Source organism: Cynocephalus volans, chromosome 12 (genome assembly GCF_027409185.1).
Source record: "Cynocephalus volans isolate mCynVol1 chromosome 12, mCynVol1.pri, whole genome shotgun sequence".
Classification (NCBI taxonomy): Eukaryota; Metazoa; Chordata; class Mammalia; order Dermoptera; family Cynocephalidae; genus Cynocephalus; species Cynocephalus volans.
In genome coordinates this window covers 13,660,022-13,802,774 of record NC_084471.1, presented here as the reverse complement: position 1 = coordinate 13,802,774, position 142,753 = coordinate 13,660,022, and the positions used below count along the sequence as shown (strand labels likewise).

General features: G+C 48.9%; 2 protein-coding genes and 1 non-coding gene across 7 annotated transcripts; all 3 read right to left on the bottom strand.

Moving 5' to 3' along the window:
- Positions 1-9,183: 9,183 nt before the first annotated feature.
- Positions 9,184-36,217, bottom strand: LOC134360683 (apolipoprotein L2-like). Its single transcript, XM_063075356.1, has 4 exons — positions 36,133-36,217; positions 20,336-20,445; positions 13,800-13,926; positions 9,184-11,096 (listed from the first exon to the last, which is right to left on the bottom strand). Exons 2-4 carry the CDS (start codon positions 20,364-20,366, stop codon positions 10,223-10,225), a joined length of 1,032 nt encoding a protein of 343 aa, XP_062931426.1. The 5' UTR covers positions 20,367-20,445; positions 36,133-36,217; the 3' UTR covers positions 9,184-10,222.
- Positions 36,218-44,806: 8,589 nt separating this feature from the next.
- Positions 44,807-138,334, bottom strand: MYH9 (myosin heavy chain 9). 5 transcript variants are annotated; one of them, XM_063076378.1, is made up of 42 exons: positions 138,134-138,334; positions 106,930-107,278; positions 101,656-101,812; positions 87,765-87,792; positions 86,883-86,976; positions 82,653-82,745; positions 81,948-82,011; positions 81,286-81,384; positions 80,733-80,876; positions 79,683-79,778; positions 78,523-78,641; positions 76,950-77,102; positions 75,741-75,914; positions 73,551-73,724; positions 70,959-71,073; positions 70,489-70,551; positions 68,663-68,856; positions 68,181-68,302; positions 67,327-67,396; positions 65,520-65,680; positions 64,501-64,609; positions 63,396-63,527; positions 62,819-63,025; positions 62,210-62,347; positions 60,630-60,753; positions 58,608-58,779; positions 57,569-57,781; positions 57,155-57,299; positions 55,695-55,901; positions 55,369-55,473; positions 54,943-55,095; positions 53,590-53,838; positions 52,345-52,557; positions 52,016-52,228; positions 51,571-51,732; positions 50,374-50,502; positions 49,522-49,610; positions 49,314-49,437; positions 48,779-48,987; positions 48,045-48,153; positions 47,786-47,958; positions 44,807-46,310 (listed from the first exon to the last, which is right to left on the bottom strand). In XM_063076378.1, the coding sequence occupies exons 2-42, from the start codon at positions 107,257-107,259 to the stop codon at positions 46,193-46,195; spliced, it is 5,943 nt and encodes a 1,980-aa protein (XP_062932448.1). In that variant the 5' UTR covers positions 107,260-107,278; positions 138,134-138,334; the 3' UTR covers positions 44,807-46,192. The 5 variants fall into 5 exon arrangements, with proteins under 5 accessions (XP_062932448.1, XP_062932451.1, XP_062932450.1 ...); XM_063076381.1 differs by lacking the exon at positions 138,134-138,334 and adding an exon at positions 136,146-136,444; XM_063076380.1 differs by lacking the exon at positions 138,134-138,334 and adding an exon at positions 136,167-136,444.
- On the bottom strand, positions 117,196-117,300 carry LOC134361382 (U6 spliceosomal RNA). The gene has a single exon (XR_010021412.1). It is a non-coding gene; the product is annotated as a U6 spliceosomal RNA (small nuclear RNA).
- Positions 138,335-142,753: the final 4,419 nt, after the last annotated feature.

Here is a 142,753-nt window from a genome sequence, read left to right as displayed (position 1 = left end):
GGTGTTGAAACAATGGAGCAAGCATAAAATACAATTAGCAGCCTGTAACACCAAAGTAGAAAACTGGCTGGCTGGTTGTGCACTAAATCTGACCAGACATTGTGTGTCCGGCATGTGCGTGCATGTGTGTGTTTGCATTTGTGTCATTTAAGTATTTATTCGCCAACGTTTAAATTTCAGAAAATGTTGCATCAAATAGTCTAATTCTGGGATCCCGTTAGACATGAGGTAGGAACAGGAGGCCCTCACTCCTACTCCGTAGCTGTCCTGGCTGGATCTGGGTAGACAGCGTGAGTGTCCAGTTCACCGCAGCTCCTGTCTGCCTCTGCGGGGGTCTGGGTTTGCAACCTCTGCTTTCCCCTTACCGCCCCCTCCCCCCCAGCCTGCTGAGGGCCTCCTTCTCCCACCACCACTCAGAACCTCACTAGCTGCTCACAACCCTGGGGGGTGGGGGCGGTGGCCGTGTAGGAGACTAATTCCATCTATCAGGTGAAAAAATAGGCCCAGAGAGAGGAAGTGACTTACCCAGGGTCACACAGTTCTTGGTGGGCAGAGAGAAAGCCAGCTCCAGGCATTTCAACTCTAAACTTTGAAGAAAAAAATGTGATTTTAATAATCCAAAAGTTTCTAAAGTAAGAAATGGGATTCTATCCCATCCCCGACTAATTGTCCCCTACCGCCAGTTGCAGCCTGGTTTGTGTCCTCCTGGGTTTGCCTCTACATCTATACAGAGCTCTAAGCTCACACTTCTGTAGTTATGCTCACATGTCTTCAATTTCATTTTTGATCTTACGATCACAAAGCCGGGGTCATGCCACAGACACCGTTCTGCAACCTGCCTCTCTCACTCCCCACGTCCGGACCATCCTTCCAATTTGGGACACACGGGATGGCCTCTTTATTCTCCCATCACCCCATGGGCCCAAACAGAGGGCCAGGCAAGGGCCAGGGAGGCAGAGTCCTGTGATCCACCTGCCTAGCCTCCTGTCACCGAACCCTGGGCAAGTGACTCCCCTCCCAGGGCCTCAGTTTCCCCACAGGGCCTGGCACAGGGAAGGTGCTCAGAGACAGGAAATGTCTCTGAACCAAACTCTGGGCTCCTTGTATCTCAGAAGAAATCTTCCTTTATCAGACCTCAGCAGCAGCACCCTGGAGGCAGTTCTGACCCAGGCCACTTGCATGGTGTCCCCTAAGCCCATCCCCTTGGGGCCAGGCCTCTGGTCTTTCATGTCCCACCTCCACCTCCTGTGCTTCCTCCAATGTGCCCAGAGAAATGCACTTGCCCCCCAGTTGCTGCCTTCTGGGGTCACCTGGCTATGCCCCAAGTGGTCTGAAAACCCCCGCAGAGCCTGGAGAATCCTTAATCCCCCCCTCCCCCTCCACCCTTCAGGGGCACAAGGATATGGAAAGAGCAGCTTAGGTTTGAATCAAGGCTCTGTGACCTTGAACGAGTTATTTAAAGTCCTGTGTCTTGGTTTCTTCATTTGTCAAATGGGGACAACAATCCTTTCCTCAAAGGATTATTTTGAGAAAGAGGTGAGAGGGAGTCTACGCTCCTCCCTACCCCCCGGGATCACTGACCAATGAGATGCAGCTGTTTTCACCTCTGGTGATGCCATTTGCCAATCCAAGGACCCCTGCTACTGAGTTATAACCAGACCCTGCCTCTAGTATCCATGATACACCCAATGGCAAGCTGAAGTCATGTGGAAGAAATAAGTTGGCCGGGCTCCACCTCCACCTCAGCCGCACCCCTCGGCTGGCCAGCCCAGATCCACCGTCCAGCCTCCTTACCTGCTGGGGTCTCCCAGATGTCACACAGGCTGTCAGTTTCCCTCCCAGTCCTGGCACTAACTAGCTGCATGGCCTTCTTACTTCTCCAGGCTGGGCTCATCTCTGACTGCTCCTCCTGCGCTCCAGCCTCAAACCCCAGCGCATCACTGGCTCTAAGCAGGCGGTCTGGAATATGACAGGTGCTCAGTGAATATGCTGCGTGTGGTTGACTTTTTTGTTTTGTTTTAACTCAGATACCTCTAGTGAAATGATGTCAGTAAAATGTAGGTGTTGGGAAAATATAGGAAAATGGTCAGGACCACTCAGATGTTCAGAATCTTGCCGAGCGCTTGATGTAAATATACACATGTGCCCAGGTGTTCCTTGGTTATTGTCTAATGTAATTGTGTATGTGCACCCAGGTGTCCTGGGTTATGGACTTAAGCATAAAGGACGAGTGGCGCTGATCCACCATGCTGCCCCCACCCCTAGGATGCCCCTGGGGGGGTGGCCGTGGGGAGGCCACTACTGCTGCCGGAGGCTGTTGTTGCCAGGGCCCCCAGGACCCTCTGAGAGGCTGCCACCACCACCAGACCTATAAGCTGCTGCTGCCATTGCTGAGGACTGAGCTCGTGTCATCTGCCAACAGCTGCCGGGATCTTTCCCAATTACCTAGCATGGATCTGCGTGTAAGGGGTCTGGGGACCCAGTCTGTACAATGGGTTTGAAGGGTCTGAGCCCTAGCTCTGACAATACAAATTGAAACTTAGTATAAATAAAATAATGAAAGATTTTGGCTTTAGTTATGATTCGCCTTACTCAACAACTGGCGTAGTTGTGTAGCTTTACAGTGTGTCTCCCCAAAACATTAAAGCTTTGAAGCAAATCTGGGACAAGTTCACACAAACAGCCTTCTTAATATGTGAAGACTTGGCAAAAACTGACAATCTACAGGAGCACGGGACCACCTTTTTCCCTCCATCACCAGCTGTCCTGAATAGCTTCCAGCTGCCCCCTTCTATGTAAGCCGTGGCTGGTTTAGCGGCTCCAAGAACTTCTGAGCTTTCCACAATGTGAAACGCTCGGTGAAGCCACAGGTGCAGGTGAGGACGGTGTGAAGACGTTTCCCGCTGTATTCAATGCTGGTTCATCAGGAAGGCTACACCCTGGATCTGATTTGAATCGTGATGAAAATACTCTATTAAAAGCAAAAGCTCTCCAAGACCTACATCAAGAGTTGGAATCCCTGGGGCTGGCTCGTGGCTCACTTGGGAGAGCGTGGTGCTGACAACACCAAGCCAAGGGTTAAGATTCCCTTACTGGTCATCTTTTTTTTAAAAAAACGAGTTCGAATCCCTGCCAGCCACCAAAAAAAAAAAAAAAGTGCAAAACAGGAATTATACTTTGAAGGTAGAATCAGGAGTTGGCGCTTGAGGAGGCCAACATTGACAGGTTGTGATGTCAGCTTGAAATGCTGGTGGAGGTTTAACTGGGGAGGAATTTTTACCAGGATCTTTGTTTTGGTTAGCAGTCCATTTATGAAACTCCATCGGTTTTGAGGGGTCTTTTCCAGCCTCACTTTCTCATAATCTCTGTTAGTTGTGCTGGATACTTGGGCAGAGCATGAAGCTTCAGGATCTCAGACACGCTGTCAGATCAGAAACAGCTGGGCTGAATTGCTGTTCCTGAACGCCACGCATCTACCTCCCTGCTTCCAGGGCTGTGCCGTTCCCTCTACTGAGAACACTTGATTCCATCACCTGGAAAAATCTAGGGCATCCAAAGCCCAAACCAGATGAAACCTCCGCTGAGAAACCCTCCAGATCCTTCCTGGTGGAGTCGACTGTCACCAGTGTGGTGAATCCCTGGGACTCTGGGGTGCTGTAATCTAGCTACACCCCTTTTTTCTTGTCTGTCTTCCTCTATGAGCATATGGTGACTGGACTGCGGGCTTTTCAAGTGCAGCTGTGTCCCCAATGCCCAGGGCACAACCTGGACGCAAGTAGGCAGAGGTGGATTTTTTTAAATGGAAGTAGAAATTAAAAAGCACTCTTTGGTGGACAATGATGTGTGAATGGACACAGAAGGCCGTAGGAGCCTGTTTACAGGAAACCTGGATTTTCTGCAGCAGCTTATCTCTGCCTGACCACATGTCCTTTCTCTTGAAACAGAGGAAGCCGAGGGAGTGGTGTGTTCCAGCAACCCCTAAGGAAGGAAAACAGCTCCCATTTCCTGCTTGATGGCTGTGGGGAGAAGCGATCAACTTTTGCTGTCTTATTGTGCTGAGCTCTTTAAAAGCAGTTTTGTATTTCTCACATCAACTCTAGGAGGAAGGTCCACATTTTATAAATGAAGGCTCAAAGAGGAGAAAAACTTACCCAAGGTCTCCGAGATACTGAGAGAAATAGAAATACAAAGTTGGCGATTATAACTTTCCTGATTTACCTCCAAGGGTAAGGAGATGGGAGTGGAGCTGGAATACAGAGGCCCAATCTCACCTTCCCCACAAAGGCAGGAGCTCATCAGACGACTCCGGTGGAAACTCTGATGGCAGTTGCCATTCCCAAGGTGTTCTAGTAAATGAAACAAATAAACACAGCCTCCAGATCTTGATATGTATCACTCAGGATTTTTGGTCATAAGCAAAGATACCAGCTCTGGTGTCCGGGAAAAAAAAACAGAAAATTGATTGGAATGATATCCAATCAGCAGGAGGCTGGAGACTCGCTTAGAAAATAAGTATAAACCAAGACAGTAACATGGTGGTCAAAGGCAGGGAGCCCAAAAATCATGCTTTGTAAGGAATGATATGCCCACGTTGCTGTCCCTGCCATCTTGAGATATCATCCCCACTGGTGCAGGACACGGTCACCCCGTTACCATCCCCCTCTTGGGCAGTCCTGCTACTGTCACTGAGAATGGGTTTTGAACACCCTTGGACTTTGCCTCACTCGCTCCGGATTCAGGATCCATGTGGAAGCAGCCAATTTGTCAGCCCAGGTCTAGTGTGGGAGCCCTGCATGCCAGAGTAGGGGTTGGGGAGGAAGAATCTGGCCTCGTTGACATCTTGCAAGGAGCTGGGGCCAGCCTCTCTCTAGGACTACATATGCTGGGAAACCTCCAAACTAGGAAAAGGAGTATGGATGCTGAATGGTTCGCTCTTGTGAACCAAGCCTGTTACATCTAGGGGCCCCAAAAGTTGACATCTTTGATTGCGGAAGGCAGACAACTAACTCCAATTTGCACCTAAATAGAGATAAATGACTGACAACACTGAAAAGACTATGAGGGCTGAATTCAGAGGCTTAAACCAAATCATCAGCCTCTGTCAGATTTTGCTGCCCAACACACAGGCTTCAGCCAGAGCTGGATGGCTTTAGCACCTCTCAAGACTGTTCCTGAGGAACAACAGAGAACATCTCAAATCTACTCTGCTTGGAAGGGAGGTGTCCTCAGGCCAGGATTTATATTGTTTCCTGGGTAACAGCTAAGGGTTTGGCTGGAAGTTCAGCATTCCAGAAGGAATAAATCTGGAGGCTTGGTATTAGACAAAGGTATTTAGGGAAGAGGGATTATAGGTGGAGCCCTCAGAATGAGGCCAGAGGTGGGAAATACTCCTGTCCTGTGTGAAGGTCTCCACTATCACTGAGAATAATCAAGGGCAGAAGACACCCCCTGCGGTTGTGAGACTTCCCCTTCCCCAGGCAGCCTATGGGCTCTGTCACCAAGTGGCTGCTGTGGAAGCTATCTTTAACCACACAACACGTACTGCCCCTCATAAAGATGACTACATGCCACCTAATGCATCTCCACCGCAGAGCGACAGCCTTAGATATCATTGAAATGTCCTGAAGGGGACTCAGTTCTGTGTCAGCTGGGAGGAAATACCTGAGAGGGTGAGGGTTGCTTTATAAGAGGTGTTATGCTCTGAGTCCTTACCCAGTATTTAGTGCACTTCTCTCATAGCCAGAATTTATGGATCTGGACATTAAGAGGTTAAGAAGAGAGTGATTGCTCTATAGTTTTACCTAAGGAGTTACATTCAAGAGTTTTATTTTCAATACCCATGACTCTGGGGCCTCGGGTCTAGAGGGTCTAGAGGTTTTAGCATGGAAGGTGGGCATGCCTCCCTCAGGGCTGACAACAGTGGCTTCTGAATTGATCATCTCTGGCTCCTCAGCTACCTGATACAGCGATAACAATGAGGTTGTTGGGTGGGATATATAATTGATCTCAATTATCAAGAGAAATTCATATTGTAGCTGCACAATAGGGCAGGAGGAATATGAATACAACTTGAGGGATCCCCTAGGATTCCTTCTCGTACAACTATAACAAGTAGTAACAGTTAATGGAAAATTCCACAACCTTACTGAGGCAAGACCACCAAGCAACTCAAGCCCCCAAGAAAGAATTTGCCCAGAGGTAAGAGGAGCATTGAGTGGAGTAACCAGTTAAAGGCTTGTAAGAGCGCCAGCAATGGGGTCAGAGCTGGTCGTACGTAACCTCCACATCACCACTTTATTTCCCATATGTGTGTATAAACACATGCAAAAATATTGAGATAGGAGCCCCCAATGGAGCAAGAAAAAAACTGACATCATGCTGAGGGCCTCCACTCGTGACATAACTTTGCGATGCAGTTGGTGGAGATTATTTGTGAGTATCTGCAGTTGGAGAAGTGGTAAGTGCATTTGCTGTTGTACTTGGGATTGCTGCATTGCTGGTCCAGGCCTTTGGGCTCTCTGTGCGATAGAAATTGACAAGAAGCCAAACAGAGTTGCTGCAAGGTTTTACTGGGGCTTATGCTCGAGCACGAGGGAGACAGCGCAAAGGGAAGTTTCCTCAGGCTGGCTCCCCAAGGGAGAGGTCGGAGAGTATCTTAAAGGGGTTTAGGCAGGAATAGGGTGATGTTTAATTGTGAAGAGGCAGGGATTTCTTGGTACTTGCACACTTGAAGATCATACTTCTTGTGCATGGCATGTCTCATTAGCATGTTAAATCTCCACTCTGGGCATGATTTTTGGTATTATAATGAGGGAAAAAGTCAGTGAAAGGTCAGCATTGGGGTCCATCTTGGTACAGGCCCGTATGGTCCAGATTTCACAGCCGAGTTTCTTCTTTGGGTTAACATTTCTGTATCCGTGTTCCTGCAAGACATTGCTTAAGATCTACACCGTTTAGCTTTTTCCTTATATGGGTATGAGTTAGATTCCTGTGGTTGGGAAACTATTTGCCTCAGCCGTTCACTTCAGGGGTGAGGGGCCAGGATTCAGTCCCTATTCTGTCTCAGTTGGATCCACAATAGGTTCAGGAGAGTCACTCGTGCTTCTATGAGAAAAAGGGTGCGTGTGCGTGTCTGGTAGCCAAGGGGCTGACTATGTAGTAGGCACAAGTTCAGGTGGCTGCTTGACTGGGGACTTCCCCGTAAGAGTTTGTCTCTGCTACCCATCCCCCTTCTGATCCCATGGCCTGACTGATTGGTCCACGAGTGCAGTCACCTGATCCAGCTCTTTTGTCTCCTGGGTTGAAGTTTTAATCAGAGATACTAGGACTCATGTTGTTTGGACCAAGCCATCTGATGGCAGAGCCCTCGAAAGGCAGACCGTAGGTCCTGATGTTGGACCTGCCCTGGTCCCTGTCTTTCCTGAATTGTGCAGATTCTGTTCTTTCTTCCATCCTCTGAATTGCCCTAGTTCCCTTCCAATGGATTTCCTTTTTTGTTTATGTCAGCCAGACTCCGTTTCTGATGTTTGCAACCAAAAGAATCTCAACTGGTACAAACATCACCCTAGAATTACATCAAATGCACAGTTAGCACAAAGGAATTTCAACTCAGGGTTCAGGGAGAAAAGGGTTGATGGATTACTGAATAACTCAACTACTCAGTGCTTGGAAAACTCAATGCTCAAGAGAAATCTATGAAAGAATGTGAATTTTCCAAAAATTGATGAAAAATTGACCAAAAAGTGCAAAGGTGATCAGGCAAGTGGGCAGCCATGGCTCTGTTGACTTCTTCAGGAAGAAATGGAAGAGTTGATGGAAGGCCTCGGGGAAACATTGGCTGACAGAGAGCTAGAGGGACTGGGAAAAGCCTCTGCAGGACTATATATACCAAAGGACTTAGTAGGCACTGGATGCACTTTGTGAGTGCCTTAGGAGATTTTCTGGGATGGTTTTGCACATCTGTGTCTCTTGCTCTTCCTCTGGGCTCGTTGTGGCACCCACATGTTTCGCAACATGGAAATACAGAGAACTAATGCCCGTTGGGGCAAGCCCAGGAGGGAGAGAGTAATGGGTAACTGCTTCCTTCTCTCTTCCCTAGGGAGGAAGATTCTGAGGACATTCCTTGAATGCTCCTCGGGTCCTGGCAGACTCAGTCACCCACAGGGGTGACCAAATCAAGAACACGTCCTTGTACTGACTTCCCTCCTTCCCTGCATCACTCCCCCCAGTCCCTCAGCCCTGCTTCCAGAATCACTTCCCAAATAAACTCCCTGCACAAGCCCTGCCTCTGGCTCTGCCTTCAGGGGACCCCATGCTAGAACAAGCGACTTTAAGCAGCATGCAGGCTTGGGGCTTTTGTGCTAAGAGTAATGGGAACCATCGAAGAGTTGGAAGCGGGTGTTTGATCAAATCTATATTCTTAAGGGCCAATCTGGCCCAGTGTGGAGAATGGGCAGGGGCAGGGGCGGAGCCACAGAAAGACCATTCTGGAAGCTTGCAGGAGTCTAGGTGAGACGCGAGGACAGATTGGATGGGGATGTTTGCTGTCTGGCTGTCTGTCTGTCCCTCTACCGCTGAACCTCGTTCACATCAGCACACAGGCTCTTCTCTTCCTCATCAGCCTCCTGTGCGTGTGTCAATCCCGGGCCCTACCCACTAGATGGGGACACACCCAGACGTGCACAAGCTCTGCCTGGGTGTCCCAGTAGGGCCTGCAGGTGCCGGGTCTGAGGGAAAGGACAGGTTTGAGAGTGAGCCCGGTGAGTGAGCAGGAGGGGCAATGGAGGACTGTCTCCCTGAGATCCTGGGAGGAGGTTCAAGAGGAAGGGAAGTCAGGTGTGTGGAGCCCAGGTGAGCCACTCCGTCAACACAACAAAGGTTCAGTGTATCAGAAAATATTTATTGAACCAAAGTCAGAACACAGGATGGGGAGTGCCAGATGGATCTGGGGTCTCATCTTGTCCAGCACACCTTCCCCCAACTAATGAGGAAACTGAGGCTGAGTCTGTTGACCCCATACTGGTTGATCTTCTTGATGCACCTTAAAGTTCCTTGAAGTGTCCCTAGCATCTGGTTTCACTTTTTTTTCCCCAAATCAATCACTCTTCCAAGACAGCATTTGGAGTCTCACTGGCTTCTCTTACTGGAATCTCACTCATTGGTCCCTTGTGTACCCTGGCCCCAAACAGGAACAGTCACTTGCCAAGTGCTCCACTTACTCTGCTGTCACCACCACCATCATCGAGAAGTACTGCCCAATTGACACAAACCCACTGTAAGACAAAGGTGAGTTGATAATGAAAAGATAAGGCCAGAGACCACCAGGGAAAGAATTCATTCTTGCTGGGATGTCAAGCCATGGGGAGGGTCGGTTCTGGAGCCCATTTCTTCTCCTTTATTCCAATAGTGCTGACTCTTTGGCTTTCTCCCATTTTCTGCCCTCATTTTCCTGGCCTTCTTATTGCCTTTTTCTGCACCCTTCTCTTGCTATTCGTGCCCCCCAATGTATTCCTTAGTCCAAATAAACTGTTTCTTCCCATTTCCTACACTCCCAGGTCCCCTCTCCTCCCTTACCCGAGGGGCCAGCATTCTTGCCTTCTCCCTGACCCACTTACCACCTGCATTAACACCTCCCTTGCTGTGTGTAGTGAATTGAATTATGTCCCCCTGAAATTAACTGAAGCTTGAATTGTGTCCCCCACGTTTTATGTATTAGAAACTCAGCCCCCCCCCATGACGGTTAAGAGGGTGAGAAATCCTATTATGGTAATTTAGAGGTGGGGCCTTGAAGAGGTGATTGGATTGTAGGACCAGGCAGTAGTGAATGGATTAAAAATGGTGGTCAGGGGCGTGGTTCTGAGGGCTTTAAAAGAAAAGAGAGTCTCTCTCTCTCTATGCTCCACCATTTTTGCAATGTTATACTCTGTTGTCACTGTCACCACCAAGATCCTCACCAGATGTGTTCCCTGGACTTTGGACTTCCCAGCCTCTGAAACTGTATGCAATAAATTTTGTTTTCTTATAAATCACCAGTTCCGTGTATTTTGTTATAAGCAACAGAAACTAATACACTGTGCTCAGCTACAGAAATGCCAAACTCCTTAATGCCCAGTTCCATAAACTTTATCTCACCCTTTTTTCCCCTCTAATCAAATGCCTCTGTTTTGCCCATGTCTTTGTCCAGCACATCTGCCCTGATCTCTGAGCCACTGTGGAGGGTCACTTAGTTTGGCAGGAGCTGCAGACCCTCGTGGATCTGGGTGAGCTCCTCTAACTTTTTCTCCAGCTCCTGAGCCCGCTGCCTCAGCTCTTTCCCCGACTGTGCCTTTGCCCCCTCGTGCAAGTGCTTTGACTCTTTGACAAGGCTGATCACGTCTGCCAGAAGGAGAACACCTGCAGTGGCCGCACCCATGATGCGGGCTCCTTTGGTCATCGCCAGAGCAGTGCCTCTGAATGCTTCCGGCACCTGCTTGCTGCTTTGGACTGAGACTGTCCTGGCGGTCATGAAGCTCTTGGCCTCGGCTACTAAGCAAGGGTTGGCTTTGGCTTCCTTGATGGCGTTGATGTGTTTCACAATGCGTTGGATGACTGGGTAGTACTTCCTGGTTAGGGAAGTAATTTCGGATACAGCGTGAGGCACAACCTTCCTAACCAGCTCCTGCCTGCTGATGCCGGCTGACACTAGGCGGTCAGCTTCGCCTTTTGCCCACGAACTGCTTGAGTAATCCACTAAGCGGCTGGTAACACCAGTCACAGCAGCTGCTGTTCCCAGCCCCATCCCAGTTGCCGAGAGCACCAGACTGGCCCCTGCTGTCACCGGTGCCAGAGACAGGCCAAAGATGGTCAGGATGCCAGAGACAACGCCGGTGGAGGTGGCCACCACGTTGGAGATGGTGCAGTCCCTGTGTACCTTGTCAACCTTGTCCGCGAGGGCGTGGAGCTTTCCTATGAGCTCCTCAAGCTCCGTTTTTGTCCGAGGAAACTCGTTCAAAAACCTCTTTCTATCCTGCTGTTCTTTCTGGAGCATGTCTTTGTCCTCCGTGGCCAAGACTGTCATAAGCTTTTTCAGAGCTTCACAGAGCTCATTTGCCTCATCCCTGTAACCATAAAGTCAAGTGATTAAGAAAGGCAGTTTTCTTATCCATAAAATGGGCTCAGTAAGATCTATCCTGCATGAATCACAGAGCTTTTACTATAAATCAAATGGAAAAGAATTTTACAAATGTGACTAATTTTTCTTTCAATGTTAAATGTGTTTTATACATCATAGATGCTCTGTAGTACATATTATATTATTTATTTATTCAATAAGAGAATAGATGGTAAAAGTCATCTTAAGAGCTCTTTAATGGCAGGTATTTGACAAAGATGACTTCTCCTCAAGGGCAGGTCAACACCATCACTACCAAATTATTTGCATAGTAGTAACCGTGGATGAGCAAAGAGAAGTGGAATTGGAGCCCAAATGCCTTTATTCAGAGAATCTTAGTGTGTAGAGAAGAATTAACCAAAGAGAGTTAACCTTTGCCCTCAGCTACTGGGAAGTGATCTCTCAGCTCCCAGAATGTCCTGCCCGACAGGAGTGTCTTTGTTTGCCCGGGGGCTTTTGGCACAGGACAGTACAAATACTCCTCGACTTATGATGGGGTTATGTCCTGATAAACCCATCAACAGTTAAAAATATTGTAAGTCGAAAATGCATTTAATACACCTAACCCACCAAATGTTACAGCTTAGCCTAGCCTACCTTAAACATGCTCAGAACCCTTACAGGCTGTAGTTGGGCAAAATCATCTAACACAAAGTCTATTTTATTATAAAGTGTTGAATATCTCATGTAATTTATTGAATACTGAAAGTGAAACAGAATGGCTGTATGGATACTCGGAGCATGGTTTCTACTGAACACATATCGCTTTTGCACCATCATAGACTCACGGTAAGTCAGGGACTGTCTGTGTAACAATGTGACGTGCAAGGGGAACTTCGGGCCACAGGGTGTAATTTCTGACCTCCAGAAGAACTAGAGACTAAAGGCATTAGATGTCCAGACTACAGGTCAGCCATGAGGGCAATATGTGACTGAGCCCCAACAAGTGTGGACACTGAGGCTCGGGATGAGAGAGACTCTCTCCTTGACCACAGACTAGTTAGGCTCTTCTGAACCTCTTCTCCACTAGGTGTTAACCCTGGCCTTCTTTGTCCATCCTGTCCTTGCTGGGCCTGCATTGCCCAGTCTTAGCAAGAATCCTACTAAGTCAGTTTAGGGTGAATCCCTTGACAACTGATCAAGTTCCTCATCCCCACTTTTGATGTCTTAGACTTGACCTGCCTTTAGGAAAATCCCGTTAGGTCAGTTTAGCAAGAGTCCTCCCACCCTTGATGTCTCATGTTAGTGATTTTCCATCTACTGACCCCTCACTCTGCTTGTTGGCTGTAAGTCCCCAGCTGTCTTCACTGTATTTAAAGTTTAGCCCAATCTCTCCCTATTGCAATAGTCCTGAATAAAGTCTTCCTCACTGTTTTCATAGGAATCAGAATGATTTTTTTCTTTACCAGGTGAGCTTTCCTGGTTGGCAATACTGCATGTACACTGAATACAGGATAGTACTGTGTCCTGAGGACAACGGAAGTGTCACGCTTGAAACCCACCCAGATTCTGCTCCGTGTGTCTCTTCTTTTGGCTGATTTCAGCCTGTGTCCTTTCCTGCAATAAACCGTAGCTGTGTAATGACAGTTTTCAGTAAGTTCTGTGAGTCTTTCAGTGAGTTATCAAACCTGAGGGTGGCTTTTGGAGCCCCCTAAATTTGTAGTTTGTGTCAAAGTAAGAGAGGTCTTGGGGATTATGTCCTCAGGCTTTGCAGTTCGGCTGACTCTGGGTACTTAGAATTAAACAAACAAACAAAAAACCTCAGAGCTAGAAGGTATCTTAAAGATCATTTTGCCTGACATCTGCTCTCTTTCTTTCTACTCCTCCAACCTAAGCCCACTCCTGCTCCATCCTGACCTCTGGCTCTAACCCTTGCCCAGGTCTCCTTGGGCCTTTGGGCAGGATGTTTGTACTTGGTTCCCTAAGTCCTTCACCACAGTCCTGTCTGATTGAATTACTATTCCCTTAGAACAGATGATAAATCTGAGTCTCCAAGACATAAGCCTAGAGCTCCAGAGCTTAACAGGAACAGAGTCAGGATCCAACCCAGCTCTGTCCAACTCCACTCCAGCCTCTCTGCATCCAGGCCAGCAGAAGGATGCTGTCTTGGGTTTGTACAAATCCTCAGATGGGGAGAAAAAGGCCCTACCCAGTATCCTCAGGAACACAAACTGATCACGTCAGGATTTTTCTGACTTGTCCCAAAGGAAGTCCTGCTTGGGTAACATTTGCAAGAAGGAGACTCATGGCCCAGGTTGCTTCCCACAGAGTTTCTTAAAAGTTAGTGTTAATTGAGCACCTACTATGTGCTGGTCATTATGCTAAGCACTTTACATGCATTATCTTATTCATCTCACAATAAAAGTCATTGGATGAAGAAACTAAGGCAGAAAGTGATACAGTAACTTGCAAAGCTCACATAACTAGCAGATGAAGGAAATTATCCTGCTCCTGTTGGCTTTACATCACCTCAACCTGAGGCCATTCACTGCCAGTGAAGGACACAGAGGAAACATTTTCTGTGGATTGTTGAGAAGGAGCATCCTCAATCCCAGCATAGAAAACTGTTCTGGAGGAGGTGTGCCCACCGGAGAAAACTAGCCCAGCAGGGAGAGCTGGGTGGCATTGCTGTGCACCCCATGGAGCTTACCCGGACAAACCAACCTCTGCCAACAGTTTCTCCCAGGCTCCACCTTCAGTCAGCAGGAGTTTCAGATCCTCTCTGCTCACAAAGTCCATGAAATACTTAACGACTTGCTCAATGAAGCTTTTGCTGTCTAGTCAGAAAGAAAAAAAGAATAAGGTTAGAGGAGAATATGGTAAAGTGTAAATGGCACTGGGTATTTTGTGGTTAAATGTTAGTCTTCCTGAGCAGCTGTCACATAGAGTCACCAGTGTTATGGACTGAATTCTGTCCCCCCAAATTTATATGCTGCAGTCTTAAGCCCCAGTGACTGTATTTGGAGATAAGGCCTTTGAGGAAGTGAAGTGATTGTGATTAAATGCGGTCATAAAGACATGATAGGACTGGTGTCCCTATAAGAAGAGGAAGAGACACAGATTGATCTTTCACTCTCTCTCTCCATGTGCAGAGAGGAAAGGCCACGTGAGGACACAGTGAGAAGACATCTTGCAAGCCAGGAAGAAGGTCCTCACCGGAAACCAACACTGCCGCACTTTGATCTTGGACTTCTTGCTTCTAGAACCATAAGAAAATAAATGTCTGTTGTTTAAGCCACCCGGCCTGTGGGTGTTTTGTTATAACAGCCTGAGAAGACTAATACACCAAAGAAGTGCCACAGTGTCTTGTGGAATCATTTTCAGCTCAGATCAACCAGAAAGTGAGTCTTCCAGCCTCAGGAAGCAGGAAAACCCCAAAGATACTTCCACCTACCATGTTCCTATTGGGTGTCAAACACTTTATACCAGTGTCTTCAAAATGTGAGTTTCAACCCATCAATGGGTTGTGAAATTAGTTTACTGGGTCAAGATAATTATTTTAAAAAGGAAAAGGAATTGAAAATATTAGGGCATATTAAACATAGTAAGGGTGAGTATTGTTTTTGTGAATTATTCCAAATATGTATATACACACACACACATTGTTATCTAAATTCCTGGGATCGAGATGTGTTTAGGAATTCAGAATTTGTAATGTTTTAGAAAAGGAAAACAGGGCACATATGGCAGGATCTGGGTGGCACCCTGTTATCAAAAGCATTAATATCTGACAATAAAGCAAATGAATGTTCACATTAAGTAGGATAAATAATGTAATGACTACAAATAGCCTCAGGTCAGTACAGGGCAGGATTAATGCCCAAATTAGTTGCAAAAGAAATGTGTGGTTTTCAAGTATTTGGAGATTATGGAATTGCAGATAAGGGGCTGGCGACCAGTACATGTTAATGTGTATACTGGGACATGATATAAAATGTGTTTCCTGCTGTGTACGCATGAGAGAGGCATTATTCTTATTGCAGAGAAGGAAATGAAACACAGGCAGGAAAAATGACTGCCCAAAGCCAGCAAGCAGAAAGCTCAGGATTTGAATCCCAGGCTAACTGGCCAACGTTTCTTTGACATTGCTTTTAAGACTCCTTATGTGATTTCTGCATTCTACACTATAGCGTACCTGTGGTTGTTGTTTTTTTTAATTTAAAAATAATGTTCTGGGCCGGCCCGTGGTTCACTCGGGAGGGTGTGGTGCTGATAACACCAAGGCCACGGGATCGGATCCCATATAGGGATGGCTGGTTAGCTCACTGGGTGAGTGTGGTGCTGACAACACCAAGTCAAGGGTTAAGATGCCCTTACCAGTCATCTTTTAAAAAATAAATAAATAAATAAAAAATAATGTTCTAAACGTCACACAATCAGGTTGGCTGGTTAGCTCAGTTGGTTACAGTGCAGTGTTATAACAACAAAGTCAAGGGTTCAGATCCCTGAATACTGGCTAGCCACAAATATAAATAAATAAATAAACTATACCCCATTGAGCAAAACTATCATGAGAAGAGAATTCCTCTAGCTGATCATGGATGTTCTAGGACTGGTGGTGAAGGGGGGCTCTCCAGGTGGGTGGGGGGCTGGATCCTCAGTTCGACACGTTGTGATCTCTCTATATCCCCTCTCTCCCTGCCAGGCTGGTCTTAGGGGACATGGCTCCCTATTGGCACCTCTGAACCCAAGCTGGCCCATTTATTAGACAGGTGATCATCTTATTTCTGAGGGAGAGTTTATCCTCAGGAGTTCCCCAGCCCTCGCCTTCCCTCAAGGGCCCAGGGCCTGCTGGGGAGCTCCTGGCTTCCAAACTTGCCTCCTTCCTTTACTCTTCAACATGACTAAGTAAAACACAGTTTGCTCCCCAGGGCAGCGCCTGGAAAGATTTCCCTTGGTTGCCAAGGCAACTCCAGAGGGTGGAGAGTGCGGTCCTGAGAAAACAGGACTCAAGAAAATGCAGTGTTGATGTGGGTGGGTGCAGGGTTGTTTTGTTTTTTCTTTTTCCTTCTTCACTAAAAGGAGGAAGAAAACCAAGGCTTGGCTGGAAGGAACCTCCGGGACTAAGTCTGTCTATATATTGATTGGGGTGGGGGTGGGTCTCTACAAGGTGTTAAAGCAAAATGAAAATGGAGACTGATCCTGAAAAATTTCTGAAAAAACAAAACCAAATAGGTTTAACCTTGCTTACAAACATAAGCAATGCTTGGGCCGGCCCATGGCTCACTCGGGAGAGTGCGGTGCTGATAACACCAAGGCCCCGGGTTCGGATCCCATATACGGATGGCCGGTTCGCTCACTGGCTGAGTGTGGTGCTGACAACACCAAGACAAGGGTTAAGATCCCCTTACCGGTCATCTTTTTAAAAAAAAAAAAAAAAAAACATAAGCAATGCTTAATTTGGGTCATTTCTAGTAAATGCATATATTAGAAACAAAACTTAATCTCAGCCTATCATGAGCATCAAGCTAACATATGGTTATGTGACTAGGAACTATCTAACAAGGTAAAACAAAAAAGGCAATTTTGTAACTGCAACCCATCTGATGGAGTTTGGATGTGTTGTCCCCACCAAAACTCATGTGGAAATCTAATCCCCAATGTGGCAGTGCTGGAAGCTGTTTGAGCCATGGGGGTGGACCCCTCATGAATGGATTAGTGCTCTCCCTGGGTGGGGGGATTAATGAGTGAGTTCTCACTCTATTAGTTCCCGTGAGAGCTGATTGTTTAAAGGACCTTGGCACCTCCTCTCTCTCTCTCTCTCTCTTGCTTCCTCTCTTCCCATGTGATCTGCTTGTACGTGCTGGCTGCCTGCTGCTTTCTGCCATGAGTAGAAGCAGCCTGAGGCCCGTGCCAGATGCAGCTGTCCCAGAATCGTAAGCCAAATAAGCCTCTGTTCTTTATAAATTACCCAGCCTCAAGTATTCTGTTATAGCAACACAAAACGGACTAATATAGAAAATTGGTACCGAGGAGTGGGGTGTTGCTATACAGATGCCTGAAAATGTGGATGCAGCTTTCAACTGGGTAATGGGCAAAGGTTGGAGGAGTTTGGAGGATTTAAAAAAGACAAAAAGATGAGAGAAAATTTGGAACATTTTAGAGATTGGTTAAATAGTTGTGACCAGAATGCTGATAGAAATGTGGACAGTAAAGACCATGTGGATGATGAGGTCTCAGATAGAAATGAGGAACTTATTGGGAATTGGACAAAAGATCACCCTTGCTATACCATAGCAAGGAATTTGGCTGCATTGTGTCTATGTCTTTGGACTTCATGGAAGGTGGGACTTAAGAGTTGTGAACCAGAATTTTTGGCAGAAGAAATTTCCAAGCAGCAAAGCATTTAGGAAGCTGCATGGTTACTTCCAACAGCCTATGCTGAGTTATGGCAGCGAAGGAATGATGTAAAGCCAGAATTAATTAATTAATTAATTAATTAATATAGGGGTGACCAGTTTATTTATATATATATATATATATATATATAGGGGTGACCAGTAAGGGGATCTTAATGCTTAACTTGGTGTTGTCAGCATCACGCTCTCCCAAGTGAGCCACAGGCCGGCCCTTAAAGCCAGAATGTAAAAGGGAAGCAGAGAGTAAAGATTTGGAAAATTTGCAGTCTCGCCATCAGATAGAGAAGCTGAGAGCAGGAGAAAAATGCAAAGGTGAAGCAGATAAACTGCCAAGAACATTAACTTGGTGGTGAGGCAGCAGATGTTAAGAACCAGGACAATGGGAAAAAATCCCTAAAGGCATTTGAGAAGTCTGGAAGTGTACCCAACCCATCACAGGCCCTGAGGCCTAGAAGGACTGAGTTGTCCTGGAGGACAGACCTGGGGGGGCAGCTGCCCTTGGGAACCTGCTCCCTGCATCCCAGCTGCTCCAGGTGGAATGGCCCCAAGTGTGGTTCATGCAGCAGCCCTGGAGAGTAGAGGCCCCAAACCTCGGTGGTGTCCATGTCGTGTTAAGTCTGCAGGCCAGCAGGACATGAGAGCAGTGGAGGTGTGGCAGCATCCACCCAGATTCCAGAGGATGTATAGAAAAGCCTAGGGACCCAGGCAGAGACCTGCCACAGCTGTGGAGTCACTGCAGAGGCCATCTACTAGACCAATGCCAAGCAGGAAAGTGGGGTTGGAGTCCCCACAGAGAGCCCCCAACCGGGGAAATGTTTAGTAAGAGCCAAGGCAGTGGGGCTGCCACCAGGACCCCAGAACTGCAGGGCTCCTGGCAATGTGCAACGCAGGCCTGGAAAAGCCACAGGCACCAGCACCGCCCACTTGGCCATGCCTGGCAGAGGTGTGGGAATGAGGCTGCCTGAAGTTTTGGGGGCCCGGATGTCCCATTGTGCCCAGGATGCAGAACTTGGAGTTAAAGACGATTATTTTGGGGCTTTAAGACTTAATGTGTGTCCTGCTAGGTTTTGGACTTGTTTGGGGCCTGTTTCTCCTTTCTTCTGGCCTATCTCTCCCTTTTGGAAAGGAAACGTGTTCCCAATGCTTGTTCCACCATTGTATCTCGGCAGTATATAAATTTGGTTTTGTTTTTACAGGTTCACAGCTGGAAGGACTTTTGCTTTTGGTCTCAGAGGAGACTTTGGACTTTTAAGTTGGTGCTGGAACAAGCTAAGACTTAGGGGACTGTTGGGATGGAATGATTGTATTTTGTATGTGAGAGTGACATGAGTTTTGGGGGACTGGGAAGGAATGATGGAGTTTGGATGTGTTGTCCCCTCCAAAACTCATGTGGAAATTTGATCCCCAATGTGGCAGTGTTGGAAACTGATTGAGTCATGGGGGCGGATCCCTCATGAATGGATTAATGCTCTCCCTACGTGGGGGGATTAATGAGTGAGTTCTCGCTCTATTAGTTCCCACGAGAGCTGGTTGTTTAAAAAGACCCTGGCACCTCCTCTCTCTCTGTGATCTGCTTGTACCCGCTGGCTGCCTGCTGCTTTCCACCGTGAGTAGAAGCAGCCTGAGGCCTGTGCCAGATGCAGCTGTCCCAGAATCATAAGCCAAATAAACCTCTTTTCATTATAAATGACCCAGTCTCAGGTATCCTGTTATAGCAACACAAAACAGACTAAAACACCGTCAAATACCTTATTTTACCTTTTTTTTTTTTTTTTGGCAGCTGACCGGTATGGGGATCCAAACCCATGCCCTTGGTGTTATAACGCTGTGCTCTAACCAGCTCGGCCCTGTCTTACCTCTGTACTCACCCTGTAAGTCCCTGCCTCCAACACTTTATCACTGGGACACTAAATCTTTCTGGTTGGTATTTCCCAATTTATGAATTGCTTCTTAAATAAACTGTTTAAAATGTCATTGTGTCTCATATTTTGTTTTTACAAGGGATATTACAGATGATTAGAATCGGTCCCAGCCTGAGGCAGTCACACCTGGTAAGCAGGTGCTTACAATTGGCAGCATTGGACAGGGGCCCTTATACAGCTGCTGGGGGAGGAGGGAAGTTTCTACCTGAAATAAACAGGTTCCAGGTAGAGGGGACGAAAACCACCACATAGGGAGTACTATGATGTGGCAGGCACTGGCCTGGGCCATGTACACATGTTACAATTGACCCTCATAACAACATGGGGAAATAATATTCTTATGTTACAGGTAAGACGGGGCAAGGAGCTCCAGGTCACGCAGATGGTAGGTGGCAAAGGCTAGACTGGGGTCCAGGTCAGTGAGACTCTGAGTCACTCTTTCCGGAGCAGTTGATCTGGCCGCAGGGAAAGAGCTGGAGGGATCAGCCTCTGCTGATAATGCCCCAGGGTCAGCCAGGAACAGGAGGTGAGAGGTCAGGGCTGCTAGTATACCTCCTCTCCCCACCCTTCCTGCCTCCTGCCCCCTTCTCTCCACCTGCACTCCCCTCCCCTGCTGTCCTCCACTTCTCCCAGGCTGTTCTGGCCCCACGCGAGTCATTTGCTAGGTGGCAGGGGTAGGGAGGAAGTGGGCACCTTGGCCAAGCCACCCCAAAGAGAGGACCAGGAAGAAGATGCCCCCAGAACCCTGGGTTGGGAGACTCCTTTTGGTCTCTCCTGGGGCTTGAGGCATGCTCACCAATCCCCTTCTCAGAGCTTGATTCCTCTGCAGGTTAACTCAGCTTTGGAGGTGCCACCCTCACCTCTAGGACACAAGTAGGAACAGCCAGAGAAGAGGAAGTGACTACCTGGGCTGTTGCCGTTGTCTTTTGGCATCATGGCACCAGCAACAGTATCTCTGAGAGGTTTTCCTTACAGCTCGCCGGTCTGCGTCCAGGCTGGGAGGTTTTGCTTCACCCTTAGGCAGGAGAAAATAAATTGTGGGATGGAATATGAGCCAAATGTGGCAACAGGGAGTGGCGAGGGGCCAGGTCTCTGGCGGTTCCCTCTGGGGTGGCAGCAAATGCCAAAATGGACTTAACCCAGGGTTTCTCTGTCTACTGGGATCCACTGGCTGCTATTTAAAGAAAGTTACTCACCTCGCTCCAGTTCCCTCTGCTCTAACTTCCAAGCCAAGGCAGAGTTGTCTTGTCCTGTTAGGGTATAAGTGTCACCTCTCACAGAGTGACAGAGACGTAAATGTATTTTGAGCAATGAGAAGCCCAAAGGGACTGCACCCAGGGAGAACTCCCTCAAGAGAGGAGAGCCCAGGCACAGCCCCTGAGCAGGTTTTGCTTCAGTTTTTATTGTACAGGCAAGAAAGTTACAGAAGAAACACAGGTGGTTACTCTATCATAGTGAAAACATAAACAAACTGGCTTCATTAAAGCAGGTGTAACTTAAAACAGTTCAAGCAATTTACCATCAAAAGGAGTCATAAAACTAAGCTATGTGCCATACAAAAAGAAACAATGAGATAATCACCATAGCCGCACTTAGCTCCCCAAGAAACTTAAAGAAACATCTGAGGGTAAGATGTGGAACGTCCCCCAACCACTAACTAGCAGAATATCCTTGAAGATCTTAGCTCACATACTTTCCCATCATTTAGGTTTAGCTGCACCAAGGGCAACTGCCCCCAGAGCAGTCACTTTTGCTGTGCTTCAGTTCTCTTATCTACACCAAAGGCTTTAGTCCTGTGAAAGTTTCCTGGTCTTTCCTAATCTTAGCATTTCTACGTGTTTTCCTAAAGAGTTGGGCTTTGGCTTAAACTAAGGACTTTGGTCCTTCTAAACTATAGGACTTAGGTCCTTCTAGGCTATATAGGCTTTGGCCCTGTGAGATACATGTGTTTTATTTCTATCTCATTAATGTCAATATCCTCCACATATAAGGACAAGAAGATAGTAGAAGACAGCCATCTGATAATTACAGAAGCAATAGAATCTATACACAGAAGGAAATGTGGGAGGAACGTTCTGGCAATTAGTGGGGGATGGGAACATTTGTGTCTACTCCATGATAATAGCTAATACTTACTGAGTATTTGTGATGAGCAGGGCTCCTTACATGTACCTCATTAAGTGATACACACACCCCATGAGATGCATGCTATTTTGGCTCCCATTTTAAAACAGAGGAAACCACCACAGAAGTTAGGTAACTTGCCCACATCTTCACAATAGCGCTAGAGCCGGGACTTGAATCCAAGTCTTTCTGATTTGTATCTCATGTTTTCAATGACTGTGTTCTACTCCCTAATTACACAAAAATATTTATTGATGTATATACATTTATATGCTTATTGTAAATGATTCTTCTCATTCCAAAATGATGTCTTGTGTCCTGTGCCCAAGTCCCTGCCTAGGTAAATTTACTAGTGTTGCAGCTTCCCAAAGCCTGCAGCCTCCCTGCTTCTGCAAGTTCCTTCACCCGACAAGAGCCTGCAGTCTGGCCAGGCCCTGGCCCAGCCCCTGCTGTGGGCTGCCTCGTCCCCTCTGTGGTCTTCCCCTAACTGTTGGACCTCAAGTTCTCATTCTTTATGTAGATAAGAGTACAAAGAACATTTTCCTTGTGTAAAGCCTTGTTTTATTATTTGAGATTATTTTCTTCAAGTATTTCTAGAATTAGAATGACTGGGTCAGAGGGTATCAACATTTAGAATTTTTTTCGTACCTACAGCAACACCATTATACAAATAAACTATACCAATTTACACTCACACAAGCAGTATATAATGCTGTCCACTCTCCATCTTACTAGTTCTCACTAGTCTTTTTTAAAAAAAAAAAAAAACAGATCTCTGTATTGAGAGAATTTGTTCAAGTTCTGTTTGTGATTATCTTGCCTTGGGATATGAGAAAAAAAAGCAAGTGTTGATTGTGTTTAGGCACTACTTTAAGAAGGCAAAAGAGCATTTATCAAGTACCCCCCCCCAAGACACGACAAAAATGCTAGCAAAAGCTCTTACAAGTATAATAAAAGCTCATGACACAGTGCTATCATTCGTGTACTTCACTCTGCACCAGTGATTGCTCTAAGACTTTCTAAACAATAACTCATAGTATTCTTTCAGGAACCTTTTCGTATTCCTGTTTCTAGATAAAGAAACTGAAACACAGATGTTAAGTGACTTGCCCAAGGTCAGAAATCTAGTAAGTGGTAAAGACTGGGTTTAATCCCAGCCACATGGACCCAAGAACCCCTACACTGCCTCTGCCCCCTCTGATGCCAAGGAAAACCGAATGAAGCTGACGAGAGACCAGAGACTTCAACAAATGTCGGGAAGACAGAACTGGATGGGGAAGTGATATCTGAATAAAGAGGGGTGGAGGAAGCTACTGTCTAGAGAAATGCAGAGAGGACATATAGCCAACAAAAATGGTCTGCTAGGCAGAGCCTCAGAGAGAGACTAAAGATGAGAGGAGACACGAGGGTGGAAGCAGGGCTAAGCTGGCCAATCCATGCCCCATACAGCATTCATGGCAGCCTTGATGAGAAAAGGCACCCCCTAGGGAAAAAATCAGAGGGCTCATGACTGAATTGAAGGGCCCCAGAAAAAATATCTTTGCACCCTGGCACCTAGGGGGTCTGCATTCAATCACCCAACAGGGAAGCCTGCCAGGTGACCTGCCCCACTCTTAAATATGAGTTGGCAGTCTAGGAATCAGATATATGAGGAAGACATCAATGTGGAAGAGTGACCATGACAAACAAATAAAATTTTGAAAATAGAAAATGATTTTTTAAAATTTGAAGCCATGTCTTCAGGGAGATTAAAAGGATATTTTATTCATAAAATGGAAACATGATCCACTGAAAAGGGGAAAAAATAATGGAGCAAATGAGAGATCTTGGGAATTAAAAGGTGATTGAAAAAATAAATAACTCAAGAGAAAGATTGGAAAAGAAAGTCAAGGAAAGCTTTCAGAAAATAAAACAAAAAGATGACAGAAGAAATGGAGCTAAATGGGGAATAGGAAGTTACCATACACAATCATTTCCTAGGAAGATAGTTGATGGGTCCCTGAACTGGCCAGACACCAAAAAAAAAAAAAAAAAGTAAAAAAAGAAAGTTATTTGAGAATGAGCTGCAGGAGGGAAAAAATTGTGTGTGTGTGTGTGTGTGTGTGTGTGTGTGTTTCCATGGAGAGGGTGGGTGGGGATAACCAAGAGAGAGATAGACATGGGATCCAGGAAACAGGAAAATCAACCCAGAAAGACAGAAATCCAAGGATTCCAGCTGGCCGTGCAGCAGGCCTAGAGAGTAACCCGTCCAGAATGGAATAAGTGGAGAGTTCTGCAGGGAAAGAGGACTTGATATAATACTCACATGATTTGCAGTTTGAAAGAAACTGAGGAAATGATGAAGATCAACAGTGGAAGGGAAAAAACAAAGGCAATTAAAAACATTTTTTAAAAAACCTAAAGCTGTGTAAGAAAGTGTGTACAGTCATATCATACAACTCAGCTTTACAGTAAGCAATATTTAACACATCACAAAAATGTCAACACTCTTGTTTGATTTTTAACTTTTAGAACAAAAGAGAATATTTAAATATAAGAACTAAATGTACTTGTTACCAATCAGTGTAAAAATGAATGTACAGTGGTGGAAGTCGGGAGGCGAAGCACTGAGGGGAGGAAAAGGGGGTTTCCTATAGTCATTTCCAAAGTGGGGAGTCAAGAAATATGGACTACAGTTGAGGACATAAGAAATAAAGGTGTAAGTAAATTACCTACAGCTGCAAAGTTTCTGATAGAGGGTATAAAACCAGTGACATAATGATATTAGGAGAAGGTGGGGAGGGGAGGTAGAGAATGTGTAAAAATAAGTGAAGTCCTTATCTATTCTAGTAGGAAGTAAGTCATGTCTAAATTTCAAAATGGAGACAATAGAAAAATGCAATAGCTAGTACAGCCATGCACCGCGTACAACATTTCGGTCAACGACTCCATATACGGTGGTGGTCTCATAAGATTGTAATGGATCTGAAAAATCCCTGCTGCCTAGTGGTGGTGTAGCCCTCGCAATGCAGCCCAACACATCACTCACGTAGGCACAACAGGCTGTACCATGCAACCTAGGTGTGCAGCAGGCTGTACCGTCTGTTTTGTGTAAGTGCACTCTGTGATGTTTGTCCAGTGACCAAATCACCTAATGATGCATTTCTCAGAACCTAATCCTGTTATTAAGCAACATGTGACTGTATTTATTGACTATCTGCTTTCCTCTAGGCTTGGTAAGCATTATCTCCTTTCACACAGTTCTCACAGCAACCCTGTTAGAAAGGTGCTATTCTCACCCACATTTTTCAGAGGAGGAAACAGAAACTCAGAGAAGTTAAGTAATTTACCTCAGCTGGTGACACCCAGAATTCAAATTCACGCTTCTTCTCTCCAGAGCACACACTCGCACTCTTCCATCTCCCAGTGTAAGAACGTTATTTAAAGATATTGATTTACTACCTAAAGAAAAAGCTAAAAATGAAAGCAATTGCTTTTCATTGGGAAGGGGGTGAGCAGAGCCCCCAATACTCGTTGATTTGTCTTAACCATATACACTTATTCTTTTGATTTTTTTTTTTAATTTTAAGAAAACAGAAGTCATTTTATAGTAGGGAGTAACTGCTATCCACAATAATGGGGTGGTTTCTGGTGCCACTGCCTTAAAGATGATGGAAGCAGGTGTTGCAACACCAAGGTCAAGGGTTCAGATCCCCAAACTGGCCAGCCACCAAAAAAAAAGTCAAAACAAAACAAAACAAAAATTTAGTGATGGAAGCAGTTTGAGCAAGTGCCAATAAGACATAAACCTGATTCCTGGTGTAACAATGTCAGTTTAGGAGAAGCCTTAGTGGTTGATGAAACCAAGTTTGCTAAGAAAAGTAGGGATGATAACATATAACGTTAAACTAAAATAATCAAAGCGAACTCTAATCTTGAACAGACATATTTTGTAGCAGCACCTTGCCCCTCACATATGTACCTATGAGCTTATTCTCTACTCAAAGGAACCAAGCCTCCCTGGAGGGGACCTGAATTCCACAGGCCTGTGATCTCAGCTGCTCCAGAAAGCAGGGATTTTTCAAAGATGCTCAGAGCCTGCTCAAAGGGGCACCCACTAGGAAGTCCTAACAACTCAAATGTAATAATAATAATTGATAATGATTATTATGATCATGTTTAGTTGGACCAGGTTGAGTCTGTGAAAGGTCACGAGTTCATAGTAATATTCAAAAGAGAAGAGCTGAGATAAAGTATACCAAAAAAAGGCAGATATAAAGGCTAAAAAAGGTAGTTATAATGCAAAGAAGAGCTAAAATAATGGGGAATGTTTATTTGTTGATCGATTTCAATGAGAATGGGAGTCCTAATATGTGTGGATATTTTTCCTTCTATTTATTTACGTGCCTCTTTGTAAGGGTTGAGAAAGAAAAAGGATCCCCTCTCCTTTGGAAGCTGGCGTGGACTCTCAGCTAGGCCATGTTACTTTCTTCTTGGACATAAATAATCTTACAGAATGTCAACCTCAGACAAGGTGACTTTGAGACCATGATAAAATGAGACAGAACAAGGCCATGTCATCATTTTGTCTAGGCACAGACAAAAACAAGGTCTCTGCACCACCCACAAAATACCCTACAAATACTCCCTCTCTTGGTTACAAAGAATGACTGTTCCCTCTTTATCAAGTACAGCTTTGATCTTCTGGTCCCCCCACTCTATAGATAAGCTTTACCGAGATACCCACTGACAGAACTGCCCCCCACTTTCTGTAGCACCCAATCTAGAGTGGGCTTTGTTTCCTTAGACCCTCTTCCAAATCACCAAAGCCCAAATCCTATAAGAGGTTCTTACTGGAGTCCATGGATCTTCACCGTTTGCCTTCTCCCTCACCGAGAATAACAGACGCAGCGTGCTCGGCTGACGACAGGAGAGGCCCTGCTGGCCTTAGGCTGGAGGGCACTGACTCTAGAGACGCACCTGTATTGTTAGGCAGCCGGGAAGCATCCCTGTCAGGCTGTCAAAGGCAGGGACACCTTCAAGCAGGTTTCTTCCTCTTTCCAAGCCACTGTTGCTCTGGTCATTCTGGGGCAGATCTATTTCCAGCTGCTGCTCTTTGCTCTCAGACTTTATCTGAACAACACAGTGGTTCCCAAGGCCCCCGGATGCTTCTCCACCCTCCTGCCCTCATGCAAAAGCCACTCGCCTCCTCATTCCCTCCTGCCACTTCTTGTCTTAGGGACTGGGTGTCCACGGATCTGTTTTCCGGGGCCCTTTGCAGCCAGAGATGCCTGTGTGACCCAGTCCTGACCAATGAGACACAAGGGGAAGTCTGCTGAGGGGCTTCTGGGGGCTTCTTGCTGTAAGGGGCAGGTGTGAGAAGAAGGCTGGCTGCACCTTTCCCCCTTCTTCCTGTGTGACTCCGAAGCCAGGGCTGCTGTCTTGAAATCACGAAATGGGTGAGCAGAAGAGCTGGGGTCTTGGATGACGCCAGACGTTTGTAAGTGAGTCTGCACCTGGATCTCATCCTTGTCTTTCTTGGTCTGGCTCTGACCCTTGCTTGGGGCCTCAGCGGGGTGTTGATGCTGGATATCGCCCCCTTCTGCTTGACTAGTGCACATTAGCCTGCAGGTTGGTCAATTCCCGGAACGGCTATGGGTAGAAGGGAGGTGCCTGGAGGAAGTCCAGGCTGCGTCTGCGCCAGCCCTGCCCCATCACTCTGGCCTGAGCTCTTCAGGTGCAGCAGGACAAAGGTTCTCAGCAAAGCAACTTCTTCTAAGTGGCTGCAGGACATCCTCCTCGGGCAGTAATCTTTAATGACTTCCCAGGGTCAAGTTCAACTCCCTTAGCCTAGCACACAGGCCCTCCTGCCCGTTCCAGCTTCATCCTTCTCCCCACTCCCTGCCCCCACAGTCCCCTTGGTTCCAGGCACCTTCAAGGACTCCTTGCTTCCTTGACCTTGATCTACACCCCTACACACCTCCAGGCTTTCACTCAGGCTGCTCCCTCCTCCTGGAATGCCTTACCCCACCTTCCACACCATGTGAAATTACCTCTTCCCTGCTGGCTTCCCTGGTCCCTCCCTGGGCTCCCGTGAATGTTGTGCTTTCCTGGTGTAGTTCTGTGGCAGGTCTCTTCATGCACCCCGTAGGGGCCCCATTGCATTCTCTGCTGCATCCCCTGTGCCAGTACCTACCACCCGGGTACCCTCCACCCTCCTGGGCACAGCCTGGCTAAAATCTGAGGTGCAGGAGGCATTAATTACTTGGAGATAAAAGCAACCAGCCTCTGTCAGCACCACGCTCAGCCAGTGAGCAAACCGGCCATCCCTACATAGGATCCAAACCCGTGGCCTTGGTGTTATCAGCACCGCACTCTACCGAGTGAGCCACGGGCCGGCCTAAAGCAACCAGCCTCTGGACGACACAGCACAACCTCAGTGTCGCTCACAGTGGCATGATTCTATGTTTTTCTTTTCTATCTTGATGGACAGCTGTTCCTGGCAGAGAACAAATAAGACTGTGACTCAGATTTCACACAAATTACCTTGCTGATTTAATGTACTTTTGAAAGTTCTATCAGATTTCTGAGTTTCCATTTATTTCCTTGTGTCTCCTCCCTCCAGCCTTAATAGCTTTATACAAGGAGAAAGAGAAAGAGAAAGCAAAGAGAAAAATTAGGAAAGTAGGGATCCCAACTAAAGTCTGAAGAGCGACCTTGCATGAGCAAGACCTCCCAGAGCCCCCCGTCTCTAACAGCGGTCAGGCCTGTCTCCCTCCAGCCTCCCCCACTCTTGTCCACTAACTGCTGCCAGGAACTTCAGGGGGAAGGAGGGAGAGTTTACACCTTACTACACTGGAAGCGCCTCTGAAAACACACAAAAAGTCCTGTTCTTTTTTGTTTGCAGTAGGTACCCATTAAATAGGTCCTACATTTAAGAAAAGAAAAAAAAAAAAAAGACTTCTCCCAAAATCAATCAATCAATCTCAAAGGGATCTAAATGGAAATCAGAAAGAAAACACTAAAAATGTACACTAGAAGAAATGTTGAAAATAATGTGGAGTTGGGTGAGACTTTTCTCCTCAAGACACAGATCCCAGAAGTCATAAAGGGGAAATTTGATAGATTTAATCTCAGAAATTAAAAATTGCAAAGAATGCCATAAAAAAGCCAGCATAAAATGGAAGCCCAGGAGACACTATTTGCAATATTTGTAGGAGACAAAAGGCAAGTGTCCACAGGACATAAGCATTGCTTTGTGTTGCTTCGCCCCCCACGGATTTGTCACCCCACTTCCCCGGGGTGACGGAGATGCAAAGGATTACTCAAAGCCCATCTCTTCTGGGCAGTGAGAGACCCCAAAGTGGTTCACTTCCCTGGAACACTCCAGCAAGAGGGATCCCTTCCTTGGGAAATTAACCTCAAATTGGGGTTCTCTTCTTGCATTTATTTTCCAGACCAGGAAGTTACAGGAAGAGAACATAGGTGGGATGATAGTTTAACAATATAGGCTGGTAACTTTCAGTGAAACAAGCCAGATGACATTCCAGTAAGGCTATCAACAAAAGCTTGATCTTAGCAAACATTCCTTCTTACAGCAATCCCTCAGTATCTTTACATAACAATCAGTAACTAGTCTGTCCTTGAGCCAGCAACCTTGCTGTGTTAGAATTCTTTATCTTACACCAGAGACTTATAGCCTGGGGAAAATCTCCAGTCCTTGCAAGGTCAATATTTGAAACTGCAAGGCTTGGGAAAACCAGGCCCTGTGAAGCACATATGCTTTATGGTATATTCCACATCACCCCTGTTTTATTTATTTAAAAGAAAAAGCAAGAGCTATAGATCAGGTTAGCACAGTTAAAACAAAAAGCATTTTGTTAAAGCAAAGTCGGTATCATTTAGCATGGCAAGTCCTTTTAATTTACTTCAGGTGAGGACTGGTGATGTCATCATCTCTCAGGGTGGCAGCAGCAGCATCACTCCAGGTGCTGTGAATTGGGTGTAATTACCAATTGTTGAAACTCTGGAAAGGGATTCTGCTCTGTATAATAGTTGACTCTGAGTCCAGAGAGTTTGTCATTATTAGTTCACCTGTCCAGGACATTACTGCTTTCAAAGCATCTAGTCTTTTGTAAAATTTTAATCAATTACAAGTCTTTTGTTTAAGAATAGGATGTCTCATCCAAGTTGCAAAAACGCTCTTTAAGGCCAGGAAAATTTAGAGAACTGCTTTTGTAGAGAAGACGTTATTTCCCCCTTTATGATCAAGGCATTCCTCATAAAAGCATTGATGATCAATATCTTGATTGAAAATGTTTTACTTTTCTTTGCATAAATCTCTCGGTGTTGGGAAGGCTCTTTCCCAGGTGGTGATTGAAAGAAGCATCTTGGCTCACTTTCTTTCAGTGATCAGTCCCACATGGGGGGGGTGGAGATGAACAGCAGGATGAAGCAGCAGTTCGGCTAAATTACAGCAAACATGAAAGAGAGATCAGCAACTTGGAAGTGAGACCTGCTATCTTATATACAAAGTTTTAAATTATGGGCCGGCCTGTGGCTCACTCGGGAGAGTGCGGTGCTGATAACACCAAGGCCACAGGTTCGGATCCCTATATAGGGATGGCCGGTTAGCTCACTTGGGAGAGCATGGTGCTGACAACACCAAGTCAAGGGTAGGATCCCCTTACTGGTCATCTTTAAAAACAAAAAAACAAAAAAACATAGTTTTAAATTATATCCTGTTATAAAGAGAAAGAGAGTCAATTTTCACTGAATTTATAAAAATAGCCACATTGCCATAATAATCATAAGGATACTTAAAGTTATTAAATTTGGGGGATCAAATAGGGAGAAAACAAATGCTTTTATCTCTGTTTTAAATGACATATTACCAAACTGTTGTTAGTTATAGAAAGCTTAAGAGAGAGAGAGAGAGTTTTCTTACATTTGGAAAACATTGGGAGAACCAGCAGTGTTTTAAAATAAGGAAATGGTAAAAACCCATAATTCTTTTTAATTAATTTACGAATTACCTTTGTTGTTTTTTTTTGTCGTTTTTTTTTTTCGTCCTATATAGGATCCGAACCCGCGGCGGGAGCGTGGCCGCGCTGCCAGCGCAGCACTCTACCAAGTGCGCCACGGGCTCGGCCCTACCTTTGTTGTTTTGACCTTTGTGAACAATTTCACAAACTCATCAGTTTTTTCATTAGAATTTTGGAACTTTAGTTTAAAGCTATGAACTCAAAGTTTGTTGGGAAACTGTACCTATCAGAGTTTTTTTTTTTTTTTTTTTTTTTTTTTTTGTCTGTTTGTCTTTTTTGTGACTGGTAAGGGGATCGCAACCCTTGGCTTGGTGTCGTCTGCACCGCGCTCAGCCAGTGAGCGCACCAGTCATCCCTATATAGGATCCGAACCCGTGGTGGGGGGCGCCACTGCGCTCCCAAGGGCCACACTCTCCCGAGTGCACCACAGGGTTGGCCCCCTATCAGAGTTTTTTCATGAAATATTTGAAGACATAACATTTTTAAATTATAATTAAACCAAGTTTATGACCGGTAGCATTTATATCAAGACACAGATATTTAAGAACCTTACAAGATTTTGGAACACATATCCATAACACCTTCAGTACTGACAATGTTTTCCCATATAGTCTAATTTATTAAATAAGCCAATTAGTTTTGATACATCTATTATATATCCTTTGAGAAACTCCAGGGCCCTTAGAATTCCTCAAAGTTAAAGTTAAAATGTTGAACTTTCAGACTTTGCTTTTGGAAAGTTTTGTTAAATAACAAAAGGCTTAAAACATTTAGTTGAATAAGATCACAAATTTTTACAAAAAGTAAAACCAAAGTGACAGAAGGCTTCAAAGGCAGAGAGCACAAGAACTTATCATGAAATAAGTTTTTTAAACCAACTATCTAAGGAACAAAGAAAACCTTTTACAATTTTGTATTAAGAGCCGTCAAGTGTTTTTTTAGAAAATCTGATTGTTCCATCGCAGGAGAGCAAATTCTAACCCTGTATTAGAATACTTTTGACATTAATTTTTAGAAAAACTCACACATAATTTGTTTTTAAATCCAGTTTTTTTTTTTTTTACTGTAAAACCCTTTTAACAAACTTATCTATGTAAACCATTATCAAGAGTTACTCAGACATTCTGTTTTTGTCCTGTACTTCCTGCTTTCTAAATAGCCGGTCATTTTACTCTAGGACAAAAATACACTGTACCAGATGCTTTCTTACATAAACATTATTTTTCTTTCTCTCTAGCCCCTCCAACCATAACCATATCCCCACATCCATAGCTTTCTTTAAATCACCTCCTTTTTACATACTTGTTTCTTTATTATCAATGTTAAATTGGCCTAATTTGTCTAGAAATTATATATAAAAAGGGTTTTTTTGTATTTAGTTTTTTTTGGTTTTGGCGGAGTTTACAATTTAAAAGCCTCTAGCAAAGACAAATATAGTCCTATTTGATTAGTAAACCCAGGCAACAATGTGTGTTGATAAAAACATTTTTATACATTCACGTTAGTAAATAGGCATCCATTTGTCAGAGCAAATTATACAAAGCCCAGTTTGAGTTTTAGCTATTTTTACCAAATAAATATTTAAGGTTTCCCAGCCAAAAACTTGGTGTATCAGATCTATACCTTTACCAGTTAATGCTAACTACAGCCTATGCGATATTTGGCATAGGTTTCTTTTCAGTAGCCATTTCAGGTCCCAGGTTTCCACGTGGCATTTGGAGCCATGTGGAATCCAGAGAGGCAGAGGGCAGTATTCACGATCTATGTCTAAAAGATATGGTTTCTCCCAGCATGGCCAGGAGGCAGAGCTGAGATAACAAGGAGACATATTGACCTAGAGACGAATTTAGGTAAAAGGCTCAAATCAAATTTTGAAAATATATTTATCAAAACTTTAGAAGATTTAAGTCACATGAACTTGAAAAGTATACTTATTTATTTAATGAGTGTGCATTAATTATAAGCCAATTTGGTACCTTGCACATAAAATGATTACACATAAGACATGAACATACAGACACAACATATAGCCTAGACATGCATACATGCAGACATAAAGAACAAGAACAAACAAGGATCTTATAGGTTTTGTTCAAAATGTTTAAGAAAGCTCACTAGTGAAGGGACAGTCAGGTTTAGATTGTGTTATTTCCAAAAGACTTATTGGTGAGGGCTCACCTGGCCTTAAAGAAAGCAAGATAACAAATTTACATTGTAAAGCAAAGTATGCAAACCTTTTCAAGAAGATGCAGAGAAGTTTTTCTTCCTTTTAAGAAAATAGCATAGAGTTCTACCATAGAATATTGTGAAGAAATACATGATGAGACTAGAAGAGAATTTAGAAGTCTGTTTCAGATAACCAAGTGGATGCCAGAAAATTTGAGACCATCTAGTTAAACAGGTAGATTTTAGGTTAGTTTTAGTTTCTTAAATGGGTTACTGAGCTCAAGAGCTGAGCCACCAATCAGAGATGAAACCATTTGACTCTTGAGGTTTTTAGGAGAAGAGCAGTAGACCCAAAAGGGGTCTGGTTGGCACCATGGCTGCTTTTCTTCATAAAACTCCAGAGTCTTCAGAGAAAAAGAGTAGCACATGCAGTTAAGAAAAGAACCACTGCTTTTAAGAGAGGAGAGAAGCATTGTGCAGATAAGAAAGAAAAACATGCTCAAACAATACCAACATTGTAAAGAAATATTAACTTCTTTTACTTTAGATTGTCCAATTTACAGTTTTCTCAGTCACTGGCAAAGATTAAGTTTTATCCTTTTTAGGTGACATAAGCATGTCTTAGTTTTTTGTTAAGTTCTTGGATAGGTCTCAGAGTGACTTGACATAGATTCCTAGTTGTAAGGTGGGAAGCCTTAATGAGACCCACTGCATAATTAACCAGTGACCAATTTGTTCCCAAATTTATATGTTAAGGCTCCCTTCCTTAAGGTATCAAGGACATGGTTGTTGAATATCCACTAACAGTTTAACAAGCTGCCATTCAGTTACTTACAGCCTGCTGCTTTAAGGAGGCACTGGAGTTGTAATGCATGTTCAGTCTCCCCTTTTGTTAACAAATTATCCATATTTTAAAAGTACAGAGAATGAAAAAATATCTCCGGGGTTGAAAAGACCCAACTTTGACCTGCCACAGGCATGCAATCGCTAATCGAAAGCCACCTGTGATTCCCTTACCGGGATGCATCTCCTTTATTAGGGACTCCCTCACTGGGATGAATTGGACGTCCTATTCCTCTCCAATGCTTGGCAGGTCAGTCTCCGATCCGTGGAGAACGTCCTCACATGGGGCACCATTTTGTTGCTTTGTGTTGCTTCACCCCCCACGGATTTGTCACCCCACTTCCCTGGGGTGATGGAGATGCAAAGGATTACTCAAAGCCCATCTCTTCTGAGCAGTGAGAGACCCCAAAGTGGTTCACTTCCCTGGAACCCTCCAGCGAGAGGGATCCCTTCCTTAGGAAATTAACCCCAAATTGGGAAATTGGGGTTCTCTTCCTGCATTTATTTTCCAGACCAGGAAGTTACAGGACGAGAACATAGGTGGGGTTATAGTTTAACAGTATAGGCTGGTAACTTTCCGTGAAACAAGCCAGATGACATTCCGGTAAGGCTATCAACACAAGCTTGATCTTAGCAAACATTCCTTCTTACAGCAATCCCTCAGTATTTTTACATAACAATCAGTAACTAGTCTGTCCTTGAGCCAGCAACCTGCTGTGCCACAAATCTTTATCTTACACCAGAGACTTATAGCCTGAGGAAAATTTCCAGTCCTTGCAAGGTCAATATTTGAAACTGCAAGACTTTGGAAAACCAGGCTTTATAGTATATTCCACACATTATAGATCCCACAAATCTGCACGAAAAGACTGAAGCCAATTTTTATAAAAAAGAGTGAAAGATATGAACTGATGATTCCTAGAAGAAACACAAATGAGCACTAATCATATGAAAAGATACTCAGCTTCATCTGAGAATCAAAAAGTGCCAGTTAATACAAGGAGATACACTTTTGAAACTATCATATTGGCCAGACTTAAAATGAGTAATAATGTCTGTTGTTAGCGAGGCGTGGGCAGGTTTTAAGCTCTGCTATGATTATCTTTTTAGTTCGTAAAAAAATTTATGCATATAAAATGTGCCCCCTTTTATGGCCCAGCAATCATCCCTAGGTCTGCAGCCTACAGAAAGCAGGGTGGAGGTGTGCAAGGTCACGGGTTTAAAGTGCTCAATGCAGCATTGTTTTTAACACCAAGAAGGAAGGAAATAATGAAATGTCCAGCCATAGGGGACTAGAAAGGTAAATTAGAGTCCATTAATACTAGGGAATACCATGCCACCCTTATAAAGGACGAGGAGGAGAAAGGAGCAGCATCTAATCAAACACCCTGAGAGGGGCAGCATGGAGGGGCGACTGCCCCCCTCCAGCTCGCCCGCTTCCCCCTGCCCCTGCAGGCATCTGGGTTTGCAGCACCTGCTTCCCCTCCCTCCCGCTGCCCTGCCTCCCCCCACCCCCACCCCAGATGTGGTCTGCAGCCGGCGGGGGGCAGCAGTGCAGGGAATCCTAACCCCACCTGCCAGGAGGAAATGTAGCTGTCAGCGAGCAGAGTGAGGCCAACGCCTGGCCTTCGGACTCTGAGATTAAAGCAAAAAAGTGTGATTTTAATAATCCAGAAGCATCTCGGTTTGTCTGTACATCTACACACACAGAGCTCTAAGCTCACACTCCCGTCGTTATGCTCACACGTCTACAGTTTCATTTTTGATCTTTTGATCACAAAGCCGGGGTCATGCCACAGACACCGCTCTGCAACCTGCCCCTCTCACTCCCCACGTCCAGGCCATCCCTCCCATTTCAGACACAGGATGGCCTCTTCTCCCATCACCCCATACGCCTCAACAAAGGGCCAGGCGAGGGCCAGGGAGATAGAGTCCTGTGATCTGCCCACTCAGCCACCTGCCACGGGACCCTGGGAAAGTCACTCCCCTCCCATGGCCTCAGTTTCCCCACATGGACTGGCACAAGGAAGACTCAGGACAGGAAGGATGAAACAACCTGTGGGCTCCTTGTATCTCAAAAGAAATCTTCTTCCTTTATCAGGCCTCAGTAGCAGCACCCTGGGACCAACCTCAGGGTAGCCAAGAAACAAGGAGGACAGGCCAGGCTCCCAGTCACCTCCCTTCTCCCCTTCCTTTGGTTGCTCCAAATTTCTGAAAAGGATGAGCACCCCCAACAGCAACCTACCTTCCAGGGTCACCTGTCTCAGGCCATGTCTCAGATAGTCTGGAACCAGAGCTGAACCTTTGTGACCCCCATCCCAGCAGCTTCCCCTCCCTCTCTACTGTCCAGGGGCACAGGGGACAGGAGGGAGCAGTCAGACACAAGCCTCGTGCAAGTCCAGGCTCTGCCACTACCCACCGGTGTGACCTTGGGCTGATTACCTAACCTCTCTAAGCTCATCTATAAAATGGTGACAATAATCCTTCTGTTATAAGCTGTTGCGAGGATGAGGAGATGGGGGGAGGTCGTATTGTCCCCAACTTACCAAGAAATCTTCCTCTGGCTGAGTGTGAACAAGATCCAGCTGTTCTTAGCTGTGTGGATCCAGTCGCCAGCTGTGTATCTGTGTGATAAACAGACACATGCTCCTGGCTGCCAGATATATATATACCCAAGAATCGAAAGGGAAACTGAAAATTACAACTTCTGAGAAGGTCATATCAAAAACACACACCAAACATGCTGCTTGCCGGACACCAAGGTCCTTCACCTTGCATTCCAGGTCCTTCTCACATTCCAGGTCCTTCTCGGCCCCACCCGTCTGACTCACGTCCTCAGGGGAGAAAGACTTGCCACTGACAGACTGTGTGACCCTGCCCACCCTGTGGGTTCATACCCAGCCCCTGCTCCCTTGTCCTCGCCAAGCCCCCGGCATGCCCGCCTCCCCCACGTTCATGCTGTCAGCATCAGCACAGTCCCCATGCATGCCGGATGCTTATTGCATTCTTGCTGTATTGCTGTTGTGCAAGGCGGTGTCCGTGCAGCTTATAGACGTTTGCTCACATGCATTCCTCCTCCAGGGGAACCTGCTTCTACCACCTGGAAAAATTATGCTCGTCCTTCAAAGCCTAAATCTGGAATTGCCTCCTCTGAGAAGCCCTCCAGCATCCTCCCTGGCAGAGTCCACCGCCCCCTGCTCGGCTCCTCCGGACCTTGGGGGAGGAGGGGCCTAAGTCCACCATCCGGACACAGTCCCATGGCTAGTAAGTCATGCAGCTGCATTGCAGTCAGACTTTTCTGCTTTGCCCCAGGCAGACAGGGCTGGGAGTGGGTCTGAACCTCAGAGGCCAACTGGACCCTTCCGTCGGGGCCTGCTTCATCCCGGGCAAGTGTCCATGGGTCATTATGGCCACACCCACCCCCAGCTTTTGAGGGAGGGACAGAAGGATGAATGCCCACGAGCCACACAGTACAGTGTGCACTGCATTCACTTCTCCACGTGACTGGGGTCTCACGATCATCCTCGGCTCAGGCCAGGATTATGACCTGATTTTGTGGGTCTCACTTGAGTGGAGGCATGAGGCAGTGACTTTCATCCCACAACTCAGGGAGGAGCCAAGGCTCAAACCGAGCTTGATCTTTTGACATTAGACACCTGTGACCACTCTGCCTTGTTTAAAGTTGGTTTTTGTCATTTTTTTCTGTAACCTCCGCTCTCAATTCTCCTCCCTTTTACTAGCATGATTTTAGCGTGACAGCCAGACAAAGCCACTATGAGATGAAGAACCCTGTTAAATATCCATACGAGCTGTGGACCTGCGTGACATGGGTCCTCTGATAAAAATGCAGAATGTCCTCATGGAGGTGGCCTTTGGACATGGATTTGGTTTGATGGAATCTTTTGCAATAGTTCCTGGGTCCTTTTATCAGTCAAATTGTGTGTGAGGGCCCCCTTCATGGCCTGCTGGCTCTGTTTAGTTTGGTTTTAATATATGTAGCTCCATCTTGGTTGGGACTGATGCTGTCACACTATGAATATTCAGAGGCCACTTCCATGAGGACATCTGCCCAGCAACTGCCTGTTCAACCTTAGGCTGACATCACCCTTGTTATTAACTATTGTAACAAAAGATTATTATTTTTAAACAACTTATGTAATCCTCCTCATTTTGCCTTTTAAAACCTTTGCTTCCTTTCGCCTCCCTGGTACACCTGTGGCCCCCTGTGGGGTACACGGCACACGTATTCCCAGATTTGCAAATCCTTCTGCTGATTCCTGAAGAACTTCATTATCTTTGGAGACTCTCTCTCTGTTGTTATGTTGGGTTGACAATAGGCTCGTTGAACACAATCTCGTCATGGAGCACCCAGGATGGGGGCTGCAGACTCAAATTGAGGTGAGAAGTAGGTGTCTCTGAACTCAAGGGACATGAGCAGAGACCATCCCATTTGGGGGTCCTAAAGATCTACTGGCTATAAAATAGGTCTTAGCGTCACTATGGATATCACAAGAAAAGTCCCCCAGGATGTCTGCAGCTCCAGAGTTGGGGTAGTGGCCTAAATCTTCAGTCCATAAGCAATCTCAGCCCCACTGAGAAGGCAATCCCAACTCAATGGGAGAGTAACCCTGAAAGTGCGCGGAAGGTGTCCAGTGGAGACCACCAGCACCACCTAGCAGAAGCTGGAAGTAGAAGCAGCCAAAGGTACACAGCCACCACCCTGCCCCACTCCTGCCCTGTCCCTGGAGAGGTGTGCTTGGACCTTATGAGTTCTGCTTCACAACAGGGACACCACTTCCATGGTGTTCTCTCTTTCTCTAGGGATCATGGGAGGAGGCAGGGCACTTCAAACTGAGCAAGTGGCAGTGAGGGCTTCTAAAGTCTTCAGCAGAGAAAAATGTCCTAGGACTGCAAAGCACAGGGGAAGGGAATTACCTTCCATGCTAACAGCCCCTGGTGACCACACGGGGAAGCTGAAGGGGCAGTCACTGGTCCTGGCCACTCATAGCCAGGCCACCGGCATCACCTGTGGACAACCTGTTTGTCTTTCCTCAGATGGGAAAATGGAGCCCTGAGCAATAAGCATCAACTTCAGGAAGACTTAGAACTAAATATAAGGATGACACATAAAATCAAGCCCGTAATCAACATTTTTGTGTTGAAATCAAGACAAATATGTTTAATTTCAATGTATGTACAATGTTTAAGAGAACTTGGCATATTTGCAGAGTTAACAGAGTAGCTTTTGGATTCCAATTTAATAAGCAATTGAGTATTTGATTTAGATACGTGATTTTAGGTTGAAAGGATCTCTGCTAAGTACCCAGGATGTTGCAAATGAGCTTTAGCCCAGAGAGAGGAAGCAGCCTTAAGCTCGGGAAATCTGAAAACAGGAGGGGTGAGGAGTGGCAGGTGCGGGTGGGGAGAGGGCTATGAGAGTCACATCGCCAGGCGTCTCTGGAGCACGTGCCAGGGGGCACTGCCAACCTCTACTATCCCTCTACCCCCGGCAGTCAGGAGAGAAAGGAGAATCTTGTCTGCCATCACTGTTGTGCCAAAGTTTGACCTTAAAAATAACAGCACCTAGCTATTATGGAAAACCATACGGCAGTTTCTCAAAAAGTTATATATACGATTACCATAAGATTCATCGATTCCGCTGCTAGGTATATAACTAAAAGACTTGAAAGCAGCGACAAGAACAGATATCTGTACACACACGTATTAGTCCATTTCTGTTGCTTATAACAAAAATCACCTAAAACTGTCGATTCATAAGAAAGTGAAATTTATTGCTTAGTTTCAGAGCCTGGAAGACCAAAGTCCAGAGAACACATCTGGTTAATGCTTTCTTTGTTGGTGACTTCAGTGACGACAAGGTATCACGTTGCAAAATATCAGAGCAGAAAGAGAAACTAACCTCTCATGCTCTTCTGTTAAAGCCCTCAGAACCATGCCCTTGACCACCATTATTAATCATTCACTATGGCACAGTCCCGCAAGCTAATTACCTCTTTGTGGCCCCACCTTTCAATTACCATAATAGGATTTCCCCCCCTCGACGGTTACAGTGGGAATTGAGCTTCTAATATATGAATTTTGGGGGACACAATGCAATCAATCCACAGCAACCCACGTTCATAGCAGCATTATTCACAATAGCCAAAAGGTGGAAGCAACCCTGCTGTCCATCGAGGGATGAATGAATAAGTGAAATGTGACATACACGTACAGTGGAATGTTATTCAGCCTTAAAGAGGAAGGAAATTCTGACCCATGCTGCAACGTGGATGAACCGTGAGGACATGCTAAGTGAAATCAGCCAGTCACAAAAGGACAAACACGGTGTGATTCCACACATCAGAGGTACTTAGGATAGTCACATTCATGAAGACAGAGAGTAGAGGGGTGGGTGCCAGGGGCTGTACTGAGTTTCAGTTTTCAAGTTGACAAGAGTTCTGTGGATGGACAGTGGTGACGGCTGCACAGCACTGAGTGTACGTAATGCCACTGAGCTATGCACTTAAAATGATTCAAATAGTACATTTATGTTATGTGTATTTTACCACAATTAAAACATTTAAAAAATCATTTAAAAGCCCAACTTTTGCCAAAAAAACCCACCACCTTAGTCCTTTACCATTTTCAAAGCATTTTCACCCCCATAATCATACATGCTTCAGCAACAGCCCTGTGAAGAAACATTTATTGCTCCTGTTTCCCAGAGGAGAAAAATAAGGTTCAGATGGGATGAAATGACTTACCCAAAAAGTGGAAGAGCTGGGCTTATATCCAGATCTTTCTTATTCTTGTTTTGTTTTCTAGACTATGGCAGTTCCCCTCAAAAAGAGAAATCCTTAAAATCCTCAAGTGTTCTGAAAACATAATTTTCTTCCCTAAATTCTCCGTTAGCTCAAGATGAGTCACAAAGCTTCAAATACCGCTAGAATTTGTCACCCAAATCCCACCTGACCCGTGGCTAGTGGCCACAGGGAGCTAGATCTGGCTGGGCCTATGATAACTGACTGCAACTGACCCAACTATCGACATGCTCCCTAAATAGCCCCCCACTTCCAGGAAGCTGGACAAACGGCCCTAAAATGTTTGCATCACAGAGTGCTATGGCCCTCACCTTCCTAGGTTTCCCTCTCTCCCATGAGCTGGGGAGAATATTTGGCATCAAACAGCCCTGCTTGAATTTACCTTTCCCAGTTTTTTTGCTTCGTGACTCAGTTTCCTTGCTTGTAGAATGAGGTTAATAATAGTATTCACCTGACAGTGTTACTGGGAGGATGAATTGAGACAAGACAGGGAACATGCTTGACATACAGTAGGTGCTCAATGAACAGGAATCAGTGTTTTCTGAGCACTCATTCTGTGCATCGGGCACTGGGCAACCACGGTGTCTCCAGTGTTTTCTTTCACTTTCTCAGTGTGCCCTCTAGTGTGCCTGAGGTTCTGATGATCTCCAAGTACAGACGAGGAAACAGACTTTCCCAAGGTCACAAAGCTGGCTACGGCTTCCCTTCTTTTACCAATCAATTCTCACCCTCACCATTCAACTCGCAAATCATAGACCTCTATATTTTCTAAAAAAATTGTGTGTGTGTGTGTGTGTGTGTGTGTGTGTATGTGTATTTTGTCACAAGACAAAATAGCACAGTTGTAAAAATAGTAGAGAGGTCCCGTGTATGCTCCACCCAGTTTTCCTCCAATGGTGACATCTTACATAACTATAGTACATTATGCAAACCAAGAAATTGACATGGGCACAACACAATTAACTACACTACAGACCTTACTGGAATTTTCCTAGTTTTTGCACGCACTCATTTTTATGTTTTTGTGATAGTCCTTTGATATTTTATCACTTGTACAAATTCACATAACCATCACCACAATCAAGATGCAGACTTTTCTGTCACCGCAGAGGGACTCCTGGTGCTCTCTATAGTCGCATGCTGCTCTGCCCACGCTGAGCAGAGGTAGGTGGCTTTGCTCCCAAAGGTTAACTAGGAGTCCAGCTTATAATTAATTGCTCTGCCATCCCCAGGGAGTTCTTTTTTTCCATGTGGAAGCTGGCCCTTATCCAGACGTTCCAGCCCAAACCAAGAGGACACGGAGTCCAAGAATTTTCCCCTTAAGAACAAGACCTAGAAGCTGCACGTCACTCCCCTCGCCTTCCATTAGTCGGAATTTAGTAGCAAGGCCATACGGTGCCAGCTGCAGAGGAGGCCAGGCATGCTTGTGCCCCACTGGAACTCAGCAGCTTCTGTGATCGAAAAGGAGGGGAGGGCTGAGCCCGTGGCGCACTCGGTAGCGAGCTGCGCTAGCAGCGCGGCGACGCTCCCGCCGCGGGTTCGGATCCTATATAGGAATGACCGGTGCCTCCCTCGCTGAGCGCCGGTCACGATAGAAAGAAAGAAAGAAAAGGAGGGGAATAAAACTGGTTTGAATGGACAATTTTGTAATTAAAAAAATTTTTATTTTACCACAATTTTAAAAAGTAAAAAAAATGGGGGAATAAAAATTTGGGAGCAATTATCAGTCTCTTCCAGTCACCAGTCTAAAAAATCAGGACATCTTTAGTTTTTGTTTGTTTTGGCAGCTGACCGATTGGTACAGGGACCAAACCCTGGCGCTTCATGGTATCAGCACTTCACTGTCACCAACTGACCCCACCAGTCAGTCCTCATGGCATCTTTTGGAAAAAACACAATATAAAATATTTTCCAGTCATTGTTTGAAAATTATTTTGCAAAAACTACAGAAGTGTAACCTTTTGGTATTCATCTTTCTAGATCTATTTCCATTAAAGCGGTTTTTAAAACTTTAAGAAGAAACTAACACGTTTTTATTTGCTTAACAATCACATTAACAGGGAGCAAAGTTCACTGGCCACATTGTGCCTCCTTTCTCTCTAAATGCCAGCTGTTGGCATGTGGAGGGGAAATGTTGTGACATAGCAGCAGAGGTGGCTATGAGGTTGGGGAGACAATGGGATCAAAGGACTCCGAGCCAAACGCTTACCACGTCAGGGAGCAAACCTGGAGGGGAGACCGAAAGATCAGTTCCCACCCCTGCACAGACTCATTAGGGGTTTTACGGGGTTTGAATTAGGGGAAGAGGTTGGGTATCTATTTTGAGCACTTAACACTTCACAGCAATTCTGAGGTTTTCCTGTTCTGCACAAGGTTCTGTTCTGCACAGAATCCGGTCTTTCTCAAAAAACACTTTGCTTAAGAAAAAGGGAGGGGACAGGGTGAGGAAGAGCTTAATATGGCTGTGCTTATGCTACGCTTATTGTGAGGCCAGATGGTGGCTTCTCCCACTCTACACTGATCTATCCCTCAGTGGTGCCTCTTTGAGCATCGCACTGAGGCCTGCATCACCCTGAGGGGGCAGTGTCAGAAAACAAAGGCAGAAATTATTAGCTTTTGTGTTCACGAAAGTGAAACAAAAAAAGTGCACAAAAAGTGAAACAAAAAGGTGCAAGATTTGGAATTATTTGGAAAAGTGAGTAATTAGGCAGAGTTAGGGATTTGAGATCTCTAATGCCACCAGTCAAAGCCCAGTGGGGAAGGTGACAGCTCAGGGGACACAGGTGAGGAGGTTGAGCACATGCCAGGCCCAGGGTGGACGGTACCTCCCTGGGCCAGCAGCGAAGGAGAGAGGACCAGGAGTCGGGCTGCTCCCTAGGGATGCCCATCCTCCAGGTCCCAGTGTGGGGTACAGATGAAGACACTGGCCAGAGAGGAAGTGACTTGCCCAGGGCAACAGAACCAGGTGGCACACATTAAACTCAGGGCCCGGAGAGTGTGTGTGCAACTGTTTTGCCCTAAATCAATCACCTCCTTAAGCTGACCCCTACAGAGTGCGGGTCCCACCTGCTGGCTCCCCTCCGAGTCTGTTCTCCCTCTGCAGGACAGTGGAGTGTCTCACTCTGGCGGAGACAATGAACAGATGGCACGTGAACACTTTTAAGTCCAACTATTTGACAAGTTAGGTGATGACAGACATTTGTTGAGGATTTTGCACTTGGCAGACCACTTTTTTCTCCAACTCTGCCTTCGCCCTCCCATCCCAAAGGGTGAACCCAGGGTGCTCTCATAGGTAACATGGCATCAAGCCGTTTTATGCCCCAGGCGATTCCCACTTGTCACCTAATCCTCCCAACTACCCCACGTGGCAGGGACTGTTAGTCCCACTTTACATATTGTGCAAAGAGGCAGAGAGAGGTTGAGTAACTGGCCCGAGGTCAGCTAGGAGGAAGCAGGGGGCACTCAAACCTCGGGCCGCCTGAGCCTGAACCATACCAAGGAACCCTTGCCCAAGGTCAAATAATGTGGAAGAGTTGGAACCCAGCTCAGGAATATCTGATGTGACAATGAACTTGGACTAATCTCGTAGTCCCAAACCCCAGTGTTACTGAAAGAAGAGAAGCACACGAAGCCCTCCAGTGCCTGACCCCACCTACTTCTCACGTTATCTCCTCTGTTCCCTGCCCAAGGGCTGAAAGTGCACCTGTTCCGAGGCTGCACAGTTCGGCTGTTAGAAGCCTGGGTAATGTTCTGCCCAGAGGTGCAAGGTTTCCCTAGCAACCGTGCCAACCAAAGCAACCCAGGGTGCCAGTGTGCAGGCCTGCTGTTTGCATTCAAGTCAATGCCACGGCCCTTCTCTAAAGAAAGCCTCTTCCCCTCCTGCCCCCTTGTAATCCCAGGGAGGTCTTCATCATCTTGAACCCCCAACACCTAGCAAGGGGCTGGTTTATGCTCGGCCTTCGCTATAAGAATGTATGAACAAAAGCTTGAACAGTTGTGTCCTGCTCCAATCCCCACAGTCCACTGTCACTCCCACTTCTACAGCACTTGTGATGAGCCTTCCGAGGGCAGGCACTGTGTTTGATGACTAAGAAAGTTCCTGGAATTGGTGCCTGGGCTCATGTATCTCTTTCCTTAGCACCAGCTCAGTGTCAAGCATGTAGTAGGTGCTTAATAATGGAAACAAACCAAGGTTTATGTAAGTTGCTCTTAGCCTCCTTCAATCTGCTGGCCTGCCTGTCCACTTTATCTTTCGTGCATGACTGCCACCCCCACCCATGCTGCAGCCACACTGTGCTCCTGGAAGCTCCCTGAAGATGCACAGTAGGTACCTGCTGCAGAAGCCAAGCACAGTCCCCTCCAGGGCACTCTCCTGCAGACAGATGCCATCAGACACGGCTCATAGCACATGGTACTCTTTATTGTGATGCTCAGTGGAAAACATCTGTAAACCAGCTTACTGTAGTGGTGACAGCTGCAGCACATGCTAAGGCACTTTTATTATATAAAAAGGTGGGTGGGGTAGGAGTTCCATTCACTCCTTTGTGACAGCAACTGGGACCTGAATTCAGAGCGTTTAGGCATATGTAGCTTTTATATAGTTTCATGATTTGTGGAGAGTTTGTTTCCTTTTAAAAAAATGCCTTCTTGCCATAGTAAGTCTAAATGCAGCATATACAAAACACTTAGGAATACAAGTAAATCAGCAACCAGTGTAGACCAGTGTAGGACAAGCTACTCTCTTCTAAACATGGTTCCGAAGGAAAGGCAGTGATAAAGACTTGGAATTTTACCATTTATTACCAGAAGGGGGGAAAAAGAAAACTTTTTTTCTTTCAAAAATATCTGTGCAGGTGGCAGAGTTTTAATACATACTGAGTCAACAGAGCAGAGACACTACCCTCAGGCCCCAGTCCTAGAATGGGCACAAGATTGCGGGGAGGGCCGCTAGCCCTCTCTAATGCTCTGGCTGTCAGACTCAGGATAAGTCCCTCAACCGTTAAATATACTTGGTCCCCAAGAGTGTTGGGAGAAGACACTGGGAGGCTGCTGGTCTTTCCAGCTTGGCCCCTGCGCCCTGTCTGCGTGGCCCCAACAGCCTCGATGGGGCAGGGGCAGGCTAGCCCTTGGCAAAGGAGGGGAGGGGGCATTGCACTTGAGACATTTTAGAATCAGGAAGGGGACAGTGGCGCTGCCCAGAAGGGGATGGGGAGGAATCCACCCCTCCCCCAGCAATCTGTGCCCTGCACAGAGGTGGAACCCCTGGGCCTGCTCCTTCCGGACCACCCAGAGCCCATGGGATTCGAGGGCCGATGGGGCAGAGGGGTGTGAGGTCACCACGTGTGATTGCCAACAGCAAAGAAGGGAGGAGGAGAGCTGGTGGCAGAGACGGGGGAGGTGACGACTCTCCTGCGGTATCAGGCTATCGAAACTCCTTTAGTCTGAAGAAAAATAGATTCATAGAAAACCCTCTTGCCCATCCCCAGTGACTGGCCCTCCTTGCGCTTTTTGGCAAGACAGGGCCAAAGCTTCCGCTGGTCACTCTTTTTCCGGGCCTGAACCCAGGCCCCTGACTCTTTGGTATCAGATTCTGGGAGGGGAGAGGGAGCTGGAAGGGGCTGCAGCAGAGGAAGCCAAACGCCCTTGACAGGGCCTGGAGGGAGACAGGGTAAGTGGGGGTCATGGTCACAGCAGTCCCAAGAAGGGGGGAGGTCCTGCGGGGGCTGTGAAGAGGAGGCGGAATCATCCGTCCATCCATCATGGGCAGCAGCACAGAAGAGGCTTATTACTCGGCAGGTTTGGCCTCAGCCCCATCGGCTTTGCCGTCCATCTCCTCGTCTGAGCAATCACCAGCACCTTTCCGGGCCATCCGGCGGGGCACGACAAATGGCAGGTCCCCACGCCTGAGGACAGAGGCAGAGGGTCAGTCAGGCCTGGCTGTGGGGTGGCTGCAGCACAGCTCACACGTTCCAAAGCAATTTTAGAGGGACACGAGGCACCTCACTGCTCCACCAGCAAGAAGCAACACCGAACCTCGGAAGGGAGCCGTAAGGGAGGCAGGACAGGAGGGCTCTCAAGAAAGCCAGTAATTAAAGCTTCCCACAAAAGATTTAGGCATCAGGCACCTTAATACAAAACTCTAGCATCAAAATAGCTCAAGAAAGCAGGACCAATTAAAAGCAGAAAGGCACAAAAGTCGATAGGGTTGCCTTCTGCAAAGTATCTTATAAAACAGTGAGACCCAGAGACACAGCAATGACTGCTTACATAGGATACAAAAGCAAGCATCGTCTTCTGATCACATGTGAGGAAATTCATATTAAATACTGACTACTCTTGTTGCTTTTACGCTTTAAAAAAAGATCCCTGTGTAAAGGCAGTAAAAAATGAGGATTTCAGAGAAAAAGCCCCTCTGCCTTAAGCATTTACTGCTTCTCGAATGGCAACCCTCCCATGAGAAAGGCAAAGCAGCCCTTTCAGCTTCTGCAGGTGCTGTCCCGGCTGCCCGGGCTCGCTCAGCAGACACTGACCAGGCGCCTAGTGTGTGTGGGCAGGGCTGGGTCGGGCCAGCTCAGCACGGTCAGTGTAGGACACCCAGCACGGACGTGTTCCCAACAGCTCGGGAGCTACAGCGTGATGGGACGTCCACGATAGATTGGGATCAATGGACAACTGTATAAGGAAATTGTGGTATATATACACCATTAAATACTACTCTGCCATAAAAAAGAATGAAATTCTCCCATTTGCAACAACATGGATGAACCTGGAGAAACTTACTTGAGTGAAATAAGCAAAGCTCAGAGGGATAAATACCACATGTGCTCACTCATGTGGGAGCTAAGAGAGAAAGAAGGAAAGAAAGACCACAGGGGTGCATTGGACTTGCAGAGGGAGGGAACATACCTAGGGACACAAAGGGGAGTGGGGGAAAGGGGGATGGGGAGGGAGGCCAGGGATAATTGGGTGGGGGACATGGGATACAATCACAATTTGTAGTAATGGGCATGCCGCCAGTATGGATCTGGCCTTCGCATCTTGGGCATGAGTGGTGACAACCAGCTTTGTATCTCATCAATATTCATAACCAATAAAAAAAAGTACTACGGAAAACACAACAAAAAAAGTGGGCCTGACACTTAAAAAAAAAAAAAAGTTGGGAATAGGCCACCCAAAGAGTGTGCTGTCTGTTTATGCACAAGGCTGTGCTGAAGCCCCAGAGGCAAGAAGACCCCACGAAGGGGAGCGGATCACATGTCACACGTGGCTCGTTGACACCGGTAGAGAAATGTAACCAGGTTCACAAGGAGCTTCGTTTCCTAAATGTGCTTTTCTGAACTAAGGTCCAGAGGAGGGCCACCAGGGCGAAGGGGCTCACCTGAGCTTGTTCTTGAGGGAGCTGACCTCGCGGTTCATGGCGTCGGCAGTCTCGGTGGCGTCCTCCAGCTCGCGCTGCAGCTTCCTGCGGGAGGCGTTGGCCCGCTGCGCCTCCTCCTCGGCCTCCTCCAGCTGCCGCTTGAGCTGCTTCAGGCGGGTGGACGCCTTGTCTGCCTGCGGAGACACCAGCAGCCCTGGTGAGGGGCTCTGGCCCCCCGGGCCCGGCGCGGGCGCCCCTGCTGCCCTGCCCGCACCCGCACCTGGTCCTTGTACTGCTCAGCGTTCCTCCGCTCGTCATCCACCTGCAGCAACACGTCCTTCAGCTTCTTCTCGGCCCGACGCACCTGTTTGCAGGCCGCCTGACGCTCCCTGCGTGGCACAGACACGGTGGCTCAGAGGGGACACGCTCCTTCAGAGGGTCCAGCCAACAAGCCACCAGCTGGACCACCCACTCCCCGGGCCTCACTGGTATCTGCCCTGTAGGGAGGCCTTGGTGCTCAGGTGCCCGTCTCTACAGGACACAGGCTATGAGCTTCGCCTCTCAGGAGGAGAACTGTGATTATCCCCATTTCAGATGAGGAAACGGGCTCAGAGAAGGGAAGTCACATCTTAAAGGGCACATTTGTAGCTAGAAAAAGGGAAAATCTAGGTTTGGACCCATGTGACCCCCCCTTATCTTCTAAGAAGTCTCAGACTTGCTGAGCCCATCGATCGGCTGCCCAGGTGGAAAGGACCCCCCCACCCCCACCCAAGAGATAGCTGTCAAAGCCCCCAGCTTTAATGGTGGGCCAGGGGCTCCCCGTATTCAAACCCTACAGTCCCCCTAGTGAAAGGGATGAGGGCCCGTCAGCATGGAGGACTCCAGGGGACAGAAAGCTGCTTCCTGACCCAGCTCAGGAACAGGACTGCAAAAGGACCTGCAGTTGTTCGGGTGACAGAGAGAAAGGCCGCTGGGATGGGTGGGGGTTGGGGGGGCACGTGACAGGGCACGCACTTGGTCTCGTTGTCCAGCTGTTCCTCCAGCTGTGCGATCTTGGCCTCGAGGGCCGTGATGGAGGCCTTGAACTTGGACTTGACGGTGCCCTCCATCTCCTGCAGCTTGACCTTGAGCTCCTTGTTCTGGCGCTCCAGCTGCTGCCGCGCGTTCTCGTTCTTCTGGGCGTGGCTGCGCTCCAGGTTCAGGTCAGTGTTGATCTGGTCGATCTGTGGGAAGGAGGGCCGGTGACCTCGAGGACGACTGGGGTCCCAACTGGAGGACACCAACAGGGCTGGAGGAAGGGGGGGCAGCAGGATCCCACCAGGCCCTGGGGGTTCAAGTTCTCAGCTCTCCCAGAAAAGGGAGCTACCCATGAATAAGGGTCCAGAAACTTCTTAACCCTCGAGAGAAGCTACAGGGAGACCTTTACAGGAACCAGGACAGTTTCTCCTAAGCAATCAGGAAGAGCTGGCCCTCGGCCTGCTTCCCCATGGGGGTAGCTCAGACACCTGGTCCTGCACCCTGGTGCAGAGGAAAGGCCCTGGCCGCCCACCTGCAGGTTGGCCTTCTTCAGCCGGTCGTTCACCAGCTCCGTGTTGCCCTGCTCCTCCTCCAGCTCCTCCTCCAGCTGGGCAATGCGGGCCTCCAGGCGCCGCTTCTCCTCCAACGCCAGTGCTCTGGGGAGGGCAGGACAGTGAGAGGGGCCCAGCCCAGAGGGGGACACTCCCAGCCCCCTGTCTCTGACTCCTCGCTTGGCTCACCCTTTGCCGCTGCTGTTGGCGATCTCGTCGGCAAGCTCATCCCGCTCCTGCTGGGCCTGGCGCTTGGCACGCTCGGCGGCTGCCAGTTCCTGCCACGAGGACCCAGAGTGGGATCCACACCTGCCCCCACAGTGCCAGCCTCCCAAGCGCATTTCTCATTAACCCTCTGGCTCACAGGGCTGATTCCTCCCTCTGAGGTTACAGCTTAAGCACCACATTTACAAACCCCCTACACCTAAGTGCTAGGAATCAAGCCAGGTGCCGAGGACGTAAGATAAATAAAAAATGTCCTGACCTAATAGGGGACACCACGTGGACGGAGACACTCAGTGCTGGTCCCTCGGCATCCAGGATAGACCAGAGATGAGAGTCAGGGCCAGGGCCCAAGAGCTCTGAAAGCCAGGGCAGGGGGCAGGCTTCACCCTGAGGGTGAAGGATATGCCTGATCTGATCTAACCATGAGCACTCTCGACAGCCAGTCTCACCGCACTGCAGGGAACCCTCCAGATCTACAGAGCACCTCCATGATGTGCCCACCATGTGCTGGACAAGGCAGCCAGGGAACACTGGGACCTACCTCACCCAGCACAATTCACAGCAGGAGGTGGTGATGACCACAACGCATCATTTCATGCAGGGGTTCCGAGGCCCAAACAGTCACAGTTTCACTCACACACACACTGTAATCACACCAGGGAAATGCTACACAGTGAAACCCTGCAGGGTTATCCTGCAGGACAAGAACTGTCCCCGGCTCAGTCCTGGGGTCTGGCTCCGCTGCCTCCGGCCCTGCCCTGTGCTGCCACCTGCTGGCCAAAGGACAGTGTCCATGACCCTGCAGCCCTGGCCCACCTCCTGCAGCTGGATCATCTCGGCCTCCATGCTCTTGAGCTTTTTCTCATTCTCCTTGGCCTGCGCCAGGATCTCCTCACGGGAGGCGCGCGTGTCCTCCAGCTCGCGCATGCAGTCCTTCATCTGGGCCTGGGGGGAGGAGAGGAGTGACTGGCCTGCTCGGCGTCCACCACCCTGCCACCCTTGCGGATGCCTCACCAACAGGCACGGTGGCAGGTTTGTAGCCTGCCACATTTAACCAACCTAACTGTAAAAGGGCACGAGAGTAACCACAGACAAGACATCTCTGTATCCTACACATTTTTACACTTTCATGACCATCAGGGTGCATAAACCATTCTTTCGAGAATGCTAATCACTACGTTTGCCAGCAGCTCACGTTCTATAACTTCCTGCTGACTTGAATCCGGGGTGGTGGTGCCACCCCTAATGCCCCCACCACTCGAGGTCAGCACCCAGCCAGCCAAGCTACCCCGACTACAGGGCAGGAAATTCATGTCCTTTTGTTATTTTCCTGCTATTTGTTTTAACTCTAAAGGTCTTTGTCAAACAGCTTTTCTCTTGCAGATAAATCCCAAATTGGGATTCCCCAAGCCAAAGGGTATGACTCTTGTTCTGCACAACCAGACTGTGCCACTTAAAAATGCCACCAGCAATCAGGGTATCTATACCGTACAACTGTGATGATGACAAATTTTTAAGTTTGTTACTCTTGCTGGCTTAATAGGTATGATGTGGCATCTCAGAGCCATTTTTAAAGTATTGTTCTTTAATTATTGGGGAAGTGAAATTTTCCCGGTATGTGTCCTGGCTCTGGGTTGCTGCTCAGAATCATCAGTTCAGAGCCTCAGTCACTGTCCATGAAGGCCAAGTGGGTTGGTACCTGGTCTATTCTGGAAATGTGCAGTAAGCCACTGCCTTCCCTAACTTCGCTCCACATCTAGGTTTGTACGTGTTTGTGTCTTTGTTTAACGTTCTCAAAGTCACAGACCTATGCAACTTTGCAACCAAGCTGTTTTGTCTCCACCCACCTCCGGGCCTCTGAGTCTACATAAGAGTTGGGGCCAAGAGCACCCGAGATGCGCTCACGGGGGGGAAGCAGCAATTCCCAGCACGCACAGCCACCCGCCTGTGTCCCGCTGTGCTGAGCCCTGCTCCACCGTGAACAGCCGCTTGGGCTGGGTCCAGTGGCCTCACCTGCAGCTTCCGCAGCTGCTTGATGGCTTCGTCTCGATTCTTGTTGGCCGTGTCGATGTGCGCCTCCAGGTCCTTCAGATCCATCTCCAGCTTTTTCCGAGCGGCCACTGCCATGGAGCGCTGCTTCCTCTCGTCCTCCAGCTCCGCCTCCATCTCCCGCACCTGGGGAGAAACTGACAGCTCAGGAGGCTGGACTCACACATGCAATCCGCTCCAGCTCTGAGCCCAGGTGGGCTCAGTCCTGTCTTGTGGGGTACACAGGGCCTCTGGGGGCCAGTGAGCACTGCTGACCATAAAAACTCTAATAGAGTGAACCCCAGACCCCTGGACAGAGGACTGAAAAGCGAGGGCATGGGAGGAGCAGTCAAGGAGCCCCGACACACGTGGGTGGAGGAGGGAGAGGGAGGAGATCTGGCCCCTCCAGGGCAGTGGGCTGGCCACGCACCTGTCTGACCAGCTGCTTCTTCTTCTCCTCGCTCTGCTCGTCACGACCCTGCAGGTCCCGCTCGAACTGTGCCTTCATGGCCTGCAGGTTCACCTCCAACCTCAGCTTGGCATCCTCTGTGGCCTGCAGCTCGTCCTCCAGCTCCTCCAGCTGCGTCTTCATCTCCTCCACCTGCTGCTCCAGGGCCCGCTTGGACTTCTCCAGCTCGTGGACCTGAGCCCAAGAGAGCCCTAGTCAGGGGTGGAGGGATGAGCAGGCCCTGGAGCTCCCAGACCTTCTATGATGTCCCCACTCGGCTCCCGCCTGGGACATGACCAGTGGGCACTCACGCTCTTGCCCACGTCATCCTTGGAGCTCATGAGGTCCTCCATCTCTGTGCGGAACTGCTTGTTGAGGCGCTCCAGCTCTGCCTTCTGCTCCATGGCCTCCTCCAGGGCCCGGGCCAGCGACAGAGCCTTGGTCTCCTTCTCCCGGGCCTCCGCCTCAGCCCGGTCGCGCTCCTCTGCATACTTGGCGGAGATGGTCTTCTCCTCTGCCAGAAGCTGGGGAAGAGGTGGCACCGTGAGGCTCGGAGCTGCGGCCCACTGGAGGGGCAAAGCAGCCGGTCCATGCTCCCTGGGGAGGGAGGATCCCAGACACTGGGACTGAGAGGAGTAGACCCAGGAAGCAGCAGGGCACGGCCAAGGCTGCTGCCAGGAACCTGGCTGGTTCCAAGCGTGACACACACTGTCCAGTGTGACCTCAGGTCTGAACAAGGGCAGGGGCTGCCTCTACCACCATATTTTAACATGTCTAATTTTTACCACCTAATAATAACAATCCTTTAGGTCACACAGAGCCCCTTCCCTGAGAACCCACCAGAAATCATTCACCCTTAAAACCTGGAAAAGCTTTGGTTCTCCTGAAGCCCGAGTCCCATTGGTGGCCACCCTCCAATGACGGCTCCAATCCTTCCGCTGTCCATCCTGCATGGGCCCACCCAGGCTAGGTCTTACTTTCCCACCTTCCCATGCCCTTTGCCCATGTCTCATTTATTCCATGGGTTGGTAACCTTTTTTCATCAAGGGTCAGATAGTAATTCTTAGACTCTGCAGGCCACACAGCCTCTGTAGCAATTCCTCCGCTCTGCTACTATAGTGCAGAAGCAGCCAGAAACAACACATACATGAACGAGCGTGGCTGTGTTCAATAACACGTGTTCCACAAACATGTGGATTGCGGACCCCCGATTTATTCTATGCTTCTATCCAGCCCCAGTGACTGCCTCTCCGTACACTGACTCAGATCTTTTGGAATGAGGAACAGGTATGAATGCTTAAGTAAAAACTTTAAATAATGGTAAAACCAGTTAGTTCATTATAGAAAATTTGGAAAATATAAAAAACCAGAAAGGGGAAAAGTCACTCCTAAACCTATCACATGAAGACGCTTCTCCAACTGTTTTCTTCCTAGGCCCCTTAACAGGCTAGAGACTTCACAGAGCGCCAGCCCCTTGTGCCCCTCCCCAAGATAGGCCTCGGGCCGCGGGGTAGGGGGGAGAGGAGAAGAGGAGGACCAAGCTGACGGCCACACACCTGGTCAAACTTCTTCTGCTTCTTCTCCAGGTTGGAGACACTCTGCCGCTGGTGGTCCAGATCCACCAGCAGGTCATCCAGCTCCTGCTGCAGCCGTGTCTTGGTCTTCTCCATCTTGTCGTAGGCAGCCACCTTCTCCTCGTGACGCTGGCTGAGCCCCTCCAGGTCCTTCTGGAGCTTCCGCCTGGCCTCCTCCGCGGTCTCCAGGCACCCCACACCATCCTCCATCTTCTTCTTCATGTCGGTCACCTGGGCAGGAGCAGGGAGTGAGAAGACACCCAAGATAGCACCTGCTCAGGTAACACACCTGTGCCCAGGAGCTGGCCTGCTGCACGGTGAAGGGGGGACCAGGGAGCCAACCAGTTAAGGAAACAGCTGCCCCAACCACCACCCTCTTTCATGGAGGCAAGAAAATGGAACTTCTGCAGAAGGGCATCCGCCTCGTGCATGAAGCCCGAGGGAGGGCTGACACCACGGGCCAGCTGGGGAAGGACCCTCAAACCTTATCTACCCCAAGCCTCTTGGTCTACACACACTGAGGCCCTGAGGGGAGCCCCTCCCTTCACCTCTCCCAGGGAGAGGTGGTCCACACCTCTCTGGGTGGGAAGTCCCCATCACCCAGCCTCATCCTTGCACCTGCAGATAAAACTGCCAGCACGCATGCATGACGGCTACTCCTGCTGACTATGGACTGGACCCTTAGCCCATTCTGCACTAGTTCAGGTCTTCTGGCCTAGCACGTGAATTCCAAAAACAGGATCTAGAATAGGGGCTCTTAATGTATACTTGACTGTGGACCCTTTGAGGGTCCAGCAGAGCCTATGGACTCCTTTTCATAATAATATTTTAATATGCACAAAATAAATATCTAGGATTATCAAGTCAACTAGTTATAGAAAAAAGCAGTTGTCACGTATTTTTTAAAAATTAGCACATTGGATAGCAAGCTCCAGCGCAGGCCTGGTAATAACAAAGCTGAAGCCGTGAGGAGCATAATGACATTCCCAGAGCCTGGCCACAACTCGGTGACAGCCTTGGTAACAAGGGCACAGTTTACAGCTACTGCCACAGCCTGTTGTCTACATTCATAACAGCAGCAAATGCTAAATTTCAGCTAGCCACCAGAGAAAATAAAGATGTCAGCGCCCCCCATCTGAGTTAAGAATGCCTGGATTCCACCTGAGGACTCCAGGCTGAGAGCCCTGACCTGGCAAGTACGGGAGCGAGCTCCCAGACAGGAGGGCAGGCAGGGCCTGGCCCAACAGGCAGGGCTGTGCCTCCAGTGCCCGGGCCAGCCACTACCCGAAGCTCCCTGCCTGCAGAATTTGGCCACGGTTCCCAAGCCTCCCGAACCTGGGCGTGGAGGCTGGCGATCTGCTTCTCCAGGTTGTGCTTGACCTCCTCCTCCTCCTCCAGCTGCTCCTTGAGGGAGTTCTTCTCGTCCTCCATCTGCTTCAACTTGGTGCTCAGGCTCAGCTTCTGCCGGTTCTCCTCCTGCAGCAGCTCCTACTCCCGGGGACAAGAGGATGCAGGCGCTCAGGAGACGCAGCATCAGAGCCTCACACCCTTGACACGAGTGAGAAGCCAGATTCTCTGGCTTAGAGACAGACACGTAAAGACCTGGAGGGAGCTAGGGGCACTCAGAGAGCCCTTGTTTGAAGGGAAGGATAGATGATTCAATGAGCTCTGAATGAAGGCTGAAGTCTGGCAGCTAATGCTGCGTGGGCACAGGGTCCTCCGGAAGAGGTCCGACTTCTGGGAGCCCAATGCCCCCCTTACCTGGGTGTCTTGCAGCTGGGACTCCAGCGTGGAGAAGTCCTTGGTGAGCTTACTGGACTTGCTATCAGACTGGTTGAGAAGACCAGTCACATTGTCCAGCTCAACCTGCAGAGGGAAGGGAGAGACAAAGGACCATGAACCCGACCATAACTGCTCTGGACCCACCTTGGCTCCTTTAGCCAAACAAGGATCTGAGTCACAAGCTGAACCACGAAGGCCTCATGGAGGAGCCAGTTTGAGGTGAGAGACAGAGACAGTGCATGAGAGCACGCATCCTGGGGCCTGAGGGCATACCACCCAAGCCGGGCATCCCGGCAGAGACTCACCTGCAGCTTGGTGACCTTGTCGGCCAGCTCTGTGCGCACACGCTCTCCGTCATTGAACTTGACCTGAAGCTCCTGCAGCTGGGCCTCCACTTTCTTCCGCTTGTGCTCTGAGTCCCCTTTGCCCTGCAGCAGGACCTTCACCTCATTTGCCAGCTCCCCTCGCTCGTTCTCCAGGGTCTGCTTTGCTTTCTCGAGGTTGGCTTTTACCTGGGGGGAAGAAAGCAAAGACATAAATGGGCATACGTGTCCTGCTGGTCATTCTAATATCACTGGAAGAGCCGCTGACTCTAGATGCAGAAACTGCTGCTTCTGCAGCAAAAACGATGGTGTGCTAGCACGAGTCCTGAACTTGGAAGGTTCAGGCCTCATCTGTCCTCTTCTCTCTCACTGGAGATGACACAAGGCATGTGTCCTCACCTCTAGGACCTCAGTTTCCCCATCTCTAAAATAATCCCTGCCCAGCCTCCTTAGCTGGGTGGTGGGAACACTCTGGTTAAGGCATTGTTGGTACAGATATTATGATGTTAGCACTATTTATCATACAACGAGGGGAACTCTAATTGTTCATAGTTAGACTTCCAATAGAGCCTCTCTAAAATTTGATGTTCAAAGTAATAATGTAATTTTCTTTCAAAAAATATAAATGTGGAGTTTACAAAATAGATGCAACAATCCCATTCTAGTCTGCACCAAGTGGGCCACGGGTCATTGGGAAGTTCAATGGTAAAGGGACCATGAAAATGCCAAGGCTTGTTGGGTGAAAACAGCTGACAAGCAAAGGAAGGCTTCAACATGCACAGAACTGGGTGCAGGAGGAAGGGAGCCGAGCGGACAAGGTGTATCTCTAAAAATATCTCATAGGTTGCCACGTGGAAGAGCCTTTGACTTCCCTAGCTGCCACCCCAAGTGGCTGTGAGCAGGAAGCCACAGAAGACAGAACATGTCTTGTGAAGGAATTGCCCAGCCACCAGCTGCCTGACCAAGAACCCCGGTGGGATCCACAGCACCAGGGTTTTCCCAGTAAGACTCCAGCCAACAATGTGTAGAGCACCCTGTAGTCAGAAAAGGGACCACAAAGGTCCTCTGACACACAGTGTCAGGGCTGCTCTGATTTCTTGAATCTTTCTGGTCTGACAGGTTATTGAGTAGAATAATGTTGGTAACAACAGCGTACTGAGCATTTGTCATCTAATGCTTTACAAGCATTATCAGCTCTAACCCTCACATAACATGACACAGGCCTATTATTATTTTCCTTTATGCGCAGGGAAACTGAGGCACAGAAACACTTATTTGTCCAAGTCATGCAGCTGCTATGGGCTGGAGTGTGACACTGGAACCACTCTGCCCTGCAAGATTGGTTTAGAGACTGCAAGGCCTGGAGTGGTGGCTGGCCACCGGGAGACCCCACCCCTGAGAGCAGCCTGGCGCCCAAACCCAGCACGGGGGAGCCCCCGCACCCGCTTGGTCTGCTCCAGCTGCTCTGCCAGCTCCTCCACGGCTTGCGAGTGTTTCTGCCTCATCTCCTGAATCTGGGCCTCATGTGTCTTGGCCTCATCCTCCAGGGTCTTCTTCAGGATGTTCACTTCCTGCTCACGTTTGGACCTGGATGGAGAAATGCTGCCTTCAGGGCAGAGGCCAAGGACCAGGGAGCACTGCTGCCCCTGTGGCTCTTCCCCGACTGTGGAGAGGCCTGGAAAGGGGCACGGGCCACCCCAGGCAGCTTTCCTACCCATTGGCCTCCCTCCTTGGCTATCCATCCCACAGAGGCTCCCAGACACACATCATGGAGGCTTCTGTACCCACCCAGGCCAAGGCCTCCCCTTTGCTGCCCTCCCCATCCTCAGTGATGTGGCCAATCAGCCCATGCACACCTGAGCTCCTGCTGGGCAGCTGTGGAATCCAGCGTGTCCTCCAACTCTGTTTTCAGTGCCTCCAGCTCTTCCCCAAGGTCCCGTTTCTGCTTCTCAGCTTTGTTCCTAGAAGCACGCTCAGATTCCAGGTCTTCCTGCAGTTCAGAAATCTGAGATTCCAGCTCCCGAATCTTCTTTAGGGCCATGTTCTTCTGGGCGGCTTCTTCTTCCACTCTGCAAGAGACTACCAGCATCAGCATGGGGCTATTTCCACCTTCAAGGAGCAGAGTTTGTGGAAGAAGCTTAGAGAGGTGCAGCCAAAGCTGCTTGTGGCAGTCATAATCATGTCTTTTAGGGTCACGCTGCAAAAACAACACCTGAGGCATCTGGAAGATTTAAGGGTAATATCACTTGAGAACTGGAAAACCTCACAGAGAAATCATTTCATTTTCCAAATTAAGATTCACTACTTTAGATATTAAAAAAAAAAAAAAAAAAATCAAATGTTAAATGAGAAAAAAAAGAAAATAAAATGCTACAGTCCATGATGACTGCAACTAAGTAAAAACACCAATGTGGTACGGACTTTATCATGATGTATCAATGTAGGTTCACCAGTTGTAACACACATACCTCTCTGGTGGGAGGTGTTGATGTTGGCATAGGCTGTGCACATGTTGGGGTAGGGGCTACCTGGGAAATCTCTATAGATTCTGCTCAATCTTGCTGTGAATCTAAAACAGCTCTAAAAAATAGTCTATTAAAAAACTGTGTGCCTATAGACAAAAAATTTTAAAAGGAAAGGAAAATAAAGGAAAGAACTATAGTTGGTTGGTGAAAGAGCTGTGGATCACTTTTTTGGGATTACAAATGAGCAAATGACAAAGAAGCCCTAGACCATGCTTTCAGTGGACAGGAGCTATTTGCCATGAAATGGCTCTTCCAAGACAACAGAGGAGAGAGTGCCTGCAGCTCAGCAATGTGCCATGAACCAGGGCAGGAAGCAGGCTGAAAGCACTCACACCAGCCCCCTGGCCACAGGCTGTGGTCTGGGTCCCACCTGGCCAGGGCAGCCTGGAGCTCCTCCTCTTTCTTGGCCAGCTGCATCTTGAGCTCAGCGATCTGTGCCTGCAGCTCAGCAATCTGATCACTGAGGTCCGTGGAGTCTCCCTCCAACTTCCGGCGGGTCTTCTCCAGCTCCTGCCGCTGCTTCTCCTCCCTGCGGAGGCGCTCTGTGGGGGCGGGGGAGACCAGAGCCCTCAGTGGCCACAGGCTTTTCTGCTTGTTTTTAATTACTTACATAAAATACTGAATACTTATTATAGAGCATATGTAAGGTTTAAAGGGTCATGATACACAGACACTGTACCCAACTTCTGGATGAAGGAAAATAACATCCCCACAAGCCACCAAGTCCCCTTGTGTCCCTCTCCAGTCCCATCCCCTGTCCTTCCCTGTCAGGGGTAACCACTCTCCTAGAATTTGTGTTTATAATTCTCTTGCTTCTCTTTAAGGCTGTATCACATCTGTATCTCTAAAGAACACAACAATTACTTTTGTGTGAACTTGAACTTCTATAATATAATGGAACTGTCTTGTCTGAATTCTATAGTCAGAAGAGCGGAGTTAGGGTGCAACGTCTGGCTTTATAACCCGCTTTGTGATGACAGGCAGGTAAGCCACGTAACCTTCCCGTGCCTCTGCAGAATCCTAAGAAGCCGCCGCATTAGGTTGCTGGGAGGCTCAGGTAAGTTGACACCTTACAGCACTCAGAACAGTGCCAGGCCCATCGCAAGCACTTAATGACGGTCAGCAGCAACCCTTCCTCACTTGCCCCTGCTGCTCAGCCTCACAATCTTGTGATTTAGCTGTTAAGTCTCACCGTAACGGGTTCATTTCGACTTGTGTCTAGTATCCCACCACGTGCACACCCCGCAGCGCTATGATCCACTCTAAAACCGATGGGCATCTGGGCTGCATCCATCATGCGCTCTTACGCATTGTGCTGCTGTGAGCACTGCCTGTGACTCCAGTGCCCGTGGCTAAGCGCCGGATGGAACTGCTGGGTCACAGGCATGCGAAGCTTCAACCTCACAAGGTGATGCCCAATTGTTCTCTAAAGCCATCTCCCAATTTATAGCGCTACCAGCAGTGTATTCTGATTGGTCTACATCTTTGCTGACAGTGACTGGTGTCAAACTTGTGTGTGTGTCAATCTAGCGGGCCTTCTGGATGGTCAAGTCCTCCCAGTTGAGGGAGGGAATCTACTGAAGAAGAGATCTCCCCATGTTGGGACCTCTCTTACCCTGGACAGCCTGACTCCCCCCATCCTGGATAAATGTGAGGGGGCATGACACCACGCTGGGGAAAATCCTCCCAGCAGTCAGCCTGGATGGTTTCGACCCTGCGTCCACCAGGCATAAGCTCAGAGGTCCCACAGCAGTCTGGGCTCTCCCTCCTCCCCTGCTTGTCCACTCCTCTCAAGGAGCAGGGGACCCTCAGACAGCCACAGACTTGGGCTTCTACTCCAGTCCTCTTCACTGACACGGATGGCCAGGGCACAGGGACACAAGGCAGGATCTGTGCCCTGCCCCAAGACAAGCAATGACCTCTTGCAATATCTGTCTAGCACTTTATAGGACACATGTCCATGTGTATTATTGAGCTAAAACCCCATAAACATCCTATCACTGTGTCCTCTTTATAAGTAAGAGAAACTAAAACTCACAGTAGATTAGTAATGGGTGCAAGATGACATAGCCACCAAGTGACAGAAATGCTAAGTTCTAGGGGTCAAAGCTAGAACCTTTTAGCAAGTCTCAATGGCTTCTGAACCATTTAGGGCACGACAACAAAGCAGGGCCCACCCTTCACTCCACAGGCTCTTCACACAGGGGACATCCAGCCACAGAGCAACAGGGGCCTGGAGGCCCGGGATCCACAGGGACCAAGCCTTGTCCCCTGTGACCTGGCGGCCTTAGGTCTTAAGGGCAGCAGCCAGGCGCAGCAGTGAGGCCCTGGCTCCCCGTGAGCTTGGCCACCTCAGCATTTGGGTAGACAGGCAAGCTCCATCCCCCCCCACCTTCCAGGTCGGTGATCATGGCTTCGTGCTTGTTCTTGAGCTTGGCGAGGCTCTTTGACTTCTCCTCCTCTTCCATGAGGTTGGTGGTGAACTCAGCTATTCTGTCTTCCAGCAGCTTCTTCTCCTGGGGGGAAGGGCAAGTCAGAGTTCAACGTCAGGTGAGCACAGATTTAGGACCGAAAGGAGAGGCAGAGCTTTAGACACCTGATCAAGAGCATCAGGAGTTCCTAGATCAAAGGGATAATTTCTAAAGGCCAGTAGCTCCCCTGAAATAGCTGGAAATGCTTCCTCAGGATCTAAGAACGTGGGTGCTCAAACCCTTCCTAGACCTGTGTTACCCTTTTGGGCTCAGGTAATAAAGGCTCTGGATGACAGCTAGTGTTGCTGATAGAGCTTGGATGTGTTGTCCCCGCCAAAACTCATGTGGAAATTTGATCCTGAATGTGGCAGTGCTGGAAAATGACTGAGCCATGGGGGTGGATCCCTCATGAATGGATTAATGCTCTCCCTAGGTGGGGGGTAGTGAGTGAGTTCTCGCTGTTAGTTCCCGTGAGAGCTTGTTGTTTAAAAGATCCTGGCACATCCTCTCTCTCTCTCTCTCTTGCTTCCTCTTGCCATGTGATCTGCTTGTACCCGCTGGCTGCCTGCCACTTTCCGCCATGAGTAGAAGCAGCCTGAGGCCTATGCCAGATGCTGCTGTCCCAGAATCGTAAGCCAAATAAACCTCTATTCTTCATAAATTACCCAGTCTCAGGTATTTGTTATAGCAACACGAACGGACTAATACAGTTGCCAAGGGACAAATGGCTCCACTCCCCTAAGAGGCAGCCATACAGTGCCTGTGTTATCTATCACGCCATTGTGTCCACGCCCTGCGCTTACACACCAGGGAGGCTGTGACCTCCCTTCCTCATATCCCACGTACCCAGGGCTGCTCTCCTCCCTTCCTGCTTTGTGTGGCCAACTCTGGAGCCCCAATCACAGTAAGGTCTCCCATTGCACCTGCCACACAGCTGCCATCACTGGGCAGGAGTGTTTGCTGCCTATGGGACTCTATGTCACAGTCCCCAGACAGTCATCTTGCCATGTCAACCTCCCTACCCTCTGGGGACTCGGGACAGCATGGTGACCCCTTCTGCCTTCTCCTTTAACACGTTCCCCCAAGCTTGCGGGGGCAGACACTGACAGAGACCAACTCGTTTCTCAGAAAAAACAGCTGCCACCTCAAGGACAGTAGGAGGAGGAGCACCGTGCAGCTCCACACCAAGCCACCAAGGTGTCCCCAAACCCCACCAGTGGCTGACATGTGGAACATGTAACACCACATAGTTCAAAGTCCAACTTTTCAAAGTCTTGAGTCTCAAAAGCTTGGGAACTGCTTTGCTGAAGGCAACCAGCAAACCTTTCCAAGGCCCCATTCATTTACAAGAAAATTCTTCAAATATGACCCTGGAGAGGCCAGGGGACACCCAGGAAGCAGCCACAGTGCTGTAGACAGCAGTCCTGCAGAGTGGCCACTCACCCTCCCATCCCACAGCCATCGTGGAGCAGCCCTAGGTGGTGGCACACTGAGGCCTCACCTTGGCCAGTTTGCAGTTCTGGTCCTCCATGATGATCTGGTCTTCTTCCAGCTTCTTCAGCTTGGCCTCAGTGGTCACCTTCTCTAGCTGCAGCTTCTGCCGGGCACTCTCCTCCTCCTCCAGCTGCTCCTCAAGTTCCTACCAAAGTCAGAGAGACCGTGAGGAAAAGCAGGCTCCACAGGCCCAGCAGCATGGCAAGACGTGGCCCCCGCGCCCCACCTGTGGGATAGTGTATTTAAAACTGGGGCACAGGGCCCAGAAGCCCAGTGCAATGTTCTGAAGGGCTTCGATGAGCCAGTGCCCCACCAGGGGAAGGCGCAGAAGGCAGAGCTGATGGCCCTCACTCCTCCAGTGCCACAGGGAGGACTGGAGGGAGGGAGATGAAACTGGCTTCAGTGCGCACCTGGGCAGCTCTCATGCAAATCTGAGACAGGCATGTCAGAAATAACCGTCCAAGAGAGAAAACCTTGCAGAGACTGCCCCAAGTGGACCAAGTGAGAAGCCAGCCTCCCACACCAGTTCTGAGTCCGTGCTCTACCCAGTTCTGTCACGGCAAGTCCACACCCTCCCCATGCCCTCCACCTGGTCCGTGATGTGGCCACCCCGCACCTGGATGTTCTGCTGCATCTTCTTCTTCTCCGTCTGTAGGTGCTGGCAGCGCTCCTCCTCCTCCTCCACCCTGGCCTCCAGGTCATGGCAGATCTCCTCCAGTTCCTGCTTTTTGGCGGTCAGGCGGGCCCGGAGCTCCTCCGCCTCGGCACACAGCTCTGTTTCCGCCTGGAGCTGCTCCTGCAGCTGCAGCTTCTCCGCCATGAGCTGCAAAGAACATGTGGAACATGTGGACTGAGGAGCTTCTGTCTAGAGTGCTTACGCTCCCAGGTACTTTCCAAACATCCTGTCCTTTCTCCTTCGCCACTACCTCATGAGCTTTATAACAAGACCCCAGGAAATGGGCTCAGCGTGGTTATGTGGTGGAGCTGGGGCTTGAAGCCAACACTCATGAACTTCCCATCACACTGGGCGGCCTCCCCACATCACATAACCCCAAACAGGTCTGCAAAGAGGTGAACCACTGTATCTCTACAGCAACAGCAGAAACATTTCCTTCTGCTGCAAACATGCTTTGCCCGCTGATAGCCAGCAGGGGGCAACACTGGGAGCAGTGGCACTGGCCGCGCAGACCCACCTGAGACTGTAGCGTCTCCATCTCCGTGAGCCTGTTCTCCGCAGCCAGCTGCTTCTCTCGCACCTTCACCAGCTCCTCCTCCTTGGCCATCATCTCCTCCTCCTGCCGGCTCACCTGTAGCAGTGGCTTGACCTAGCAGAGGAGATGGAGGTAGAGATGTGCTTGACTGGACGATGCCCACCCTAGCTTCTCCCTCACCTCTGGAAACTCCAGCTCACGAGGATTAGGGACAATGACAATCTCTGGGGAGGTGTGCAAGTAGGCACGCTCTTTCTGGAAATCAACCTGGTGCTGTGTGCCACAGGCCCCTGACCTGCTGGTTACATTTCAGGGATACTATCCCCACGTAGGCATGAAGATGTTCACGACAGCATTGTTTATAATAGCAAAAAAATTAGAAATGACGTAAAGATCCATTGTTGGAAAAGTAGCCAGATGAATTATAAGTTCTCTAGGCAGTAGTATGCTGACGTCTAAAAAATGATGCTCAGGAAGGAATTTTAAATGAAGACTGCAAAATACAGGACTATTTATACAAAGCAAAGCTCAGCTATGTAAGAATGCATACAGTTTACATAGCTGAGATTTATACGGAGTGAAAAAAGACAGCAGATATAAATATTGAAACATCTACAGTCGTTGGTTCACGGTAAAAGGATTATGAGTGAATTTTTATTTTCTTCTTTATGCTTTCTGTTAATTAACTTTTTGCAATTACCATAAACTACATAATACAAACAAAAGCAGCCTGAACAACTTTAAAAGTAAAGGGATTTTTTAAAAGGCTAGGGAACGCCATGTGCAAAGCTTCTGAGCACGTCGCAGTGTGCTGGGCCTTTACATCTCATGAGCTGCTCTTTGAACCAGCCAGCCCAGCTTAGCAGTAGGCAGTGGCCACCCACACCAGACAAATGCCATAGCTCACACTCTCTAGACCCCGCAGGGCAGGACTGCCTGGGCTCAGCAGCAGGGTGCTGGGAGGTAAAGGCAGGGCTCCTATGTGCCAAGCCCCACGTGGAGGTGAGCACAAGGCCTGCCTGTCCCCTCGTGCTGTTTGTGGCCGCAGAGCACCTGGCCAGCGGAGGAGGGCCCATCCAGCACCCACCTTGGTGAAGAGCCTCCACCACTGCCAGTTGCGCAGCTTGAGGTAGGCGGCACAGTTCCTCTGCAGGACCTTCATGGCTGTCAGCTGCTGCTGCCGCTTGGCAAAAGCCCTGCGGGGTGAGGGGCGCAGTCAGCGCCTCAGAATAGGAGATGGCAGAGACAGCCCAACAGTTCTGACCTTGCCCCCAAGGCTTTTCTGGGGGGACCTACACCTCCCTGGGGTACCTCCAGGAAGAAATCTAGACAAGAAGGCTGGCCTTGGCCATTGAGTCCTGGTTCTGTTATAAAATGTGACCCATAAGTCACTGACCTCACGATGGGTGATAAGGGTCTGGGTCACCAAAGCACTTCCCTTTACTGAGGAGCTTATGGGTGTGAAGGACCCGTGGGCACTCAGCACAGATCCCTGCTCATTAAGTCCACCTCTGCATAGGGTGACTTTCAACTTCACCCACCCTCATGCCATCCACCATCTGGATGGTGGATGAACGTCAGTACTGATGTTCTGCAAAGGTGGGTTTCAGGTCCCGGCTGAAGGGCTTTTGGATAAACAAGGCTCCACTTGTTCAAACACCACAAATTCACACACCACCTCCCAGAGCTCCCAGCTCATGCTAGGACACATCCCAGTGCATGACACAGGGGCTCAGGGCACGAGTGTGCAGCAGGGAGCCCTGACCCTGCAGGAGCCACTCTGGGTGTTGTCCCCACAGGAATGACACAGTGAGGAATATGGGTGAGCAGGAGCTTTCAGGGCAGGAAACTCAAGCACAGAGTCACCCTCTTCCCACTGGTCACTCTACATCTCAATTGGAAATGCTCATTTCCACTCCTTGGAGGTAGAAACCCAAGAAGTGGGGGTGGGGAGGAAAAGCCATGTGGGCCCTCCCTGGACAGGCATTGACTGTCACTGGGGTGCCCCAGACCAGGCTTGCCAAGTGCTCTTCAGCAACAAGAGACCACAGCAGGGCCCAATGTGTGGCAGGGGGTGGGGGGAAGGGGGTGTCTCCTGCAACTCACTTCCTGGCTAGGTAGCCCCTGCAGCAGGCCTGGAAGCCGATGATGACATCGGTGATCTTCAGGTCTCGCTCCTCCTCGAGGTGGGCCAGCACACCAGCCCGGAAGAAGACTTTGCTCTGGCCGATGCGGTACAGGTTGCTGTCCAGTTCCAAGGCCTTGATCTGGAAGGGAGGAGAGCAGGCCATTTACTGCAAGCCGCTACAGAGCCCTCAGAAGGAGCACCAAGAACCTGCCTCAGCCCAGGGGACTTCCAACTTGGTGCTGGTGAAAGCAAGGCGGAGGGACACTGAGAGGAGGGACAGGTGGGCCGCAGCACGGGGCCGGTGACAAGTCAGACCTGTGGCAAAACATGGAACCTCAGAGTTAAAGGGAACTTAAAGGTCTCCTGTTCCTTCCATCTCCTGCTCTGCACACTGGAATCACACTCCACAAATGCCGTCAGGCCACCCTCCAACCAGAGGTAGCCGAGTGACATCAGCACAAATATTACCACATGCTCCAGCTAAGGCTCAGCATCAAATACTGGCTACCTGACCCTGGGCCTTAACCTCTAAGAGCCTACGTTCCCTCACCTGTAAAATGGGAATAATGTTACCTTTAATTAGAAAACAAAAGTTAACAGACAAAGCAAATAATACTGCTTCCTTTGTAGCAGAGTGTGGAATCAAACAGAAAGTGCTCGGCCCAGGGTCAGGCATGCAATGAGCGCTGCCACACTTCAGCTGTCACTATTCCTACTGAGCAATTCCAGTCATGGGAACTGGCCTCTCTTGTTAGCCCACAGGCAAGGCCATGTGTGTCTGTCTGTCTGACCAGAAAAGAAGGGATTTCCAATAAGCTCCAAACAGGTAGTGCCATGTATACAGCAAGTGAGATCTGCGGGGTCCTCAGTGCCCATAAATGGCCTGGCTGTCCTGGAAGAGGCCCCAGTAGGAGGACAGAAGATGGGGAGGTGGAGCTGATATGGGCTCTGTAGAGAAGGGGTGGCCGTAGACACCAGCTGGAGCCACTACCATTGTCCTTCTCTGCCACCAGCTGAGAAGCATCCAGAGAGCAGGGAGCACTCTTCTCTCCCTCCCTCTTCCCATCCTCGAGCTCCTGTCACCTAATGCAGACTTTGCACACAGTAGGTGTTCAATTTTCTTCCTCTCTTTTCCCTTTTCCTCCCACCTACTTCCCCTCCAGGCAATCCATCCTCTCTGGTTTTTTTAAAAAGAATGCAAAGTAAAATGAGACAAAGGGTAGTAGCTGTTAATCCTGGACACGCCGGAAACAACAGGATGCCTGGAAAGTAGAAAAAAGTACCAGGGTTGGATGTAGCCCCAGCTTGGCCACTGAGCCACGCAGGGCCTTTATATATTCATACAGAATTCAGAGCGTGTGCTGCACGGCGAGCACTGCGCTAGGGGCTGGGAGGAAGAAGAGGAGGGAGGAAATGTCAAGAGGCGCAGACTCCTGTGGCTTAGGGCAGCTCTCGGTGCCATGGGCCCGCTGCCCTGGCCATGAGCTGCTCTGCCCACCACACTGCCATGACAAGCAGAGAAGCTGTGAGCAAGAGAGCAGGAGAATACTCCTCAAATGGAAGTCTCCTCCACGCCACCCTGGTCCGAAACACCATCCCTGACTACCCAGGGACTGTGAAGGCTGCTGCTGAGGACACGCGGCAGAATCAGAACTGACACAGAGACGACACAACACGGTCAGCAACTTGTCAAAAGGGTGCTCGTCCAATAGGACTCTGGCCACATAAGTGCTCACCAGCCAAAGGCCACTTGTCCCAAGAGGGGCGGGACACAGCTCAACTCACCATGAGCACGCACGCCTGCTTCCCATCCATGAAGCCCTTAGGAATGGAATTTGGTGTCAGAATCTCATATCTGCAGAAGCAAAGAGAAGCCTGGTAATTTTACCCCTTCAAATTCTGCATGACCTGGAACATACCTAAGAGATTAAGATCACCCTACTGTGCAGAAGACATAGAATTCTTTTCACAAATCCCCCGAAGGAAAGAAGACATTTGGTGCATCCCACCCTGCTCTTTCCTTAGGCTGAATGACGCGGGGAAGGATTGGTTCAGATTCATAATGGACTATTTCAACCACTCAAAGGCAAGCTTTAGGTTGGGCTTACTAATTGCAAATTGCCCAGAATCCTCATTTGTAACCCCGGGACAGCCATGCTTGGTGCCTGCCCAGGGATGCTACAGGAAAATGCTAATCAACAGGAATGGCCCAAGAAATAAAGGGCTGCGCCATGACAGCAATTGACACTAAACACAGTCATTAGAGAAATAAGACAGTGTCACCAACATCTCTGCGCACACAGTAAGAACCTGCACTGTTTTATGACTTCCCTTTCCATAAAGTTCCTTTAATACCCAAGTCTCTGATGATTGCTTTTAAATTTATTTTCATAGCTCCCTACCTGTAGCAAATAGCACCAGGCCCTCACAGTCACTAGGAGTGAAAGCCAACAAGATGACTTCTTTGTCCATAATAAAACAGGGAAATATCTTCTCATGTAAAGGTGGGACTGAGAAGGAACTTTGCAAAGAGCCAGCCAGACCTCGGCTCTGTGTGGACAGGGGAAGGGGATCCCTTGCCAAAGGTGCCTGCCGGGGAGCAGCCCCCCTCTGGACTCCCTGCAAGTGACCTGGCTCACCTCTGCCTAAACTCCTGGAAGACCACCCTGTTGGGGAAGCCCTGGCGGCAGATACGGATGCCCTCAAGAACACCGTTGCAGCGCAGCTGGTCCAGCACAAGGTGGGGGTCCAGCTTCCCGGCCTAGAGAGAAAAATGCACGCATGTGGTCTCACTCCTGTGCCAGGGACTGATGCAGAAGGGTCAGATGGGCCCATCTGAACCCCACAGGGCAAGAGCCTGAGGAAGTCACAGTAGCCCTCAGGTTTTCACAGTGTCAAATGCTCCAGGTTGGGAGAGGCGACAGTGAGACAGTGTAACCAACAGGAAACAAATGTAGCAGGTCTCCAAGGCCTGCCACAAGCCAACATGCAGAGGGACTCCACTGAAGGCTGCAAGCACACTGTGGGGCAAGGAGTCACTTCTGCTGGGGCAGATGGACCAAGGCCAAACACCCCACCTGGCCGTGTCCCTCACCCCATGCCACACCATCTAGCACCCCACCTTCTTCTCATGGTTGGGGATGATGCAGCGGACGAAGTTGGGGTTGGTGTTCCTCAGCGTGGCCATCAGCTTGGCAAGCTGCTCCTTGTAAAGCTGCCCCACGGTACGGAACATGCCCTTCCGCGTCTTGAAGGCCCCGGGCAGAGCCGTCTCTGACATGCCGGCCACCTGGTCCAGGCCAATGATGCGGTCCACTGCGGAGACCACAGAGAAGCGTGTGAGAGCCCAGCAATCCCAGCTGGGGGCAGAGGACAGGAGAGAGACAGACAGACAGCAGGACAGAAAAAGGGGAGAGACAGTATGGAACAGCAGGACTCTTTCTGCTTGGAGTCTATACAGAGTGCTAAGATTATCCCCAAATGTGGAGCAGACCTGACCCCCTGAGCAGGAAGCAAAGTGGGGAGGCTGCAAAGTCCTTAGGTTGGGCTCTCTTGGCGAGTGGTGCATCCGCCAAGGCCAACCTCATATTCAAATCACCTATCGTCAGCTGCTCTGGGCGCTCTTGTGCCCAAAGAGTAATGTATTTGAAATGAAGGGAATTCTACTGGCCTAGTTCTGAGGAAGCATTAAAACCAGACTTATACAATCCTGTCCCTATGGTCCCAGGTAAAAAAACAGATCAGTGTCTTGAATTCACATTGACCTTTACTAAGAGCGCTGAGCTTGGCGTCAGGAAGCGGGAGCTCTAAAGCTACTTCACCATTGTCTGCAAGACTGTGGATGATTTGCCATCTGGAATCACCCTACGCAGAGATCTCTACCTCAGGGACCTAGAGCAGCACGTGGCGGTTAGAAACATGGAGCTCCAAAGCACCCAGACTGACCATAAACATTCCCCAGTCTAAGGACCCCTCTTCGCATTTTTATATCTTGCTTTGTCTCCTGGCTCACAGGTCTTTAGCATCTAACCCTTGAAAGGAAGTAGCCCTTATCACCATGGCTCATGCCAGCGATGAAATGAACGGCTTCCTTCAGGGTAAAAAAAAACCACAGACAAATCGAAGTCGCCAGTGCTTTGAGATCAGTTTTAAGCAAGAGGTAATGTTAAACTTGAAGCCTTCCATTGCTGGATATAAAAGTTAAGAATTTTATCACAAAGCCCACATCCTATTGCTTTGTGGGCAGATCCTTATTATTTATTTGAAGATAGCAAAAAGGGCACTTGCTTAAGACAGAAGTCTGGAGTGAAGATGGAACCTACAAAGCAGTCAGTTCAAATGGGCAGCTTGTTTGGGCTCAGGCACCCATCACACGGCCTATTTTCCTGACTACCAAAAGTTTCCTGGGAGTGGATGACTTGGAAAAGCAGCTCAAGTTGTCCAGAGGAAGGTCGCTGCGGCCCCACAATAACTGATCCTTTTACGTGTGTCCCACCCCAAGTGGAGAAGGCCACTGCTGAGTGACTGCTGAATGAATGCACAAATGCCATCTCAGTTTCCAGGTGCGCAGACACACAGCAGCAGCGTGCACAACCCCTAAACCTCATGCCGAGACACCTGCAGCCATCCAAGCAGTAAGACGCCACCATTACAGGTGGAGCTCCAAGAAGGACATGAATTTTGAAATGATTTTTTTCCTTTAACATACATAACATGAAGTCCCCAAATATCCAAACACAGCCCCACATGGGCATGGTTTTCTACTGGAGGCTGCGAGTGGGCACAGTGAAGGAGCCCACCCAGAAGCCCAGGGCAGATCAGGGCACAGGGCACGGGGCACAGTCAGGCAGGAAGAGCGAGGGGGCAAGGAAAACGCAGCAGAAGCGGTTCTTGCACAGCTCTGGGATGCACCACACACAAGAGATGCCACTCTGGATGGCCAGTCACCTGGTTCTAGGTGGAGAATGGGAAAGCGTTGATAGAAATAGGCTCTCTGAGTGCTCTGCATCTCTGCAACAGAGAGGTTAAAGCAAAACCCAGGCAAAGGAAAGGAGAAACCAACAATGAAAAAGAGCAACTCCAAAGCAACCTGCCTACCAAGGAGTAGAAGGCGGAAATGCAAGGCGGCGCGGGCACTGGAACCCTACACAGCACAGCTCTGGGCCCCTTGTCGTTTCCCCCGTGTGGAAAGGGTTGTCTGTGGCTGGCAAAACCTAGAAAAGCGCTCTGCCCACAGGAGAAGGCCACAGTGCATGCCCAACACAGCCTCCCTCTTTCGGTTCAGGGAGACCTCGCTCATGAGAGCTACAGGGGACAGAACTGGCTGGTGTCAGGAGGAGACACACGCCCCTTGCAAAGGTGGGAAGGTGACCGGTCGCAGCCACGAGGAGGCGGGGGATGGGAAGCAAAGGGCATACCATCCTTCCACAGCTCCGAAACGAACTTGTCAGAGGACTGGTGGAGGAGTGTGGCGATGTTGTCATTCAGGGGGTCCATGTTCTTCATCAGCCACTCGTCAGCTTTGTAGTCCACCTGGAAGAGTCAGAGTCCCGAATCACAAGCTGCTCTGGGACACAAGCTCCCACAACTATGCCAAAGACAAGGTGACCTCATTGTGGAAAAGTGAGAAAACGTGAACACCCTTTGCTCTGGGTCAAATGTGTCCCCCAACAGTTCTTGTATTGGAAACTTAATCCCACTGTAACAGTGCTAAGAGGGTAGGAAATCCAATTACGATATCTGAAACATACGGCCTTTGAGAGGTGATTGGATCATAAGGACTGTGCCCTTGTAAATGGACTGATCCATTCATGGAGTGATGGACGTGGTTCTGACAGCATTTTAAGGACAGTGAGTGAGGTTAGCTCTTTCGCGCAGCCCATTCTTGCTATGTGACACCCTGGTTACCACAGGACTCTATAGAGTTCCTACCCAGAAGAAGGCCCTCACCAGATGTGTTCCCTGGACTTTGGACTTCCCAGCCTCCAAAACTGTAAGAAATAAATTTCATTCCTTTTTAAATTACCCAGTTTCAGGTATTCTGTTATAAGCAATAGAAATGGACTAATACACCCTTTGATCCAGTACTTCCTTCCTTAAGAAAGAAATGATGAGTGATAAGGGCAATGGGTATTGACAAGATTTTCTCGGCAGTGTTATGCATAAGAGCAAACAATTAAATATGCAAATAGCCAACAACAGGGAATTGGCTAAGAAAATGAGATTGCAGCCATGTAACAGAATATTCTATTTTTAATTTCGGTGGCGGGGGGGGGGATATTATAAACAAGAAAAAATCCTGGAAGGACATACACCAAAATGTTAATTTTAGTCATAACACAAGCAACTTTTGCTTTTTACTTTTTTTGCCTAGTTAGAATTTCCACATTTTCTCTAATAAGCATAGACTAGGTCTTATCTTTTTTGAAACACATTCTTAATAACACAAGTAATAATACAACATTACAATTTCAATGCAAGAGGTCCCAGAACAATACAAACAGAGCAGCAGGCTACCCTGGCCTCCCCTTTCTAACAACGTGTGGCCCAGAAGAACCACTGTTCTGCGGCGCTGTTCCTTTCCCAACCCATTTGGTCTTTATGTGCGCATGCACTGCTGCCAGTAATGAGCTACGTGATGCTGGTTCCCTTTTCCCCAGGATCAGAGTGTCTTATCAATCCTTCCACCTCAGCACAGCCACTATCCTTGTCCTTTTAGCTGCTGAAGCACAGGCCGGGGCGTGTATGCATCACAGCAGATTTCACGTTCAGGCCCCATGATGGGCTTTGGGCATTCCCAATTGCTCAGCATTGTAAACAATACCAGAGTGTCAGCCCTCCTGTGCACCTTTCCATGAATGAGTGTGTGCATTTCTTAAAGGTGGGAGTGGAAATGAGGCTTGGGAAGCATTCTTTGGGTCACTGTGCATACAGTTTTTTTGGTTTTATTATTTTTTTCATGGGTAGGTTTAAGAGAGGTGCTTTGACACCCTCAGGAACCAGACACACTAACTAGGAGAAGCCAGGTGGTGAGGGCCACGTGCTGGAGCACTGACAGGCACTGCAAGTGATTCACAACACTCCCTGTCCATCACCACTGAGGCCCGGCCTGTCTCATTGCGGGTTCAGGCTCAGATTAATTGTTAGGTACTTTGTGCAAGAAACACAGAATTTGCTTAGAAAAACCCAGCTTCAGTGTAAGCATGGGCCCCTACAGACTAAGTTAGGTCTAAGCCCCAATAACAAGCATGCTGGGAAGATGTCCAGGGAAGTCCACCATCTGCTGGCCACGCAACCTTAGCAACAACAGCTGTTGCCTACAGTGGAGGCGATTCCCCACCCTCCACCCCTACCCCTGCAATAGGACATGTTTGGAAATGTTTAGAGACATTTTTGGTTGTCCTAACTAGGGGAGGTGCTACTGACTGACCTCTGGTGGGTAGAAATCAGGGATGTTGCCAAAACCCCACCACGCACAGGACAGAGCCCACAATAAAGAATGGTCCAGCCCACGTCAGCAGTGCTGAGGTTGAGAGCCCTGCCCTGGAGCACTGACTGTGCCACACACTGGGCCTCACATGGTCATTTAATACACATAACCCTATACGGTAGATGGCCACCCCCATTCTCTAGAGGAGGAAACCAAAGCTCAGAGAGGTTCAGTAACTGATCCAAAGTCACACAGTTTACGAGTGCCAGAGCTCTAGTTCAAACTTCAGAGCCCATGTCTTTTGCCAAATTCCTCCACACCGAGAAGATGGGCCTAATGATAATACAAGGACACGCCATTCCAACAACCCAACACAGTAGGCTGTTGCAAGTTTCTAACAGGTAAAGTATGACGGTCCTTTGCAAGCTACATAAATGCTGATTATTGTCACCAGCCATGTTATCTGATGAGTCACTGGATGCCCCCAACCCCCAGGCTGCCTAGCTGCTGGTCCTTGAGAGAACTGACTCCACCTCTCCTAAGTAGTTCTGGCCGGCACCTTCCCGTGAGCGCTCCTCACCTTGCCGGCGTAGTGGATGATGCAGAAATCGGCTTTGTCCTTCAGCTGCTTGGGTTTCTGGAACTTGGGGTGGGTGCCCTGCTCCTGCACCACCTTCTCCACAAAGCTCTTGTCAGTGGCTTTGGGGAACCAGCACTCCTCGTCCAGCAGAGCCAGGATGCCAGGGGGGCCTGCCTGGAGGAAGCAGAGAGTTGGTACAGCTCAGCAAGAAGCCAAAGCCTGATTACCAGAATCCCCAGAATCTCATGCAAGGTGGGCAGCACTCGCTCCCACAGAAAAAAAAGAGGCATTACAGAAAGTACTCCATTTAAGAATTCTAGTTTAAAAAGAGACTGCTGGGATCTAGGCTGTAACTGAGAGACCTTTACCCAATGATACATCAGATGGTTCTCCAGCATTAGTGAATTCACTAGTGAAACCCCTGGTGGGTCTGACGAAAAGTGCAGATCCACCAACCTGCGTGCCCAGAGGGTCTGGTTCTGGAGCTTGCTGGGGTCTGCCCAGGAGCTGCCTTCAACACATACCCTGTGATCCTGCCACTAGATTCCCAGGACCTCACCCTGAAAGACTCTACCTGACAAGTTCTGTGGGCACAACTATATGATGAGACTGGTAGAGAGGAAGGGAAAGAGTCCCAGAGACCCAACGGCCTTCTGTACCCTGGATTTACAAGACAAGAAAGCACAATCAGACATTGGAGAGGGACTGTCTGACAAGATTCAAAGCAGGCAAGTTCTTGTCAACTGAAAAATTCAATTAATTAAAAAAAAAAAAAAAAAAAAAACCACTCTCATCACTAAAGCACAAGCATACTTCAAAAAGTTCATGGAAAAACAGAATTAAAAGAAAATATGAATCCTTCCATGAACTTTCTGAAGTACCCTTGTAAATAGTGGTGTGTGGAGATTATGGATAGTGTCGACCACTGTTCCCCCTTCAGCAGTTCTTTCAAAATGAACAAACTCTGTCCCAGGCCTTCTGAACAATTAAGGCTCCCGTGTAACTCTGGGGTACAAACTCTCAAGCAGTTCAGGATTCCAGAATAATGTGAATTCAGTGCACTCAACTATACAGTTGTCCCTGTGTATCTGTGGGTCCCACATCCATGGATTCAAACAACCAAGCATCAAAACTATTTGGAAAAAAAATTATGTCTGTACTGAACATGTATACATTTTTTTTCTTGTCATTATTTCCTAAACAATACAGTACAACAACTATTTAAATAGCATTTACATTGCATCAGGTATTACAAGTAATCTAGAGAGGATTTAAAATACACGGGAGGATGTGTGTAGGTTATGTGCAAATACGCCATTTTTATATCAGGGACTTGGGCATCCACAGATTTTGGTATTCATGGGGTTGAGGGAGGGTCCTGGAACCAATCCCCCAGGATACCAAGGGATGACTATAATCGAGATAACCCAAGGGCTGGATGGTTAGCTCAGCTGGTTAGAGAGCAGCCTCGTAACACTAAGGTCACGAGTCCAGATTCCTGAAAAGGCCAGCCTCAAGAGAGAGATAAACCAGAAACTGAAACAGGTCAGGCTTCAGACCGAAACACCCGCCCCCCTCCAACCCAAAGCACAAACAGGCAACCCAAACTCCACCTCACAAGAGCCCTAAATATGAACTGATTGGAAAAGGGAAAGGCTTTCCAGCTCCCCACCCTTGAACAGCTAATACTGTGAAAAAAGGTCCAGAACCATGTTAGTCCTAAGGAGGGGATAGGCCGAGCTGCAGTATGTGCCCAAGCGCAGCATCAGCACCCAGGATCTGCACAATCCTGTGCCGCAGCAGAAGCATCTGGGGTTAGGCTCTCACTATACAAAAGCATGGCTATTTTTTAAAGATGAAGAAAGGCTTGTAAAGCCCACACCTTAGGTGGATACTGGGGAGTCTTCTGAGCACCCCAAGACAGGTGCTCAGGCCCCAGCCACACTCCCACCTGGTCAGCAGTGGGGTGAGGCCCAGCCTGCATCTGCAGCCCCAACACCTTCTCTGAGGGAGACGCCAAGGCCTCCCAGGCAATGGGTCTGAGCTCTGGGCTTAGTCCTCCAGGTGGTGCCGACAGGAAGAGGAACCAGACACCTTCACACCCAACACGGAGCTGGAGGGGAGGAGCAGGTGCCGCAGAGGGCAAGCGCGAGAAGCCAGGTCTGAGGTCAAGGCAAGTGCGGTTCTTACTGGCTTCTCGATGAGGTCGATGCAGGGCTGCAGGTCAAGGCCGAAGTCAATGAAGTTCCACTCGATGCCCTCGCGCTGGTACTCCTCCTGCTCCAGGATGAACATGGTGTGGTTGAAGAGCTGCTGCAGCTTCTCATTGGTGTAGTTGATGCAGAGCTGCTCGAAGGAGTTCAGCTGCAGGAGGGAAAACGACATCAGAGAGATGCCAACCTTCCCACTAAGAGCACAGGAGCTCCATGAGGACAGCAGGGAAGGAAGGACCTCCCAGCACCTCAGCACTAATGCCTTCAGAGACTAGACGGTTCTGGGGCCTTCCATGCATCACACCCAGCCGCGTGTGATCTTTACTTTCTGGGGCCCATGGACCTCTCTAGCAGTCTGGTAAAGCCCTTCTCAGAACAATGGGTTTTTTTTTGTTTGGTTGGTTGGTTGGTTTTTCTTATATTCAGCTATGATTTACAATCTTTAATCTTCTCGGTCGCTTAGAACAATGTTTTAAAATGCATAAAATAGATTACCAAGAAAAGAAGTTATGTTGAACTATAGTTATCAAAATATTATGACATACTAATACATTGTGCTTCTTTATTAACGAAAACTAGCCGAGGGCCAAACAACTTCCAAAACTTTCAAGTAAAGGTGAGTACCGCAACGACTAGAATGTGATACAAAAATACCTGATTTCTATTGATGACAGGCCACAAGTACTGCTGATGCAATTGTGGCTTGTATACTTTGTGAAATTCACAGTGGAAAAAAATACATGATTTCCATGAGAGGTTAGCGAAGAAGATGTAACTTTTCCCCATCTGAGTTCTGGTTCCCCTGAACTCTACTATGGATCTCAGGTTAGGAATCTCTGGTCTACCACAATACTCAGTTTTTTCTACTAGACCTCAAAGTCTTTAGAGGCAGGGACAACGTCTTGACCCAACACTCGATAAATATTTGCTGGAAGAATATATAAATAGGGAGCATCAGCCCATGAAACCTCCAGGAATATCACCAAAAGGTCCATTTTCCCCAGCATTTCTGATTGGCAATGGGTGCACTTGTTTAGGCTAAAATATGCCCAGCTGGTGTCCCCATGCACAGGAGGAGACGGCCAGAGCAGACTACTATAGGATCATGGGAAGGAGGAGTCTTAACCAAGGGGAAGGCCAGGGGGTCAAGGAAGCAGCAAGGTGGGTCACAAAGGGCAAAGCTCACATCGAAGATCTCGAAGCCGGCAATGTCCAGGATCCCGATGAACGAGGCGCCCTGCCTCTTGGTCTTGTCCAGAGCTTTGTTGATACGCAGCACCAGCCAGCGGAACATGCGCTCATAGGTGGCCTTGGCCAAGGCCTCAATGGCAAAGTCAGCCTGGGGGGGACACCCGGGGGAACAGTGTCAGGTACAAAGAGTCCTAAAACTTTCTTACCCTTTGCCCCAGTCATTTCACGTTGGGGGCCCTCTCCCAGAGAAACAGCCCTAAATGGGGCGGATTCATGCACAAATATGTTCACTGCAGTGTTACTTATTATAATGACGAAAAATTGAAACAATCAAAATATCCAACAACACAGGCACAGTAAACTTAGATGTCTGCAAAGACCCTTTTCAAATAAAATAAGCTCCAACTTAACTACTACAGAGGAAGTAATAAGATGAATGAGATTTGCTTCAAACTAATACAACGGGGTTGGGGGGAGTAGATAAAATTAAGATAAACCAAAATTGGCCATGAGTTGAAGTGGCCAATTGATGGGCCCAGGGGCGCTTTCATTATTCTCTCTACTCTGTTTTACCTGTGTTTGAAAAGCTCCATAATAAAAAGAGGAACAGAGTAACACAGAATAACAACTATGTTTAAAAAAGGAAAAGAAAAGAAAAGAAAAAGGCTTGCAGGAATCAGCTGTCCAATAATAATCACCATTGGGTAGGGCTATGACAATTTCTTTTCTTCTCTGGACTTTTCTATATTTCTTAAGTGTTCAAGTAGCATTATTGTAATGAAAAAAAATAAACATTCTTTCTTAGTTATCAGGGAAACAAACAGTTGGCAATAATTATGCCCACTGTCTTTTGAAAACAATGTTCTTGTCTCTGGTGCAGTGGCCCTGCACAGAAGCATCGCAGGCTGTCAGCCGCCCAGGGTGCCATACAGCAGATGGTGCCCTTTGCAAAAAGTATTCACCGACGTGAACTTCAAAGTATTTTTGAGAGGTGGGACTGGCACCTTAAAAACCCCCGTGGCCAACGCCATGACAGAAACTAGAAACCCGCAACAAAGGGAGCAGGGGGCCTACACTGGGAGGGACCTCAGCTCCTGGGGGAGGCAGGCACATTCATCTGGCACAAACAAGAAAAGGCTCCTGCTCATCTCTCACCACATGCAGCAAGAAGGCAGGTGGCAGGGAAACAGCCACTGGGCACAGGCTCTGAGAAGATGGAAGCCGCCCCCCTGGCACCAGGAGTCGGCAACAGAAACATCAAGTTCCCACTTATACCAGAGATGGGACATTCCCGCATCCTTGACAACCCATCAGTCTAACAGCGACTCAATGTAAAGCAGCACGATACAGGCTAAAGATGGCACTTCCTACGCAAGAGGCCTTGGCCGTGTCACTAAACTCTGGGGCCAGTGTCTTTGTGTTCTAAATGGGGGTGATGCCACCTTGCTCTCCAAGATGCCGTGATGACTGAATAAGGGAACCCACATGGAAGTGCCCACAGCAGACGGCCCAAACAGCCTCGAACTGCGCAGACGCGGGGACCCGCTCCCCTAGGCACGGGGGCATACCTGTTCTTTAGTCTGCGCCTTCTGGACGTAATCCCGTCCCACCTTGATGCGCGGGGTGAGGATTCCTCTAGTGAAATCGGTCACGTTGATACCCAAGAGGTGGGACACCTTTTGGGCAGCTGATGTTTTTCAAAGAGTAAGGCGGGAAGGGGTAAGAAATTTTAATTAGACCCAACAGAACGAGTCCCTCTGCACGACCTGGGAGCAGACAGGAAGAAAGCTGCGGTGGCCACTGAGCAAACTTACCAGGACAACTGAATCTGGGCCTTCTTTAATAGGGCCACAGACCTCAGCTACCCAGACTGTGTGCGGCCAGCGGGCATGGCAGCCTTTACCTCCACCAAGCCCAAGGGGCAGGGAGGAACACTTTCTTTTGTGTGTGTGTCTTTTTGTGACCGGTAAGGGGATCGCAACCCTTGGCTTGATGTCGCCCGCACCGCGCTCAGCCAGTGAGCACACCGGCCATTCCCATATAGGATCCGAATCCGCGGTGGGAGCGTCACTGTACTCCCAAGCACCGCACTCTCCCGAGTGCGCCACGGGGCCGGCCCTGGGAGGAATGCTTTCTAACAGCAGGCCCTGCAGCAGTTCCTCTGCACATCCTTGGCCACATACCTCAGAGGGTTAAAGCAGGTCCCTACCCCAGAACAGGACTGAGTGGAGGTAGGCCCACCCAGCACTAGAGCAAGGGAACAGCAGGTGGTCCCAGGAGTATCTTTTACAATCCACAAACCCATGTGTAAAATTTTTTAAAGTGCCACCAAGAAAGGCATGTCAAGACTGAATAACTTAAATGGGGTCATCAGCAGCGACCCAAGGAAACAGTGGTGGCTGGGTCAGGTGCAGTAACGACATTGTTCATGATCCTGACATGTTCATGGGCAAAGCTTGCCGTTACATTACAGCTGTAGCAGAAACTACTATTTTAGTAACTGAGACAAGAGGTGGGGTCATTCTGACATTTCCTCTGTGAGAAAAAGCAAGGGCTATGTGCATGTGTATCTTACATCTGTACAAAAAATACAGAGCGATAGACAGCAATAACACACGTAAAATATATAGAGGAGAGTGTCTGGAATTTCTGTAAGACTTTTGCTCCTGAGCAAATCCACATCCAGGCACCCGCCCTCGTACTTCAGGTGAGAGGCCCACGGTGTTACCTGTGTTGTCGGGCATCGATGCCTGGTCGGTGTTCCGCTCCTTCTTGAAGACAATGTTGCCAAGCTGAAGAACCCCTGAGATGACCCGCAGCAAGCCTTCAGGGTGCAAGCAAAGGCAGCTCAGATGCAGACACAGGTGAGAACAAGCCACTGAGAGGGGACAGTTACTCACCCAGGGACCATTAAGAAAGACAGGCCAAGTGGGGGCACCACACTCCCTGGGGCCACAGGGGTGCCATGCCTTGGTCTAAGGGCATGTTGTAGACAGGGACGCCCTAGAAGGCTCACCTCCCTGCCAGTGTGGCCTGTGTCTGCTAGGTCTCTTGTAGACCTCAGCTTCAACATCCCTAAGCTTAACACAAGCTCTGTTAACATTCCCAACATTCCTAAATCTGGACCAAGGACATGCCTCTAGCTCAGGGACCTGCTGCCTACTTTTATAAAGTTTTATTGGAACACAGCCATGCCCATTATTTACATATTGCCTGTGGCTGAGCAAATATGGTTCCAACCCTAACACTCGCTCCACTCTCCCATGGCATGCACTCTGCCCCAAAGTAGACGCAGCTAGAGGAACAGGGTACATTCTCCCCACCCCACATCTTTCTACAGACTAAAGCCTCAAGCAGGTTGAGGACACAAGGACCTCTTTACTCTCCTTCTAGGGGACCAAGAAGACATAGGCATGTTCCACAGTGCTGTTCATCCTGGGCTTCATCAACACAATGAACCTGTCCCCAGCCTCTTCCCTGCCAAGACAGAGCATGAATATGCCACTCCCAGCAAATGGTAAAGGCTGTGGTCATGGACCTGAGCCCTGGGGGTGGTTTATCACCTGTCCTTTGTTGCCCTGTGTAAATGGCCAAAACTCAAACCTGAGGTACTTTTCCCACACACTCAAGGCCTTCCTTCTGGCCTCTACAGGACTCCACAAGAGTTAGTGCCAACAGGAGGCTCTCCCCGGGCCGGTCGGCTACCTGATGCCCCCAAGGGTGCTATGACCAGCCTCGTGCTTCCCCTCCCTCACCCACAGGAGGGCCAGCCCTGTACCCATTTGCTCCTCTTCTGGGATGCCCATAATCCTCATGGCCTCCATGGTCTCCTGGAACATGTCCTTGTCCTGCTGCCCGGGGATGGTGACGTGCCCATTGGACAGAAAGCGGTATTTGTTGTATGGCTCCAACAGGAGGTCAGCTGTAAGGGGTGGAGGGCCAGGGCGGGTTGATGTGGGGTTCAAAGCAGAGGCTCCAGTCAACCTCAAAGGTTTGGGGACCGAGAAACAGACCCTGGGCCCCGAGATGCCCGGAAGCTGCAGAGTGACCGGCAATGCCAGCTTTCCTCAGTGTGGGACACTCTGAGGCTCACACAGCTCAGAAGAGTCTCAGGGCCCCGTGACACACAGCTACACATGTGACACACCGTAGCTCTTCTCTGGTGTGGTCAGAAACAGAAGGGCAAGTCCTTAGGACAGCAAGGACAAGAGCATCTATTCTCGATTCTCCTCCCCAAACCCCCTGTCGAAGTGTTCACTTCCTAAATAGCACCTGTGGCCCAATCCTGGCAGGAGCCCGCACCCCCAGCCCCAGCACCGCCAACTACTCACTCTTCAGGTGCTCTCCCGCCCCTGACAGGAGATAGTAGAAGATGTGGAAGGTGCGCTCTTCCTTGGCTTGGCGGATGGCACGAGACTTCTCCAAAAGATCTTTGCAAGCATTAAGGAGTGACATGAGTGGGAAGGAAGACAACCCCTCTACTTTCCTCTTGTCCCAGCAGTTATCTTCTCAAACCTCACCAGGGAGCAAAAATGGCAAAACAAAGCAAAAGCAAACCACCTTGGTTCTATCCTTCAAGTGGGGTAGCTTGTCCGAAAGAGCAGCCCACAGCCTTGGGAGCCTTATCTATTTAAAGTGTCCTCTTCTTACAAGTGAATGAGGTTAGAATAGTAGAATAGCCTCATAAGCAAAGGCTGTGATGCTGGCCTAGTAGAGAAATAAAGTAGTACCCGCCCAAATGCCACCCTTCTGGGAACCGCCCCAGAAGATCTGCAGCGGTTCCATCCCATTCTCAGCAGAGCTTTATCCTGCCAGTAAGGACACCTGGGCTCTGTGCTGGTTTGCGATGAGCTCATCCTGGTAGACATCCCAACTCCACGGAGGTGTCCTGACAGGCCCATAAAGGGGAAAGTGCTGGAATCGGGAGGCAGCTTCTTCTCTATGGAGGTCACCCTGCAGACCCACAACTCATTCCAATTAACCACAAGGATACAAGTCTCAATGTTGGCTCCTACAATGTAGCCATTGACATCAAAGTTGATGCGAATGAATTTGCCCTAAGAAAAGGCATAAAGAAGTCAGAGGCCCCCTGCCTCAGGGAGCAAGGAAGACGCCAGAGCCTCCCCCTACCTCCAATGGGTACAGCCTGGAAGGAGAAAACTCAGAGACTGCCCATGTGCAGGCCAGGGGTCCACGTGCACACAGTGTCAGCATTCAGGGCTCAGCGGCGCCACACTGCTTGAAGTCAGAAGCCCAGGACTAGCTCAGTCTGCACACAAGTTCCTCCGCAGAGGGGAAGGAGGGGAGGCCAGTTAACTGGATGTGTTCTTCACTGCTTGATCTGTCCCTGGGTACTAACAGCTCAGACGAGCTGTTAACCCATACATATCCCAGCTATGGATACAGGACACACTCTGGGTCCCAGCAGGTAACTCCCTGCTCTCTCGCTGGCTTTTCCCACCTTTTATGAGGGAAGCTGGAGAAACTATTTATGGCCCTCTTCCTTAGGAGGGGGAGGGCAGGTCCACACAGGCCAGAATCTGCTACAGCCCACTCTACACAGAAGGACCCAGGCAGTACCAAGCTTGAACCTCCCCCATTTCTGAGGTGAGAGCTTCCACGTGGAGGCAGCACGTGCCCAAGCTCTGGGTAGGGCACCGTGTACCAAGAGAGCAGGGCAGCATCACCCGCTACTCACGAAACGCGACGAGTTGTCGTTCTTCACGGTTTTGGCGTTCCCGAAGGCCTCCAGGATGGGGTTGGCCTGCAGTAGCTGCCGCTCCAGCTCCCCCTATGAAAGAACCCAGGGACACAGTGAAGGCCCCGCAGCAGCTCGGCCTGTACCGCCAGCCCCACCAGGCAGAGGGGACTGTGGCAGAGCCATGTCTGCAGGCCCAATATGCCAGGAACAGAGGTGTTCATATGGGCTCTGGCGGCCACCACTCCAGCTTCTGACAGGCCCCTGTGTCACTCAGGTGTGACCTTCCCACCAGGCCTTTGGAAACTTGGACTAGTTTGAACTTATTTCCACAACTGACCGTCCAGTAGCCCTAAAAGGGAAAGCAGGAAGCTTCCTTGGCTCTAGGAACATGATGGTAATGGCCCAGACCTGGCCCTGGAAGACCACGTTAGAAAGCAGCACATGAAGTAGGAAGGTGGCACCAGGTTTTCTTGGGGACAGAGTCTCATCTTATGTACACAACTGTTCCTCCCCTCCTTGCGTCTAATCTCATTTGTTTTCCTTGTAGGACAAGGAGACAAGAGAATCTGATCCACAAATAATGCAAGCTCAAAATAATAATAATAATAATTAAAAAAAAAAAAAAGATACAGGCTCATCTTATCTGTGTCCCAACAAACACTTCATTCTTCTTCCTGGTCCTCTGCCTTGCCACCCCCAACCTTCACCCTCCGTGGCAATTGTCTGAGCAGGGGATTAATAAGGCTGACTTTGGGTTCCAAGCTATTTATTGACAACACCAGAAACTCCTACTTGTAGACTCACGGTGCTTTAAGGTGACAAAACACACCCTTACACCTCTCATCCCCAATCCTCGCATCTCATCCCCGGATCATTCAAGGTAGGCAGGACCGTGCAGCCCAGTTTCACAGAAGAGGAAGCTGAGGTTGAGGGACACGGAATGACTTTCCCACGGCCATCCAGTGATCCAGCAAAGCAGGAAGTCAAAATTCAAGGCTTCTATCTAACCCCTGTGAGCACCTGACTTACCCCACCCCTGCCCCAGCCCTATGCAGGGGCTCTACCCTGTCAAGTCAGATTGGCCTTGGAGGCAGCTGCCATCCTCCACAGCAGGCCAGGCAGTAACTAATACTGGCTGAGGAAAATGGGATCTCATTCACCTCAATACCTGGGTACCCTCTAGGGAGAAAGAACATTCCACCAGGGCCAGGCGGGGTTTTGCATTTATTAGCAAGGTTGGAGTCACGCCAGGCTTTTACAGGAACAGCGGCTGCCTGTGAGTGATGAGAAGGAAAACTGGTAGCAGCAAGAGCTCCCAGGAGCATCGTAACTGCAGCCTCCCTAGCACACCTGCCACAGGCGGGCACAGGGCGAGCTCTGGAGCCCGGCCGAGCCAAGCTGGAAGACCACCAGAGACTGGAAGGGGACCAGGCAGAGTGGCCTCCTCCGACAGCCAGCCCAAGCCAGGGCTCTCCCAGGACTGGGGAAGCCTTCCATTTGCGGCCCATACTGGTAAGTGAAGGTGTCACTCTGGTGCCCTGTCCCTGAAGGAGGACCAGTGGGGCTGGGGCAGGGGTCAAAGCCACAAAGCAGGCTCTACATGTGCACTGGGCACCAGTGGAAGCTGGACATGGGCGGGCCTGGGAAGCCAGCTGAGGCAGACCACAGCGCCAGATTTGGATGAGAGCTGCTCCTCCACCCACTAAAACGTTCCTCTCAAAGCATGGCCGGGCTGCCAGTCTGGTTGCGCTGCTCCCGTTCCTGCACACATATGGGAGCTAGGCCCTACCAGAGCCCGCCCCAGCTTGGAGGCACATGAAGGCCATTTGAGACCACCCGCTGTTTGGGATCACACACTGTCACCCTGGAGAGTGGGACTGCCGAGCACCTCAGGAGTGACCACTTGGGATTCCAGAGCAGAGCTCCCTGCTGACAGTGGTGATGGGAAACCTAGGTTTTTTTCTTAACTGACATCTAATGGGGCCAAGAAGAGACTTTTATTTTTCAATGAAATTGGTATAACATGAAATGCTGAGGTTCTGTATGCAGTGTCTGCTCGTAAGGTTTGGAATTGCCTGTCCGGTTTCTGAAGAGATTTACTGGGTGAGGTTTCTGTCAGTGAGCTCCGACTAGTGCATAAAAACAGATGGGGAGGGGGGATGTGTCAAGGTCACTGTTCAGACTATGGAAGTCTACATGGAACATCCCTTCACCCCAGCTCTGCTTTGCCAACCTGCATCCCTGGCTGAAGGCAGGTCCCCCCCACAGCAAGGGAAGGTCTTGTGGTCTTGGGATGACCAACTCGGCCACAGCAAGCGAGAGACAGAGAGAGCACTCTCTCAGATTATGCTCCAACAGGCCTCCGAGTACAAAACCGGCAAACCAAGTGCACAAGTGTCTTGTGCCTCAGCTGCAGGCGGAAAATTAAAGTACGGCTTCAGGCAAGGAAATCAACCAAGCTAATCAATGGTCTTTTACACTGAGGGCCTGAGCAGTAATCTGAAGCCAGAGACAACCTGTTCAACCACTCTGGTTGGACACAGAGCCAGGGAAAACACACCACATTCTGACAATTTTGCTGCCACTTATCAGCTCCCCACCACCACCATTTGTGCTAAGTGCTTGGGGCCCGCCTTCCCCTCCACAGCCCTAGACACATGGCCCTATTTTATTGCTCTCTAACTGTGGTCCTGTCTCCAGTCCTCCAGGGCACGGACTCCAATGTCACCCTCCAGAGAACCAGTCACATACTAGGTATTCAATAAATAGTTGGGAAATGGATTTTACTGTAAATTCAGAGATGGAAAACCACAGCTAGAGAACTCCTAACCTCACAGCTCTCCTTTAAAAATAGACCTCCTAAAATGAATGGGGAAAGGGGGGTAGGAGGAGAGAGAAAGAGAGAAAAAGAAACTTTATTAGTTTCTAAATATAACTCCTGACGCCCTGTGGAAAAAGATTCGGAATGTCCTGAGAAGCTTGGCACATGAAAAGTTACTTTTGGTTCGATTCCAGAAGACTGTACTCATTAGGACATTCTGCAGGACGCACCCCAGGTCTGCATGCAGAGACACACGCCCCTACTTACTTACAAACGCCGCACACAGCACACCAGTGAGGTGGAGCCACTGAGAGTGGCAGAGGTCCCCTGATGGTTTCAGGGGACAGCACTGGCGCTTAGGTTTCACAGCAGAGTTTAAGAGTGTGTGCTTGCGAAAAAGAGAGAGAGCACCCCACAGTCATGCTTAAGACTGATCCCCCGCCATCTCTGGAAAATTCCAGTGTGGGGCCTCCCCAGCATTGCTTGCAACCGGCATGGTGGTGGCAGGTGAGGGACGGCTGTCTGCATCTGGCCTGGACCATTAAGCGTGTGGGACTCCAGGACAAAGGATTCCTATTCCCCATGCTGAGGCCAAGACTCTGCACAGGGCATGACAGGAGTTCCTGAGAACAGCTAGGTGATGGGGCTGTACCAACTCTGCAGAAGTTGTCATTTCAGAGTGCACGAGAGGTCACTGTGTGTCACACTCAGCCCCTCCTCCCAAGACAGTCAGTGAGCTGAGCCTATGAAAAGAGTTCTAGCTGCAGAAAGTGACAACAGTGTGGAGTGAAAAGCTGCTCAGGAAAAAATACAGAACTCAAGGGCACACGATGGGCAGAAAACGCATTCCCAGTGCAGAACGTGCAGTAAACGTGCAGCTCACCTAGCCAGGACGCTGCTGAGTTCCACCATAATCCACCAAGAGGGAGAGGGAAAAAAAGGGAAGTGAGATGACTTTATGACTTTCCAATGACCCTTACTCCCTTTGCTGGGGGCTGTCCCCCCAGAGGCATTTCAACAGCAGGGAAAAGAAACAGATACAAAGGAAGGCCTGCCCGAGACGCTTCAAGCCTTCGTCATCTGCAGACCAAGTCTTGGAATCTTGCGTCCAGCCTCAGAGGCGGAGGACCCACAGCAATTAACTGCAAACGCCAAGAGTGCTGTTATGCAAACCTCAGGACATCTCCTGTTTCCACAGCAACTCAGAAAGTTAGGATGCCGGGGGCGGGATGGGCTTGCTGCCACTAGACCACTCCCAAGATGGCTAAGATGCTGCCCCAAAGAAAGTGGGCCCAGTCTCTGCTCCGTCCCCCAAAGCATCCTCATTTAAAGCCCAAGCTATGATCTTCCTCAATCATCCCACGGAGGCCCAGCAAGTGGTCACAAGGAGGAAGGCCGGCACCCACCTGATCCTTCTTGCTCTTGTGTGAAGAGGCCACGTGAGCCAGGTACTGGATGACTTTCTTGGTGTTCTCCGTCTTGCCAGCTCCAGACTCACCCCTGCCAAGAGAGCCACGCCCTTGAGCTCTGCCCCTTCCCCCGCATGCTCAACTCCTACCCCTCTGCCATTCTGTTGGGTACCCATGAGGGACCCAACACCTACTGGTGGAAAAAGGGACAGCCAGATAAATGCTAAGTTCTGGAATCCTCACTCAGTCCATTTCCCATGACTCTCCAGAGGCCGGACAAAAGTAAACTTACATCCCCTGCCTGCCCTGGTCACTTGGCAGCCTTCACAGCCAAATGTTTTAAGAATCAGTTTTAGCAGCTGTTGACTTACGGGTCAAAGGCACTTATACATGTTCCTTTGAAACTTCACTTGAAGGAATGTTGTGTGCCATTAACTCCCTCGGCAATGAGGTTTATTTATCTCCTTGTGAAGTTCAGAGGGTAAGTGTGAGAGGCCCCAGTGTCTGTTAAATCCAGGTAAAAAAAGCCACCATTCATAGCCTGAAGGAAGGCCTTCTGCTCAGGAGTCACACAGAGCCCATCAGTTCCCAACGGTATTCTGTCGCGAGGACTCTTGGGTCCTCTCCGCCATAAAGCCCACCCCGCCTGCCCACTGGCTCCTCTGAGGAAGGCCGAGTCAATCTTTGGCCATGACATCCAGTTCCTCATGCTGTGACACCACTTAAGAAGCAAGCATACGACCCTAAGTCCTGTCCCTCGGGGAAGCAGACGAGGGGGCCTCAACTAGAACGAAGCTCATCGACCCAGGTCTTAGGTCCTCGAGAATAAGAACAGATCAGGTGAAAACAAGGCCCCCCATTGCCCAGAGAAACACTTACGTGCACAAAATGGACTGATCTTCTCGGTCTGAAAGGAAGGAGACATGGGATTAACTTTCACCAGATACAACAGCCTCTCCCCCAGCCTCGCCCCCAGCTCCTGAAGAGCTGCCAATTCCCCAGACGCCAGCACAGAGGCTCCCGCGCCACCCTTGCAGGTGTCCTCACAACACCCCACACAGGCTGACCGTTGCCTCCCTCGGGGAGAGGAGTACCAATGGGTGGCAACGGCTCCCACCTCCCAGAGCTCAGGCTGCCCCCCCCACACTGCCCACTCCCCCCTCCTACAACCCAGAATAGATCTGGTTCTCCCAGCTTATAGAAAACCAATCTGTGAAAAGCTCCTCAGGAGCCTACGCACTGACAGCTCAGGTGGGGCCTGCCCTTGTGTGTCTGTAACTGGGGGTTCACACTGTGAGACATAAGGCCTGTATACTAAATACTGTCCCCATCTCAGGAAGGAGCACCATCTAAGAGACCAGGAGAGCAGGGGTGACAAAGCCTGGTGCTGCAACGGGACAGGCCTGGGATAAGAAGCCACCTCACGTGTGGAGTATGAAATGTGGGACAGGTGTGCAGCCTTGTCTCAGCCCCAGACCCTCCTCGGGACAAAAGCACGGTGGGACCAGCATCGTGTCCAGCTCGTGGAAGGTGCTCAGTGATGTCAGTCTGAAGGCAGCTTGGAAAGAATAACACCTTCTGATGAGTTTCTGTGACAACTTGTTCTCTAGGCCTGGGTTTGGGGAAATTTCGGTGACTATCCCCAGCTCTATGAGCCGCTCAGCAAGTAAGGGTGTAAATACTCACTCTCCCTGGGTATGGGCAGGACAGTAATGCCCACACTACAAAAACTACGTTTGACTGAAACACTTTAAGACATTTTGGATGATCCAGTGCAGTGTTGGGTGTCCAATCTTCAGCAATGGCCCAAAATACAAACTCTTTTTATTCCCTTTTCATCCCACCCCATATAACATCCCCACTCCCCTTGAATTTAAACTGGTCTGAATCCAGGATCAGGCTACTGACTAATGTGTAAGCTGTGGGGAGGTATTTAATTCTGAGTTTCCATATCCACAAAGTAAATATGCTGCTAACTACCCTGCAAGATTATTTTGAAAAATACAGGGGCTGGCCAGTTAGCTCAGCTGGTTAGAGCATGGTATTGTCACACCAAGGTCAAGAGTTTAGATCCCCATACTGGCCAGCTGCCGAAAGAAAAAAGAAAAATGCAAGTAACGCATGAAACGGACCTGGAGTGGTACCCTGTAAATGGAGTGAGCTTCTCAAATGGCTGGTGTCTATTGACTTCTCCATCATGAAGTCACCGTGATGAGGGGTAGTGGCATTGTCAGGGTCGTGGGAGTACCAGCAGAAGAGGACTAGTCGCTGTCAGCACCAGTACTGGACAGAAGCATGGATGTTGGTGATATGAGAAGGACACGCTCACTGGCTCTCACCGCCAGCTCAGGGCCCAGTGTGACTAGGCACTGGGAGAATGACTCATTGCATTCTGTGTGCGTGGCCCCAGGCGATGGATTTAGCTGTTCAATACCAGTGGACACCAACCAGCTGGGTCACCTGCCTCTTCCCAAGGAGAGCTTTCTAGGGTCCTGATCTCGGCAGCATGTGGGATGGGCATTTACTACCATCTCTTCTCCTGTCTGCCAGTCATTCCAGAGGGAAAGAGGGAGACCGGAGAGAAAGAAGAAAAAACAAACCTCACGGCCAACACAAACAACAGCTGCCCCTGCCCTCAGCTGCCCCTCCCAGCCCCCTGAGAAATACCAACAGGGTGGGGTGCCAAGAGAATTCACACAAATACACCCCACACCTTGCTCACAGATGTGGCAACCACTCAGGGGCAACCTCGCTCCCCCTCATCTTGTCTTTCTCAAAAAACAGAGTACTTCAAGCCTGCACATCAAGGACAGAGATTAGAGCTTGGCAGAGCCTTGGTGAGTTGGACGGGCGGACAGAAGGGAAGTGGGCGGCAGGGGCTACAGGCTGAGAAGACGGAGGAGTTTTCATCACCTGCTCCCTAACAACAGCGCGGAAACCGATAAGGGTATGGAACCGCAGGGCCTCCCCTCCCCCACCACAGCTCCCTGCGGTCTGCTCCAGCTGCAGGCATGTTTAGTCACCAGCTGCACAAGCAGGCAAGAATGTACCTGCGCGTGCTGGCAAGTCATGTGCAGCAACGGCCCGATGCTACCATAAAAGGAAACATTCACCATCCCTCCCAGAAGGAACCGTTTTCCCAGGGTTGTCCAACCCGAGTCTGGGATGGCTGGAATTCCTCTAATTGTGTGAGGAGGAGTCAGAGTCTTCGCTGCTGAACAACAGGAAGCAGAGCCCCCAAACATACATGCACAGGCATGCTCACGTGGGCGTGTGTACACACAGAGACATGTGCATAGTTGCACACGGACACTGTGCACGGAGACACACAGACACAAAGGCATCTGTGCATACACACCATCACAGACACACATACACAGGCATACACAGGCACGTGTACAAAGAAACATAAATGCACACACACACAGGCATGTGCACTGGTACACACAGACATGTACACAAGGCGCACAGCCACACATGCACACACAGGTCCATGTACACAGACACACACATTTGCAAATACAATGACAGGCACATGTATACAGAGATGTACATGGACACACCCATATGTACACGCAGACACATGCACAGGCACACGCACACATAGAGGCCTGCACACAGTCCAAATTTGGAAACTCCAGGGCTGAGCTCATTCTCTAGCCTCCGCTGACCCCACCATCCTCACAGTTCTTCCCCTCCTCTGCATTTTCACCTCCTGTTCCTAAAGCCAGGCTACCAGTGTCAAAACAGTCTCAATACACATGAAAGAAATCTTCACTTGCTTTGCCAGAAACATTCATTTGTGCCTTAGGAAGGAGGAAGATGGGAGGCCTTCCTTGTTTCTTCACCTCTTGCCCCACGACTTAGGGCCCCAAATCCACCTGCCCAGAGTGAGCCACACTATGACCCCTTCCATCCGGAAAGGTCTTTCCAATGTTCACAGAAGGTTTTAGTCTGTTGTCTTGAGTGGCCTCACAACAACCTCACAGGGCAGACATGGCAGGCACATTGTCCCTGTTCTGCATGAGCCTTTTCTCACAGTTCTTTCAGATTTGTTCCTGATCCCAGAAGCATCTCTTCTGGGTAGTGAGATGGTTAGAACTTTCAGCAACCAGTGGGCTCTTGGACTGACTCAGTTTACTCTGCCACCTGCCCCCACACCCCCACTCCGTGCATTCTGGCGGGGACCCTCCTTGGCAACTCATTCCATCAAACCTCCCCACACTGTCACCTCACAGGATGAGAACAGAGTCCAGCCCAATCTGCTTGTTTTGGTTCAAGTCTGTATTTGGACCTGTGTGGCTGATGTAAAAATGCCCTTCCTTCCTCTCACCAGAGGAGACCTGGGACCTGGGGAGCCCACAGCCACGGGGATGAGCCTCTTCTGGGACACAGGCTTCCCTGGCAGATAAAGGCCTACCCTTTCCCCTAGCCTACCTAGTGCCTGAACACTCTGCCCCAGCCCCCATCTCGGTGGGAGTGGGGTAGAGACAGGACTACGAGTCTCTCTGCAGTGGCTTCCAGACTTTCCAAAAAGCAGCAACCACCTTTCCTCAGATAAAATCTTCCCAAATCCCTGAGCAGGGGACAGTGGGTGATGGAGGCAGTGTTCCTCAGAGCAGTTTGACAACCATGGTCCAATATTCTGGAACAACTCCCGAGAGGAGGAAGCACAGACTGCGAGCCCTGACCCTGCCTTCCAATGATGGCTGAGCGGCCCCACGCAGAGGGGTTTGCTCTGGTTCATCCTGGCCCAGTGCATCTCTAGGCTCTCCAGTGAGCACCTTCCCGGAACTACAAGACTTTCATAAGTTACACATTCAGTGACCAGGCCATTCTTTCCTGGATTTTATTTTAAACCAGACATGCCCCGAGGCCAGCTAGGCGGTGATGTCACCTGAGCCAGTATGGCCATCCAGCATGGACAGGTGTTTCTAGCCAGCTCAGAAGGCTGGGCTCAGGTGGGAGGAAGGGAAACCTGACCGCAGCTATTTGGCCCCAGGTACAGATTCGGCCGAGGGCCTTATCGCTCACTTCCTCTGTGAGAGAAGCTACAGCTCCTTCTTGTCCATAAAAGGCCACGAGGCTCACACAAAAGTGACATCAGCCTGACAGGAAGCTCAGAAGGAAGGGAGAGGGCCTGGTTCCCCAGCAGCAGCCGCCACCGGGCCTGACTCATCACCACGCTTACTGGGATGAGGCCTCCCGAGGTTCCGGCCAGAGCTGCTCCATCGGGCCTCTGCCTGGGAGAGTGCCCATCCATGGGACCCTTTCTGTGGGTCGACTGCGTTTCTTGAGAACTGACTGAGAGGTGGATATGGGCCAAAACAAAAAGAAAGGAAAGAGCAGTTTCGGGTTGGGGTGAGGCTGACGGGATGATCCATGACAAATGCATCTGAAACTTCCCACAACCGAAGTGGTCTTCTGTTTCCATGAAAATTCCAGAGCAGACTCTGGGGGTGGTCACTGTGTGCAGACTACATCAGTGTGGTGACCCCTGCCCCATGGTGCTGGGTTGGGGAGCCTCAGGCTGCCCTAGGCAGACTCCTAGACTCTACAGTCACTTCTCCCGAAGACCCTTTTGTAGATAGTATTGGGTCTCAGGGGGCCCAAGAGCAAAGTACTTCCAAAGTATTTGACCTATAGGGTTCAAGCTCAGAACTCAGGGCTGCAACAGCCTTAAAGAGCATCTGGTTCAGTTGTCTCAACCTAGGGATCAAGGCACAGAGTCCCAAGAAACTCTATGACTTGATCCAATCCTAGGAGCTGGGCTGAGAACCCAGGCCTCTGTATGCCTAGTCCTTCCCCAACTCCTCCCCATTGAGAGCTCCTACAGGCAGGGCAGCTGGTACCACCCACAGCCCTACCTTGGAGCTGCAAAGAAAGGGCCAGCGACATTGTCACATGAGACATGGGCTCTCAAGCTCATCTGCTACCCTCTCCACTGCCAGCCCAATTCACAAGCTTAGGGGTAAGAGGCAAATAGAGAGGTGAGAGAAAGCAGCTGCAAAACACTGCTTCACACGAGCAGAGGCTGAGCTGGATGCCGAGCAGGGAGGCCTCGTGTCCTGGAACCTACTGGCTGCCTGCCTAGCAATAAGCCAGCGAAGGAGGAGGAAGCCCCTGCTGGTGGCACACGAAGCGCTTTCCAGGGCACAAAGGTGGGCCAGACTGAGGGAGACGCTCGCTCAGCAGCCGTACAAGCCAGAAGCTGGTTCCACTTGGCCCAGCGCCTCCACCCACAGACCCATGCTCACTTCAGGAAGGACCTGGGTTTGAACCTGCTGAGGAGGCCCAAGTCCCCAGGTACAGGAGGCAGGGCACATGCAGCCCTCCCCCTGGACACCCTGGGTAATTAGAAAGAAGCTCGAGAGACTGCTCTGAATTTTCACTGTCAGAGAGCAAGCAAGGGCCCATGCAAGCCTTCTCTTGTCCACAGTGGCTCAGCAGAACATAGGCAATTTCCCTGAGTATGGGCAAGCCTGCCAGAGAGAGAATGTACTCCTTGTGCGGCTGCTGAGAAGACAGCTCTAACAGGTTTTTAGGCTGGAGGGAAATTCAAAAGCCAAGTGCGCGTGCTGACCTCCTGCAGCAAATGCCATCAGGACACTCCAAGGAACCTGACTGGGAGATCAGCTCTGCCTTAGTTTTACCCAATATTCCTCTTGCAGAAAAGAAAAGCCAGCAGGAGGGGGCCCTTGCTAAAACCTGTGCAGAGAGGAATGAGCCACAGTTCACAGATTTGCAGAGGGCTGGGCTCTCAGCAAGGGAGCGAGGGGAGAATGAGAAGGAAGGACAACGGGAACCACACAGGGAGCAAGACGGACACAGCAAAGCCATGCTCATGACAAACCTGGCCCCCAGTTGGAGCACAAACAGCCCTGCAAAGAAAACTACTGGCTTTATGAAACTCCCCTTCAGTGGGTTGAGTCAAATGTGCTTGAGAGTACCCAGAAGACCAACGCTAAGAGATGAACTGTGACAGTGCAGGAAGAGGCTTCCTGAAGAACCCAGTGGCTCTGGCTGCCTTGGAGAAGGGGTAATCAGTCTAATGAGAGGCATGCTGGCAACTTTCAGGCCAGAATTTGCTCTTGGAGCAGAGCTCATACCTCCTTTCCTTCAACCTAGACCTGTGCCCCATCGTTATTTCTGGACCTGCTCATGGTGGATAGACAAGATCTTCGAGAAGAGTCACAAAGCCCCAGCTGGAATGACATCTTTGCGTCCCAGCCAGCACTGTGTGTTTGCCAAAAGAACATCTTGTGTCCTCAAGAGGTTATCACAAAGGACAATACTGGGCCAATAGCCTTGGTTAAGACCAAAGAAATCTTATAGAAGCCACTTACAGAATCCCAACATTTATACCCATGGACTTTCAGCTCCTTTAATCTCTCTTTAGATTGAAGAAACTATTTTTGTTCTCAACTGATAGCTTAATTCTAGAAATCAGGTAGATAAAGGAAAGCAACCCTTTTCCCCGAACATACCACTCACTGTTCCACCTTGAAATATCGGGACACAGTTCTACAGGCGTCTCAGAGCCAGAACGTGAGAGAACAGGAAAAACAGGCTGGTACATGGAAGTCACCAGGCAGCAAGAGAGGAACTCGCCAAAGGAGGTCAGAAGCACCAAATGGATTAGCGAGTAGGAATTTTACAGGTGAGTTTTTGCTGTGTGTTGGGGGTGTGGGTTTGGGGGATGGGGAGTAAGGAAAACATTGGGCCAAGTTTTCAACCACCCCAAAGTGTCAGGTCCCGAAGGGGCTCTTCTTTCTTGCCTCCCACTCAGCTGGCTCAGAGCAAAGCACAGTAGGCATGTTGGGTCGGATTGAAAGGAGAAAAGCAAGCTTAAAGCTGAATCCTTGAAAAGGATCCATTCACCACAGGTTCCTCTTCTAGAAAGAAGATTTTCTAGAAATGAGACCAACAGGCCTGACCACATCATGGTTGAGCAGCCGCGTCCAGGACCAGGCAGGACAAGGAGTCTGCTTGGACAACGCCTCCTCTCTCCAGCCCGGTGCTGGGCGGGGGCCTGGGGCCTGCTGGTGGCAGTGCCTCACGGTCCACCCACAACACAGTGACCAGAAGAGTGTTTCGGTGCTGCGGAAGAATTGACTCTGGAGCGTGTCCACCAAGGCCACATTGGCCCCAGACCTTGGTGCTACGTGGACTAGACCAGACAAGTCAGAGACTGCGTCTGCTACCCACGCTGGTGTGTTCTGCAGTCGCTGCAGGGGAAGGCGGCTGTGACATGTCACTTCCTGTGCCTGTTGCTACTTGGAGTCTCTGCGAGGTGATAAACAGCCCGCCTGGAGAACACACTGCGATATCACCTTTGTTAAGCAGGGAGGGAGTGGATGCCAAGGAATGGCGAGTTGAAGGTTCCAAGGAAGGCCGGGACAGGTCAGCCAGAAACTGTCTTCAGACTCCTGGTGTCCACTTCTAACAGGACTTACCACAGGCCAGGCATCATGTGCACAGTCTTGTTTCTTTCTTGTCACACCCTACCAAGTAAGTTGTATTAAGCCCAAGAGGCAGACAAGAAAACGAAGGCTCAGTCGGAACAAGTTAACTGATTCTGGGCAGTCACAGTCAGAAAATGATGGAGCCAGAGTCCTACTCAACACAGTCCAGACCCGCGGTCTCTGCACACCACACTTCCTCCAGTTCACAAGGCAAGTTCCTCAGAAGCTAAGGCTGAAAGAGGCCCAGCGGACCCTTCCTGGTGGCCTCCAGAAGGCCACGTCCTTGATCAAAGCCCCCATCCCTACCCCAGCAGCCCTCAGGGCTCAGGGGGCATCCCTCCAATGTGCTGGGATTCTCACTCTCATCTTGACATTGATTTCCTGCCTCTGGGAACTCCACAGCGGCCTCTTCTAGGCAGGGCCCACGGCCTGTTGGCTGCACACTCTCTTAGAGTGCCTGGCGCGCAGTAGGTGCTCAGCTAGCACAGGGGCAACCATGCACAGGTATGGGGCACACCCCTCCTCAGTGAGGCCACACTGCCTCTACAGGCACATGCGGACTGATGCACAGAGCCCAGCCCCAGACCTCCCAGCAGACAGCGGGGCCTTTGTGTGCTGGTGGCTGGCAGGGCTCATAACCTCCTGGCCGGCACGTTCCTGCTTAAGTGGAGTCATCACATCTGTGGCTTTCTGCTGCTCTCGTTCCTCAGCTGCCGTCCTGGTGTGTCTGTTCAAAATCATGCCTTACTGTACCCTTGAAGCACTTCCCTAGCCTCTAATGAACATGGCACCTTTCCTGAGAGAGCCCTTGGAACGCAGACGGTTCCACAGGAGCGATGACCAGCAGGGCCGGGACAATGTGGAGAGAGGGGACGGGAGGGCCTCTTATCCCCCTAATCTGCACCTGACCACAGAGCCGGGGAGAAGAATTCCTTCAAGAACAAGCTATAGAAATGAGGGCAGCAGTGCCTGTGGCCAGCAGCTGGGGGGTTAGGCACCAGGACGGGGGGACCCACAGACCCTGGTTTCTGAGCTGACTCTCTGCAGGCCTTTGGACAAGTCAGTGAGCACCTCTGGGTCTGTCTGTCCCTTTACCTGTGAATTAGAAGGTCTGTGAAGCACCAAAGAAGCACAAAAATTCTACCCTTCAGTGTTTGCCCAAAAACATTTGTCAACCACCAAGAGAACTGTGACACTCACTGGGCACTCTGGGCAACTACTCAGTCACCCCTGCTTCTGCTGCAGCTTCCACTGAGAAGTGGAGAAGGGCGGGGGGGATTAGCACAGAGCGAAGGGTTAAATAGTATTCTGATTAGTTTAGGCTTGGAATGAAAGCCGACCCTGCTGCGGCTCCCCTAGAAATGCTGGGGCCTCATTAAAATGCCATAAAGTCACTCAAAGTGAACTAAACCTGGCATCCTAGCTAATTACCATAGAAGGGGCTTTTTCTACTCTTGCCAGAGAGATAACTGAGCTCAAGTCAAATTCTTCAACTGGCCAGTTCTGCTGTAAGGACACACACCTTTACCCACAGGGGCAGGTCCCAGCAGGCCTGGGCCTCAGGTAGCCAGGAGCACCCCCTCCCAGCCCAGTCGGGCCTTTTACAGACCATGTGCTGCTCCTGACTGAATTCCACAGGCAGCCCCTTGAATCTGCCCTGAGACACACCCCTATACCCCCCCCTCAAAGCTGCTATGGGCACTGGTTCAAAGCCTTCAGTACCGTTACAGAATCCTAAGAAACAGTCCAATCCCTGAGGCAGGAAGATCCAGCAATGTCCCTGACAACAAATTAACCAAATGGGAAAGCCAGGATTGGGTGGGTGAACCAACCATGTCACCACAACTTTAATTAAACCCACGGCTGGGGATTAAAACAACAAACAAGACTGTGCCGGGCACGTCTGGGCTGCGCTGTAACCACTTATTGACACGGACCCGCCAGCCTTTCCACGGGATCCAACCTCTACGGTGCCTTCCCCGACCACCTCAGGCCTCAGCAGCCACACCTTCCTCTGAACTCCCAAGACACCTGACACCTGCCACAGTCGTGCTGGCACCAGGTGTAGGTAGCAACTTGTCTTCATATGTAGCCACGACCACAGATCTCTGTCTACAAACATGTTTCATGTCTCCACTTGTACTGCCAGGGCCCCAGTGACAGGATAATGTACCAAGCCTCTTAGCATTCTGGCACTTTCGATCTCCATGTCCTAATCCAAGGCACCATGTGCTGCCGTGCCCCACCTGTGCCCATGGCAGACAGCACTAATCTATCCCAGAGTTCCTTGGCCCCGAGTCTCAAATCCTTGCCAGCACGAGGCTCCTACTGAGCCTCTACTGATTGATCAGAGCTGACACTTACAGTGAAACCAATCTGCAATGCTTAGTCCAGTGGTTCTCAACTGGGGGATATCTTGCCTCCCAGGGAACATTTGGTGGCAACATCTGGGGACATTTTGGGTTGTCACAGGTGGAGAGGGAGGATGCTGCTGGCATCTGGTGAACAGAGGCCAGGATGCTGCCAAACATCCTACAGTGCTCAGGACAACTCCTCCCCACCCCCAACAGAGAATTATCAAGCCTCAAATGTCGCTAGTGCCAAGTTTGAGAAACCCTGGCTTAGTCTAACAAATAAGTAGAGTGACATATAACTTATCATCCAAACTGGGATGCTTTTGAAAGTAAAAGAGGACACTATTAATAATAACTATAGAACAACAGGCATAAATCAGGACTGTGCAGGCAAACTGGAGCATTTAAGAGATGAAAGACAGAGGCAGGTCCTTAGGAAGGGCCGAAGAGCTCGTCTCATAACAGTCCCCAAACAAAGCCACCAACTACCCTATTTGGTAGAATAAATGCTAGTATGCTATAACCCACAGCCAGCTCAGAAAGGAAGTCTTAGTGTAGTTCTTGTTTAAAGAAAAAGCAGAAAAGGAACTGTCTGGCCTTGCCTTTTAAGATGTGAGTGGCAGATAACAAACCTGTTTCCCCCAAAGCCAAGTGGGCTACGTGTACAAAGACCTCAATCCAAAAGAGAAGGGCAGATTTTTAACAGCCTCTGTACCCCAGGCTCTACTGGTGACACCTGACATAGGGCAAGAACTAAAGGCTCCTCTTGGAAACTTTCTTTACTAGAGAACCAGCTTGTCATCACATGGGCAACTCCTGTTACTAACTTCCTCCCTGCCCCAAGAACAAGAAACCTGCTGCTAATTGCTCTGCAGGTCAACTGCATACAAGGAGGAACTTTTCGATAGCTTGGAGATGTCCTTAAGTCAGTCAACGTGGGAGCTAAAAAGCTGCAGCAAGTGCAACGCTAAAGCAAAAGCCAAGGACAAAGAAACCTGTCAGACTGAGGGTTAGGAAAACCACCTACACACACTGTTAAAAAGAAAACACTGGGGCTGGCTGGGTAGCTCACTCAGTAGAGCATGGTGCTGATTAACACCAAGGTCAAGGGTTCAGATCTCCATACCAGCCAGCCACTAAAAAGAAAAAAGAAAAAAGAAAGAAAGAAAGCACCAAGACTTTAGGTTTCCCATGCCCACCAATGTATTGCCTATCCCTGGTCTCCAAAAGATGAAAACACCCACCCACTTGCCCTCATAATTTGGGGCCACTCCCCAGTTCCCACTGAGGCCATTTGGTTATGGTCAAAACTAAGGAAAGCCCTGACTCTCTGCATATTCCTTTTTTCTCCCAATTATTTTCAACCTAATAGGGAGCTTTCAGGCTACCTCCCCTGCCCCCATGTTTTTTGTAATTGAGCAAATAAAAATTGGACAAATCTCTTGGGGAATGAGTCCTACAATTATCTGAAGAAAGTCTAGAAGTCCATTTCCAAGGACTCCATCTCATCATTACCTGATTCTTGTCCTAACAGCTTACCTAAGTGTAAAGAAAGCCCACTTGCTGGATAACCATTCAGATCCAGGATACAAGTGTGGGAACATGCCCTTATTCAGTAGTTCAGACCTCAAGAAGACTCCAGAGTATATTTCTAGCACTAGGCCAATTAAGACAGTCAGGAGAAAATTGACTCATAACCTCCAGAGACAAAGACTCAGACTATTCTGGAATCTCAAAGAATGTTCTTCCACCAGACTATTTGAAACAGACATCCAACTTTAAAACCAAAGGTCTGGCTTCCTCAAGGAATTTTGATAGACATGAACATAAGCCAAAGGCTAGGCCAAACTTGTACATCCTACATAATTCATCAAGCCTGACAGTGAAATACCTTCCCCATAGCACTGTGCCTGTGGTGTAAGACAGACCCCAATGTTGCCATTTCAAACCAATAAAACAGTGACAAAGTTGTTAATACCACAGGATTCATTACCACCACTGCCTAGATGGACTACAGAGTTTAAAGAAAAAAGGGTGCATATGTAATGGGACATAAAAATGACTATCAATACAATATAGGAGAAGACAGCCCTGCCTGAAAGTTGAGTTTGTTAGGATTATGTATGCCAGGCAGCTCGCTGAGCTCTGAGGCTATAAAGGCAACATGGGCCCCGTCCTTATCTAGGAGAGGAAAACAAATGTGTAAATACCTAAGTCAAATAAGCCACTACCAATCTGGCCCAGATATTCACCCTGGAGGGCAGGAATACTTCAGTCATATTTTTAAAGAAAGAGTAGGGATTTGCCAGGCATTGCAGGCAGATGGAGCAGGTATGGTGGTTTGAAGCAGAAAGACCTGTTAGAGAAATGTAAAAAATTCCATGTAGCCCGGGAGTTGGAAAGGTAGACAAGAGGCCAGTTATGAGGGGTGGCTGTATGCTGCTAGAAATTTTGCACGTTATCACTGGGGCAATGAAGAGCCTTTTCAAGATTTGTCAAGATTTTAAATCTGGGGGTTTGATCAGATTTGCTTTCTAGAAAAATGACTGGCTGGTGGAAGCACAGAGCAGGGGCTCTGTTACAAGTGAAGGTTAAGAGCCCATAGCAGTGGTGCAGGCAAAAAATTCTGGAAGCTTGAACTAAGTTAGCCATGGGGGCAGAAAGAGGGGGAAATGGATCAGAAATATTAAAAGAGGAAAAAAGCTATAGAAAGAGTTGACTAACTTGGGAAAAGGGGTGAGGGAGAGAGAAGAGAATGTAAGAAGGTTCCAGGCCTGGGTGGCTGGGTAGCTGGTGACATGGTAGCACAGGAGGTGATGGCTGGGAGGAAGTGGCTGATCAGGTGACAGTGCCAGTGCCCAGCTGGAAAGTGCTAGAAGCCAGTCGAGTGGATAAGGCCTCGAGGAGAACTGACATGCAAGGGCAGGAAAACAACAGGAGACAGCCAAGCAGACAAGGAAGGCAGAGAGCAGGGGAACCAGAGCGAGGGCCACAGGAAGGAAAAGCTTTCGAAAGGGAGTGGTCAGGTCTGTCCAATGCAGGGAGAGGTGAAGGAAGATAAGAACTCAGGTGTACAACGGACTTAGCAACGAAGAAGTAATGGGTGACCTTTGTCAGAGTCTGCAGAAAGGTGGGGCTGGTCGGCCAGGGTGAGGGTGTGACCGCCGGGAGAGAATGGAGGCAGGCGGTAAGCACAGAAGCCCCCAGAAAACTTTACTGTGATGGGACAGAGAGTGCACGGAGGCCAGCCAGAGTGGGTACAGAAGAAGCCAGGGGAGACTCTGTGTCTGTTTTTTAAAGATGAGAAAACTCAAGCATGTTTCCAGATCATGGCAAAGGAGCAAGAGAGCAGGAGGGAACAATATGCAGGGACGGCAGTAAACGGTGGAAGAGGGGCCTGGAAGAAAGCAGAGAGGCCTGGCACAAGAGCTCTTAAAAAGAATGAGATATTGGGGGGCTGGCCCATGGCTCACTTGGGAGAGTGTGGTGCTGATAACACCAAGGCCACGGGTTCGGATCCCTGTATAGGGATGGCCGGTTAGCTCACTTGGGAGAGCGTGGTGCTGACAACACCAAGTCAAGGGTTAAGATCCCCTTACCGGTCATCTTTATATATTTAAAAAAAAAAAAAAAAAAAATCCCCTTATCAGTCATCTTTTGAAAAAAAAAAAAAGAATGGCATATTGGGAAAATAATTAGGAAACATATTTCTTAAAGCTTCTAGAACATTCTACCAACATATAAACATGTCCTTTGGATAGCCATTGGCCCTGGCTCTCCTACAACGGCTGACTGACAGATTTCCATGATGCGCTGCCCCCTCACCAGCCACTAGATCAGAGTGACAGAGAATGTGAATGAGCACCTGGTAAAGGTGTCAATGAGGCCGCAGTTGAAGACTGAGCCCCTGGGGAGGCTGAATCCCCTCATGTCTACAACCGGGGCACTCACCTTGCATCATACTCCTGTAGGCAGTGTCTGTGATGGCATAGATGTGGGGGGGCATCTCATGCCTCTTCTTGCCCTTGTACATTTCCACGATCTCTTCAGAGTAAATGGGCAGGTTCTTGTAAGGATTGATGACCACACAGAACAGGCCTGAATAGGTCTAAAGAAAAGAGCAACAAAGAGGAAGGGGTTAAGAAGTCTGATTCTCAATAGGCTGCAAAGTTTGTGGCAAAGCATCTGCTGCTTCAAAGGCCCCTGATTCAGCCTGATACGAAAGCAATCCCTGGAACCCTTTGCCCCCAGTTCCTCTGCTCGGGCAGCTCTGCTGCAGGTATGGGGTGCACTGGCATCCCCTCTCTGTTCTGTCAGTTAAGGTCCTCCCTCTCACTGCATGACTGCCGCCAGCTTTGTACATCTATGCATGTGTGTCGGGCAAGATCCGTGGAGAAGCAGACAGTAGAAGTCCAGTTACAAGACAATAAGAGATGTGTTTGTCATTGTGAGAGCTGCACAAAGAGAAAGGGGTTCAGCTGCAGCACAGCAAGCTGTGTAGTAACAAATTATTCTGCAGTGAAGGACTCTCACATATTCAAGCTTAAACCTTTCTAGCACTGGGAAAAACTCATTGCGCTCCTAAACCAATTAGATCTTTTGTGGGCTACTTTATCACTGACAGATACTGCTCTCTCCCTGGAATCTTCTAGGCATTCACATGCAAACCCCTCAAAAACTTAAAGACTACTTTCATATCCCATGAGCCTTCTCTGGAGGAAAACACAAAGAGTCAACACCCTTAATGTGAGGCGCCTAAACTATACCCAACACTCCACATGCCTGACGTGACCAGGTTAAAATCACACCCCTGGAGTCAGATGTCCCAAGTTCAATAACCTCTCTCCCTCCATTTCTCAATCTGTAAAATGGGGACAGGCAGAGGCTATACCTCTCTGGGCGGTTATGAGGACCAAATAAAATAAAAGCACTTAGCACAGCACCCAGCACAGCCTTGGAGAGGAGCTCCAGGTGGTTCAGGAGAGCCATTTCCAGTGGTACCAGCTTGTACAGGTCTGTCTTTCCTCAGTGTCTTCTGGTAAATGCACATTACCTTGTATCTACTAATTCTTTTTGTAATAAATTTCCTGCTATTTTTTCTTACAAGATCCATCTCCCCCACCAAAAAAAAAAAAAAAAAGTCTCCTAATAGCTGTGCGCCACCCGAGACCACCCAGGTGGCAGGTGCTCAGGTGGGGACACAGCTCTCGTTTAACCCCTGGAGCAACTCAAGCATGCTGCTCCTAGGAAAACAAGCCAGAAGAAGTCAGGTGATGCAATCCTGCTTCACGCCACCTTCAGCCCTGACTCTGCTAAGTGACAACTGAAGGCTGGACAGAGCTGGGAGCAGACTTGGGTCTCAGGACCACCAATGCCAACCTCCTTAGTCACAGCGGCCTGTTCTCCAAGGTCCTTACCTCTTTTTGTTTTCCTCACTAGAAGTGGCCTACACCTTCACTGCTGGCATCTCACCCCCCTGATTCAAGAGCAGCCCACATCTGCAGGGCCACACTATGGTGGCACCCTAGCCCCTTCCACCTGTGCCCTCTCCAGTCCCTCCAAAACTGATGATGGACCTTCTGGCTGAACTCAAAGACAGGGTCCACACAGGAACCAGCCATGAAGACAAAGCCTCTTCCCAGGCATTGGCAGAGGCTAAAGCCCTTGGAATTTCTAAGCAGAAGTTAGGCTGAAGGCAGAACCCGGAGGGATCCCCCAGCCATATACCAGGCTGCGTTCAGAAGAGCAGCTGAACTTGGAAATGAATGAGTGTGTTTGGCTGCCTCTTCTGTTTGGAAGAGGGGACACAGGGCCCTCGATGTCCTTTCTTCCTGGTATAACCGGTCACTTGTTTTCCCTCCAACCACTCTTTTCACAAGGGACCAGGAAAGCTCTGAAGCAAACAAGTCCAAACATGCATTGGCCACCTGTGGGCTCAGGTATTACAGAAAGAAGGGGGTGAAGCAGGAGACTCCTCTAGTTTTCCTTCTGTATGGATGTTGGGTGGGGACAAGACAGAAGGCCAAGGAGCTGTGAGGTCACCCAGGAGGTATGAAACAATTGAGCTTTGTTCCTAGGCTTTGAGAAAACCCACACTCTAGGAAATCCAGCCTGATAAAAGCCAAGGACACGTGGTCACACATTTAGGGAGTGCCACGGAGCCAGATGTTTGGAAACAGCTGGCAATGACAGCAGAAGGGGATCAAGGGTCATTAGGACAAGTCTTTCTGACAGCTGGGTGGGCAGATGGTCCTGTGGAGTGGGCTACAGGGGCTCAAAGTTCTCTGGGCTAATCCTATCAAATCAGTGGATATGATCAAACTAAGCTCTGCGGAATGAGCACTGAAGCTCAGGTGGGAGGAGGGAGACTCACCGGATGTTCACGGAGGCACAGACACTGAGCAAGTGGCTTTGCTCCCACACAGCCACACCAGGGAGCTGCTCTATTCACAGGCCACAGAGGCTCTTTGTGCCCAACCGCCCCCTGGCCCAGGGCCTCACCCCCCAAAGAAAAAGACGGAGCAGCTGCGGCGCAGAATTAGCCACACTGCCCACAATGCCACCAGGCTGCACAAAGCTCCTGAGGTCACAGTTTGGAGCCTTGCATGCAGAGAGATGTGGACTGTGAAGAAGACGGTGCCCCCTGACCAGGCAGCCCCTCAAGTGGCTTTGATTTCCCACAGCTCTGCACCTGCTGGGGTCTCCAGTGTGTCAACTGCAAAGACAATCAACTTCCCTTCTAGCGGTGATGCTCAGAACTGCACATGGGAGGTGACAGCAAAGGGGCAAAAATGGGAGTGAATGTATCCAGCCAGAGTTCTGGAGAAAAGGCTGGAGTACTACCCACCATGGCTGCCTACAAAGTAAAACCCCGGTGTGTCACCTACAGAGGAAAGATGCAGCAACTAGCACTGAATGCACCTTAATGACTAATCCTCCCCTTCGTGGGAGGGAAAGACCCTTTTCAGCCAGCTGACGCACGGAAACGCAGGTGCCCAACTTGTTGCGTGTCCCACAAATCTCTAATGGGATCCAAGCTAAATGGGGCCACCACTAAAAGGCCAAGCAGAGGAGTGGAACTGCCTGCACTTGTAACAAACAGCAGCCATGAGTCCAGGCCCTGCCTTGAGCCCAGGGCTGGCTGGGTGCTTCACAAAGTTCTCACAGAACCCTTGCAGATGAGGCAGTGAGGCTCCGCACAGCCGTGTCGCATGCTTAGTGACGGACAGAGCTGGGACTAGAACCAGGTCCTGGAGGCTCCAACTCCCCTGCCCTTAAGTGCTCTGGTTCACTGAGCAGAGACCACCTGGGCTTAGTGGCACAGCTGAGTAGGTATGATGAGCTCTAAAGCCTGCCGAGGACCATCCCCCACTCCCACTCCCAGACAATGGGACTGTGGCTCCATCTCACCCTTCTAGATAGACTATGCTTCCTTAAAGGTCCTCCACTTTTCTGCAGGTCACTAATTCTGAATTCCAGTGGTTAATACTCCTTAGGGACGGGGACTTTTAATTTGGTCTATGCAATATTCTCATCAAGAAACAGATGAGACATAACTGAGCCGAGAGTCAAGAAACCCAAGTTCCATTCTCAGCCCTGCCAAAACCTAGCTGTGTGACCCCGCATAAGTCCCTTGCTATCTCTGGGCCTCAATTCTTCCCACCTGCCATATTAGAAGGCTGGGCTAAGCTGGCCTATAAAGAAGGACTTTTCCAAGTAGACTGTTCCATGTATCTATGTGTTGATAGGTCCCTGACTGATCAGGCTCCTCCCCAAAGGGTAGTCATCAACTGCAGGAAACAAGGGCTTCGTTATCACAGTCTGGTTTAGCAATCAGCAAGGCAATGCAGTCCTCGCATATGGGCCAGCCAGGTCAGGACTTCTGGGCCATCCAAGATGGCCCACGAGGCTTCTGCACATTGCAGAGCCCTCAGAAGTACCAGTCCAGCAGGGTAGCGAGAATACCCTGTGGAAACGTGCCAAAGTTGCTCTGAAATCATATAAAAAATTAAATGGCTGACCCTGGGAGACACTCACTGACCCCGTAACAGGAAGAGCCCACCAGTCCCTTTTACTGCATATATGATCATGGGCAAACCCCTCGGTCTGAGACTTGGTCCTCCCATCTGTACAATGAGAGGATTATAATAATCTCTGGAGAGGTTTGTTCCCTCCAGTTCAAGAACATTTTGAGAACTGTTTTTTTATTCAGCTCCAAGACCAAGAAGACCAAGGTAGCAATAGCAGGATATTTAAATAAAGCACTATTTTAGGAATAATAAGAACCATATATTTCTTTCCCACTGGGGACAAAACCAGAAGGAAATACCTTTGAATTGAACAGAGGAATTTGGGGTTGATATCAGAAAGAATTTTGCAACCCAAGGCCAGAAGAACTCAGAGCCTGTCTATCACCACTGGAATGAGTACATGCTCAGCTCCTGACATCCTCTAACGTGGTGCTGAGCTGTCTTGTGGCAAGTGCAGCCTTGCTAGAGGGAAGAGCAACGACCACTCCTGACCTTCTGCAACATTCTGGGCCTTTTCACGTGCTGTTCTCTGAACTCTAAACACACTTGCCCTTTGTCAAAGGCTGGCATGGAACTAAAGTGTTGGGTAGATTCACAATGCAAGTCTTACTCTTGATGGCTCACCTCTGTTCAAAATACACTCCCCAGGGAAGTAAGCCTTACTGACAGGCTTCTACAAAGACCAAGAAGGCAGAGATACCAAAAGTGAGATTAGGCTAAATGGTGAGGGAGGAGCAGACCAGGTGGTGCAGGAGGAACAAGATGGGAAACCAGGAGATGGCACCCCCTACTTTACACTTGATCTTAGCCAAAAGGCCGAGAAGCGATATGGCACCCCCTACTTTAGAAGGAATTTAAACATTAGCCTGAACCTACATATGTCCATCAAGATTTGAGGTTTAAGACCAGAGGGTGAGCATCCCTCAGACACAGCATGTTCTTCTCCCCACATGTGGTCTAAAATAGGCCTGTTATTGTGTTTTGGCTGCACAGGGAAGAGAAAACCGTAATGCTATGAGAACATTCCACTAGGACATTCGAATACCAAAGTTTGAGGATGTTACCCCAGCGTTCCTTAGAGCCCTGCTCTCAACCAGGAGTCAGAGCCCAGGCATCTGCAGGTGATGGGTAGACCTGGCACCTGTGCCTCGGAGTCCCCTGGCCCAGCCCACTGGGGGCCCAGGAAGCCACTTACGTAGATGAGCCCTGAGTAGTACCGTTCCTTGAGGTTGTGCAGCACTGAAGCTTCGTTGAGGCACGTGAGCTCTGCCATGTCCTCCACCTTGGAGAATTTGGGCGGGTTCATCTTCTGGATGTCATCCTTGTTCACCTTCACCTTCTTCCCGTTCTCCACCAGCTCCACGATGGCCTCTTCACCCACCTCTTCCTTGAGGCTGGCGGGCTCGAAGCCACTCTTGTCGGAAGGCACCCATACCAACTTCTTGGCAGCCCAGTCAGCCTGGGCCAGCGGGTTGTTGATGAAGTTTTTATCCACATAGAGATACTTATCAGCAGCTTGAGCCATGGTGACTTATGGCCAGGACCTGAGGGAGAAAAGAGGACAAAATGTTAGAAACAACTGTGTCAGCCACACAAGGATCGCTCACGTTCGCTGCTTCTCTTTGCAAACTGTACAGGATTACAGTACAGTAGAACTTTATGTAACCAGGCTGCACAATTTGCCAGAATTTTTCTGGTCCACGCTTTTGGGAGAAAAATGTGCATCACTGAAAAAATAAGTTGATAGCAGAGATTTTGTTAGAAATGGTAAGGTTTATCATCCTAGGGTCACTACAAACAAAACAAGTTTACCAAATGATGAGCATAATAAGAGTCTCAAAGACAGATGCAATTATAGTTGCTATGCTACACCTGCTAAGAAGACAGCAAAGCAACCACACAATTGAAGACTTCCAACAAAAACAGGTTTCTAATTAGCCAAAAAAGGCACCTGAATACAAATGCACATAGGAGAAGCCTGAAAAACTTTTTCGTTTTTCATGGAGTTGACTAAGGCAAGAGAAGATAAAACACCAACATATGTTGCCACCAGATTTTAATTCCATATTGATAATAAAGCCCTAAGAAATAAGGCAATAAGAAAAGAAGTCAGGCTCCAGGAAATATCATGGAAAATAGTAAGAGTGCTTCCCTTTGGGGAAATTAAGGAGAAAGGCGACTCCCACAATTTATGGGCCAGGAGTACTTAAGCACGTTTGTGTTTGCTTTTTTCAAAAGTTGCTTGCAAAATAAAGATGATGAAATAATAACCCTTTAAATCTGTGTGGTTTTACAGTTTGTAAAAAGCTTTCACACACACATTTCACTATCTCGAAAGATCTTCGTCATAACACCTCTATAAACCAGGTAAGGTGCATATTATACCCATTTTACAGATGAGGAAACAGAAGCTCCCTAGAGATAAGGGACTTGTCCCAAATTACCCAGGAAGGACTTTGGCTCCTAATCCTGTGGTCTTTCCACTCCTAACAGTAGTTTTTCCTATTCAAAAGAACAGACTAGGATCACCTAAGAGGACTGTTGCTTTGAATGAACCAAAAATAGGACTTAGAAACCCTGGTCTAAAACAGACTTAGCCATGGCCACCAGAGGAGGGAGCCCAGAAACTCCCACTGCTGGCTCCCAACACAGCAAGGCTTTCCCATCTGTGAGGTCAAGCCCCCTCCCCTCAGGGCCCTGGAAATCCCAGAAGTCCCCAGATCCAAATCCAGTCACACGGGCTTTCATGCTTCCAGATTCCGACAGAGACTTGGATGCCAAGGAAGCTGGAGGCTTGGGAGGGAAAGAACAAAAGGAAAAGTCTGGGCTGCCCAGCCCTTCTTATCTGGGATCATTAAATGGGTGTCCAGGTCAAGGCTGAGGGGCTCCCCTGGACTCAATCTGGGAGGGGCTATTTTCCAGGAAACCTGCTGGCTCCCTCATAAAGGAGGGAGGGCAAGTCTAAGGAGCAGAGCTCACAGCCCACCAGGTCCCTCAGCCCGCGGCTCTGTTACATTCCCAGCACATGCAAACCCTGCATCCCCTTGCAGGGACCAGGGGACACCATTCACCTGGGAAGGACCCACCCCCAAGAGAAGGCAGGGCTCAGAGTTAGTAGACAGAAAACAAGGCAGGAAGGGGCAGCTACGACCCACCTGGCCAGTCCTGTCTTTCCTGTGGGTCGAGGGTCAACACAAGCAGCAGTGCTCAGGGCAGCACCAGCTTATTTTTAGCTGTCGCATGTCCACACTGGCCAGTCCGTGCAAGCAAACCCAAGTCTTCTCTCCACAAGAGTAAATCCTAATCGTCTTCTGCCTCCTATCGTGCAGTCAACCTCCTCAATGTCTCCACACCCAGGCTCTGGAAACCAGTCTCCCCATCATGCCCCTGCCCTGCTCAAGAACTTGCATAGATCACAGGACAGGGCACAGGGTCTCATGGGCTGCTGGTTCTCAACATTTTGCAGACCTCAAACCCATAAAGGATAAGACAACTTCCCATCGATATGCTTGAACCCCATCCCCCAAAATCATAAGTCTGCTGCAGGGTAAAAGTTCCAGTGACCCAGCCAGGGAAGACATCTGAGGATATGGCCGCCCTTTACGAGATCCCTCCCACGAGAAGGAGGGAAAGGTGATGGCTATGAAGGACCCACCTACCAACACCATGCTAAGTTTATTCACCACCTCACTTCACCGTCAGTCACCCTGGAAAGGAGCTTTTATCATCCCCAATTTATAAACGAGGAAATGGGCTCAGAGAAGGCAAGTAACTTGCCCAAAGTTGTCCAGCCCAGTCATGGAGTGGGATTCTAACCCAGATCCACTTGGCCTCTGTGCCTGGGGTCCTGCAGAAGTCAGACTGGCATCGGAGCTGAGCTGTAGTGTGACATGGGCAATGGAGAGAAATACACTCCCCAGCATTCAACAAATATTCACTGGACATTATGGGGCAGGCAGGGAGGCTGAGAGAGGGAGTCTTCCCAGTGTGGCCCATGTGGCCCATGTGGCCTGTCAAAAAGCAGTGTACACCCTTGGCCTGCTACTGTCAACAGCAAGCAAGCAAGCGTTCCAGTCGGTGATGGCAGAATGCCATCTGGCCCTCATCAAACTCCACTTCATCCCTGCAACACCAACCCTGGTGTGACCCACAGCCCAGCTTCTGGGCAGCACACAGGCTCCCTTCAGACTGCAGGCCCCAGGTACTTGGCCCATCCCGGAAGTCTGGGTAAACTGCTAGCACTTTCATCAGTGGGTCTGCTCCAGAGGGCCACAGCCTTACAGCAGCTGGTAGGAGAAGCATTCCAGCCAACCAACCACCCTTAGCTCTTTACCCAGCCCTACCAATAGGCCTTGGTGGGAGGGCTGAGGATAGTCACAGGCCAGCATTGTCCACCCTGGTGGCTCACAGAGCCCTGGAGAGCAAGCCACACTTCCCATAAAGGGGGTGGGGCACAATGCATCCCCTCAAGGTTGGACAAACACAGAGGGCTGCCCCTCTCCACCTCCAAAGACAAGGGGTGCCAAGGCTGCAATGGAAAGTCAGCTTGAAAAGCCCCCACTTGCCCCAGCACCTCACTCCCAGCAGAACATCTCATTAAACAAGGCTGGGCCCTGCTTGGCCAGGCCAAGGACAGAGATATTTGGTTTCAGCAACTCTGCTGCAACGACGTGGGTCACTAGTAGTGCCAAGATCAACACATGGGTTAGACCGTGGGGAAGGCTGCAGAAGTTGTGATAAACAATGGAGTTTCCGTGAAAGCCCCCCTCGCCCACCTGGGCAGAAACATCATAGTCAATGACTCGGGGGTCACTAGACTGCAGCTGAGCTGCTGTTTCCACCTGCGTGCGGTAAGAAGGGTCCTGGGTTCCCAGTGACTGCTGACTGTGTGCCCAGCGGGGAAGGCAGTGACACAGACAGGTTAGTGCTCACTTCCCCAGGATGCAGGTGGATTAAACCACCTTGTCTATAACCCATATGCCCCATTTATAAACTGGGGATAGTAAAGAGGTGCTAAAAAGTATATAAGGGGCACTACAGAGTGGACGCTGGGGAGGCAATCTACAAAATGCAGCAGCTGGCAAGCAGCCACTTCTCCCTTCCCAGTCCTGGGACCGTGCTAAACGGCCTCTTTGAAACTTTTCAAAACTGCACATAATATAAAGGTTTTCAAAAATGAAAGAAAAATATCCCCCTAAATTCCTAAATCCGCCCCCCCACACTCCCCCTAAAAAATCAGTTTTCTCTTTTTTTTTAATGGTCCCTTCTAGTCCTAGTTAATCACAAGCAGAGGATAGTTTCACATTTTGCATTTTCCCTACTACTACGACCATTTCCCTGTTGAACTAGAGTGTACTTGTTGATGACGATGGGGCAGCTCTGAAAGGGCAGTGACTCTCCTCGGTCACTTACACTGGGACAGTGAGGACTTGAACCCAGAACTGCTGACTCCACGGTCTCATTGTTGATCATCTGAATGGCAGCATAATATTACAAAATGGCTTTTTAACTACCGCCTATAAGCCTTTTTTCCCTTCTTATCTTAACATGTACCACCTTGAGACAAATTCCTAGAAGTGGAGTCACCAAAGCAAAGGAACATTTGAACACTTTTATGGGCCTGAGATATACTGCCAAAGTGTTTTCCAAAAGGGTTGATTCCATACGCACTGCCGTCTGAGCAGGGCGTGCATGGAGAGCAAACATACCAGCACCGTCAATCACTAAAAACACTGTTTACAGGAAGGATCTCTGTGGTGTGGATTAGGGGACCTCAGGAGGTCCCAGCCTCTGTGGGAATCGGCAGGCAAGGAGTTAAGGAGGAAACAGGCAGCTCTCGCCCACTGGAGAGGATCGGATCAGGCTGGGACAGTCCCCAGCGCCTTCCAGCCGCTTCCTGTGGGTGCCAGTCCAACTCCAGAAACCCAAGCAGTTGCCTTTTTAGGCCATAATCGAGCAGGACACAACCAGAGGCTAAATTAGGACTCTCAGGAAATGATGAAACTGAAAGTAAATAGGTTGACCAAAAACCTCTTCTTTCAACCCAAAATGTAATTCCTCGATTATTGCCTTCTCCCCTTCCCCCCAACATCCATGTGGACCTTTTACCCTTTTTACCCCCATTTCCCCAAAGAATCCTCTCCCTCCCTTCTTTCATTTCTCTTTTCACTTATTTCTGTGTTTGGAAAACAAACACCAAGCACCTTAAAGACTAAGCCAAATCACTGGTCGAAACGTTGTGAGCTTTTCCATTCCTAGACAACTAGGGTTGATGGAAAGGCTTCCACGGGCCAAGTTCTAGGCTGGCAGCTCTCAAGCCATCGCACTCCTCATAAAGCTACTGCATACGGAGGGCCTGCTAATAAGTGCTACGTATTCTCACTCAATCCCTGCAGTAATTTCATAAGGCATATACCATCACATTCATTTTACAGGTGAGGTAAATGAGGCTTAGACAGGACACAAAACCCTGGTTCAAATTCAGACCCAGGCGGCGTCAGTGCCCTGCTCAGTTTCCACCTAACTGTCTTCCCAGCGAGGTCACTGGGGATATGGGAAGAAAGCAAGCTGAGCACCCCCTGGCTAGGCAGAGAGTAATAATGCCAGCTCAAAGCATGAAGCCCATCTCCTCATGCTGGCTTGCACAAAGGGACTCCACATTTCCAACTTTAATTGCTGGAGCTAAAAGTTAGAAGGTGGGGGGTGTGACCTCAGGGGAGCCCCCTTGACTTCCCTGAGCCTGGTTTGCCAGGAGTTGGACTAACCAGTCACCAGTGGCCCTGGGCACACCAAGATTCTAGATCAGAGACCCTGGCAGCCTCAACCCAGACATGGGAAGCCCTATCCAGCTTAATCACTGACGTGTGCGAGCAGCCTGTTTCTGCTCTCGCACCCCCACCCCATTCCAGAGAACACAGATGGGCATGTCCCTTCTTGTTCTCCCTACGGCCACTGGTTTTGAGTTAAATGAAACTGTCAGGAATGGCTAAAGTCCATTGTTAAGGAAAAGTCTTTAAAAGCAGGTGCTAAAGAATATAGAATTTTCCAAACCCATTACATTCACTTATTCAACCAACTAATATATATAGTCTTGAGGATCTACATGCAAAAAATCACAGCAGATGTACAAAGGTCCCAAGGAGTTGATAATGTGGGGCAACAGAACAGATGCACATACAACTAGTTCAAGTGTCAATCTGGGCCATGTAGTATAGATTAGACAGAAAGCAAGTGCTTTTGTTTTCTTCTGTTCTGTTCACTACTGTACCCAACACTGATCTGCCACGTGGATGAATGAAGAGGAACTGCTTGCAGTGTGACCCTGGGCCTGTGCCACCTCTCTGGCCTCAACTGTAAATACAGGTAATATATCATGCTACCCTCCCTATCTCGGAGGGCTGTTTAATTCAACTCATTATTGGGCCAGCCCGTGGCTAACTTGGGAGAGCGTGGTGCTGACAACACCAAGTCAAGGGTTAAGATCCCCTTACCAGTCATCTCTAAAATAATAATAATAATAATAATAATAATAATTCAACACATTATTTCTTAAATGCACATAACAGACAGGACACATGTCATTGTGGAACATTCACTGCAGAGGGGAAGACCCAGGTCAACAACCAGCTCCAACACGAGACTCAGTGAAGGAAGAGGAAAGAAAGCAGCTTGGTACAGGAACGAGAAACAGGTAACTCAATTGAAAACATAGAAGTTCAAGGGAGAGTGTCACAGAGCATGTGACATTAGGGCTGGGTCCTGGAAGATGGGGAGAATATGGGGAGGGGAGAGATGGTAGAAAAGCATCCAGGCCCAAGGTGAGAGCCAAGACACGGAAAGAGGCCGCAGTAGTTGATTAACTATGTGTAAAACGATGTGATCAGTTACAGCAGGGTTTCTCAGCCTCAGCACTACGAATATTTGGGGCTAAATAATTCTTTGTTGTTGGGGCTGTCCTATGCATTGTAGGATATTTGGCAGCATCCCTGGCCTCTACCCACTAGATGCCTATAGCACCCAGTGCCCAGCTGTAACAACCAAAAATGTCTCCAGACACTGCCAAAGATGGGATCTGGGGAGCAAAATTGCCCCCAGATGAGACCACTGATTTAAGGGGTTACTACGAGCAAATGCTGCACTATGAAGCCAGACCCCTGCTTAGTACATCCTGCCCCAATTCTGAGGTGTGCAGGCCAAATCTCCTCAATAAAACAGAAGTCTTCAGGGCAAAATGATTCCCACCCAGACGATGACCATTACAGATGGCACGGTCACCAACAGAATGACTGTCCCTTATAATATATTATATTTTAAGGGACCTGATCTAGATTCACTTGCTGAACTAAACTTGAAAAATCCTAAATACCCAATTTAAAAAATAAATAAATCAGGCAAAGGAGACTGATGTGCCTCCCCAGGCAGGGCATGAAGCTCCTTCAGAACCTCCAACATAGCAGCTCGGCTGTGATTCATAAGCAAAGTTCACCAGCATCAAAAGGTCCAGGTGATTAATGGAAGACAGGTGGCAGCCACATTTGGGGCAGGGGGTGGGAGGTTGCTCCCATGGCTGTGCCAGCTCACCCCATCATGGGAATTCCATCAAATGCTATTTATTGAATAGTTTGGGCAAATCAGGATTAGACCCAGGAAATCCATGGCTTCCACCACTGGGATACCCAGATGAATATTTCCTGCCTGGAGCTCTCTCCCACACCCTCTCATATATATCTAAGCATCTACCAAAGAGAGGTCTCCATCTGGACTCCCCTCACCCTCTCCCCAAACGCGCAGCATCTTTCCCCAGTCCGGGCCTGTGTCCCCCTTTCTGGGCTGCTACAGCTGCCTGCTTCCTGGCCTCCCCCTGCCCCCTCTACAGAACTCCTTCAAATCAATCCTCCTTAAGGATGACTCACCAACTCAAATTTCCATTTATACTATTTCCTATTTTATTGATATTACTTGGCCAATTCAAAACAGCTCAATAGCTCCACACCTTCTCCACAATAAAATCTAATCATCTTTGCACAATGAGAAAGCCCTTTGCACCCCTGCCTATTAATCTCATCCCATGCTCTCTCTGCCCTTCTTTTCTGCCAGTTGTTCCCAGCTCCTCAGAATCAATCCCTGTTTACATCCCCCTCTGTTCATCCCTCCAGGCCTTCAGAGAAGCCAGAGAAGTGTCCTCTGCACCAGGAACCCGCTCTTTGAGCTCAAATGCTCCCCCCTCTGTAAATCCCTCCCAAATTGCTGCAAAAAGACTTCCCTTCCCTCCGTGCTCTCTACTGCAGTTAACCAAACAGCCGAATTCTAATTATTTGAAGTTTTATTTGAGGACAGGGATAGGGTCTAACTCATCTTGATTCCAAATGTCTCGCATGATGCCTGGCCCAGAGCAGGTGCTCGGTTAAAGTTTCTTGAATGAATGAGTGAATGAGGAAGGATTTAATGGGGAAGGTTTCTAAGAGGCTGGAAAATCCCCTTGGGCTGTGCAAAGAGGGCCAGAGTCAGCTGTAGGGAACAAGGAGACCCAAGCCGAAAGCATGCTCCTGGGTCACAGCCACCTAATTTGTTGCAAAAACCAAGCATTTATGGACTAATTTTTATATTCTCAAAACAAAAAGGGAAAGAAAGCATATTGGGGCTTTCATTCTACAAAGAGAACTAGGAATAAGGATGATCTATTGGCCCCCAAGAAGCTTTGCACAAGATGTTGAACCATCTCAGTTTTCTGGAACCTTCTAGCACCCCTGATTAACCAAAGTGGAGGCACCTACCACCTACTACCAGAATGAAACACCAGAAAGGACCTCAGCTGGCATGGCCTTTACTGTCACTGAGATGCCATGAGAAGGCCATGGGCCTTCCTGGAGTGCTCTGTCTGCCTCTGCCAGGTAACTACTAGAGACATCAACCTTTGGTATCAACTCAGAACCAAGAGATGGAACTTGGAACCATGGCCATGTGGGGCACTGGTTCTGCAAACCCCAAGATAAATGTCTGCAATGTGCCATGACGGATGGGATGGGATGGGCGCAGCTTCAGAGCCAGACAGACCTGGGTTTGAATCCCACATCCCCTGCTCACAATTTCTATGACCTTGAATCTGTTAGCACCTCAATTACCTAGCTTTAGAATGAGAAAATATCCACCATCCAAAGAGTTGTAACAAGTTCCCAGAAAAGAATATGACATTTAATAGCAGTTCCCCTCCCAACTCCTCTGTCTTATCCTCCTGACCTAATTAATCTCCATCCTTCCTAGGAATGACACCTGGGGCCTCTTAAAGTTTCCAGAAGTTTAGACTCTTTCTCCAGGTTATACCCATCCACAGAGAACAACAGGATACACTACAGTGACTCCTACAGCAGTGACTTGCAAAAGAGAAGAGGGTTTCACAGCCCAGTAAGGTTGGAATACCACCTCCCTATGGACCTCTTACAGAGTCACACGCACACAGAAGGGTCTGAGAAGCCTGTAGTAAGGAAACATGCTTAACTTCATCCCAGGAATATCCTGCAGGAAAACTATTTCTGAGGCTGATCTGGTGGGATGTCCGGAGGCCTGTGGCAGAAGAGCTGGATTTGAGTTTGGCGTGCCACTGACCAGCCGTGCAATCCTGCAGGGTCACCTAACTTGCTGGGCCTCAGCTTTTCCACCTGCAAGGTGTCCTGCCTGCTCTGCAGGGGCTGCTGTTGGGCTCAAATGAGATAATGGACCGTCACAAGCATAAACACCAGGGCTATGAGAGCAGTTATCTACAGGGAAGGTCAGCATGGTGGCCACGCTGCCACCCAGCACCGACCTTACAGGCCCCCCCCCCCCCCCCCGCAGGCGCTCACTCTCCCCAGGTTATAAAGAGGTGGAGGGCTCCTCCCAGCTGCCCAGAGCTGAGGAAAGGGAGGACTGGAGACAGGCCCCCCGTTCCCTCCCAACCCCAGGAATGTTGTTTGCTTACAGAAGAAGCTGAGACTTGTTTCCATTAGCAGTATTCCAACCCAAGCCCGTGTCGATGCTTAGCAGATAAGAAAGCCAGACCAGAGAAAGGCTGGAGAGGAATCCAGCCCCAGAGCCCGCCTCTCTGTCCTTTCCTCCTCAAAGGCTGCATGGGGGGGCTCGAGAGCCAGGGAACCCTAAGAGAAGCTGGCCTTTGCCTGACCGCACAAGGCAGGGCCTGTGGTCATTCTCTCTTTGCCTTGTGCCCAACAAAGCCCAGGCCATCACACATGACACCAGTACATATTTCAAAACATCATGTTTTACACAATAAATATATACAATTTTAATTTGTCAATTTAAAAAATACCTTTTAAAAAAATAGCACCAGAATTTCATGCTTAGATTCTCTCCTTCTACTTGTTAAAAAGATGGGGGGTGGGGGGCAGCAATGGGACTGGGGAAGGGTGTAGCTTGAGATGAGGATGGAGGGGACAAAAGGGGCAGTTCACCCAGGATCTTTCTTTTTTTCTTTATGGAACACTTCATGAATTTGCATGTCATCTTTGCGCAGCGGCCGTGCTAATCTTCTCTGTATCGTTCTAGTTTTAGTAAGCTGCTGCCGAAGCGAGCACAGTTCACACAGGATCTTATCAGCCATTTAGGAACGTGGACTTTATTCTAGGGACACGGGGAGGGGTGGGGGGGAGGGGAGGTGATGTCATCAAAGTTGTATTTTAAAGAGATCACCCTCTCAGACCTCAACTGAAGGGGCAGTGAGAAGTCAGCATCTGGAAAGTTCCAGGGAATAGTGAGGAGGGAGATTCCAAACTGAGAGGAGAAAAGCCAGCTCCCCGACTAGGCTAGGTGGAAGGTGATTAAACGCCACAAGAGAGGGACAAACTCAGCCACAGATTTCACCCTCTGATCTCCTCCTCCAAAGAGCCTGGCTCAGGAGAGTCCCAGGAGTCCATGCCCTACCAGTCATTTCCTCCCATGTGAGAAGTGACCCAGTAATCCCAGGAGATTTGGGGCCAGTGTTTCCAAGGCATCTTGGGCATAGATCTCACATGGCATGTGTCCCACGGACTTCACAGTCAAAGTGTCCAGGTGGGTCTCCTCCACTAAGATACCAGCCTCAGGGCACACAGACACACAGCTTTGGGTCCTCGACACAGAGACCACTTTTTAATGAATGAATCAATCAACTAATCAGGGCAGAAAGCAGTTAGAGCTTGAAGTCAGTCCTGCCATTCACACCAGAACAGGAACCCCTCGGTGTGGAAAGAAGTGTGCCCCCTCCTTCAACCAGTGCCTCCCCACTGTCTTTCCAGCCGCACCTCTTATGTCACCTCCAGATACCTTCTGCTCTAGCCACCAACGTCATCTGCCCAGAGTACAGTCTTTGCTCTTGCTGTCTCCCCAAGACAAGCTGGACAGCCCTTCTTCCCAATCCTCTGCCACCTGAGATCCTCCAAAACAAGATAGACATGCCACCTCCCCCAGGCAGGCTTCCCTAACACCCTAGGACAAATTTCTTTCTCCCTCCTCCCCACCAGCCCAACACGATCTTATACCAGAAGCACTGCTTCTCTGCCTGTCTCCCCCAATGTCCCTTAGAACTCCTTGAAGGCAGGGACTGTCCCCTGACCCTCTTGTTCAAGTGTTGACTGAGCCCAGGGTACTGCACAGAGAGGATCCTCAACCTGTGCTTCTTAAAATGGAAACCAATGGAGCTGTTCAAAATGCTTGGGTGTGTCTTCTAGGAACCTGTCTGTCCAAAAGAATGACCATTCCAAGGGTAACCCCTCCTACATAATCTAATGTCTGTGAAGGGAGGGAGGGAGTGAGGAAGGACAGAAGGAAGGAAGAGAAGGGAGGAAGGATAGACAGACAGATGGACAGACACATCAGCAGCAGATTAAGCAGCTTTCCCTGGGTAGTCAAGCATGGGGCTGGACTTGCAGGAAGTCATCTACACTAGACCCCTGGCTTTGCTTTTAACTGGTTCAATATTTGCACAGTGAGATCACACGTGTGCCTCACCTATTCAGTAATGAGCTTTCAATCTGCCGCCCAGGAGAAACTGCGTAAGAGAAGAAAGTTGTTTCAGGTATGGGGGAGGCGTCCCCTCCTAAAGAGCGAGGGGTAGATGAACCCCCTGACTCCCCCCCGGGTTTGAAAAGGTTGACAGGAGAATTATTTGGCTGGCTTTGCACGAGGAACTGTTCACCGAGCACACAAGCCATGCCCTCCTGCAGATAGCATCTCCTGAGCTTGCTAGAGGCTTCCCACACACACACACACACACACACACATGAGGGGCAACTTGAGCCCTTCAGATTCCTGCAGCGAAGTTATTCCTTCCTTTTGGTTCTGCTGATAGGACGGTTTTTCTTTCCTCAAGCATGTGAGCACAGTTCGCTGAAACCCAATGCAGAAAAATAACCATACTCAAAAGATTTAATTATACGGCCGCTGTCCCAATGGGAAAGTGCAGTGTGCTGGTTTTCGGAGTCTGACTGCTGAGAAATGCAACCTGAGATCAGAACTAAAGACAATTTTTGAAGACCACTCAGACTTTGGGGGCTTATTGTTCTCCAAGTGATATTTAAATAATACCAAAAAATATATACAGATTATGTAGCTGCTGCCACCAATAGCCCCCCACCTCTCTTCCTGCAAGGCTGAACGCTTGAAGCCAAAGGTGGCATCCAGTCAACAGTGGGTCCTCAGCGCCCAACATTTGTAGTGCCGAATAATCCCTGATGAACTAAAGTAATGGGAGGGCCAGTCTTCCCAAAGGTCCAGGCTCCAAGGATCCAGTCCAGTAAAATCTCTGCCACTCATTCTTAAGTGCCTGTTAAGCCTGATAAAACCACATCTCACTGTCCTGTGGTTTGTTTCTCCCTTTAGTAGGCCAGACTGCAAAGGCCCGAAATGGGCCGAGCATTCTCTGTGACCATCCAGGATCATCACCAAGGTCCTCATTCTTCCCACCTCTCTCCCTGCCTTACTGCTAGCTATATCTGAAGTATACTAATATTTACTTTGTTTCTAAGAGACACATGACTGGCCACGGATCAACAGCGATCTTCCCGAATTGACCAAGCAGTCATTTAAGTAGACTCTGATGATGAATGAGTTTCCTCACTGAAAAGGAAAGAGATCTTCCAAAGGGTGATTCCTTATTCATGACTTCACAGAAGATGTGCTAGAAAGAACCAGACTCAGGAGGTAGACAGATTGGCTGTGGAATGCCAGAGCCACCACTTAACTACCAGAACAAACTTTACCAGGTTGACTTGGCCCATTGGAAAGTGGAAATGATCCCCGCTACCCTCGGGACAGCTGCAAGGAGCACATGAGAGTGTCCCGGTGTGGCACAGCCCCCGCAGGTCTAGCGGACAGCCTTGCCCTGCCCCCCTTCTCTGCACTGGGTCGGAGCACTACCGAACTCATAGATCCATTGGGAGGACAGAATGAGCTACTGCAGCAGTGCTTGGTGGTGCCCCAAGAAGGCCAGCTCCCGCCCCCCCGCCACAATCTTTGCCTCTTCTCTCAAGACAGTCTGTGTCGCCACTGAGCTCATAATGAGTCGGTCATAAATACTGCCCTCACATGGCCCGCTTCAGGGATTTGAAGTCACATCCTGCCTAACCCAACTCGACATGATTTATTCCACCCCAGGAATGTAGCTCATTTCCCAGAATTTTATCAAGGACTTTAGTTAGAGGGTTTGCTCTTGCAAGGGGCTCCATTTCTAGGCTTGGTGACTGTGGTGGCAGAGCCCCAGCTCAGCTCGGAGTTAACCTGCAAGCAGGAACCACACAATATCAGGGCTGCAAGAGGCCCCCAGAGCAGCTCATTCTGGGGGGCCAACATATTTATCTCAAGCCAGAGTAAAAAAAAAAAAAGTTTAATTTAAAAACTTTTTATCACAAATATAGACAAACATGTTGAACAAAAGCTTCACAAAGTGATATATACATGTTATGCACGCTGAGATTTTCCATTTGAATCTATTTTATTTCATTTCTAAAAATACTGGTTGCCACCCACTAAAGTAATTTCACGACCCACTAACAAGCTTCAATTGAAAGTCTGAAAAACACCAACTTGACTTAACCTTCATTGGCTAGAAGAGCCTCAGACTAGTCCAGCAACTTACCTAAGATCACACAGTGAGTTAGGTCAAGCAGAAACTCAAGTCCAAAGCCAAAGGGAAACTGTGGAGATCCAACATCAGGCAGGCAGCAATCCAATCACCTGACATATGTCGGACACATTCATCTCCCACCATTTACATCATTTGATCCTGTCGACCCTGACTAAGCCAAGTCAAGTATTATACTGCCCCCTCCCCACTGCCTGCTTCCCCACCCTCCCCCTAAAAAGAGAGACTCGGGGGTCAGGGAGGTGAAGTGACTTGCTTAGAAATGGAAGCTTATGAACCATCCTTTGACAACCAGGAAGGAAAGCAGGTGGAAGATCACAAGGACAGAAAAAAAAAAAAGCCCAGCTTCCTCAGTATCCAAAATAACAGATCAAATCCGGTTATAATAAAAACACTGCCATTCCAATCTCCAGCCCCAGCTCCATGCCAAAGAGCCGCCCAGAAGTGACAATGTATTAAGGCTTACCACAAGAAAGATCAGATGGGAGAGGAAGGTCACTGTCTTACAGTGATGAGATCGGGGAAGGTGCTCTGCGCATACTGATATCCCTAGGAGCAGTATAACCTAACCCTATAATGATCAGACCCTCGTGCCTGATAATGGCCCATTGATTGCATATCTGTTACACAAACATGCACACATGTGCGCACACACTCTATAAACAGGAAACCCAAGATTTCCATTTCTCTCAGTCAGTAGTCAAAGACTCCTTTGAGAATCTGCTGAAGGCTGTGAACCTTCATAAAATGCATGGCATTTTAGGGGGCTCAGAGAGACCCTGAAGTGCAGTCCATGGACTTTTAGGAGCCCCCTGGTTACAAGCTCCAAGGCAAAGAGGCACTAGAGTGGCCTCCTTTTCCACCAAGGAAATATCAACCAAGACTTGAAGAGGGACCCCTTCCTTCATTACCCTCCCGGAGGTTAAGCAAGATCTCACGAAGACCTCTGAGGACATAAAGCAGTGATGAGAACAGAGCAGCAGTGAGAGTTTGTGTGGGAAGGGGAGGGAGGCCATTTCCCCTGGACTCCAGGACCTACAAATCCTGAAGGGTGAAATGTCTCTCCTCCTTGTTTCCATCCCTTAGTCCTGTGTCTATCCCTTGGTCCTGTTTCCAACTGAGCCAGCACAGTGCCAGCCTGGGCACAGAGAAGGCATGCAGGCCAGAGCCAAGCTGTCCAGAAAAGATGGGGTGCACAAGCAGCACCCCAGCACCTTCTGCCTCCCCAGGGGAATGATCTAAATACAGCCATGGAGTGAAGATAAACGCCACTGATTTCACACTTTATAGAAAAATTAACTTACAGTTCCTAGAGTAGGCTGCTCAAGCTGTCCTTGAGCGGGAAGCCTGGCCAGCAGGGATGACCTCACCATGTCCTTCACCAGAAACCTGGCTGCTGCTTATTTTACCACCCACCAAGAATCACTCCTTTGCCAGAGTTACAGTCTGGTTCCAAACTGGCCAAGACTGTAGCCGCACGTGAGAGAAGTGAGAAGCAGCAGCCCCTGCCCTAGAGAGCTGCCAGATTTGGGCCACACCATACTGCTCTGGACTGAGACCCCCACCCCTCACACTCACCTGTGCACACAGAGACCTGTGCATACAGACATGCACACACCAAGACATGTACCGCCTCCCGCCCCCAGAGGATGCTGGGACCACAACAGAACGTGATATTCCAGATCTAGGTTGACCTGGATATGAGAGCTGAATTCTGTGTCACTGGGCAAGGGAATCTCGGTACGTTATTTAAATGTCCTGAACCTTCCTTTCTTCATCTGTAAATGAGAATTACAAAGCCAACCTCATAGGACCATGTTGACAAATAATAACCACTAACACTTCATTCTGAGTGCTTTTCACGTGGGATCTCCACCATACAATGACCCTGTGAGGTAGGTTCTACTGGTATCCTGTTCTGCAGATGGGAAAACTGAAACCCAGGATGTTTGAGACTTGCTCAAAGGCACACACGCAGTAGCTGTTAATGTCCATACCCTGCAGGTCTCTCTCAGGGCTCTGGGATCTTGAGCTCACCCCTTTACTCACTGCTTCTAAGGGTACAATGCGGCAGCAGGCACACACGAAGCCTCCAGCAAGGTGCACAGTATGATCCAGCAAACAGCAGTTGCAATGTGATCAGGAGGGGGAAAGGGCAGAGGTGACCTGAGCTTCCCTGTCACCCACAGAAAAAGCAGTAGAATCTGCCCTCCTCCCATGTCAGACTTGACTTCCCTTCCAATCTCCTTTTAGCTGACTTCTTTAAGATGCTGGGAGGGAGAAGAGTGTTATCTCCCCACCCCTGCCCCTCCCAGCTGTCTTGGATCACAGTGAAGAGTCAGGAATTTAATGAGCCTGAAGTTGTCTGTGACTCCCAACCACAACCAATTTGGAATGTCCCAGGTCCTGGAGCATAACAAAGGCTGCCTGGTAAAGCCCCGGAAGAGCCTTTGAGTCCTGCCCCAGCCCCTGATCTTTGCTCAGGTCCCCAATAGAGTATCACATTCTTCGGATTTTTGTCTGAAAGCCAGAAGTAGGGAAGAGGTGGGGGAGACTCCACCATTTCAACCTAAGGATAATTAAAGCCTGTGACTTGTTTTAAAGGGGTAGAGACCCACCCTGCTGCAGCCTCTCTTTAACACACTGGTCTTCCAAGATGTATGATACTACAAGGTCTGCACACACAGGGCCTTACAACGTGGAAGTGTCCTCACGTGGAGGACACGAGGCTCCAGGACACCCAGCTAGTAAATGGCAGAGAGACTGTTTGCCCGATCTTTAGTCTCAGCATCTTTTCGGAGGCCACTACCTATTTCTTCCTCTCTGACAGGAGATTTAAAGTTCTAGTTGGAGTCCACAGAACCAACCCCAGAAAGAGTTCAGGGGAGAAGTCACAGCACTGATGGGGCCTTGTGAATTCCACAGTGCTCAGTAGCAAGTAATTAATCTTATAATGAGGCATTTTTCATGAGCACTTGGCTCTGTACATCCACCCCCTCCTTGCTCTGGCAAAGGCAGGAAACAGTTGGTGAGCAGCTCTGGGCAGAAGGCAGGCTGAGAACAGCACACTGGTGGGCTAGAAGGCGGCTAGGCTAGGAGGGGGCAGCAGTGGAAGGCTGAGAGAGAAAAGCAAAACCCAGGTTTCCCCACAGGACCCAGGCTGGCCAGACCTCACACCCGCCTGCCAACCCTCACCACTGTCCACCTGATGGGCCTCAGATGGAACAGGGAGGGCTGTATTTTACACCTGGCACCATAAAGCTAGCTAGGCACTGGGACTCCACAATCACTGCTGTAATTAGGTCATGCACAAGATCACGAAAATCTACAAAAGCCCTATTTCACAAATATTATCCATATAGTGGTTTAAGTGGTATGAGAAGGCAGGAGAGACAATGGAACAGACTTGGAAAATAACTGGCCTGAAAATAAGGAGCTGGGAGAGGACCTTAGATCTCTCACTTGCTACCTGGAGCTAGTCACTTGGGTTCTTAGCGTCTTAACATTCTCAACTATAAAATGGGAACTCTAATGCTAATACTAATGGGACTGTGAGATTTTAATTGTAATAACCTGAATGTGACTTCAAACTTATAAAGTGATAGAAAAAATAGATTTAAATAGATATTTTTAAATAGATAAATACAGATAACCTGGCACTTTGCTGCACAAATTTTGTATAAATAAAATATGAAAACAATAAAGCTAAACTTTTTCTAGCACCAAAACCCTCTGTGGTACTGTTGTCCTTTGGGCAATTAGTTCCAGAACCCCCACAGATACCAAAATCCAAGGATGCTTAAGTCCCTGATATAAAATGGTGTAGAATTTTCATATAACCTATGTACCTCCTCCCGTATACTTTAGATCATCTCTAGAGTACTTATGATACTTAATATTACATAAAAGTTAGGTAAGAAGTTGTTATCCTTTATTTTTTTATTGGATTGAATCTGCGGTTGGTTGAATCTGCTGATACGAATGGCTGACTGTATTTATTCTTCTCGGTCCACAGATAAGGAAAACTGAGGCACAGAAAGGTTACACAACTTGCCCAAGGTGAAAGAGACTCCAAGTGGGAGAATTGGGATTAGGACAGATGGTCTGAGTCCAGAGCCTATTTACATAAGTACTAGACATACACACATCATGGTGGCTAAGCCTCAGAAGCAAAGAAATAAAGCCATCTACCCAAGGGCACACCAGAGTCAGGTGACAGTGCTGATGTTGAACCAACATCTGTTCCAACCAGCATTCAGGTATGAATATATTCACCTGTTTCCACAGCATATATGAAGTGCCTATCATGGGCAAGGCCTCTGCAAGGGAAGCAAGACCAGCTGTAAGCCCACGCAGAGAAGCGCTGGGATACCATAAGCCCACGCAGAGAAGCACTGGGATGTTACCCTGTAGGTGGGAATGCTGGCAGGAGTGAAGCATGCAACCAGGCAAGCTTTAACGGTAGCCATCCAACACTGCCCAGACACTGGACTGATGTTTATAGTCCTGCACCAGTTTCTACACTTGTTACTCCTTACTGTTGTAAGAAGTGTTCATGGCTCATCAGAGGGGAGAAGACACCTCCAAGAACACTTAGTCCACAGCACTGGGATGAAGGCAGGACAGCCTGGGAACTGGCAACTGACAGCCCCCGGTTCTAAAGTGTTTTGATCAGAAGTGGAACCCAGTAGCCAAGAGAGTGAAAGTGAGACAGAATGAAAAGGCAATAGGGGACCAGGGGCAGGGAGGGAGGGGGGACAAGAGGGGAGGGACAGGAAGGGGGGGAGTGGGAGGGGTGTTGACATTTATTGGGGCCCATCATGAACTATACACTGTGCTGAGTGCATTCCATACCTTAGCTATCCAGAGAATACTGAGAGAAGGTTTTTTCTTTTTTTTTTTTTTTTTTAAAAGATGACCAGTAAGGGGATCTTAACCCTTGATTTGGTGTTGTCAGCACCACGCTCAGCCAGTGAGCGAACCGGCCATCCGTATATGGGATCCGAACCCGGGGCCTTGGTGTTATCAGCACCGCACTCTCCCGAGTGAGCCACGGGCCGGCCCGAGAGATGGTTTTTTCAACCATGGTTTGCAGATGAGGGAAACTGGGGTTCAAAGCAGTTACGTAAACAACTGGTAAAGTAGAGAAACACCCAGGAGGGCTCGTGCCAGACCTGGAGGAATTGACAGAATGTCCCTGGATTAGAAAGGCCTTCACTCTCTCTCTCTCTCACATACATGTGCGCGCACACGCACACGCACACGCACACGCACACACACACACACACACCCTACTCTCTTCTCCCCTGTTATGGACCACATTGTGCCCCCCCTAAAAAAATTCATATTAAGTCCTAACCCCCAGTACGTAACCCCAGTACCTCAGACTGTGACTGTATTTGGAAGAAGAAATAAGGTAAAACGCGACCCTTAGGGTGCGCTCTAATCCAATAGGACTGGTGTCTTTATGAGAAGAGGAAGAGACATCAGGAGGTGCACGCACAGAGGCCCTGTGAGGACACAGCAAGAAGGTGACCATCTACAAGCCAAGGAGGGAGGCCTCAGGAAATCCAACGGCCAGCACCTTGATCTCAGACTTCCAACCTCAGAACGATGAGAAAATAAATTTCTGTTGGTTAACCCTCCAGTCTGTGGTACCCTGGCAGCCTCAGCAAGCTAATACACCTCTCACCTGATTTCTGTTCTCCACAGCTTGGACTTAACCTTTATCTACCAGTGAGCTTGCTTAACTGCTGTCTAGTTCCCCACTAGGATGAAAACTTCAGAGACTTGTTTTATTCAATGATGTACCCCAGAACCTAGAATGGTCCCTAGCTCACAGCCAGCAGTTGATACATATTTCATGTGCAAATAAACTGAATGAAAATGGGGCTTAAGCCCAGCTTCTGCAGTCGCCCACTCTCTTCCCACACCCGCTTCCTCCTGCTTTCTCTCTCTGCTCCTTATATGCACCTCTCCCTCCTCCAATGTAATAGCTAGTCAATAACTTAAAACGGTGTAAATTCAAAGATAATCTCCAACCTATAATCACTACCAAACAGTAGTGTAAACAAGGTGGCAGGAAAGAAATTAAAAAGATACACAAAGGACCTCACCTTAACCACCAGGGAACTTTATAATCTACCAAGTGCTGAAATCCTCAAGTTACATTTTATTATCACTAATATTAACTCAATACATAAGAAAGTAAAGTTAGGTTAAGGTTTACAATTTTGGGCAGTTTTTTGAGTGTGTAATTAATGGGAGGGGGATGGCGGGGTGCACTGAGGACCATGACAGAACTCTGCTAGTCAAACCTCAAACCCGAGAGGCCTGGTTCTGATCCAAATCCCAATTGCAGGCTGGATGGGGGAAGCAAGGTCAGTAACACGTACTAGAACCATGAAAGTGTCCCAGCGACCACGTCTGCCCCGCCTCCCCCAGCCCTCTTCATTCCCGGCAGTGGGCAGGAGGGGATGGCAACAGCCTTTGGCTCCTTTGTGATCAACAAGCCACTTCTCTCCTGCTCTCTAAGAAGACAGCAGAATTCCGGTCAGACTGACTTGAATCAGGAGTGGGGTTGGGGGAACAGGAGTAGCAGGGGGCCGGAAAGAGGAAAGCCACAACATTGGCAAAGGGGCCATTTCTCTGGCATGAAAGAAAACACCAGAGCAAAGACAGCTCTTGTGGTCCAGTTCTAGCCCCCTGACCACCCATCTTCTCCCCATCACTCCGCAATACTCATCTTACTACGCAAACATCTATCTGCTCAAAGGCAGAGTCTGGGTTCTGAAACTTCCTCTTTACAACGAAACTAATCTGTTGCAACTTGTTGCTACAATTCACTCACCATCCTAGGGAGGCAGGAGCCCCAGCAGAGCCAAAGTCGCCTGCCAGAGGCATCTAAACATTCCAGAGACCACCCCACCCCGCCCCCAACCTCCTCCTGCCTCTGCCCTCGGTAGGGTCCCTTGCAGTAGGGCCAGGGCTATCTCCCAAGCAGCCCTGTTGACAGGTCCCTTGGAAACTTGGCTCCCTCATCTCCTCCTAGAGGGTTTTCTGGCCCGCATCTTATAAGTGACACACACGGGGGTTGGGGTGGGGGCAGCAGGTTGAAGATCTTCCTCCAAAGAGCCCAGAGAGATCTCCCAGCTCCACGTTCCTAAGCTGAACAAAGTGGTTTTACCTGTTTTCCATCAACTCAGATCAGGCATCCAAGCTGCCACCATCTCCTCAATCCCCGCTATCACAGCCACAGCACCAATGTGAAGCAACTTTGTTTCTGGGTCTAGACCGTGAGCCCCTTGAGTGCCGGGCCTGATCCCAACCACCTGGCCGTTTCTGAACCAGATCTACAATAGATGATCAGGATATATTCGCTGAATGAATGAAATGACAAAACAATAAAACCCATGGAACTTTCTAGCACTGTAAATATGGTTCTTCCCTCAGTGAACCAAAACATGGTCATTAAAATATTAATTGTGGAGACTGTTGCAGCACAGGAAACATCATGTTACAGTACTAAGTAAATAAGTCAGAATACACGACAGTATCCATTCTGCTTAGAATTTCATAAAATATGCATGTATAGGGATATGAAACCCAGAAAAATGCAAACAGTGGATGGGGTGAGGGGCAGATTTGCTTCTTGCCAGCTTTGTTGTTATAATGCTTGTCCTATAAACACCCCCCCTCCTTTATTTTTTTACTTTAAAAAGAGAGCTGATTCCATTAACAACTATGTCTCTCTCAATACTCCATGAAAAATCTCATCCCAAATCCTTTGGCTGGGAATAAGGTGCTGACCACACAACCAGAGGGCACAGGCAGAATTCCCAGCATCCATCCAGAGGTTAACAACCTGAGAATGGAATCCAGCACTCCCACATTTCCCAAGAAATGGTGCAAGGAAGAAGGCCTTAATGGGCCACCTTGGGCTATGAAGGGGCTGGGGCTCCTAAGGAGGAGAGGAAACCTTTTACCAGCTCGGGGTGACTCACAGGGCCTTGGCCAACCTGAATCACTCCTGAACAAAGCCCAGCCGGAGTCTGAGCAACTGAACAAGATCCCAGCGCCGCTCCCTGGACATGCCGTGCCTCATCCCTATGCTGTGATCAGCTCAGATGCCACCTCCTCCAGGAAGCCTTCTCAGACTACCCTGTGCTTTCTCCCCTGGGCTCCCAGCATCTGTACCTGCTAGGAGACCATCATATCCTGGAAACAAGGACCCATGTTTCCTTCACCTCGATATTCCCAGCACCCAGCCTGGTACCTTGCGCCTAGAGTAAGTTCTGAGGAGTGGTTACTAAATGACTAAGGATTTGATGGGTAGATGGATGAAGGAAGGAAGGAAGGAATGAATGCAACGATTTCAAGTGTGCTGATGTCAAGAAGAGCCCACTAGTCAAGATGGCACCAGTGGGCACTATCTAAGGCCCAGCCAACAGCAGGCAAGCCGTTCCCAGGGCCTGGATTCACAATGGCAGCCACAGTCTTCACCTGCTCTCTCTCAGACTGACCAACCACACTCATTTGAAAGATGGCCAGTTGGGGCCACAATAATCAACCACATTGTAAATTGACAAAATAAAAATAAATAAATAAATAAATAAATAGGAAAGGTGGCCAGTTGAGGTTAAAGGTAAAGTAGCCAAGGTAACACGATCGAACTGGCAACCTGGCTCTGAGTAGCCAACTGCGGTATGGAATGTGGGCCCCGTTCTGCCACAGCCCAATGCTCTGCTTGTTTAACGAATTCTTGGCCACTGGTCCAGACCAAACCCTCACTGCCAAGTGAGGACACACACAAGAGTGAAGGGCGTCTACAAGGCCACACCCAGGTCTGGAGTCAGAGTGTCTGAGTTTGAATCCCTGCATGGTATCCTCATCTGCAAAATGGGCATAATCTCCTACCTTATGGGAACAGGGGAAGAATTAAATGAGATAATCCATGTAAAAGCACTAGCACAGCACTGGATCCATACAAGTGCTCAATAAAATTTAACTACTATTATTAGTATTACTATTATTATTAACAGTGCTGGGACTTGACCCAGACATCCTGACTCCCAGGCTGCTGCTCTTCCATCCTTCCTTCCTTGCCCACCTTCCCCATCGTCCCTGCTATTCCCAGGCAATCCTAGCATCCAGAAACCTGGCTCAAGATGCTCAGAAGACTCCAGTCACTCAGGGCAGCATGGGCCTGCCTCATATGGCAAGTCTCTCTCTGTGTCCAAGCTCCCTATTAGAGGGTGGCTCCTTGGTGACAGGGACAGGCTCTTGGCCATCCAAACCCATTGGATGCAGAGTGCACAGTGCAGACCACATAGCAGGAGCTCAACAAGGCTCTGTTGACTGACTTGGCAAAGAAATTTGGGGACAATTCCCTTTTACCCAATAGTTGGCTCTGAAATATTAAAAAATAAAATAAATAAAAACTTTAAAATGCCTCCCTACCCCCCCCCCTCTTTCTCACTCCAGAGATTCCTAAACAAGTACCCACCATCAGTGTTGTATAAAACAGAGAGATCATTAAATGGCATTCAAAAGCTCTTGGCTAGGGCCGGCCTGTGGCTCGCTTGGGAGAGTGTGGTGCTGATAACACCAAGGCTACGGGTTCAGATCCCTATATAGGGATGGCTGGTTAGCTCACTTGGGAGAGCGTGGTGCTGACAACACCAAGTCAAGGGTTAAGAGCCCCTTACCAGTCATCTTTAAAAAAAGAAAAGAAAAAAGCTCTTAGCTGCCTGGGCCTCCGTGGGCTTGGAACTAAGCAAAGACCGCAGAGAGATCTAAGACCTATTCGCACAAGGACTGGGGGCTACAGCCTGAGCACAGAGAAGAAAAAAGACCCCACCTTTGACCTCCAGGTCCTCACAGTCCAGTAAGTTCTAAAATCTTCTCTCCCATTCTGGCCCAGTTAGATTAAGTCACCCAAACTGTTCCAAATGCCTCATTCTTTACGTTTATCAGACAGGAAGCTGCCTTCTCCAGCCCAATGACTTAATGTAAAACACAGGAAACACAGCTGCTTTTGAATATAGACAGCTCTAAATAAAGGTGCCTCTACTGCTTTGTAACAGCCTTTTTTTTTTTAAATGCCTAAACCAGCTCAGATCAGCATACAAGCTAAACTGTATTGTATGATAAGAAGGGTACAAAAGTTGCCAGACTCAGAGACCTCAACTCCAACAGGTTACTCGATCATCTTGGTCACTGCACCTTGTTATCAAAGGACAGCCTTATTGAACAAAGTTAAAATCTTTGAAACTTGAACATATATTTCCTATTACCTGAGGACAGATGATGCTGACGATAATATGAAGAAAAGAAGGAAGAGGAACAGGAGGAATAGGAGGAATGGACCATTTCACATACACTTACGATCCTAAGAAAGCAGGCATCTCCGTGTTGCAGACGGGGAGACAGGCTCACAGCAGTCTGGTCCCCAAACCCTTGAATTGTTCCCTCTACCACAGGTTTTGTATTGAAAATACAAGAAACTGATCACTCAAGACATTTAATGACTTACAGTTACTAGAAATCAGGACTGGCTAAAGGACGGGAAAGCTAGTGTAGCCTTCTGAATGACTCCCCCACTGCATGGCACTACCCCACGTGAAATATTGATTTTTCCAGCTGTGGGAACTTTCAGCCCAAGTGGTCCTGTTCAAATTGAAGAAGTTCAGAGAAACCCAAAACATCTCCCACCCCATTCCTTAACCCTTCTCCCATCTCCCCCCCAAAAGAAAAAGATTAAGGGAGTGAAAGAGCAGACTCTTAAGGAAAGATTAAAGGAGCTAAGCATGTGTGCTTGGCTTAGCAGTGCATAAAGGAGAAGAAAGGGGTGGAAACCATTAAAAACTTAAATGAGGCCTCCTGATTTGGAGAGAGAGGCACTGGGGTTGAGTGAAACTAGGGACCACAGTTTTCTACTGACTCACAGAATGAGCTTTGGCAAATCACTCACTAACTGAAAAAAAAAATGTTTTTAATTATCCCCCAAGTCCCTTTCAACTCAGACATTCTATAATTCTAAGTTCAGTAGGGAGGGTTTGATTGTTGTCGATTTTTCTTCTTAAGCAGGGCATCATTTAGAATTACAGTTAAAATGAAAGAAAGAAGAAAAGCTAAGGCTCAAGTTCCCAAAATGTAAATGTCCTTTTGGTCAAGGACAACTCTCTAAGAGAAAGAGACTCAGTTATGGTTCCCTCAAACCATTAAAAACTGTACAGAGAGTCACCATGCGGGCCCAGCTCCCCGAGAGACCCCTTTTTCCTCTGGGAAGTACCTTAAGGACCTTAAAGTCCTCTGAGAGGCCCCAAGAAAGTGACTTGAGGGTGAGGAAGAGCAGCTACCTTCAACCTCTCTGGACTCAGCCCAACCGGCCTGCAGGAAGCCACACACAGGAAGGTGTTGCAAAGTCCCCCTCCAGCCACAGCAGGAGGTTCCTGGGCAGTGGGGGAGTCAACAAGGCTAGAGATGAAGGCAGCTGCTAATGGGGCTCCCAACTGGCCTTGACCTCAGCCAGAGGCTGAGCCTTCTCCGGCCTGCCTGCCAGGTGCTGAATCACCTCAGACTTGAGACACACGTCAGAATGGGGACCTGACTAATTCCAAGCCTACCTCGGTTACTTTTTAAAGAGACACACATCAGACCCAAGTGAGCAGCTCCCCTCGTGCCTCCCAAATTCTTGGCGCCCTCTGAGCACGAGGGGCAGAGGGGGCAGCACACACTACCTGCCCATGTGGTGGCAGGCCCATTTTAGAGCCATGTGTATTGGATGTACTCTGTGTGACTCACGTCATTCCTCCAGGAGGCCCCAAGCTGCCTTGCAGGGACCCAGGCCCTCTCAGGACCCTGCTGGGGTCTTCCACAGGCCCCACACCATCCAAGGCTAAGGACAGCATTCCTTGAGAAGAGGTCAGGGCCCTCTAGTTCAAAACACCCCTTTTATCACATTTTCTCAAAAATTTGGGTATTTGTATCAATAACAGTGGAAAAGCCCAAATTCTTGAGAACATGTGGTAAGAGGGGTATTTTTAGAGAGAAACTGATAAAGGGCCACAAAAAATGTTTGCATTGTGTAATGCTAATAGATAGATAGATAGATAGATAGATAGATAGATAGATAGATAGATAGATAGATAAAAACCACAGGCCAGATGTCCAAGGGATAACTGGGGACAAAGCGAGAAGGGATATGCTAGAGGAGGCAATGACCCAAGTTAAAAAGAAGAAGGCCAGGAGAGTGAGGGTCTGGTTTAGCCTTCTGGTTGGGGTGGGCTCCCCAGGACAGGACAGCTTATGATTTGGAGCCAGGCATATTGTAGGAAAGCTGGCAAAAGGGTATCCCCAAATACTTTCCAGACCCAAAGAAAAAGCAATCATCTACCATTTCCCAGAATTTGAGGGAGTGGATCAGAGTAGACGTTTGTTTAAGAGGTTATTCTAGTAATGATGTGACATCATGGAGAAGAAAACAGCGTTCCAAGCACAAAGAGCAAGTCAGTCACTGTTAAGACCCTTCCTCTGTCCGTGCACACAACAGGCATCCAATATGAAATTTGGAATCTAGAGCAATCATTTTAAAGTTGAGACCTACAAGATTAGCCCCCCTTATTTTTACAGTTAATAAAAATATATATATATATCTAAAATTTTGACTATTTAAGGGCAATAGCTTGAAAAGAGTATTTAGGGAAAAGTAACACTCACCTCCACTCCTGCCTGGGCCTTATGAGACACCACTATTACCAGGGTCTCAGTATCTTTCCAGAAATATTCCACACACAGAAGCAGAAGTGACACACCATGCTTTACACAAAAGGGAGGATCACATACAGTCGTCCCTTGGGATCCATGAGGGATGGTTTCAGGACCCCCATGGGTAACAAAATCTGTGGATGCTCAAGTCTCTGGGATAAAATGGTGTAGTATTTGCATTTAACCTATGCACATCTTCCCCTATACTTTTAAATCATCTCTAGGTTACTTATAATACCTAATACAATGTAAATGCTATGTGAACAGTTGTTGCACTGTATTATTTAGGGAATGATGACAAGGAAAAAAGTCTGTACCTGTTCAGTACAGATGCAATTTTTTTTTTCAAATATTTTAGATCCGTAGTTGGTTGAAGCCACGGATACAAAACCCACAGATACAGACAGCTGACTGTACTCTTCTGTGCATCTACTTTTTTTCATGTACAACATATCTTGGAGAGCATGCCTTGTCAGCATGTATAGATCGGCCTCATTTTTTTAAGGGCTGCAAGTATTTCCACTGTACAGCTGTATCATGACTTATTTGACCTTTTTAATGGGCAGTTAGTTTGTTTCCTGTCTTTTTCTATGACTACGCTGCAATGAATATTCTCAGACACTTCCTTTTGCACATTCCATTTTATCTGTAGGGTAAATTCCTAGAATGCAGTCAGAAGGACTATGCTCTGACAGATATTGCCAAACAACTTTCTAAAGAGAGAGTTGTTCAATATATACTCCCATCAATAAGATACAAGAGTGCGTAAGAAACAGGGGCATTTGGAAGAAACTAAGATTACTGAATTTTTCGGTTTTCTGGACACTCCTGTTCATAATTGGCAGACACATAAACTGGTATGATGTCTTTGTAGGGTGATATGGCACTTTCTACCAAAATCGAACATTCCCTTGACCAGAGCCAGAGCTGGAAGTCAGGTCTCCAGACACACAGGTCCGGTGTTCTCTCCCTTGGCTATCTCCTAGACACTAGGAAACCATATTTTAGAACTAAACCACAGTCTGCACACATTCCGCCCAGGCCGGGCCCTGTATCAGGGTCACTCAGCACAAGCTCATCCCCAAGTGCACCCAAAAGCAACAAACAGCAGATGGGGCTCACAGCCACTGTCTTTACTACTTGGGCTTCACAGTCCACAAGCACAGCACAAGCACACCTCTTTAAAGGTAGAAAGAACACTAAGCTAGGAGCCAGGAAAACAATCTACTCCCCACCCCCTGAGGCCTAGAATCCTGTTTTCCTTACCTGACAATCCAAGGAGTTAAGACTTATTATTTGTATATTTTTTTTAAAAATGTATGCAGCCACTATATATCAGGCCCTTTTCATATCTTATTTCTTTTAGTTCTCATTTCTAACCCTGAACAGTAGGTAGCATGATTCCCATATTACAGAAGAAGAAACTGAGGCTCAGGGAGGTTATGTGATTTGCCTAAGGACACAAAGCTAATAAGCTGCAAGGTCAGGATTTGAACCCTGCCTATCTCCAAAGCTCACATTCTTTCCATGATCCCTTCCTCCTAGCTCTAAGAGTGGGACTGTGTAAGCCACAGGAGCACCGCTGCCCAGGGCTCCATTCTGTTGTCACCAGAGGACTTGAGCCCAGGGGCTCAGCGCACCAAGGGTTAAGGCCAAGAGGCAGTGACTCTCTGGGGCTGCACAAAAGGAAAATGCACTTCCTGCCCCAGCGGGCAGAGATGCTGTTTAAATTAGGACGTTTGTTTAATTAAGACGACACACAGATTTTGTTATTCTAAATATTTTTGGAACATGATGCTTGGGAGGAAGCTGTCAAGGCACGGATTCTCTTTCCTTCTTTGCTTTGGGTTTCTCTCTCTCCCCCTCCAAGAGAAGGGTAGGACCGGGCTAAGAGGAAAACAACAGCCAACCCCTCCTCTCCTTTTGAAATAAAGATGTCAAGCTGGTAAGGGCTGTCTTAAGTACTTTATTGAAGGATTAGCTAGAAGAGGAAGTGAAGAAATCTGAAGCAGCCTGGTTTCTAGCAATACCCTACTAGGCTACACAACAATGCTACATTTTTTCAGTGTGCTTTTCTTCCCTTAAAGAGCTAACAGAACCTTGTTTTGTTTTTTCTGGAGCAAGAGCAGGCAAAAGGCAGGCTGTGATTAACATGCGTTCCTTCGTCCTACAAGAGAAGTTGTCCCATCTTCAACCCCTTAGGTTAAAAAGTTTAAAAATAAAAACAAGAAAGTCAGGGCCCTGATTCTCTCTCCTCTACCCTCATGGGCCCCACAAAATGTGCAACCCCACAAAAGGTGCCTCTCTAGCTGCCCTTCTCCCACGGGCTGGATAACTCCCCAAACTGCCAGTGCTGGCTCTCCCGACACCCGGATCTGCCCACCTGCGCTGCCAGGACTTGCTGAGTGTGAAGAGCAAAGCTTTTTTTGTTGTCACCCCACAGCCATCTGGGGGCATACTGGCTCTCAAATTACACCGAGCAATCTTTTGACATTGTTAATTACCCCCCAATTATCCACTAAATGACTCCTCACTTTGCAACACCGCATGCTTGCCTCAGTTTGCCAAACCTGCAGCGTGCTCCTTCCTCGTGGCAGCTTCCCTCCTTGCCCCAGACAGAAGTGGCCCCTCTCATCCTTGGAATTTCTTTGGAGTCCTTTGTCTATGGCATGCTTCGGACACACACCACATGCTGCCTTTGTATTTCAGTCTTTCTGCCACTATTTCTCCTTGAGGACTGCAAACTCTCCAAGGGCAGAGACAAGGCTTCTGAGTCCTGGCAAGGTAGGCTGGCTCCCTTCTCCCAATCCCCATGACTCACAGTACGTTTCTGGGGTCCCCGTCATCTCCACCTCACACTAGAGTCATCTGTACATTTGTCTCAGCTCTCCCCTCCCTATGTGCCTGTGGGCAGGGGCCAGGTCTTACTCAACCTCACACACCCCCCACCACCACCTGGCAGAGTCCCTGGCACAGAAAAGCCAGTTAAATATTTGCTCAATTACACATCAGTGTACCCTCCCCCCACCCATGGCAGCCTTGTATACAAATTGACTGATACTAATTGAGTGATTGTCTAAGCAGACCTTAAAGCGGACTCTCTCCTTACTAAAAAGGGAATAAGCCATCAGGTAAGGTTATCAGGCCCGAGTCAGACAGTGAAGTCAGCAATGGCCACAGTGTTGCACTGCACGGAGCAGGAGCTAAGACTCTCTTCCCCTTCAACAGTTACTTTGAAATCCTGTTAAACCCAGAAAAGCGCGCAGTGAACCGAGAAGTGGCTGGGCCTCTCAATTGCCCAGCGGAGAGAGCCGCCTGTCCCCAAGACCTGGGACTTCCCAGAAACCTTCTCCCCACACCGGCTGGGTGGGGCCGCAGGCGGCAGCAGCCCGGGCACTCACCCTGCCCCCAACTTAAGACAGCCAGCAAGCTACTCCTGGAGGATACTCCGTTTCAGTTTGAAACAGCGGGGCTCCCCTGAAGGGATCAGAGGGGGCTACGGTCCTGCCCTGGGCGTGGCCCCAGGACAGGATGGGGTGAGGACCCCTGAAGAGGGAAGGGAGGGTTGAAAACCCCGGATGTGGCCCAAACAAGAAAGATGCAATATCCCCGGCTTGGTTCTAAGGGTAGGGTCAGCTCCCCCAGCCCCTGCCCGGGCGGGGCGGCCCCTGGGTGCGGTGGGATCAGGTGCACGCCTGGGCGGCCCCGAAGGCGGCCGGCATTCCCGGGCCTTCCTCCCCCCAACAGAAGTCAGAGATTGAGGGGCTGGAAAAGGGGGATGGGAGGGTCCTTCCTACCGCGCGGCCCGGCTCCCGCCTGGCGGTCCCCCTTTTCCCACGCACCCACCCGCACCTCTCCCCGCCCCCCATCCGCCCTACTGATGGCAGCCGGGCGAATGAGGAAGTCGGCAGCGAGGGCGGAAACCGAGCCGAGCGCAATGTCTGCGGCAGGATTGTCCCATCTGACTCAGGAGAACACCCTGACAGCTGCCAAACGGTCCCCGCCTGCCCGTTACCTCCTTTTCAAAACGCCTGGAAACTTCCGAAGGACCCGCTGCCCCGATCCCCCGACCCCATTCAGCTGGCTCCAAGGGACAGCAGCTCACAGGAAGGGGTTAAAAACTTTGCCCAAGTCCGGCCCGTGGCGAGGCGAGGGCGGGGCGCGCGCCCGGGCAGCAGGGGGAGGTCGGGCTCCCGGGTGCCCCGTCCGGGGAATGCGCCCGGGCTCGCGAGGGGGGTGGGGGTGGCCGGGGAGCGCCCGGCCCTGCAGCCGTCCTCTGCTCCCCAAGGCCTCTCTCCAGCGGCGCCCTCCCCGAGCGCCCGCGCAGGGGTCCCGGACCCCCTCTGGAAGGATGCGGTGCCCCGGCCCCGGCCGCCGGCGTCCGCGCCCGCCCGCACCGGTCGCCGGCCGCACGGAGGCCGAGAACCACACGTCGGCCGGCTCGCCCCAGACGCCGCGCGTCTCGTCGCCGCCCCCGCCCTCCGCTTGCCCGGGGCGGGACCCGCCGGTGGGGCTCGCTCACCTGAACCTGGATCTGCCCCGGGGAACAGGCGCTGCTTCTCTCGAGAGGGCTTTCTGGAGCGCTCGGGCGGCGGCGGGGTGGGGCGAGCGCGCGAGGCGGGAGCTGCAGCAGGTCAGCCTCGCTCAGCCTTCCGTGCCCTGCCCAGGAACCGCGGTGATCTGCGCGCCTCACCGCACCCAGCTCCGCTCCTCGCTGCCTTCCCGCCCCGCCCTCGCAACGGCGGGCCCATTCCGAGCCCGGCGCCGGCTCCGGGGCGGAGCCTGGAGGAAGGCTCCCGCCCTCCGGCCTGCCTCACCCACTCCAGTCCTCGCCTGGCTCTGATAGACAGATATCGTGGCCTGTGGGAAGGAGGCGGGCGGAGCCTCTGTGGCCAGAGAGGTGGATTCATCCCTCCATCCTCCCCCACCTCCACCCGCGCCACCTTCCCCGGCGCTGGCTAGGCGGGAGCCCCGCCCCGTAGGGCGGGTCCAAAGGACAGCCAGGTTCCAGGACAAGGATTGACACAGAGAGAGTCCAATCAGGAGGAGGCGGCTGAGGGTACTGGGGGCTCCGAGCCCAGGTTTTGGTGCATTGCCTGGGCCCGGGCGAGGCCCGGCGGGAGCAGAGTGGGAGGGTCGCCCCGCCCCGCGAGCTGTGTTGTCCCTGTCTCATGTCATCCTACCAGAACAGATATTAAGTACCATATATGGGAAAAGTGCTATTTTACATAATTATGATGGACTGTGGGGGCGGGCATGGACTCAACCCTGGATTCCGCTGTGGGCGTCCTGAGTTCGATTCTTGACCCTGTCCTTAGAGTGGGCAAGCTGCTGTCTTTCAGCCGCCGAACCTTTGCTCTGGCGGTTCCCTCTGCCTGGAATGCCCTTCCGAGCCTCCACCTCAACGGGATTAACTCGCACACATCCTTTCACATACTTGTTACAAACTGTGTTCTGGTTTGGGTTTGGGGTTTTTTTTAGGTAGGCAAATTGCTCTTTCTTTCTTTTTTTTCTTTTTTTTTGTACTGTCCACTACAAGAGGAGAATTTTTCTTTTTTCATTTAAAAAATTTTTTTACATTTATATTTTAATCTATCTGGGATTTATTTTGGTTTTGGAGTGAGGAAGAAATCTAACATAAGTTTTTTACTAGCCAGTTGGCCAAACTGCACATTCTCCACTGATTTCACGTACCGTCTTCACCGCCTATTGAACTCATATATACACAGGACTTGAATCTGTTTCTGAGTTATATCCATTAATCTTTCTGTGTATACCTATGCCAATTCTACAATGCTTTAATGATGATGGCTTTATGATACATTTTATATCTGTGAGGGCAAATTTCTTGTCAATACTCTTTCCTATTGGAATGTCCTTGTTATTATGACTAAACTATTCTTCCAAATGAACTTCAGAAAAAAAAATTATGTCCTAAAGGCCAAAGAAAGAAGGAAAAAAGATTTTGCAGTTCTGTGACAAAGAATTATTATCAACGACACATAAAGATCTCTTCCTAGTCGATAAGAAAAACTCCAATACTCCATATTAAAAATGGACAAAAACAGGAACAGATGATTTTAAAAGATGAAACATAAATGGCCATTAAAAATTAGTCATCAGAAATGCAAACAAAACAACACGGGATGCCATTTTTTGCCTATCAAATCAAAAAATAAATAAAAGAATAAAAATACCCAGTGTTGGCCAAGTTTAGAGGTACAGGTGGAAGAGTAAATCAATCAATTCTGAGAATTTATCCTAAAAAATAATTGAAAAAGTACACAGATATGAGTTATAGAGTTCTTCTTTGCAACGTAGTTTATAATCACTAAATATTAAAATAACTTAAATGTACAATATATTCTGAGACTGACTGAATAAATTTTGGTCTATACATATGCTGAAAAACACCCAGAAAATCACTAAAATTTTTATGTAGATTTTTATTTAGTAAGGAAAAGCAAATTATAGAACGCTATTATAGCAGGATTTCATTTATTTTTGTGCAATGTTTGTGTGTGCGTGTGTGTCTCAGAGAGAATTAAGTTTAAAAGGCATTACATCAAAATGTAAACGGTGTCTACTTCTCAGTAGAATGATTGTAACTGCTTTTTTCTTTTGCTTATCTGTATTTCTAACACGTATATCACATAAATAACTTTTTCAGAAATGGAAGAAAAAGACTCATTTTGATGTCACCCCTTCGGAGATGTCTTCCCTGACCCTCCAGGACAGTTAGGTGCCCCTCCTCTGTGCTCCCATGTCATCTGGCATTCATTTCTCTGCTTGTTCTCTCTTTGCTGACAGCTCCCCAGCCCCGTGGCCAGGGGGGACATTCACTGGAATGCACAGGTTCAGCTGCATCGGTTCTTTCCTATTCGTTGGTACCCGGACTATACCTGTTAAACATTTTTAATATCACCTCTACCAGAGGCTCACATGTATGGAGTGTTTTACCATGTGGCAGGCACTGTACTAAGTAAGTGCTCATTTAATCCTCACAATGACACTGTGAGGTTAGCTATGAATATTATCCTCATTTTACAGGTGAGGAAACTGAGGCTCAGGGAAGTTAAGTGATTTGCCAAGTTCACATATCTAGTAAGTGGTGGGCCCAGAGTTGGGACCAGGACCGTGGCCCTTCACAGCCCACCACATCACAGTGGCCACACTTCGCGGCGCTCTCCCCTTCCCCGCCCTTCTTTTCGGTGCCCTCTTTCTTGGGCTTCTAATCCACCCCACTTTCAACAATTACATTCATGTAAATGACTTCTGTATCCATATCTCCAACCCCAGACTCATCCTGTTCTTCAGTCTATTTTTTTCCTCAGGTTTTTAAAATTGTGGTAAAATACACACAACCTCTTTACTGTCTTCACCATTTTTAAGTGTTCAACTTAGCGGCATTAAGTACATCATATTTGCAATCATCACGACCATCTATCTCCAAAACTCTTCATCTTGCAAAACTGAAACTCTGTACTCATTAGACACTAACTCCCCATCCTTCCCTCCCCCCAACCCTGGCAACCACCATTCTCCTTTCTGCCTCTATGAATTTAATTCCTCTGGGTACCTCACATGAATGGAATTACACAGCATTTGTCCTTTTGTGATTGGCTTATTTCACTTAGCATAATGACCTCTTGGTCAGGATTTCCATCACTTTAAGTCTGAATAATATTCCATTGTATGTATATGTCACATTTTGCTTATCCATAGTTGTCCACTTGGATCATTATTGGGTTTTAGCTATAGTGAATAATGCCGTAATGAACATGGGTGTACAGACATCTCTTTGAGACCCTACTTTTAATTTTTTTGAGTATATACTCAGAAGTGGAATTACTGCATCAAATGGTAATTCTTTTTGTTTTTTGGCGGCTAGCCAGTACAGGGATTTGAACCCTTGACCTTGGTGTTATCAACACCAAGCTCTAACCAACTCAGCTAACCAGCCAGCCCTAACTCTATTTTTAATTTTTTGAGGGGTGGCCAGCAGGTGCACCACTGTATATTCCCATCAACAGTGCACAAACTTCCAGTGTCTCCATGTCCTCACCAACACTTGTTATTTTCTGTGTTTCTTTTTTTTTGTTTTTTATAATAACCATTCTAATGAGTGTGAGGTGGTATCTTGGGTTTGATTTGCATTTCCCTAATGATTAGTGATGTTAAGCATCTTTGCATGTATGATGGGCCATTTGTATATATGTATCTTCAAAGACATGTCTATTGAAGTCGTTTGATCATTTCTGGTTTTTTGTTTGTGGCTGCTGGCCAGTATAGGGAACCGAACCCATGACTTTAAGGTTATAAGGCTGCACTCTAAACAACTGAGCTAACTGGCCAGCCCCCTTTGATCGTTTTGAATCCAGGTGTTTGGGGTTTTTTGTTGCTGAGTTGTAGAAGTTCCCCATAGATTCTGGATATTAACCCCTTAACAGATATATGATTTACAAACATTTTCTCCCATTCTGTGGATTACCTTTTTATTCTGTTGATAGTGTCTTTTGATGCACAAAAGTTTTTAAATTTCACGAAGTCCAGTTTATCTATTTTTTGTTGTTGTTGTTGCCTGTGCCCTTCACTCTTTCTTTTTTTTAAGCCCGCATAATTTTTATGCCACATAATACATCCTACAGGAAGAATGGGATCTAGGTTTCTGTAGTAATATAGGGGGATCAAAGTTAACAACAAAGTACTGTGCATCTTTGAATAGCTGGTCAAGATGATGTTGAATGTTCCTAACACAAAGAAGTGACAAATGTTTGAGGTGGTGGATATACCAAGCACCCTGATATGATCATTGCACACAGTATGAATGTACCCACATATCATATTGTACTCCCTAAATATATACAGTTATCATGAGTCAATTAAGAAAAATAACTTTAAAAGAGAGAAATGGAGGAATAGTGGTTACCAGAGGCTGGGAAAGAGAATACATGCTCATTTTTAAACTTTGAAAATATTTTAGAAGTATGAAGAAAAACACCTAAATTGCCTATAGGTCTATAACCCAAGTCCAGGACCCTAATGTTCAACTGCTTTCTTCTCCAATCCAGCACAGTGTCCAACGCTGAGCTCCCACCATCCTGGGGCTTGCCAGATCTGTGTGCATGCCTGACTTCCTGCT

Excerpts from the sequence above, each read along its gene's own strand:
- LOC134360683 (XM_063075356.1), bottom strand. The coding sequence starts at position 20,366 with ATGATGCCAAAAGACAACGGCAACAGCCCAG. Across the intron at positions 13,927-20,335 it reads AGACAACGGCAACAGCCCAG|ACAGCAAAAGCTTCATTGAG; the intron begins GTAGTCACTTCC and ends CTTTCTGACTAG. Across the intron at positions 11,097-13,799 it reads GCAGAGGTTGGTTTGTCCGG|GGATGAGGCAAATGAGCTCT; the intron begins GTAAGCTCCATG and ends TTATGGTTACAG.
- MYH9 (XM_063076378.1), bottom strand. The coding sequence starts at position 107,259 with ATGGCTCAAGCTGCTGATAAGTATCTCTATGTGGATAAAAACTTCATC. Across the intron at positions 68,303-68,662 it reads TCCCCAACCATGAGAAGAAG|GCCGGGAAGCTGGACCCCCA; the intron begins GTGGGGTGCTAG and ends TTTTCTCTCTAG. Across the intron at positions 49,438-49,521 it reads GCCAACAGCAGCGGCAAAGG|AGCACTGGCGTTGGAGGAGA; the intron begins GTGAGCCAAGCG and ends TGCCCTCCCCAG.